Here is a 143,539-nt window from a genome sequence, read left to right as displayed (position 1 = left end):
GCAATGAGGCCGCTTATGCGACCGCCCGAGCGTTCACACACCGGGCTCCTCATCCTAGCTCTCCTGGCTCAGAAGCTCATAAACCGCTTCTGCGGTTCCGTAAAATCTTAATTCATTACTGCGACAGCCACCGCCTCTACCCGGCATCTGATAAGGGGCTGAGTAAGGCGGAGGAGCGAACTCTGCGGCGCCTGCAGAGAGGAACTCTTCTCTGTCCTGTCATCGCCAAACACTTTGATCCGAACACAGATGGGCGCTACCTGCACTGTGAAGAGATCTCCGATATCTTTTACATTGTGTGGGCATGTAATCAGAATCCTCACCTTCCCCCATCCCCTACCCCCACTCGAGAGGCACGGGAGACTGCCCTCCTCAAATGCTCCACACTGGAGTCCCAAAGGGCTCTAGTAATGTAGGCGCGAGACGGGGCCTCTTCATGCGGTGTCCCGGACTAAGGATACTGGCCATGTAGCGGGGACTTCTGATGCCCAAACTCTCTCTGAGTATTAAAAAAGTTTTTCACCACCACCGCCTGCCTCGCAGCGCGTTGACGGCGCTGCCATCTGGGGTGGTATTCTCCCGGTGTCGCCTTTTGCGACATGTCGCATTAGGGCGGGGCCTGAAAAAGTGCGTACAGTTGCTGGAAGAAACGCAGAACGCCGCCGGCACTTTCGTCGGCGGTGCTTTCATTCACTCCGAGAAGCGACAATTTACCACTGCTGATTCACTAGCAGCAGTAGTTTCGTATCTTTGATAGCAAGAATATTTGCCATCACATGACGTCTAATGTTCCAAAAATACTTGCAAATTTAATATAAACTCGCTTTACTTCATTTAAGTCTATAAAACACCGCGAAAAAGCTCCAAATCTATTTCTGTTTCGTTCCGGACGGTTGTGCTAGGTTTCGGCTGCGTTTCGGGCAGTTGCAGACGGTAGCAGTGTAGCTGGAGGTCCCATTAGGCTTGCGCGCTCCAGAATCGAGAGCGTATCTCAAAAACTAGGTTGAATTGCAGCTTAAACCTTATCGTCGAAGCAAGGTAAGTCATAGCGAAAAGCAACAACACCAGTGGTTGCCGGTAAACATGCCGACCGGAATCGCAGGGACTGCTGAATTGGCTGAAGCGGGCGGCTCTCGTTTGGAAGGACGGCGCCATGTTTTCCTGCTAAGGGCGCAAAAGCCGCAACTGCCGATTGTGTTCGTACCCTAACGCTATTTCCCCATTAGCGTTCTGCGCATGCGCACTCTGGACCCGCTATTCCGCTATGCACGCAATTACGCAAAGCCCGCAATACTAAAACTCTCTAATGTACAGTTGTTGGTTTGCAAAAGTCGTCACATTGCTTTAAATCCTCTTTGGTTCGTGCAGACACTGTTTCGTTGCACTAACGTGCATTAAAAACGCCTTGAAGGGTCATGTAGATGCGAGCGAAAACGCTGCCAAGGCCATCTCGTCACAGCGGGCAACGTCTGCTTCGTCGTCTGTTTACCACGGTGCAAAGTAAGTTCGCATGGCGAGTGGCAGTCCGGCTCAGCAGACGGTAGCCACAGTGCTGTGCTCTTCGACAGCCGGTAATGCCGCCGACAAGATTCGTCGGCCAAGGCAAACTGGTCGCGATGTCCGCGGACACGCCACTCTTCTTCGCAGCTCAAAAACCAGGCAAGGAGAGTGGGATCCATGGCGTCTAGTATCAATTTCGTAGCCCGCCGCCCGCGCGAATCGCTTCAGCGCATTTCGTTGTTCGACTAAGCGTAGTAAATTGGGGCGACGTCACGATGACGTATCAGGAAGGCGGACCCGTGTCGTCACGCCGCCGTCACCGCGGCTCGAGCCAATCAGCGAAGAGCGAATGCGACATGTCGCAAAAGGCGACACCGGGAGAATACCACCCTTGGCGGACCGCGGCTGAAGCAACGGCGCGCCACCTGCTCGGCGCAGTGGCTGTAGAAGGTCAGCCGTCCCTACCGACCGGGGCCACGCGACGAGGCGAAACCTGGAGTAGTACTGCTAACCCAATAAAAAGTATTGATGGGTGAGTAGGGTTAGGTCGTTAGTCCAGGACTCCACTGACTTGCATCCTTTTCGACCACTTCGATCAGCTTAAGCTGTTCATTGAGGTTGGGACTGGCCAGCAGGGAGTCTCACCCACTGCTCTCGAGAAGTGCATATGCATTTTAGAGCGCAGCTCTTCGGCGCCCGTTTCTGCGTTTCGCAGCGTCGCCGTTGTCCGTTGTAACCAGCAGCGGACACCTTAGTCGCGCTTACTGATGTGTCGGCTTTGGAGTTTGCCGACACATCAGTACCAATTTCTTCACTCAATCGACCCACATATTAGATCAGGACTCTCACCCAGAATTCCTCGACAACTGGAAACACTTTATCACCGACTTCGTCTGAATGCTGCATATACAAACGGCTTGCGATACCGTTTTGGACAAATGAACAGTCCGCATTGTGACAACTGTGCCTCGATAGAAACTGTGGAACATATCCTGCTTGAATGCCCTGCGTATGCTAACGAGCGTGCGTACTATGAACATTGCATGCAGAAGCTCTGCCCAGTGCCCCTAACAATGGACAAAGTTTTAGGTCCCTTAGCCTGCTTCAGGCAACAGAGACTTGCAATGAACTTTCTTTTTACATATTTAAACGACATTGGACATATCGATAAGCTCTAAATTCACTTGCACGTTACCTTCATGCATTCTTCATGCAGTGAACTGCGTTAGCCCATTTGTCGGACTATGCACTTCATCATTCCATAGGTTACATCAATACTCGCCATTGCATCCTTAGTACCCATTTCATGGCCGTATTTTATCTTCGTTTTTTTTTCTTTCATCTCTTCCACGCTGCTCTCCTTCAGTCTTTATCTCCCAAATTCTCCTCCCTACGCAGAGTAGCATGCCAGCGATATTGAAACGCCGGCTAAATTCTCTGTTTCTCATTAAAGAGTCTCTCTCTCTCTTTAAGCTGCGAAGCCAATGGAGCGGGAACTTGGAAAGCAAAGGAAAGGCGTATAACTGACCTCTTGGAACAGTGGACACCTCAATGGTGCTTTAAGCTACGTGGCGGTCGGGACAGATTTGTGCATCATGCGTTGGCATTGATAACGTTGTGCCATTTTAAGGAAAAGGAAATGCTCATAACTGGCTCCCTGGGTAAGCGGATGCATAAATCGCGCTTATAGGTACGTGGGGTGATGAGAGATATGTGGGCTGCAGGCATTGACAACGTTGTGTCAGAAACGCGGCGCTGAAGCCGTAGACCGTCGGCGTTCATTGCGTTCATTGGCGTTGGCGTTGACAACGTTTTGCACTCCGATAATTTTAAGGAAAGGAAGTGCGCATAACTGCTCCCTGGGCCAGTGGACGCCTGAATCGCTCTTATAGGTACTTACGTGGGATCATGAGAGAGAGATGTGGGCTGCATTCGTTAGCGCTGACAACGGTGAGCTAACTTTCGCGATCAACAATTAACTGTCACCTCCCAGGGCGGCACTGTGGATGGGTAGTTTAATGCAGTACATATAAAGACAAAAGGAATTTCTTACTACTTATGCGGGAGAACATCCCGTTCCTCTCGCTCGTAACGCCTCCCACGGCTGTGACAACCTCGCGAAATACTTCCGCAGAGCTCGTCTTTCAGAACCAGGCATTGGCGCCGCAGGTAAAACATATATCCATCTATTTCTCCGACCACAAAGCTTCCTTCATGACAATCAAGAACTGTTATTGGAGTGTTTCTCGAAGAAGGAATACGTGTGAAAAATAACATGTTGTCTGTAATTGTACATACATGTGTCGCTCGAATCCTTTGCCTTAATCTATCGACAAGCTGAAACAGCGCGTTAGGAAGTAACGTAATCGTCGGCTGATTTTTTATATCCGGCTTGCTCTCACATTCCCACGTAATGTTGTCCAGCAAGTGATGCGAGTCTTCGGACCAGGGACAATCGTCCTCATTTTTTCTCCTGTCCTGGGGTTGCTTTTTGTCTACGTCCTTGTGTGGAGGAGCATAACAGCACCCAACGGTACGATGTTATTCTAGGCGGTCAGTGAAGGACATGACTACCGGTGTTGAGGGTGGCATAGGGGTCGCACGGTTGGCGTAAACTCAGAGTGGGGAAATCAGAGCTCAGCCCTACTGCAAGGAGGATTCTTCGGCAGTACCTGGACCTTCGACAACCAACTTGGGCGATTTGAGCAGCACAGCGCACAGTTTAACTGCCCTCGATGAATAATGCGCGTCGCTCTCTAGTCGCAGACCACAACTCGCTCGTGCAGAGCAATGAAAGATCAGTTCAAAACCCTGTAATGTCGGGGCTGGTTCTTCGTCGCCTAAGCTTTGGGAGAGAGAGAGAGAGAGAAACTTTATTGTAACAGGAATTCGGGGCACGCCCCAGGGTCCCCATGACCCCACTGCACTCAAGTGTTTATGTTCCTAAGGTCCATAACACTGGCAGCCCGGCCGGTGGCGATGGTCTGCACGGCCGGGTCTTCCGAGCGCAGCAGGGCCTCCCAGTCCTCCCAGGTCTTGAGGTTCTCTAGGTCCCGCGGGGGAGGGTCCGCCGGGCAGAGGGAAAGTATGTGGAGGGAAGAGGCGAAGGGTTCTTTTGACAGATTTGGCGACCCGGCATCGATAACGCAACTACAACCCTCCGTCATAGATCCCGCCGGGTCTTCAAGCCTTTCTACCACTGTCGACGGGCATCAAGACGCTCGGCCTAGCGGGTGTTCGTTAGCCGCGTTCCAACATGTCAGCCTACCTCCATTTTGTCACACCAGCCCCAGTGTCTGGCTCCTGCACGTCGAGGCGCACTTCCGACTGCGGCATATGCCTTACAATGCAATGCAATGCAATGCAATGCAATGCAATGCAATGCAATGCAATACAATACAATACAATACAATACAATACAATACAATACAATGCAATGCAATACAATACAATACAATACAGCCGCCGCGGTGGCTCAGTGGTTATGGCGCTCGGCTGCTGACCCGAAAGACGCGGGTTCGATCCCGACCGCGGCGGCCGAGTTTTGATGGAGGCGAAATTATAGAGCTCCGTGTACTGTGCGATGGCAGCGCACGTTAAAGAACCCCAGGTGGTCGAAATTTCCGGAGCCCTTCACTACGGCTTCCCTAATAGCATCAGTCGGTTTGGGACGTTAAACCAACACAACACTGTGCAGCGCAGTGCAGTGCAGTGCAGTTCAATGCAGAGCAGTACAACACAACACAGTGCAGTGCAAAGCAGTGCAGTACAATACAATGCAATATGATAGAGTAGAATAGAATACAACGCAATGCAGTGCAATACATCTTTATTTTTCAGAAGGAACTGAATAGCCTCTTGGGCTAAAAGCTACAGGTGAGCTTGACGGGGCCTAAGACCAAGATATTACCAGCCAGGAGACTTAAGTTCTTGCATCTCGTCTCCTTCCTGCCCGTGACGTCACCGAGCAATTAGCGGATATCATAGCCTCCTCGGACACGCCCCACATCTTCGACAAGTTAAAGGCGGCTATCAGTGCCGGCAAGTCAAGAGTCAGAGCCAACGTGCAAGAATATGTGAGAGTTCAGCAGACTCCAGCAGAGAACATATTGGGCGACATTAGCAGAACAGCACGCAGTTTAACTGCCCTCTATGAATAATGCGCTAAGCATATAGGCTCAGCACGGTTGAAGTTTTTTGTCCTCTGTTGAAAAATGTATATTCCTGGCGCGTACCACAGCACTTTATTCTTCTACAGTATGATTCCGCACTTATATTATCAATTGTTAACCTAATGCAGGCGTTATCGTGAACCAGGTGTTTCCTAAAGCCGTTTTGACATGAAGGCAGACGCAGGGGGATCCAAATAGAGAAATAAAGAAAAAAGATACTCCTGAGGTCTTCAAAATCATGCGACAATCATAATAAGGTAACTAAAATTTTAAACTTTGTTTCACTTCGCTCCTCTCGCTGTGAATTCGCGTATGAATTCGACAGGGAACGGTAAATTGAAGTGCGTCAAGTCTAAACAGCTTTCATAAAAGAACTTCCCTTTTTTATATTGCCTAGTGACTTCATGCAGAAAACGAAGCAAAGCATCACCTGGCTTGGTTAGAAAATTTATCCTCGTTTGAATAAAACTTTATTGCTCCCGAAACCATCTCAACCGGTTCAAGCAGGTTGGAACCGGTTTCGAAACGGAGCGGAATGTCGCTGCAAAGCCGGACCCGGATGTAAGGATGGCATGTGTGTGGGCAACAGCGCGGGACGTGTTTCAGCGTGTCGCTGTTCTGGTTCATTCATTTCGTTTGCGTGCTCGTTCGCGTGATTGGGAGTGACGTACGCGGACGGCAATGGGATAACTGTCTGACTCCTCTCCACTGCTTCCGCGCGCCATCTAGGTGCCGTTCTGATAATAATAAAGATAAAAGTTTTTATTCACGTGATACAGAATTTGAATCCAGTTCGCATATAAGCATCGGTTCGCTTGTGTGCGTAGCTGGGCAGACCACGGCGTTGGAAATCATATTTTAACAAATGGTCTCTATTGCACAGGTAGGCGATTATGGAAAGTGCACACGTGTAGGTGAAATGCGCAAGAAAAGAAATTAACAAAAGAAAAACCTCATGCGCAATTAACTTTGCATAATGCGCAATTAACTAAAGTTTGAAAAAAAAAAGACCAAGTTCACTTCCGTGCTAAAAAACATCTTTGGAGTTTCAAATAAAAAATGAAGCAAGTTCATTTCGCTGCGTTCGAGCCTCCTTTTTTCATGGCATAAATATGCCTTACAAAATCTAGTTCGGAATTTCGACAATTTTATATTAAGCACAGTAAGCTTAAAGGAAGGAAAGATTAGTAGTCGCAACAGAAAGTACACATACATAGTCACAACGGTGATTGATTGATTTAACAGGAAAATATAAAGCACTTCTTTCGGCGGTATTAATCAGATTCAGCTGCCCGATACCTGCTCAAAAAAGTATTGCTTCAAATGGATAGGCACCATAACAGCAAAGCCGGAAGATACATATCAGTTACTGGCCAAACAGGAAAACTTTTGAACAGATTGTAGTAACAATTTTGGAAGCTTTTTTTACTGAACTGAAATTCGGAACGCTGTTCTTGCACGCAAACTGGTTGAGTAAAACAGAGCGTAAAGTCTTAGTATCCTTCCGTATTCGCAAAACTTTTGTAAGGTTAGCCATTCTGAGCATCGTTTTAACATTTTGACGCGTGTTTTAATATTGTCAGTCTTGAAAGCAAAAAAAAATTAATTTTTGCACAAGATGTCAAACACGCATTGCTCTCGAATAAGCCTAATCAGCGCATGTTATTTAAGAAATTTCCTCTACGATATTCGCTGCCGTCAGTAAGATTTCTACCAATTTTATGTAAGATGTGATTGAGCACATTTAATTCGCATGTAGAAGCAAACCCACTAAGTGTAATACCTTATTTTATGAGAGATTCGTCCAAGGAATTGTACGCTGTTTTTCTCACTCGTAGATTGCATGAACATCTTAATGCATAGAGGTGCGAACTGACCACAACCGTGTTGGCTCTTCTTGAATTTGTTCAACCCATGGTAGGGTATAGCCAGAAGTCAAGCGAAGATATTTCGCAGTTCTAATTACAACAAACGGCAGTTGCAGCGTGGATGGTTATTGCAATGAAAATAAGCGGATCGGTCTGGCATAAGATTTTTGTGTGGACTATGGAAACATACTTTGTCTTTGATTAAACTTGCAAGTGTTCTATTTAAAGTAAACCGGTCTAGCAGCAAAGTTATGTCTTGTCGAATAATATTGGCTGCTTCACTTCAGAAGAGCAAGGGTTGTGTTGTTCGCGTAAAGCATTTTGTTTTTATTTCAGCGGCAGTTAACTCAGTTCAATCACGAAAAATAATGAACAGCGGAGGTCCTACGACAGTGCCCTGTGGGCCTGCGTTTTACGCCTAGCATTGTTCTGCAACTGTTTGCTACACAAGCATGCTGAAGAGGATCCATGACGTAACCTTTAAAAAATGACTAGAATATACTTCGAAAAGTAAAACTACGCTTTTGAATAAAAACAGCTCATTGCCTGTTGTATCGACAACCTATTGTAGAATAATGAAAAAGTTTATCATTATGTTATTTTTGTATATTGTGCTGCAAAAAAAATCAATAAAATTTACTGAAGGATCTGTTGTAATACTTGACCCGGTCAGAAATTCATACTGGATCAGACTCAGGGAATAACACTTATTGAATAAGCCTTTGTCTTGTAAACATTCTTCTTAATATGCAAGCATGGAAAGATATCATTGCTACTGGTCTGAAGTTTTCTAGCAGTGGTTTTGAACCTTTCTTGCACAGAGGTGTTGCCGCACTAATTGTCATTCCTTTCGGAACTAGATCGGCGCTCCGTGTTTTGTTTATTAGGCGGAACAGAACAGGATCTCGCCCATTCCAATCTCCCCGTTTACCTCTCCTATTCCCACCCCCGCCCCCAATCTTCGTATCCTTTTTCTCCCGACCAACATGTCCCCCGTCCTGCACGCCGGACGTCGTCATGCGGCCGCACAGCACCATTCCCCTCTCTTTGATACCCAGGGTGTAGCTTACACGGATGCCTCCTTCGTGGCTCCTCGAGGTTCCTGCGGCTACGCCCTGTACCATCCACACCTCCCTGCTCCTGAAACCCACACCAGCGGGCCGTATCTACACCCTGCAGACGCATTGTCCCTCGAGGTCCTCGCCATTGCGCATGCCCTCCAGTCATTTTCCCTCCTTCCCTCTCTCCAAGAGTACACAGTCTATTCGGACTCACAAGCCGCTATACACCACATACAGAAACGCACCCTGACCCCTTCTCTCCAACAGGAGGTCGAACGAGCGGTCTCCGCACTGCAGCCTTCCATCGTTTTCCTCCGCTGGGTCCCTGGGCATTCAGGGATTGACGGCAATGAGCTGGCCCATCAGCTCGCCCGCGACACACTTTTCCGGGCACCGTTGATCCCCTGGCCCAAGCCCTCGGAGGACGGTGGGAGACTCACCCTTCGCCGCACCATAAAAGAGCTCCGCCTTGAGCTCCGCCTCGACAAACGCCTTCACCCTCCCCCTCATACATCACTTACGGTGTCGGAGTCTCGCCTTCTTCGGCACATTCAGATGAATGCAGTTATCACCCCGTCCCGCCTCTTCCTCTATCGCTATCGATCGGACCCTTCCTGTCCCAACTGCCCCTGTATCTATGCGGACCTGGCCCATTGCCTCTTCTATTGCCCGGCTGCTCAGCAGTCGGGTTCCTTCCCCCCCCCCTCTCTATCCATCACCACCTGGCTCGACTGGCTTGGCGCTGAAGGGGAAGAAGAACAGCGGCTTCTGGTCGCCCAGGCGGTCGAAATGCTCGGCCTGTAAATTATGGTCGATTAAAAGTCTTTTATTAGTATTATTATTATTTTGAACAAAAACATCACACGCTTGTAAATGGTCATATTGCATCACTTAGCCTGAGTCATATTTCTTCACATGCTCATCTAATTTCTTACATTTTGGTACATATTTCTTCTTCGCTGAGTCATTGCCTTTCGTGCCACGATCTCCAAGAGCTTACATAGCAAAACTATAGTGATCGGCGACTTGTCTTCTACACTGCATTCGGTGTATCGTGCTCTTTTCAAACAAGTACCAAGAATTTCCTCTATTTGAAACATTTAATTTGGTGTTCAAGGCCAAAGCTTGCTAATATTGTAAAGTGCTGTTTGAAACCTTTGTTGTCTGATATTGATTTATCGCATGTAATGTCTGCAGTGAAAATATCCACATTATTATTACCTTGTTTGTTTTGGAAATAATTCATTGAAAAACGAAAATGCGTTCATGTCGCGAGGCTGATACACATCACATAAAAAAAAAAATTACATTTTAGTGTTAGTCCAAGCACAACTACTCCCCCTGCCTCATTAAACTTAACGTTCAATTGATCCCAGATGCAACTATTTCCTATCTAACGCAGCGTACCTCAATGTTTTCGCTTTCTGCCGACGCTAAATGAATGAAAACAATTCAAAGACACCTGTGGCCAATCATAATGCGTAATGTTGACCTCAGTCAAACAATTGCCTGCAGTCAGGTATTGCGCTGCTATGGCGAACTTGCGGCGCATCCACACTTTTACCGAGAGTTTTAATCTTTGTAAAAATTTTTCTAACGTAATGATACGACCAAAGTAGGACTCTGTCCTTTTTTACTTTCATACATTACAAAACAACGCAATAGCATTATGGGTCCCGTTCAGCGGGGGAACCGGCGTGATTGGCGTCGTCGAAAATTGAATAACTGATAAGAAAACTGGCGATTAGAAGGTCGCCAGACGCCTGATACGTCATGGGACATGTAAGTATATAATGTAAATGAGTTACGCTGAGCGTGCAGCGTGAAGGACACAAACGCCTCTTAACCAGAAAGAGGGGTGGCCTTTTATAGGTTTGGTTCGCATGCTAATCGGATTGGGACTCTGTGCCTGTAAACGCATCCTCGAGTGTCAGAAATGCGGGATTTGGGCTCATGTACATGCCATTGGAAAATGGATGCTTCCCTGATTTTTTCGTGTAACTGTAATGCCTCGGGAGTTATTGTGCCTGCTGCCGTAAGCTACTAGGACTGGATTTAGCGCGTCCAGCACCTCTAGGGCATTCCAGGCTTGCAGGTTAGGCGGCATAACGCGCATGACACCCATAAAAGACCTCAGGACTGCGATCACTTGCAGCTCTTCGCCTTCGACTCGTTCAGCTGTAAGTGGCGAACGTTGGGAGGGCGGCGCCTCCTTAGACTTCACGGTCGAGCATGGCTTCGGTAGTGGTGTCCTCCAGATCACGTCTGAAGCCCTCGTTTCGGCTTCACTAGTCACAGGGCTTGCGTAACCAAGAGCAGCTGGTGAAGGAGGAGTATGTTATATATGGCTGCACAAGAACGATTCCAATGCCCTGCGAAGAGAAAATCGAAATGCTGTTCTGTATTTATGCCAAGTATTCCTTGTGCATTTCGCACTTTTTCTTTCAAGAGAAGCGCAATAAGCAAAACCTGGCAATATTAGGCGGTACGTATTTGTTAGGTGAACTGATGTGTCTCTGGTGCGAAAGTCAAACGAAGCAAAGATGCTGCCTGAATTTTTTAACTTTGTTACGCTTGCTGTTTCCTTTTGTAGCGACGGTTAGCTCTGTTTCGAAGGCTTCTTTTCAAACACTCACAAGATGCGCTGTCTTCTAAACGTTTCCGAAAGCGCGATGTTGCAAAAACGTCTCAGGGCCGTTTCACATGCTGCGACTAGAACGAAAATAGTCGGCCTGGTCGGTGACGCCGCAGTGCGATTTTCGCACAGTGCTTTCACATGCAACGCGTACCCAGCGAATTCGGTCGGAGGGACACGCAAGGTTGCTCGATGTTCGCATAGGCAACCCACGATTAAACCCGACAGAAACACTGCACGGAATGTGTTGATGATGTAATGATCAGCTTGTTTTTAGATGCAAGGCAATATTTCGTATGTTTTGATTAGAATAAACAGTTTTGCTTACGCCGCGGGAACAGCTCCCACGTGACCCCACGTCGAGACGGCGCGTGACGTCACGTCACGTGCGAGTTGTTGCCGCGGCAGGTCTCGACGCACGTGCGCTCTCGCTCGCGCGCCTGGAGACCGGTCGTGGCCGCGGCAGCTGCTCCCGCGTGACGTCACGTCACGTGCCGACTCGGCGCTGCCCATTGGTCAGTCGCAGAGCGACCACACCGACGCTGCGACTGGATTCCAACCGGACGGAACTTGGTCGCAGGCCGTCTGCGGCTAGACCGACGGCCCTCCCCAGTCGCAGACCGACCGAATTCGCAGCGTCGCAGGCGAGAATCGCATGCATGTGAAACGGCCCTCACACGACTTATTCGGCTGCAGTGTTTTGTTGCCCCAAGTGACGATCTCTTCAAGGTAAAAAAAAATCTCCTGAAGGGCGATCAGGTGTCTTATATACACCATGCACTAATTTCACAACGTTTTGAATTTCTAAGAATGATTTATGTCTTCCCATTCTGTGTGATAGTGTGACAAGTGGAACCGCGCAGATAGACGCGGACAGGTGCCTTCCTGAATGCCTCTCGCATGGCTTCATAAAGCTTCCTACAACTGATCTCTATGCATTTGAAGCATCCCTTCCAGGCATTGTAGGTTGTTCTGTCCTACTCAAGATTGGAATCAACAGTCTACTGCGACAAACATGTGTTTATTGTCATTTTTTATCGTAGTGCGACCATCAACTTAAGAGTCAATCTGAAAGCTTGGTTCCTACGATGCAACAGGTGCGCAGGTAATAAGACGAAAAATCCTGAGCCATGCCATCGTTGACTGCGTTGGCCGAAACCTTAGACATGCATGCCTTTCTTTTCTTTTTTCGGCTGTGAAGAGCATTGTATGAAGTACATTGCCTAAAGCTAATTACGCAAAACGCGAGGAAGACAGCGAGTGCGCCTAGCTGGCTTGTGTGATCCGTGGTCGGACCATTCTCTGTAAACGAGCTACCATGTAGCGACATATTTGCGCTGTTCCGTACCATTACGACGAGGCTGGTGAGGTGGAACCAGCCGCTGAAAACAATCTCTGATGTCAAATCTAGAAATGACGTGTTGACAGCTGCTGTAAAGTGGCACCAAGAAACAAACAGTTGCGAGACCTTTTTTATCTTCACAGATTCCTCTCCTTCGCCGCGGTGTGCTTTATTCTAACACTCTACATGAACCGTTTCGCAGCGGCTCCATGCCACCCAAGTGATATAATACCCATTACAGTTTGTCTATGTATGGCGACGTCTACTGCATGCAAAGATGGGGACAGTCTGGTTAGAATAGATAAATAAATAGTGTAATAGTGGGAGATCTTAAGGTAAAGATCCTCACCCGCGAATTATCGTCTCATCTCGCTTATCAGTACCTCTATAAATTATTAGAGCATGTAATGTTCGCAAACCTTATTAATTTTCTCAGGTCTACTTCTTTCTTCACATCCCACAGCGTAGTTTACGAAAGTCATTTTCGTGCAACATCTTCTTTTCCTGCGTCACTAGCAAACTTCACCTTATTTTAGACAGTGGGTGAGAGGCCGGCTGCATTTTCCTCGACATATCTAAAGCATTAGGCAAGTTATACCATCGTTTATGTTTTGTAAGCTAAACCAACTAAACTTTCATAGTAGCGCTCTGAAATGGATTGGGTACGTACTCCAAAATGCCGCCGCCGTATGGGTTGAGCTTTACCGTTTGCGCTGATGTCCATGATAGTTCACTCCTTCTGCAGCGTAGCGCAGTACTGCGTTGCGCTGTTTTGTCGCGTGCTGCTTTTTCACTGCACTGCTTTGTCGCTGTACGGTTTCTGTGTGCTGTTTTGATGCATGCTGTTTTGTCGTGTACTGTTATTTCGTATGTCGTAGGAGGGAACAGCGCGAACAAGACGACAGACGAAGCAAGAGGACACAAAGACGAGCGCTAGGAAGAAGACGGAGGTTCCTGCCGGTAAAGTACAGCTTTTGGGCGACGCGCAACTTCCGGCGCAACATCTGAAGACCCCTGAGCGCGGACCAAAGTATGCCAACGAACCGCTAATGTCACCAGTGGAAAGGTTGGCCCTTTCAAGAACCGTTTCCAGGGAAGTCGTTGAAGGGGTGCGCCCGAGATTCCTTGAAGAGAGCGTCAACGCCTTGGTTAGGTCCCCAGGGGCGCCTCGACGATGTAAGGACTTACGGTCAATAGTGGATTTTTTCGAGTGCAATGATTTGTGGCTTGTTTTATCTGATAAAGAAGGCCATTTTGTTGTTACACCTGAAGGCATTTTTGCTGAAAAGGCTTCACAGGCTGTAAGTAAGTGCTTTAATCGTGTCGATGTAGATTCCCAGAGTGTTAAGGAACAGGCCGTTTCGTTACTGCACCAATGTAATCAGTACCCCTGGCGGCGGCTGTTAGAAAAGCACAAGGCGATAAGTTAGGTCTGTTTTTCTCCGCCAAGACTCATAAAGTTAACATTCCTTTCAGAGCTATCATTTCGGATACTGGCACTTGGCAGCACTGTGTATCTAGTTATCTACAAAAGCACCATGTTACCACCGGCCGACCTCTCCACCTTTCCCTCATTAAAATTCCTTTCTCTCTCTCTACAAAAGCACCTTTCGTATCTAGTTGTGGATGATCCTTTCCTGGTTAGTAATACAAGCAAGGTAACCCTTTTCCTAAAGCATAACATTTAATTAACCCAGGTTGTTGTACAGGCTTCAGTATTGACATTGAAGATCTTTACTATTCACTTCCTCACAATGGGATTATGGAAGCAGTAAAAAAGTGCATCATTGGTGACAACGATGAAGTAGGCTTTATGGGTCAGTGCGGGGTTTCTCTTGACACCTTTCTTGAACTGTTACGGCTTTATTTAATGTCAACACATGTAGCCTGGCAAGGCGGCGTCTATGTGCAAAAAAAGGGGATCTGTATCGGGTCTAGGGTAGCGCCTGTTTTGAGCAATATTTTCTTAGGTGGGATTCATAAACAAATTAATAAACACAGTGACGGAATGATGGTGAACATTTTCAGATATGTCGATGATTTTTTGGTACTGACTAAAGGAGACAACTTCAATAGGACGATGATAGACATTTTGAAGTTGTTTCGGGAGTGCGCAGATGGTCTGTCGTTTACCTCTGAAGTGCCCTTGAAGGATTCTCTCCAGTTTCTTAGTACTAAGTTATTAAAAAAAAAAAACAGCGCTCGTCTTTGTGTCCTCTTGCTTCGTCTGTCGTCTTGTTCGCGCTGTTCCCTCCCACGATGTATTATTAATACTCGCCCAGCTATCCATCCTATTTCGTATGTCCGGTACGCTGATCACACCGGCTTGTCTTTCACATCAAATGATAGTTCCCACTTGTTGCATACCACCAATGACATACTCTGCAAGTTGCTCGATTGCTTGAGGAAAAATGGTTTAAGAATAAACCCTAAAAATCAAAATCTATACTTTTAACTCTAAAAACAAACCAGTAAATTTGAATGGCGACCTGCGCTTGGGCCCCTCTCCAATCGATAGAGTAGAAGAGCACAACGTTCCAGAAGTGGTACTGTCGCAGTGTCTGATTTTGGATGCGCATATTCAGCAACTTCTCAAACGTTATCAGCTGCTGTTAGCTTGCTGCATCGATCTAGAGAAATTTTTCCAGTAAACAATAAAGCTCAAATATTTCACTCCCTCTTTCGGTCCCACATTAACTATCGCACATTAATTTGGCAACGACTACTAAAAAAAAAACCATAAAACTACTACCAAAGCTGGAGAAAAAACTATCTGCTGCATTGCTAATTAAATCAAACTAAAGTAAGTTTGTTTCACATCCATGCATAATGTAGGTGGCACAGACAAAAAGCCGAAAGTTTTCGTCTTTACTGGGGTCTGTGCTCTTTTAGAAATTTGCATGTGCAATAATGAAAACACTAGATTAGCGACAACAAACGTAGTTAAGTATCATTACACCATGGTAAGAGGGAGATGTAGGTATATGCAATAAAGGGCAACACAAGCAGGGTCGTAGAAGGAAAATCATCATTTTTGCAGAAGCCCAAGAATCAAGTGATAATCAAAACCAAGTAAGTTTAACATGCCCGGTAAATGAATAGGATAGTAGTTCAACTGCATAATTTTTGGGCGCGCGGGACGAACCAGGTATCATTATGACGCGCTTTGTGTTTTTTTTAACGTTTTTGGACGAGTTAGATTGGTGCTCAATAAAGTCGCTTCCTCGCTTCTGGCTTAAGGCACCATTGCAAGAGCAATATATTAAATAATAAAGTTACAGTACAAACTTCAAGTAGTTTAAAAAGAGGCTCAGTATCTGCATCGTAGGAGGAGTTGCTAATAGCGCGTACAGCCTTTCTCTGCAGCAGAGAAAGTTTAACAATGTTTGACCCAGTACCGTTAACCGGACTAGGTGACAGCACTTTAGGTTTGAAAAAAAAAACATACTTTCACCATTCTCCTGAACACCTCCAGTGCACGCAACAAGTCGAAAAAGCCAAATTTTATCAAGCCACAGCGCCAAGGGTAATCGTGTTTTCGAAAATCTAAAAGCTTGTATAGCTATTTGTAAAGACCGGCTACAAATATCCAGTTGCAACTAGGCGCCAACCTCTATTAGTCAAAAGTTGACTATTGAAAATTAGTTACTCAGCTTCCTACTTAAGACGATTCCCCTGTTTCTTGGTGTCTGCCAACGCTTCGAATACTATGCCGCAAAACCCATATTTTTACTTCAAAATGATATTTTTGAAAATTTCTGAAAGTGTTCGCTGAAACACCGGGTCTATATAAGTACCTGAGTCCCTAAATCTGTACACACAAGTCTACAGCAGCAAAGAACTCACGCTATTTTTCTTCATTGCATTTTTCTTTTGCGGAAGCGGTAGCCTGGTGTCAACAACCACATTTTATAACTGCCTGAGGTAATGGCATGCATTCCTAGCAACCCGCGCGGGCGCACTTCAACGGGAACGCTTCGGCTGCCGTCGGCCGGGTCAGCGCAGCGACTTCGAGGAATATGCGTCGCGCGCGCGGTAAACAAACGGGAAAAGCAGCAAGAAGCATAAACACGCGCCGTTTTTTGTGCTTGCCGGAGGAACGCAGGAAACGTCTCCGCCGCTTTGCGCGAATGGCCGTGGCATCAAAGTCTTGACGTGAGCCGTTGCGTCAGCTTTATTCAAACCTTGATATAGTGACACACATGAATGTACGTCAAGGTGCGACATCAACGTTCCGAGTTTCGCAAGCTAAATGCATAACTGAAGTTCTCTACTCGGAAGCTCGCAGAAGAGGGCGGAGCGACCTGCATTCTGGACTGCGCCTTTTCGGGTCGTACTGCGCAAGCTTCTGGAATAAAAGTTAAAAAGCTGTTCTCATCCGGAAGTCCTGTTTCGCTTTATTATATGCTTGTAGCGCATATGCGCAGTGGTGAAACTATCACCACACTTTATGCAAATAGGTACGGGAGAAGCCAAGGCCCCGTAACACATAACTAGGTGGTCTGCAACAAACACCAACGCTGCCGTCTCTACCTAAGCTTCCTTAGCAATGACGGCTGTCACATCAAAATCTTAACGGCTGACAATATTCATTTCAGAAATAACGAGATATCTATTAACGGTAAACAGAGGCCAAGTAGATGGGTTTCTTGCAAACACAAAGTGAACAAAGGAAGATGAAGCCTCAGGGAGCTTGCAATCTTTTAGACAAAACGACTTGCTTTCGTCTGGTTGAAGGCAAGAGGAGTCCTCTTGTCGAAACGTTGACAAGCTCCCTGAAGCTTCCCCTTCCAATGTTCAATTTGTATTTAGCATATCCATTAAGAGATTTGTAGGAAGCACTCACTGTGCAAGTGCAATGATAATGTTTGGAAGCATTTCTGGGACCATTTCATCCCTGAACTCAACACGCCTAATAGGATGGCACATGCATCAGAGGGCTACACAGTGACCTCATGAGCAATACCAACATAGGCAATATCTTCGAAGCGCTAAGCTATCCTTTCGAGTAGCGGAACAGCGGTAAAGAATTAGGGGATGGATGGGGACTTTAGGAACATCTTTGCTGACGAAATTCTAGAGGCCCGTGTACTGGGCGATGTCAGTGCACGTTAAAGAACCACAGGTGGCCGAAATTTCCGGAGCCATTTCACTGCGGCGTCCCTCATAGCCTGAGTCGCTTTGGGACGATAAACACCAATAAATCAACCAAATCTTTGCTAATGGCTTGTTGACTGTCGTGGGGAAGCGAAGCCTTGCAGTGTTTACCAGAAACGACTACACTGAAATGTGTATGCTGGGTTTTGTCATCGCACATAAGTGGGAATTCATTGTATTTCGGCATATGTCCAGCATATCGCTAGTTTTCTGTATGTTAATCGTTAGAACGTGGTCAAGATATAAGTTTAAACTAAGGTCGGTCATCATTAAGAAGCTGTGATACCAGTTATTTACGCCGAGCTTTGTAGCTGGCGCGCTGGAAATGATTAATCCGTGATGAGCGTGAGGTGCTATAAATATTTTATTTAGGGAATTGCCCTTTCTGCAACCCCCACTTTCAGTGAAAGCCAGGAATATTTACTGGAATGGCACTCTGCGTTGATCTGCCTTTATTTATTGTGGCACATGCAGTCATCACTCAAGTGACCAGGTAATTTCTATAGGTTCTCATTCCAGTAAGGCACAATACCACGTACACTGTTTGTAGTGATTCTGAATTTTGGTTGCATTAAGTGGGACAGTATAGAGAGAGAAGGGGCAAATCACTATATTGTTAGCGCAGAATTGTTATTGCTATTATCGGAACAGAACATCAGAAAAGTTCAAATTAAGCAACGCCAGAGGTCAAAAAGAGGAGCAAGGTATCAAAATACTAACTGCAAAACAGTAGCACGCTTATCACCAAAAGAAAAGCAAATGGCTCGGCTTATTGAGTAATCTCGAATGACATTTTTCACTTACCTTGTATTTTTACTAAAGCTGCTCCAGGACAGTTAATTTGAATGCTTCTTGCTCTAATTTAGCCGAAGTTTGTTTATTAAGAATATCTTACATTGTCCGCTTTCACTGCAGTATTATGCTCGAGAAAAGACACCATAGTCCCTTTTTTTTATCTTGTCTAGCGGAAGGAAAGTACCTCGAATAAATTGCGCTGTGTACTTCTGACAACAAATTGAGCCCCGACGTTCCATGCAAGAGCAGCTAGTCGTTGGCACCGCCTGCCCCGTATGTGATGCAGCTTGTCAACATTACCTGAGACTGCGAATTCTTGCTGCATTATGATTATGTGGCCGACTCATTTTCGACGCAGGCGACCCTTTCTCGTGTTGTTAAGTTTCTCGGCCATAGGCAAGGCTCTTCGTAGTAGGCTTTGTCACAAAAGACTGAAATGGTCCGTCGCGTACATGTTCCATATGTATGCCCTCACGTTATCACCCTTTTGTAAAAGATCATATACTGTTCAATAAATGTCCATTTCATTCCACCGTGAAGTCTGAAAGTGCTACCGAAAAATGCGTATAGGTCTGAATAGGCCAGCAGACCAGGAAAAAGTCTATTTCGGCGCCGTGAATCAAGCCAGTCACCTGAAATGCCTGGTATATATTAAGGAGACGTCGGTACATGCTCCATCCGCTGGTATCAATATCAGTCGTCCGGATCACGAGATGGGTGCCGAAGTAAATTTGTTTCTTAGCGCACGCATCCAGTAAACGTTTGCTGCCGACAACACTCCGCAAAGCCAGGAAATTTTCGAATTAGGCGCTCCGGTTGTACTCATTACGATTACCGAATGCATTCTTTTGAACTCCACTTTTTGCCGCAACCGCCAAATGAGCACAATAAATAAAACTTCATAAACCGGACGATGCTGTTGTTTTTAAACAATTAAGTGCTGCGTTCTAATTCAAAACTTTACATCTACCTGCAGCGGTCAAAAGTTGTGTTCGTTGTGATTAGTTTATTGTGACCAAGCTGTTCGGGAAGACGCAAGCTATGCTGATGTTGGTTGAAATGACATAAAACACGATCTGGGAATCACTAGAGCTCCCTTAGCTCCCTTAGAAGAAAGTAAAGTGCATGTTCAATAAGGCACTCACACTGTTGATTGAGTAAATAATATTGGTGCGTGTCTATGACATCTTTGTCATTACTATAGTTAAGGAAAGACCTGAATGATCAATCTTAATAATCGCAAAAATCGCCTATAAATTTTGTCTTTGGAATCTACGGTACGCGGAACACTTGGGGCCTTGACTACTCTCGGTTAAAAAGCAATCTTAGCAATGAAAAACAAAAAAAAAACTACACCCTACCTGCGTGCATCGCTGTTCTGCAAGCAAGCAAAAAGAATGAAATAAATTAATAAGTTGAAATCCTCCTTATATTTGTTTGAAGGGACATTATCTCATCACACTTTGCCTTATTTGATCAAACATATCCCCACAAGGTTAACAGATTAAGGACGCTACAACCACATAGCTTGTTCGGTACTTTTCCTAGCCGTGGAAGCTACCGGGAGAACAACAGTTTGTCGAGCAAATGTTGCGAAGGAGCTATTTTGCCATCCTGTCGCGCCCTCTGGTTGACGTGCGGAGCCAGAGGTCGCTCCTTGATGCGCAAGGGCAGGTTCGTGACCGCCAATACGACCGCCGAGGCCGGCCGTGTTTACACACGGCTACGATGTGTACGGTGGGCCAATGTCGCGAAATGTCCCTGCCTCGTCGCTGCCTTCGGTGTCCGACGGCCGAAGCAACGCCGTGCTTCGGCGTGTGCGTCTGACTCGACGTCCGGAAAGAGCTCGCTTCCGCGATCCATCCTGGGGGCTACGGCCCTCCGTGTTCCATCCCCTAAACCCTCCCCCTTACCTCCTCTACCGTTTTCGCTCCCATTCTCGTGCGCTTTGGAGGGCAAGCTCTGACGCATCGCAGGGCAAATGAGCAAACAGAAAGATTGCTGCTATTGTCTATGTTTTCTGGTATGAAACCGAGGTGCAACCTTTAATGACGTCTCTTGATCGAGTCGGTTTCGGCGAAGTAATGGACAACTATAGAATGGAGCAAATAAAATCTGCTACTGGTCTTCATATGAACGATGACATCTTATCCTCCCCTTTCGCAGCGACGTTCAAGTGCTTACTTAATCTGTCCTCGACTTGATGAGCCCTGCTTTTATTGGAGAATGGCTTAGTCTCTGAAGCGTCGTAACTTTTCAATTCCTGCTCTCACAATACTCGCTAATTCACGAAATGTTTGTATTATAGATGTGACAAGGCAGTCAGCCTTTCAATATATTTGTTCGAAATAAATCGACTGCAATAAAAGCAGGACCGTGCTCGTTTTTGTTCGCAGCCGCATCCTACGCACAACAGTCGATCAAGACTGCAGATAACATACAAGTAAACTTACACAAACGTAAACCAAAGAAAACCGAGAGAACCGAAGTGAATAGAACAGTTTCCTATTTTTTCCCTCTATGCTTCGCATGCGTGATTCCCCATCCTGGAAGCGCGCTCCAGCTGGCGGCGTGTGCCACAGACAGAGGCTGAATCAGGATCATTGCTAGTCAAGCCGTAACGACCTGCCTCGCATTGTCGTTTGTACGTGGCCTTGTCGTGAGGTCTGATTCATTGCAGCGTATAATGAAACTGCGCCGCACGGAGAATACGAGAGGCCCTAACCTACTTTGTTGGCGCCACTTCTAAAGAACAGCAGTTGACGCATGCAGGACAACATCGAAATGAGTGTCACGTTCTAGAAAAAAAAGCGGTCGATGTGAAACCATCAGCAGCAGAAATCGAGAGCAGACGAGGTCCCAAGAGAGTACCAGGGGTGGAACTTCAATATAACTGCGTTTGGTAGGCAGTAAGAAATTGGCAATAAAATGCACACCGTACTTCTTCATCTTGTAATATCTGCGCACTGAAATGCGTCCCCAAGAAATGTACACATTACGAATACCTTCTGATTGTCTAAGTGAGAGGTTTTTAAAGGTATGTGGCAAACGACGAAGAAAAAATCGTCCGGATGCCCCCCTAAACTTTCGTAGAGTGTGGCCATAAGAAGCATTTCTGATGTCGCACCTTCAAGGATGCTAACATTTCTGCAGTGAACTTTGCGATGGTAGCAATTCAAGACTATTGGGCTAGACATATTCTCTAGTGGACAGTATGGAGCTTTTATAATGGTTCTTGTTTTAAGGGTGAAATAATTGAAAGGAGTAACATGTTTGCGGGGATGACCGGCAGGCACGTTTGCTGGGCACCTTAAGCACCAGAGCTCCGTGTATATTGGGATATTATTTCGCTGCTGCTCGTTCCTATTCATAGACATCCTAAAATCAGAATACACATCTTGGGTACCGCTATCCATGTTTCACTAAACTACAACTTGCAGGAACCAAGTGTTGCAATAAAATGTTCCAAATTGAACGGCTGTTCCAGACATATCCTTGATGGCTTATCAATAAAACAATTACACTTCGCTTTCTTTAACTTTAACCTTGTTGCATGGCAGATGTGGTGCCGATTTCCTGTATTTTTAAAGTGACAGGGGCATATGAAAGGATTATGTTTTATAAAGCGTGCTACTATAATCTTGTGCAAAAGAGGAATCCACTGCGAACTTGTACCACTGATACAGCGCTTGTGTTGTGCACCTCTTCTTGATCGGTTGTTTCTGCGCAGTACTTTTCTTTTAAAATGAACGTAACCCAACTAGCTCAACTTTCCATCCTACTATACCACACCGACACCGTTCAGAAGTTCGAATGCACTCTCGCTGTGGTTTTCCAACTCGGGCTCATTTAATATGACGTGAGAATTTTATGAACTCCGCCATGTCCGTGTAGAGGACAGACTTGTTTCCTTTGTTCTCCCTCAGGTCTCTTACCTGCTCTGTAACAATGTTCTATGCTCCTTGAATTGCATCAAGTAAGCAAGCCGAAATACCTTACGTTCTCACTTGTAAAAAACATCGGAACAAGAGTGCTAGCGTTCAAAGTTCATTTCACTTGGACGCATGCCTTAATTAAACACCTTTTTACCTGTTCTTAAGCAACCATATTATCATGATCAAAAGGCCGAGGGTCAGGCAAGCCACGGCCTCTGGAAAGTCACTCGGAAGTGAGGTCAGTCGGGTGCTCGTGCGACCTTCGTAGTCGCACCGGGGGGCGGGGATTCCGCTGCCCTCGAAAATACGAAATCACTCGCCATCTCACCACTGATAGGAGAGGACACCGCGGCGGACTTTGGGTGTTGTCACTACCATCCATGGTTGCTCGCACTCTCTTCAGCCTCGCGCTTGAGAGGAGGGGTAAGAACAACATGAAACGAACAGCGCGCGGAAAGCTAGGCAGATGCGCAACAACCAAGATAACAGGAAGAAAAACACACAAAAAAAGAGAGAAAGGACCGAGGAGGAGGCGGCGGAAGCGGGCGAAAGTGTTGCCCGTATCGCTAGCGCTATCATGGCGAGAAGGCGGGATGAGGCGAGGGGCAAATCGGCGCGAGCAATGCTGCGCGCGCGCGGAGGTGTGCCATGTTCCATTGCCGATCTCGTAGGAAAAAATGGGTCAATGAAAACCTCTTTCCTCTCACGGGTCCCGAGCGCTGCGCGCGCGCGAGCGACGCAACGTGTGCCGAACACTGGGCCAGTAGATTCATGACACATTTGGAAGGACACTCGAGGAGACGTTGTGTGGTGCCCATGCTTAAATACACCGCCGAAGCCCGCCAAGATCAGAGCGCGCCGAGAAACTCGAAGGTGCCATCGTCGCTGCACAGCCCGCAAAGCCGACTGCCACCGCTAGCACCGGAACCGGAACGCAAGTCCGCATGCTGCCAGAAGTGCAAGTCCGCCTGCTCGGCGTCTTCGTCTTTGTGCTATGGCTGCTGGATGAGCCGAGAGGCACCGCTGCGATGGGTGAGCGGCCGCTCTCCTGCTGTCCGGCATCCGCGTGTTCGAGCCCGCCGGACTTTATCTGTGCTTCCGTAGCTGGGAATTTTACTTCCGGTGTCCATTGACCGGACTACCGACCACGGAAGCGGACGTGCTCTAGTGTCAGTGAAAATTCAGTGCTAGCATTCTCGTTAACCGTGAGACTAGAAGCACCCCCTTTGCAGTTTTCAGGGGCAGGCTTCATACTAGCTTCCGGTGTACCTTGACCTTGATTCTGACTGGGCTAATTTACTTTCTTTCTTGGCATTAGAGCAGAATTAGTGCATAAGGATTCCCAAGCTTCAAAACCGGATATACAGGCTTGTACATCAAGAGCATCCTGCTTCCGTCCGGAAATGAAAAATGTTTCCGTTTTTCTTTTCTTGAGCTGAGCCTACAGAAGAATGATTTTAAAATCTTCCCGTTGAAACGTAATATCGTCGCGTATATCCTTCTTAAACGATGTATCCGTAGGACACAGCGTGTTGCTTTCAAGTCCAGGCTTTGTCTCGTTCCGGAAAGGAAGGTTTGTTCCGGATGATTTTGTTCGCGCTTTCTTATGGCCTGAGTGAGCTTTTTGGGCAGGCACGGCAATCTGTTGCTGCAATTGTCGCAAAGAGCAAAACTCAGCACACGTTTCTACCCGACTTGCCCATCATGTCAAGAAAAACTTCTCACCTTGTAGAAACTAACTGCCGCTGTTAAGTTCCCAGAGGCATATGCGCTGGAATAATTGAGCATCATAATCTTTTGCAACGGCGCAGATACTCCCATCTATCAGAACGTTGCGTGGTCCTTTGATCGCGATTAGAGTACGCTCCATTTCAAGGTCAACACTTGGTAATTAACTAAAGGAGCACGTGCTTCATTTTTATTTTTCGCAATCAGTTAAATCATTCGGCCCTCCGGAAGGCTCATTTCGAAAAGACTGGGGAATCGGAAACGGTGGAACGTATGTCCGGAACGCATTAAACGTTTTGCGGCTTTAGCTTTGTAAAGGCAAGATCGTAGCCAACCGCTCGCTCTGCACAAGGCGCATAAATGGTGGTAGCGGCTGCTCTATTACGGCCGCTCCGCTATGGCATAACCCGCGTACTTCTGCCGGCACGCGAGGGGAGTCAGAGGGGAGCGGGGGAGAGCATAACGGGCGCGAGATTGCCTAGAGCAACCCCTTTGATGGCCCATTTGCCCAAGTCGCCGGATGCACCGCGGAGGTGTGCGTGTGTGTACACGTCGCTGGGATGCCAAGAGCGCAATTAGCTTTGCCGAATTGGGTCAATCGCATACGCTCCAGCGACATAACAATGAGCACGTGTTTTGCGCGCCGTTTAACGGGCCGGACCAGCGTACTTTTCCATTTCAGTTCGTCGCTAACGTTTTCGCCGTGTTAATGGTTATGGAAGCGGCGCCCCTTTCTCGCACAGGGCGAGAGTTTTGGCTTAGGAGCATGTGTTGAGCGTGTTTAGCTAGACCTGGGTCTGCGTGTCGTTTGCTTTGGAGCCGCAAAATACTTCTCTCATGGACAATGAAGGGTAAAGAAAATAAGAAGAAGTTGAACTTCAAAACCGTCGGAATGTTTAGTTTCTGGAATTTGGTCTGAGGACCATATTCGAATATTAAACAGATTGAATCATTCCATGTTTGCTGGCGTTAACTCATATCATTGTGCAGATTTTAAGTGCATATTTCCGAATGGCCATACTCAGATGAAACGCAATGAAGAATACGCTGCTTTCGAGTAATCAAAATGCTGGTTCCTCCGGCGCTATGTTTGTTTTAATAAGTTTTTCAAGCCATATTTTTTTTTTTTTTTTTCACAACAGTCCCCCATCGGGCTTGCGGCATTCGGACTGCGAGACGTGCTCGGGTGGTCGGGGGCCAGGTCGCATACGATGGAGAATTCCCCTGGCTGGTAAGTCAGCGTTGCAGCTCTACTAGCGTTTTAATCGAAATATCGTTTATATCGAAGAAGTGCCTCATTTCAAATACATTCGAGATAAAACAGGCCCCGTGATATGCTCATTTCTCGCGGTCCTTAAGACATGTCCTGTAAGCGTTCCCAGGCTAACGTGTGTTCCAATTACGCGTGTTTTGCATTTTACTATCTGTTTTGAAATCTTTTTCTCGACACTACAACGCGCGCAAGAAAAATTGCCATATAACCAATCTATTGATACGCAAATGCTGCGTAAGTTCTTTGATCTCGCTCAATATTGAACAACTGAGAGTTGAAGCAACACTTTTATATGGGCGTGGTATCATAGAAGTTTGTCTTGGTGGCTTATAGGTTGTACCAAAACGAGAAACATACGCTTTGCGCTTGAACACATGGCTGCCCCCTGAAATGACATTCGGAAAAAGAAAATTTGCTTTTGTGAAGACATGTCCAACATTCTAAGAAAAAATTTTTAAAATTGTGAAATTGTACGATACTTTTATGAAAATATTGAATGTATTGGTCCATTCTTCAGATATGTTGCAAAATATATCTTTTATAATGTTTCTCTCGATCGCATCGAACAGTTATGACCTCCATAAAGAAACCAGAGGGGAACGCTTTTGACGATAGCAAAAACGTTAATAGCAAAAAAAAGCAAGCCTGCAGTCAGGTAATCGGCAGATATATGAATTAGTCGTTATAGTTAAATCTTACATTATATAAAAAATTGCGTTCATCAAAGGTTTCTTGTTCAAAAATGATTTTGTCCAAAATTGTTGCGTAAGCCACTTCGGGCTGACAACTTTGCGGCTGCCGACATTATCTCCTCGGGGCGCACAGCTTGGTCGCGATACTTTGGGACTCCTTTCGACCTCCACACGCTCATAAGAATACATATTAGGTCATCTGAAATTTATTTATTTTCTTTTTACAGTGTGGTAGAGTATGATTATGCACTAGACAAAAACATAAAAGTAATTGGTCTTCTTCCTCAAAAATAACGTTCTGGCGCAGTATTAGGTGTTGCAAATTACCACTAACAGAGCTTAGATCTAATGCGGTGGAAATACTGTGTTGCAGCGAACTGGAAGCATGTTGCATTCAAATTTTTTTGTTTTCTTTGCACTGAGCGAAGCTGCTTCGGTTTCCTTTACGAGTAGCCCGTACGGCTAAACCTTCTTCTTGCACAAGGCTATTCTCATAGTTTCCAATATTTGTCTTGTAAGGTCTGTCCTTTGCATGATAAAACGCTGCCTCTCACATCAAAACTGAAGGCTTCAAAGCTGTCTAGTCTGTGTTGCGTTATAGTCTTTTTAAACTGGTTATGTCTCTCCATGCTGAAGCTGTAATTTAAGCACTATGTAATGGCGTTTCGCAGGTATCCATACAGTTCGTGCCATCACTTGGGGAAAACAAATGTGGTGGTACCATCCTGAATGAGAGGTGGATCCTTACCGCAGCTCATTGTTTTTACGGGTGAGTATAGGATGTGTAGCGCCCAGAAATGCTATATACTGCTTCAGGAGAAATTTCAAAATTAAGTTTTCATTATTTTTTACAACTAGTAACACTTTCTCTTTCATATTTACTGCTCTATAACTGTCCCAGCAAAAGAAAACTAATACTGCACCGTAGTGAACAAAAAGAAGAAAAAGTATTATGTCAATAATACCATTCGAATAAGTTGTTTACAATTGCACCACTTTTCTGTAATGAGCTTCATCGTTCTTCAAACGCCAAATGCCATCGCGTTGAAACTAGGTCAGTCCGACAGCAGTTTTAATGATCTGATCTGCCGTAAAAAAAGTAATATTTGCGCTTCCGTTTTTGCCCCTTTGACTCGCAGGTACACGAAGTCCAACTTCGTGGTTCGCGTCGCGGAGTATAACCTTCGCACAAAGGAGCCGCGCACACCCGCCGTGACTTACACCATCGACCGGCTAGTCATGCATCCGGAATACCGCAAGGTCAAGAAGTACGACAACGACATCGCCCTGGTTCGCTTGAGCCAGAAGATCCAGTACAGCGAATACGCGCAGCCAGCTTGCCTGCCGAGTCTCACGTTGGCCGACACCACAGGCATCAACGTCACCGTAGTCGGCTGGGGACAGGTGTCCGAGGATGTTCCGAAGACACCAGGTGAGACACTCCCACCTCTGACGGTCACTGGCATTCTCTCGATAACCAATCCCGAAAAACAAGATACGAGAATTGTTAATGATTTTGTTTCAGTGTGACTTATGGGCCTTCATAAAGCTTTATATCCAGTCAAAGTGTCGCATTTCTTTATATATCTCTCTGTCTTGCATACCTCTCACATAGTCTTTTCTTTCTTCTGTGTTTCATCAACTTGAAGAAGGAGAATGTTGTACTCTCTAAGCGGTTACCTCGTGCCGTTTGCTTAGCTCATCATTGGATCACAGAAAAGCAATATCTCATTTTGAGAACCATGACATAAAGTCACAAAACGTCTTGTGCTATTCACTAACACAAAGCGTGAAATACAAGCATGTACTACTGCAGTTACACTATTTTAAAATACTGCTGCGATAAAAAAAAATCCACATGTTTGATTTGCCTGTTAAATTCATGGTAACGATTTGTTCACTTTTTCTGTGTTACGAATTATTACCCAGTGGTTCCACTGAAGGCGGTCCTGACCGTCTTCGACAACCATATCTGCAACACTTGGCTTCAAAATCACTCGATGCGAGTCCTCGACAACCACATGTGTGCGGGTCTCGAAGAAGGTGGAAAGGACGCTTGCCATGTAAGTACCTTCAAGTTTCACTTTATATTCTTCACACCTCCACTTTCTCAAGAGATGAATCGTTGCCTTTCCAAACTGGCTAGCTTAACTTCCAAGCCAGCTTTCCAGCGAACTAAGGACTTTTTAGACCCAGTAGCTGGCCGCTGCACTAAATGTATTCTTCTTTAAGAATGAGGATTCAAATACACCTTACTCAGAATAAAAGTTTCCACTTCCGTCTTACTAACAAAAAATAAAGGCAGAAAACTGTTTCTTGCCCAACGCATCAGTTTTACTGCTGGCCAATTGAAGCTTCCACTACACTTGCAATCTGCAGTTATATCATATGAAAAGCGACTGGTGCTACGGTGGCTATGCCTTTTAAAAGAGCCCTGAAGCACTAGTTCAAACCCATTCCTGAGTTTGTGTTTTCACTCGATTGTAAACATTAAGGCTAATTATTGTAGAATAGGTAGTTTTGCCAAATACAAGCTAAATTACCGTCATCATCATCATCATCATCATCAGCTTGACTTCACGCACTGCAGGGCAAAGGCCTCTCCAATATCTCTCCAAATAACCCTGTCCAAAGTACTAACAAAACTGCAGTACCGGTATAAAACGCCAGTACCGCAGCAACAGTACGTTCTTTGGACATGCGCATCAGTGAGGTTCCTGCACATCGTGGCTGTTTTTTTCAATGACGGCAAGTAACAAGACGAGCTACACTGGCAGGCTACTACACAATATTTTTTCGCCTTAGCTTAAAATATTGGTTTGAAAAAAAAGCAAAAAACAAAAAAAAAATCAAGGGGAGGAAATAGCATGGTCGTTGTCGGGACGATCTGGAAGTTTCGTAAAAATTCCCTCCCAAATTATCTTTCACAGCGGAGGCAATCTCGTTGCTGCCCACATGAGTTGTCATCTACAAGCCGTGCCATTCGCTTGCTGAAAGTATGCACTACGCAATGCCTTAATATATCTAAATGTTTTTTCTTGCTTTCTGTGCTCAGGACAGTTATCGGCACATATATGCCAGTAGCAACACCTGAATAACAGTAGCAGTTCTCCAGCTTCTCACATTAGTACATTTCAAGTTGACTAATAACGTGCCCAAACCTATCTCCTATGAAAGAAAACAGAATTTCGACGCAACCTTGGAATACATGCAAGCACAACATACCCATCTTCTTTCGTCTACCCTTAATGTTTTAGTCATAGCAATTAAGAGCTCTAATTACAAAAAAACTTCGGTTCAATAAACAGGCACACAGTGTCCATAGAACATCGCATGCTATGCAGCTGCATGCTTATTCGCACATACCAGTAGCTTTGTGCAAGCTCATCGGCTAAGTTAATAACCCCTCAGAGTTATATTGCTTCAACTTGCACGACCAGCGTTAAAAGTACAGCAGTGTGCAATGATGCATAACAGAGTGGAGTTTAGCAGAAATATCGTCACTATATGCAAACACATAGGCGCAACATGTGAGCGGCTTATATAGCTCACGCATTTCTAATATCCCGGATGCCAGCACATTCAGATGCAACGAGCATACTCCGTTTCTTTCTGATGCGGCTGGTATTATTGTACAGACGTAATTTTCGCCAGAAGCTTTCACTAAATGCCCGCGCCTGTTCCTGTTCGAACTATACGACGTGACAACAAGATCTGATCACGAACTCCTGCGCAGGGCGACTCCGGAGGACCCCTCCTTGCTGTGAATCATCGTCGCTCTGTGGTCGTGGGTGTGGTGGCTGCCGGCGACGGCTGCGCCCTGCCCAAGACGCCCGGCATCTACACGCGGGTCACGGCGTTTCTCCCTTGGATCATGGACCACATATCGGCGGACAGCACCGACCGGGACAACATCGCCAGACTGTGACACGACCCACGATACGCGCCGGCTGTACGCTGAGATGTTGGCATAGTACGTGTTGTACATAACAGAGAGGTTTGCGTTCGCGCTTTTGTTTTGCCGTTTGTTTACGTTGTGGCATCATGAGGGAACTTCGCCAGTGATTTTTTGACGCAACCAGTTAGTTAGTATTTTATTCCTTCGTTGAATTTGAAGCTAAGGTGTTATTGAAATACGATGTCCACTCTATGATAAAAAGTGTCCTGCTGTCGGCCATGGAATCACTGCAGTCACGTATAGGATGCAAGCTTCCCTTATAAGCACCAAAAGATGTTTCTTGTCGCAGCATAATTGTATCTATTCTTGAAGCTCCCCGTTGGAATTTCCGCAGTAATCTTTCAAAGCTATTTTATTACCCTGCAGTGCACTGAAACAGCACGAAATTTGTCGAAGAATACAAAAATGCTCGACTAGACTTCAGCCTTCGTATAGAACTGGAATGCTTGTTTTCAAAGTTAAGAGGAATAGCATGTGCAGCGAAACGATGGCTTAATAGAACAGGTTGCTTGTCCTACATGCAAAAAGGTCTTTTGCCCCAAGGAGATAACACTTACAACTGCACTTTCGTGGAGAGATATCAACAGAAAATAAGGAGGGGAAGTGATTTTTTTCTGCACACAAGTGATTTGTTTCTGAACCCACTGAGGGCAGCGGTCCCAACTTCAGAGAATGATTGTTTTTCCCTTTCCTTTTAATCCAAGCCAAAACGAAGACCAAGGCATTACATTAAAAAACCCACCACACCAATGTGAAGAAATTGGGCACAAGCAGTGATTGGCCAGCTTCCTAGAAAAGCTTCCGGCTGATTATAATTTCTGATTCTTTCAATCAAGCGATATGTTTGTTTTTGTTCTTCTTACGCATAAGCACATGACATGCAGGGAAAGCCAGGAAAATGTGTCCTAAGTCGCGGAAAATACCGTTTCGGCGTTTTTCAAACTAGTCATCATCCTCGCTGTAGAGAGAGAAAAAAAAAACACGTTTATCCTAGCTATGGTCACTACTGAGACAATGTGTGCTGTTATGTAATGTGTTATTTTTTCAGCATTTTCATTTGCCGATGTTTCCTTACGAAGTAACACTTTTATAACCATCCAGCATTCGTTTCTCAGTCACGTGTTTGTTACCTTCATTGTGCATATGGGCATATTTATAAATCTTGTTCTTGTACAGTAACCACAGCAATACAGGGTATTTCTACCAACTCCAAGAAAATTTCGAACAAAATTATGCGTATTCCTCTAATAAGATGCCAAATAACGTAGCATTCTAAAGCAGTATCGTGGACATTAGCGTAGCCACAGTCGACATTAGTGGCCAGCCTCTGCTATTGTAGCACTACGCTTGACTTGAAATGAAAATTGATTTCCTTAAACGAAGTAAAGTGCTTTATAACACAATGGCGCCTAATAAATGGCATGATTCATTATATTAAATTTCCTTTTTTTAACTATATAATCTATCTATTTCGTTCTGTTAGGGAAGCAAATGACAAGCAATTCTTATCGGCAACATCATTTATAGCTTTCATTTTTCTAAGCGCTACGAATGCTAGATAGGACACTCTGCATACTTTATATTTATATTTGTACAAAATAGGCGTTAGATCATACTTTTTATTATCTGTACATATACTGCTGAAGTTAGGTTCTCTTTAATTTACCTCTGCACACTTTCGCCTTGGGGGCGACGTTTTACCTTAATGGGAGCTGGGTAACGTGTGTTCACATTCACTTGTTATGCACTGCTCTTTTGTTTTGAAGTTTTGCTATTAGACTGTTGTATAATCGTTACAGTTTCGTGGCATAAATTTTACAAACATCTGGCTCTCTTATAAAGATCAATGTCATGTGTTCCAATTTGGCAAAACTAATTAGAAAAGGTACTAACTTATGTTCACATTTATTCGTGTTATTTATGCAATTGTTATGCCTTCTAGAGCCCACAGAACAGCACACTACGCTATGAGGTCATGCACAGCTGTTGTATATCATAGTCATGCAGCTACAGTGTTACGACATTTTAAGCAAGGTTCTTATGGTTGAGAAACCAAGTTTCCGCCTGAGTGCTACTAGTCATTTCTTTGTTCACTGCTCCTTTGGCCTCCGGTGGAGAGCATTTTTTACTTCTGCATTTACTGGACTTGCACTTCATAGAATCTGTTTGGCATGCACAATGAATATTTTTCAAGTTCATTCATTTGGTCGGTGTACTGAGTTCTTAGAAATTTAGAGTACCATTCTAATTGCGTATTTTATGTGAGTGTAGTGGATGTTCCACTGCCGTGTGCCTGTGAAAATGCGAAAGTTATGGACTGCAATCACTCTGTACATTGCCAGTGGTAAAAACAATGTTCCTCGCACTGTTGTATAGATGGTTTATGGTACAGTGAGCATAACGACAAAGGTGACACTTGCCTTATGTGCTGACATTCATTCGATTGAAGACGTCAACAAAAAGAAAGCTTGTGCATTTACGACTTTTGTAAATATTTGTAAATAAAGACTAGCAGGTTATTGCAGCACTTTGCTACGCTACAAACGTACTTGGTGAAGAAATATGTTTTATATTCTTTGTTGCCGATATATAAGTTCACTTTTATTTAAAAGAACTCTACTTTGCCTTGCCAATGAACTTGTTGCGGATGTGTTTTATGCATCAGAATAAATTGTTTGCGAGAGCTGAGATTCTTTGTCTTACAATTCTTGAAGTGACGTCATTAGGTTTTACGGAAATCAAGAGTCTACTTCCTGAATAACAGAGTACCACAAATTTGAATTGCGACATTGCCACCATCACAGCCACTTGGAAGAGAAAATGATGGCTGTCGCAGCAATTTCGAACAGCAAGATCGTAGGCGAAAGAAAGTCGCTCCCAGACAACCACAAATGCTGCATGAACATATATCATTTACCATAGCCCACTCGACCATCTACCCACTTGAATACGTCTTAGAGATGTTGAATAAGTCGGAACAAGATGCAGTGCATACGTTGACATGCTTCGCGACCCACGTATTAAAGAATAGAGATCATTCATTCTTAGCAAAACCGTGTCCACTATGATGACATTAGTTCTTCATGGTACCAGAGAACTGTGTTCAATAATGAACACGAGAAAAATTGACAAACTGAATAAATGGTTACACGTATTTTTTATGTACAGAGAATATTACAAAATATAGCGTACATTTTCACAGAGGCTACAACTTTAGCATGAGCCAAATACTCGAAAATAATGCACTGAATAATTCATTTGAAACAACAAATTTACACAAGGACTCGTCAACGTTCACATCTGCATTTCAGACATATTTTTATATTCTTAACAACATGCCATACTGGTTTCATGCTCTTAAACTTTACATAACACATCCTTCATAGCCTAGCCATCCCTTGTTGTGTCTTCCTCTCCTGTAAGACGACAAAACATCTGCCAAAGCCACCTGTTCAATATAATCAATGTCCTTTGTCGCACACAGTCTTCGTGATCTTTCACACACAAGCGCAGGATTCGAACAGCAGTGAACTGATAAAATGCATGTTCATATGTACACAAAATGACAGGTTAGTATCAAATCTGGGAACGGTGCACTGCAGAGAAATGAAGGCGTCATTTTGCAATGATAACTTTATTTGAGAGCTATGTCTTAACATATTGTCACGACCAGAGGAGCCGTCAAGGTAGACGTCGAGAAGAACCCAAGACCGGGAGCCTTTTTTTTTAATTATGGAGCCAGCTTCCACGACACAGAACAGAACAGCGCGCCACGAGAGCCCACTGCCGCTTCGTCGTCGTCTTCGACTCAGCGCGGAGGCCACGCGGCGCGTTAGGCGCGTGGCAATATGCTCAGCCATATGAACGCACAAACTGCAAAAGCACCAGAACGAGACCTCTAACCAAGTAGCTGCTACCATATATCGCTTCATCTGTACTGCAGTGTACCGCCCCCGGGCTTCAGACAAACGTGACAACCCTGGAGTGCCATGTAGATATGACAATGTCAGCTTAAAATTTAATTTCACCCTGATACGTTAATGGCGTCAACGGCAATGCACGACTCAATTTACACTTTCGTTTGAGAACGAAAATAAAAAACTATATTAGAAGATCCTTCTGACGATACGTACATGCACTTCCCCTGAGCTGAGTTACCATTTATTAGTGAATGTAGGCTTTTCTTTGGCCGAAATGCTTCTGTGTGCGCGGTCTGCCCACCCAGAAAAACAAAAACTGACGACCAACGACGCATCTTGTCGCTCGCCCTGTCGCACGAAAAGCAGCTGCTAGCGGCTGCTCCTCAGGTGACTCATTATCCAGGGCATGTAGGAAGTGATGCGGGTGTAGAGTCCCGGAAGCAGGGGCCTAGCGCAGCCGATGCCACCGGATACGACGCCGATCACAACGTACGTGTCACCTTCCAGGACCATCAGGGGCCCGCCGGAGTCTCCCTGCGACAGCGAAGGGTGAGGGGTACAAGCAGGTGATGGAGATAGTGACCTTAGTTTCATTGCAGAAGGTGCTGTGAAGTTTATGGTTAACTGCAGCTACCTCCGTACCTGCTCCTGCTGGGGGTATTAATAGCGAGAGGAAGGCACACCAATGGCAGGTTCGAAGCTTGCTGAAGGTTTGGCATTTTCGGTCTTGAATGTCGCTGACAATACGGACAAAACAAGACACCGACGAAACGAAGGCCTAGGGGTCTTAAGTGCTGGCAGATTTGAGGAAATATTTTTTTTAATAAACGCGTGCTTGGGAATCCGTACTAAACTGCAAATGGAGCCTACCGACGGAGCTTTAGTTTTATCGGGTTTAATCACTGTGCGTCCGCAGAGTGATTTCCTCTCTCGACTAGATCAGTATGGCCTATGTCGCGTAGGCAGTGTGACCACAGTCAGCAAACGCAACATGATTCTACATAAAAAAAGTCTTGAGTGGCGCAAGCAAGAAATGATAATGATCACTAGATGAAGGGGTTGGTGGTAAGTACTTACATTCATTACAGCAAAAACCAACCTCAGTACCGTCATCAAAAACATTAAGCACAGATTTCCATGCCCGCTCAAGTTACCTCAGCGAAATTTAACTGCAGCCGCTACCTCCTCTTGCTGTTAAGCACGGTTATTCCCTCCACCATACACAGAAATAGTTTTTTGTTAGAGGGACCATAGTTCACGCGCAGTATTAAAACGAACATACCATTCATGTTTAATGCAGTCCAATTTTTACAGCTTAATCAAGTTATTCAAGTTACTTTTGAGGACAGTGCGTCATACAACACCTTTTCTTATATACCTCTTTCTTGCCTGATACGAGACACCTTCACTGAGAGGTACTTCAGTGATTTTGACAACAAACGATGAACTTTCGCATATGCGAACTCAACTTTCATTATTTCTCTGGTGATAGCATAAAGCGTTGCTGTGCTTTGTCTTGCAAATTAAAATGTGCCCACACTGGTAACCTCCAAGACCACACATTGCTAACTACACAACTTGAAGTACATTATGCAATATACGTATTTTCTCAAATAATCTCTCGGCACTCAATATTTTCACTTCGCAAGAACTCACCGTGCAGGCGTCCTTTTTTCCATCTTTGTGCCCGGCGCAGAGTTGCTCTCTGGCTACACGTATGGACTTCTTGGCCTGGGTGTAGAGTCCGTTGCACTCGCCATTGCTCATGAGCTGCACCTCGACTTTCTGCAGGACGTCCGTCATGTACGCACTCAGGCTCTCGTCCTTGAAGGAGTCTGCATGCGGTAGCAAGAAGTAGACAGCAGTCGTAATCAACCTGGCTGCAAGATATGAACGTTTCCTGTTCTTATCGACATCGTTACTATATTTAAGTGAAACGTGTTGGAAGGGAAGGGGGGGGGGGGGGGGCGAGCTGGAAGCTGGAAGTCTGGAAGTAAAAGAGCCTTAAAATTTACCAAAAAATTGAAAATTGAGATCTGAGCCCTTTATTTCCCGGCTTACATAAAAATCCATTATAATGCTCTCAGCCAGATTTTGATGCACCTCGAGGTCTGCAGTTTACTAGAACACTTTCGCGTCAGCTCTACAGCGCTCACCTGTCGAGGTCCAAGCTGACCTTAATTAAAGTATAGACTGCGCATGTCTTTAAAAGAATAAAAGAGATTATTTTTATCTATTCATTTATTTTCAAAATACTGCCAACCCCTAGAGAGGTTATTGCAGTGGGTAAACTGACATAGACATTTATTCACAATTCTATTTCTGGCTACGGCTTGGAGCCAGAACAAAGGACAGAGCAGCTTGCAACATATACAAGACGCAAACACCATCAACTTAAAGGGATACTGAGGCGGTTTTCGAATCAGCTAACCTACTAGAATTTTGAAGTAGTGTCGTTGCTGATCACATCTGTGTAGTTACGTTTTCGATTTTAGCTAAATTAGTGACGCAATCACCAATTGAAAGCACGATGTTTAAATCTCCCGCGTCCCGCGCGAGCGCAGGAGAGGAGAACAGCAGAGAGAGAAATCTCGTCCATGTCGGCCAACGTGACGTCATGTTGAGGAGCAGGGGATGCTTCAACGCACCCGCGCGAGCTTTCACCGAGGGTTTATTCTCGTGTTTCTTGCGTTGTGGCGTACAAAATGAGTCAGCCGACCTTGAGCATCAGGTTCAACATGAGATTCTGCTCTGCGTTCGTGTCCACGAAAAATTACGGCCGCAACTGTGTCGTCTTCCACTGTTTTCCACAAGACCATAAGCTCGTAGCGCAGGCGCTCGCTGCTGTGACGAGGGGGAATTCAAGCCGACTAAAGCAAGCGTACTCGGCTCGTGGCAATTTCGTCAGAGCGGCTGCATGCAGAGCTTGTCCCTAATGCGATCTTGTGAGACTTGTGTCAAAAAAGCACGGCTGAACCATTACAAAGTTACTTCGATTTTCTCGCGCATGTGATTCGTGTCACCATTGCCAAGAAGGGCCTCTTCTAAAGGTAGAAACATGCTCACTTAGCCCCTGCAGAATTTTTATAGAGGCTCGAGCATTCGTCGATCTCCTGAGCTTAGACTCGGCCAGACCACCGGAGGCATCCTCAGCGAGGCCCGGTTAGTGACTTTAGGCTCGATTCGGCGCGTCCAAGCTAGCAAGCTAGCAAGCAATCAAGCAAGCAAGCAAGCGAGCAAGCAAGCAAGCAAGCAAGCAAGCAAGCAAGCAAGCAAGCAAGCAAGCAAGCAAGCAAGCAAGCAAGCAAGCAAAGCAAAGCAAAGCAAAGCAAGCAAGCAAGGAAGCAAGCAAGCAAGCAAGCAACCAAAGCAAAGCAAATCAAAGCAAGCAAGGAAGCAAGCGAGCAAGCAAGCTAGCAAGCAAGCAAGCAAGCAAGCAAGCAAGCAAGCAAGCAAGCAAGCAAGCGAGCAAGCAAGCAAGCAAGCAAGCAAGCAAGCAAGCAAGCAAGCAAGCAAGCAAGCAAGCAAGCAAGCAAAGCAAAGCAAATCAAAGCAAAGCAAGCAAGCAAGCAAAGCAAAGCAAAGCAAATCAAAGCAAAGCAAGCAAGCAAGCAAGCAAAGCAAAGCAAATCAAAGCAAAGCAAAGCAAAGCAAAGCAAAGCAAATCAAAGCAAAGCAAAGCAAGCAAGCGAGGAAGCAAGCGAGCAAGCAAGCAAGCAAGCAAGCAAGCAAGCAAGCAAGCAAGCAAGCAAGCAAAGCAAAGCAAATCAAAGCAAAGCAAGCAAGCAAGGAAGCAAGGAAGCAAGCAAGGAAGCAAACATGGAAGCAAGTAAGCAAGCAAGTAAGCAAGCAAGCAAAGCAAAGCAAATCAAAGCAAGCAAGCAAAACAAAGCAAGCAAGCAAGCAAAGCAAAGCAAAGCAAGCAAGCAAGCAAGCAAGCAAGCAAGCAAGCAAGCAAGCAAGCAAGCAAGCAAGCAAAGCATAGCATAGCAAGCAAGCAAGCAAGCAAGCAAGCAAGCAAGCAAGCAAGCAAAGCAAAGCAAAGCAAAGCAAGCAAGCAAGCAAGCAAGCAAGCAAGCAAGCAAGCAAGCAAGCAAGCAAGCAAAGCAAAGCAAGCAAGCAAGGAAGCAAGCAAGCAAGCAAGCAAGCAAAGCAAAGCAAAGCAAGCAAGCAAGAAAGCAAGCAAAGCAAAGTAAGCAAGCAAGCAAGCAAGCAAGCAAGCAAGCAAGCAAGCAAAGCAAAGTAAGCAAGCAAGCAAGCAAGCAAGCAAGCAAAGCATAGCAAGCAAGCAAGCAAGTAAGCAAGCAAGCAAAACAAAGCAAGCAAGCAAAACAAAGCAAGCAAGCAAGCAAGCAAGCAAGCTAGCTAGCTAGCTAGCTAACAAGCAAGCAAGCAAGCAAGCAAGCAAGCAAGCAAGCAAGCAAGCAAAGCAAAGAAAAGCAAAGCAAAGTAAGTAAGGAAGCATCGAACCTATTCATATGCGGCATCTCGTTTAGTTGTACCTAGGCGATTAAAATTAACGCGTTCGACAGAGATCTGTTTGATTTCGGATGCAAATTTAAGAGAGAAATGAACGCCAACCAAGTTATTGCAAAAAAACAGGATGTTGCGAAACTTTGCTAGGTTTCTTCAAGTTGTGGCAGCGGGCGAGTTACAGTTAGCTTGGCTTTTCAACACACATATAATTGACCACCAGGTCCCTGAACCTAAACTGCAGATCTAGGGAGGGCGAACGCTTCCGAGGGAGCGATCAATATTTCCCCGACATCTGCTGAACGCGCTACGACTGAAGCAGCAGCCTTGTGCGCCTATTTGGCTTGGTTTCCAGTGCATAATAAGTGCATCACTATCCTGCGGTCACATGCCTCGCAGTGCTAGGCCACTGCGCTTTGCACATTTTGACATCCGCTTTGTGCTACTTCATCGTTTCCTTGAAATACTTTAATGCCATAACGTACAACGCCGGGTACTGAGAATAGGACTTGTTGTACACAAGGCCTTGGGCCTTTTGTTTAGGATGACGCTCTTTCGGGCGAGCCTGAAGGCGTCCGGTGGTGGAAATTGGCTTGAATATTGCTCGCACCCGTTCCTTTCCGAGAATACGAGCTGAGGTTTTGCTGACACCTTTTACGCATGGAATGCATACGCGTCTCTTACGCTGGCGTATGCTTGTGCCAGGCGCAGAATTTTTCATTGCGTCTTCTTTTGTTTCAGGTGATACTTGGAATGAACAAACTCTAGTATCCTTTTCTCTGGAGGTCAGCGGATAACTAGTCGCCATATTCGCGTTTACAGCACCACGGAAAGCTGCGATCTGCACTCAACGCAGCGCCGGCTACATATCGGCAGCTTCTCCGGTCCTCAATGTGTCGTCACGACCTCTTGACCAATCAACGGCGATGGCGCGCCGCACGATGTGCCCCGCAGCACTGGCCGCATATATCTGCTAAAAAAGGCAATTCGCGCTTGTTTTTGAACTTTTTGAATGCGATATTCCAGTACAGAGCATGAAAAACAATAGGACGCCGCTGCCAGCCAGATTTTCGAAAAAGTGCTTCAACGTCTCTAAATAAAAGAAAGGACTGCCTTCTCGTCAATCTCAACAACATTATCAAATGCTCTCTACGCAGTAATACACGGATTCAGCTCATTCTATCCACGCACAGATTGAGGAGAAAAGAACAAAAATGAATTATTAGCGGAGAAAACTTCTTTTAATCTCTTTTGTGTGCATCTTTCGAGTCGGGCGAGTGTGTTTAAAGCTTGCAAAAACTGAGCAGTTTATCTTAAAGAAGTTATGGAATAGTCTAGAGACGCCCATGTAAAGCTCTTCACACTGGATAGATAACCGCATAGGTATTGAGGAGAGGTTTGAAATTTGAAGCACAGTTGATATACACCCATGAGGTCTGTTTTATAAATATAATTTTTCTTCTGCAGAAACTAGAAAACGTGTTTTGCCTAAAAAGGTAGTTTACTTGATTTTACAGATTAGTAAAACAGTTTAAATGCTTTAACGCCTGTCAGTGTTTTCTGGGTACCTTGATGTTCACTAAAATTTCTTGGCGTAACAACGACCATAAACAATTTAGCTTCCTTCCTCAACATTCGCTGTAATTATGCATCTAGTCTCACGTGATGATTACATTTTAATTAGTTTAGTTTGTATTTTATTACGCCCGCAATTACACTCTTTGCGAACAGACACCGAAAACTGTTTTTGGACAAATTTTCTGTTGCGAACACCGCAAGAAAATCTCGTGTGCAGCCACTGCACACGTATGCAAAAAAGCGTACATACATGCTTACAAACTAACTGTTCCCACCTAAAGCATATTAAGCTTTTATGGTATTAGCCTTTCACTCAAAAAAAAAAAACACGTGACCGCCTCCTCTAACCAGGCAGAGAAAATCCGCCGGAACCGCACTGAAGCCTACTCCATACGTGAAGCATTTTTACCGCACGCTACTATCAGCATTCTCTCAAGCGCATATCCTCGTAGCAAAAAAGAAAAGAATTATGACCGAAGGCTGCCTAAACCGGAGCCGACCGGTTCACCCGCGTGCCGCAGGAGTACGAAGTGAGCTCTTCCTACAAGCCCGGGTTCCGGATTACGAAAGAAAAACAATTCTGCAACCCGCACATTACAGGTGAGCTCGTTAGCGCGTATACAGACGGATGCGGTGGAACTGGAGCTCGGCCTTCCTGATAAGTCGGCCCTATAACTAAAGGGCGCGAGCTAAACTACGTGCGAGGCTGGTGCTGTTTGCCGAGCGCATGTGACTGCGCGTGTCCTATCAGAAAGGCCACTCATATTTTATTTGCCACGAGCCGCTCGTGTATTTTACTGCTTTTGTGTCTTTCAAAAAAGGTTTATCAGTTCATTTCTGATTGGGCATAGGCGTAATTTCGCAACAGAAATCTTTACAAGAATGTAAACACTCAAGCGAATAGGAAAGGCCCAAAAGAAGGGTAGAGCAGATGAGGACGAAGATTGCCGCGATAAATAAATGGCAATTGCTCTACGAGAAGCATTTCGCAAGGTATTAGCGCTCAGACATCGATAAGTCCTGGTATACTGAAAAACAAAACACAGGATCTTTGAGATGCTCCGTTCAATTTCTAACGTCATTTTAAACTGTAGTTCAAGGTTACATTATTTGCGGATGAATTCATTTACAATTATGCTGTGAACAATAGTACAATAAGTATATCCTTCGCCACGAAACGTAATCTTATTGGTATATTACATCCGTCGTAGCTGCCATCAAAGTAAAAATATTTTACGAAGTTCGAGACCCTATTACCACGTAAAGTAGAACATCGGAAACCTCTTAAACATTTACGAAATAATTTGCCTGAAGTGCGTCGGCTAACACGCCCAAAGAAATTATAATAACCGCAGTGGCCGCCAGACTGCACCGCCCACCGAGCACCTCGCGCCGCATAAAGATTAGGAACAGGCAGCGGCAGGCAGCCTTCGTGGCCACAACTATAGACAGTTTTGGAGGTGCCTACCACCAAGCAAACCGGCAGGCAGGCAGGCATGAATCCCACGACCTTGTGCTCGGGCCGGGGCCACCATAACTAACGCGCTCCGGGGAATCACCCCAAGGCAAAACCTTTTGCACAAGAACGGCTGCTGCGCTGGAAGCGGCATCATGCGTAGGGGAAAACCAGGAAGCGTGCGTTCGCAAGGACCTCTCGCTTGGGGAATCCCCGCCCCCGAGCCGACAACAGCGCTGGATGCTCACCGAGCCGCAGTTCCCGGACGTAGCCCCAGCCGGCGACGGTGCCGTTCTTGCCGGCGGCGTACAGGCGCCGGTCCGACGTCGACGGCAGGCAGGCCGGCGAGACGAACGCGCCCAGCGGGATGTCCGAGGCGAGCCGGAGCAGGCCGATGTCGTTGCTGAGCCGCTTGGGCTGGCCGAACAGCGGGTGCAGCAGCAGCTTCTCCGGGGCCAGGTCCAGCGACGAGTGGCCCAGCTCGGCCTGGTACAGGTGGTACTCGCCCACGCGCACCCGCAGGTTCCGGAGTGTGGCCCTGCACCGCCCAGATGTGCACCGTCATCGCACGGTCCTGCCTTCAGCGCCGGTTTCAGAAACCTGACAGGTACTGTGGAAACACTCCTAGTACATCGCGGTTCGTGGACAGTGCATGGCCGTATAGAGATCCTCGATATTCCAATCTCTGGTATGGAGCATGGAAATGTTGTCCTAGTCGCGGACATATATTGCAAGTCCTGATATATGTTGTCGAACACTGCAGCAATGGCTGGCGCAAAATGTCGCGGGCACGGATGAATCTCCTGCCTTGAAAGCTCGAAACGGAACCCTTAACTGTCTCGTAAGGGTACGCCGAAGATCAGAGCATGAACTGTACCGCAACATTCAGTAGAGCTTAGAAATGAAACTGGCACAACCGGCAACTCCTTGTTCCCCTATACGAGGACCTTCCCGGCACTAGGCACATGTCGAGTGAACAGATTGGTATCGACAGTCAATTAGTGTAAATAGTAGTGATCTTTGCTTTACTGGGTTTAATATCCTGATGGCGATAATTGTCAGACTGTGCGAAAAGTGTCAAAAGCGCAAAATACATAAAGAAAGAGAAGCAGCTGTGTTGTTCTCATTATGTCTTAAAGATTTCGGAGTTCATTGAAGTTTAATAGAGTTTTATTATTCCGCACGTAGTACTGTAGGAAATCCCATTCTTGTCCAACCGCTTCTTGCATGGCTCTTAGAATCAGTGCTCTCATCGATGGCGCATTAATTTATCGTGATATGCTATTTCGTTAATGTATTGAAAACGTGCAGTTCCTTTTGCCATGCCCTAATTTGCCCTGAAACACACACAAAAAAAGATAAAAACAGACCGTATTCGCGATATCTTTGTTTTCTCTATTTTTTTTCAACCATCTCCTTTGCAAGCAATTAATTCCCGATGTTGTGTATTGTTGTGTACGAAAAGGCTTTGCCAGCTGGTCTAATTCGTTCAACATTCACGTCTTCCACATGAAGATTTGGCAGGTAGCAGGCGAAAGCAAACTGCCAATACAGAGCTGGTTTTTCGCTGGCACTACTTTTGAGGAGATTATAGCCCTGTTTGGATGTACTTAGCTGGCGTTAAAACGAGCGATACAGCATCAGTTTCCTCAACGGCACATTGTGAGCGATGGAAGGCAGACGTTGTGCTGATAAAAAAATACACTGATGTCTTTTTGTTGTTGTTGAGTGGACGCTGCTTGAAACTAAAATTGGCAGCAGAACATTTATCCTATACGAGAGGCATTTTGGTGTAATGCTTTCTTTTCAACTTTTCACAGTCTGCCATTTACTCCTCCCCTCTAGTAACACTTGTTGTTGGGCTAGTCGGTGCATAGTTCCACGTACAAAAGTTAGCGCAATACACAAGACAATCACAAGAAAGGTGGACAGGACAACGCGCTGACAACAATCAGTTGTCAGTAGCACTTTGTTCTTGTGTTCTTTGTCTTGTGTTTTGCGCTAACTTTTGCACGTAAACTCCTCGCCTCCTTTACGGTGTGGACAAGACATTTTGTTTTTATTCGTTTTTTTGGCAGCGTGCACTCTATTTCATGTCCATTTCAAGGAGTTCTGCTTCTTAGATGTGTTTGTCACAGTATTGAGAGCGCCAGTCAAGACACTGGAGTCGGAAGGGATCAGTATATAACTTCCTTTGCTACACACTGGTAGATCCAATGTTTGTTGAATTTTTAAGGAAGTTTATTTGACGTAAATAACCGAGTACTGGAAAAACACCGTTTATCGACAGCAGGCTATAAGAAACGATGAAGTGCATGCCGACGTACTTGTTTTTGGTAACACAAGAATTGGAACGCAGTCTATCTTCTTTCGTTTGAGTTACTGATCATCTGTTTGAGGTTAAAATAAGTTAACCAACCAATATTAAACCAATATTTTTCAGTTCATTACTTAAGAGGAGTGCGGAAGGCCTTGGAACGTTCTTAAACACCGCGTATAAAACTGTGAGAGAAAAATTACGTTTTCTTTTTATTTTGTTAAGAAAACACAATTCAAATCAAACAACCTACATTGGTTATTTCATGTTACGGAAAGTCGCTCACAACTGCACGACGGAAAATGAAAAGAATTCATTGACTGATTTACGCGAATTGTAATTATGTGATCAGTAATAAGCCAGTAATTACCCGGAAGAGCGAAATACAACGTTAATACCACTAACACGTATCCAAAATATTGAACAAACTAGAAATAACTACCACAAATAAACAAGCACTAGGCAAAGAACAGCTCTCAGTATCACGTGCAACCCGCATACGGCGCCAGGCATTGCGCTCTGGATGTGACACGGAGAATTCCGTACTGTTCAAAACAAAAAGAAGCGGCTCCCATTCAGTGTTTCCGTTGTTGCAAGCTGTATATGGCTTGTCGAACAGCGCCGATCGGCATAAGCAAAAATAGAGCGCGCGCACACACACACGCGCGAAGGGCCGCTTTCTATTTGCTTATTTGTTACTGCAGGGTCTCAAGGACAAGCGACGGCAATAAGGAAGCAAAATGGAAACAAAACAAAACAATGATGAAACATTCATGTCACGAAATGAATGTTTCATTACTGTCTCTCGTTTAATTATATATCCTTTTCTTTGTTGCTGGCGCTTAGTATTCAGAACGTGCCGTGGAAAATAAACAGATGGAAGCCGGCACTGAGAGCTTCTGCTCTGTCTTGGACTTTGCTGTTTCAGAGAACTTCTACAAGTAATCGAAAATCGATTAGCCAAACATGTATCAGTTCAGCATATGATAAAACTTTAAATCACTATGCAGTGCTACGCATGTGTACAGTTGAGTGCGTGCTTGCTACTGGCGCATGTTATTCTCTAAGTCAAGCATTACTTATTGAGCATCCTTTGTGCGTCACTTTAGGAACTATCGTTTCATTTCTGTGCTCGTATTTTTTTCTCTCCAGAAAAGCTTGAATCTCATATTGAAATCTTAATTCTATTCCATACTAAGACAACTGTAAAAGTTGGGAGAAGCTCGCAGTCACTGCTTCGGCCGTACACTTGGGTTGCGTCACTGCTCACCTAAAAACCAAGAAGTTGAAGAGCTCACTAAAAAGAAAACAATTACCCCACGATTATTCGTTGTCATCAGTGTCTTTTACTACCGCAGCTGTTGCATACTTTTCCCATTTGTACTCTTCCGGCGAGAACTGCTTGTTCCATGACCCTTCTTTTAGCCTGTTCTTACCCCTCCTTTTGCAAATGTGAGTTACTTCAGTTGGGGCGCTCGTAATTCAACCATGTGGGGACTCGCCCGTGACTGTATCCTGGCGTCGAGATTACCCGCAGAGCCCTCATACAAAACCCCCGTGCTTCCTTGGCGGAATGGGGCCGTAACGTATTCTGTAGTCTTCCCCTGTAGTCTTCCGTTCATTGCCAAGAAAACCTGTCACCGATAATAACTATAATCGGGGGCAGCTTTCTGTGGCTATGCAGTGAAAGCTTCCAGCGCGCGCTGCCAGCTTATCCATCATGAGCACGTGATAAGAGCGCGCTTCTTAAAGGTGCACTAAAGAGGAATCTGAACACGTTTTTTACCGCGGGAACTCGGTATACACGTTCCGAGCATGCTTAGAAACTTCGAATTATTGTCCTGTGCGACAGATTTACATAATTTAAATCTGATTAAACATCCCGGCTCCCGCCTTTTTGGAACTCACCGCAGATGGCAGGAGGAGTCAACTAACGCGCGACTCCTTTCACGCAGTCGCGTGGCAGCTTCGCTTTCGATTTTGTTTTTTAGGTTTCCTTGAATAAATAAATCCAGTCAGAGTCTACACAGCCGCAAATTAGGCCCTCGGAAATAAAAATAGGCGTGGAATCTTTGCTTTCGCCGATCGCTGCGTATCACTCAGCCGACGGCAGAGTGGCAAGCCATCACGGGTCTGGCGGAAAGGTTGGTTGACTCCTCCTACCGTCTGCGGTGAATTCAAAAAAAGGCGGGAGCCGGGACGTTTAATCCAATTTAAATTATGCAAATCGGCCGCACAGGAAAATAATTCGAAGTTTCTAAAATTGCTCAGAACGTGTAGGTCGAGTTCTCGCGGTACAAAGACAAGTTCAGATTCCTCTTTAGTGCATCATTAATAACATGCGCATCGCACTCGTAGTTTCCACTGCATAGCCACAGAAAGCTGTTCCCGAGTACGTACAGCTATTATCGGCGACAGCCTTTCTTGGAAAAGAAGGGAAGATTACATAGGTGTAGCATTCGTGATTGCATCATTCCGTAAAATAATTCGAACGCACGGCGGTGCCCCTGACGAATTTCCCTCTCCAACTACCTTAAAAGGACAGTGAGGAGAGCTCTATTAATATTTTTTTAAACGCAAAATATGATAGTTCGGCATTTCATGCCTTTGTTGCCTCTTGGCCGGCAGCGAAAGATGCATTTATTTCTAAAAAAATTGGATTCGGAGTTGAAAAAGTTTTTCCCGCCGCTCTGATTCAAACTTGGGATTCTCTTATGACGACACAGGACTAAGTGACGTGAAAATGACGTGCACATGACGTAACGCAGACTCCGTGATTTCTGACGGCAAGCAGTGCGGCCATTGAAGGACTATGGTGCGGCCTAGCAGCAGCCGAAAAGAAAGCTACCGCCGGCCGTACGTTGAAGGCATCTATCGGCTATTGCGGCCGTCGCTACCGTTGCTTCGTTTACGTTTGCACCGGCGTTTTGCCAGTGTTACGATGGATCCCGCTCTCGAAGTCGTCAACGAAGTTCTCGCAAATAGACACCTTTAGCATACCGTGTAACTTGTTACCGTTAGCGGAATACCAGGAGCCCGCCTACCGCCGGTGAGCAGGCGTTGGTTGGTGCCGATGCTGCAGGTGCGCGCGTAGCTGCCAGATACGTGGCGCCATCTGGCGACGTCAAGGAGATTTGCGCATGCATTGGCTGCGCCTCAGTGATTCGTGACCCCTCGTGTCCCAGTGTTTTTAGAGCCATTGGTTCTAGCAACACTGTTTTGTCCTATGACGTCATCACGCTTGTACTTGCGAGTTTGGCCTGTGGCGGCGATACCTGTATTTTGGTTCTTGCTCTTTTCTGCGTTAGAAGAGCTTTGTTGTCAGTATGAGTGACGTTTTTGTAATCAGGAGCTGGTATTCTGTCGATACAAGCCAACTTCAATTTCTCCTCAGTGTCCCTTCAGCTGCTGCGGCAGGTGGCGCCATCTACGGAAAGTTCTGGTAACTAGACATGCTTAGCCATGGCTGGACTGGAGCGGCGGCGGCGTGCGCTTCTCCGCTCCAGTCCGACCATGGCGTAGAAAATCGGTTGCAATCAAGAAAGCTGTTTTTTTCCTTGACTTTCACCATTGAAAGTTGTAAGTTGTGTTACAAATATGCCTTATAAACTATCCTTAAAATATGAGATATTCTAGGATAAAAAATTGGAGCCTTATCAAGGTTAAGCCCAGTGGATGCGAAGCATGTCCTTAGCGTTTGGAGGCATCTTGACCGCATGCACGCCCGGCGCAAAGACGCTGGCGCGGTTGCGGGCAAAGAGGCTGACGCGACGGCGGGCGCGCGCCGCCTCATCCCTGGAGTGACGTGACATATCACGTGATGCAGCGATGGTGGCGCCGCCGCCGCGTCGCGCGCGACGGCGCGAACCGAAGCGTGGAAGCCTCCGCCGGGCGACGTCCGACGGCGCGATATAAGGCCCCATCTGCAGCTGGTGTGACGTCATCACGTGACGTCACATCATGTGATCTCACTTCAAGGTCAATGGTGGCCACCGCCGGGAGGCGACCGACGGCGCGATATGAGGCCCCATCTGCAGCCGGTGTGACGTCATCGCGTGACGTCATGTCACGTGACCTACTTGAAGGTCACTTGAAGGTCAATGGTGGCCACCGCCGGGCGTCGCGCGAAGGCCCGAAGCCTACGTTAATATGCTTCGCATAAAAACTATTAACTGCAAACGGGGAGTGTATTCCGCTGCATAGGAAGAAAGGGCGCATTTGGGCTTCCTAGCTCCCGCCCCATTGCCACAGAAAGTCGGCGCGGAGCCTCTGCCGACCGGCGAGAGCCACCTACGCGTCGAGCACCACGGCGGTATAACAGAAAGGAGACCACTGGTCTTGGTCGTGGGTAAACCGAAGCGCTCGGCTCCGCTCTTGGCCAGCGGAATGTAGCCTCGTGGGACCGGGTCTCACTAGCTCGCGCCGTCCAGCCTCGAAGCATTGGTGTCGCCCAGCCGTGCCCTATGCGGACATTCGCCGCAATTTAAGCCGGTGACTAGAACGTGTTTGACTCTCTAGCGTAGCCCGTCCGAGGAACGCCTCCTCGGCTGTCGCTAGCCGGCGTTTACTGTCTCAGCAGCAGTAAATGTTGCTTGTGACAGTCGCCTCGAGACGTTAAACCCCACAATTCACAGTTTATAGAATATTGCTGTGTTTCTTCCCAAAAGTACGTCCCACCGTGATCGGCTTGCGCAATGTTGCGTTTGCGATCACGGAAGGGGGTAGCGGTCGGACCGACAGCCGCGAACGAGCGGAAATATTCATATACATATGTTCCTCCGTGCATTTAAAACTCCACAAACAATCGGAAACGTATAGTAGTCACGTGATGAGCAAGCGGGAGGAAGGCTCGCACGACTGCATGCTCGCGGTGGCCTCACGGCTTAGGGTCAGGTGACTGGCGCTGATATGTGAATGATCGATGCTAATGCCGTCAGCAGCGCTGATCTCGCATGGCTCCATGCTCACAGTGACGCCACAGCTCATGGCTAAATGACCAGCGCTATCGCGTGGGCTGCGCTGGTCAAAACAACGCCGATGGTGAGACTCCTCCAAAAACTGTGCGCAACGCTCTCGGGCGGTTCCTCGTCCTCAGCGACCTCACGGTAACATAATGTGCCATAACGAGCCACGTGACGGTGACAGGCGTGCCACGCTGCGGTCACGTGATGTCTTTAACCACCATCGGACGCCACTCAAGCCAGGAATGAGCTCTTAACAGTTGCTTCGCAAAACGAGAGATAAATAGGCTGTGAAACAAATTCACAGAGGACGGTGTAAGCAAGGATTCCTTGGTCTTCTACACTGCACTGCGCTCATTCGACTTCACCAAGTGAACGAGGTGTCGCAGAATAACACGGTGAGTTTTTTCCGCGGCTAAAACGGTGCTGTGAGCAAAATTCGCCGCTGACACACAGCAAATATATGCCGCCGTTACGGACGCCACTGAAGCGGTTGCGCCAATAATGGAAGGCGAGTGGTCACCAGGTCGCCAAATCCTACTAAATGTCTGCGCTCAAGATGTGGTGGTCGGCATAATGCCGAATCATATCGATTCAGTACAAAGCATATAAGGGCCAGTCGGTTTTCCGGCGCCATTCGACTGCGCCCTTCAATTATTTTTATGGCAGCCGGGTTTGGTAGTGGGGACGATGCCAGGTCTTGGACGACAATCTTTAAATGCTTAAATTGGCCGCCGCGGTGGCTCAGTGGCTATGATGCTCGGCTGCTGACCCGAAAGACGCGGGTTCGATCCCGGCCGCGGCGGCTGGAATTTCTTTGGAGGAGAAATTCTAGAGGCCCGTGTACTGTGCGATGTCAGTGCACGTTAAAGAACCCCAGGTGGTCGAAATTTCCGGAGCCCTTCACTACGGCGTCTCTCATAGCCTCAGTCGCTTTGGGACGTTAAACCCCATAAACCTAAACCTAAACCTTAAATTGTGGAGGTGTGCTTCAATCAGCCCTTTCAGTATCGACTGCTATTTAGTAAGTATTTAGTGGCAACTTTGAAAACATAATCTTGATCCATGAACTACTTGTTGCACCTACGACATTCGATAGGTTGGAGCAACCAAAAGGAAATAAAAATCATAAGCCCCTGTGCACCTACGACAGTGTGAATTCACATTTTTGACCGTCTTACGCCTAGATAACCATGACTACCTAAGCTTCCAATTTTTCAGATACAAATCGAAGTTTGCACCTCACTCAGTCGCGTATGTTTGGCACTGATGCACTAATATACCACAATGACAGAAGGATAAATAACATGCCGCTGTTACCCCGATGACACACGATTACAATGTGCAAAGCACGAGCTCACTAACACGCAAAAACTAAACACAAAAAAGTGACCCATGCCTTTTAAAACGCAGAAATTCTTTCCAGCACCCTTTGCTCCCATAGGATCAGGAGTCGCATGTTCCCCCTTGCGAAGCAAGATCAATGCTTGAGCCATTCGCTGCGGCGGTGATGCTCGCGTCCAGTATAGAAGGCCTGCGCGGTTGCTCTCAGTCCAACGTGGAATGGTAAAAATTATGGTGAGATCCAACCTCTGAAGGCAGCTGTGCGGGACGCCAGGTTAAAGCCATTTTCTCTCTCCGGCAGGTCACTTAAGACGGAAAGAAGTGGGCATTCGCGACCTTGAAAGCGGAAGCGCCGCCACCATGGGCGCTCAACGCTTTTGCATCTGCCCATTCGTTCCCACGCATCCCGCACGCTCTCCGGATCTGCCATGAAACAATATAATGTCGTTTGACGGCAAGAGCTGTTAACTTGAGCCCGCCCTCGGTCGTCGTGTAAGTGAAGGTTGTACTTGCAGTCTAAGAAATCTGCAAGCCAGGGAAAGAGCCCAGCGAGGAGAGGAAAGAAGAAGAGACGAGGAAAGGAGAGGAAATAGAAGAAGATAAAGAAGACACGAGCCAAGTCTAGAGAGAGAAGATAATGAAGAAGGGAAAGAAGAGAAAAATGAAGAGGTAGAAATAAGGTGGTTGTTTTTGAAAATTTTTATGGACGAATTTGAGTACGAACCCCGTGTAAATGACGGCTCTCGCCGAATCTTTAAACTAAGCGGTAGCCTAGTTTAGCGACTATTTTGTTTTATCGTGCAGATCAATGGAGCACAGCCACTTTGTAGAGCTAAATAGTGGTACAGAATTAAACTTTGTCGCAGCGAGAATTCCTGATTTCGCAGCCGTAGTTTTTAAAAATAGAATATGCAGCAAACTTGACGAGACTCCACAGAAGTAGCCCATGAAGCGCTTCCCAGATTTCTGCATACTCAGCAGCCGTTTGTGTCCTTTTAACTTCTAGACAGTGGTGACGAAGGACCTGCTAAGCGCATATAATTTACAGCTTCTGTTCATCCGGTTGGCCTCACAGATCAGTCGTTGTAAATGCGTATCCGTTTCTATAGCCTAACCAAACGTTAAAAAAATAAGCTGACAGAATTATACAATCCGTATCGTCTATACAGTATCATTACAGGAATAGGCAGACCCGCGTAAGATTTAGCTATCACCTGGGGTGTATTAAGAAGCCGATATGCAGGAGCGAAACCTGACGTTACATAGGAATTCTAGCGAAAAAAGGTGTTACTTTGTCTGGTATCACCTGTTTTAGGAACGCTCGAGTGGTTCATAAGCGATATAAACAGATATCAGGGTGGACACTAGCTTCCTCATTTGCTCTTTGGTTGGAGGTATACCATGCTAACCTTATATCACTGTCACGCGGGCGCATTTAGTGTCACTTTCCACAAGTTACATTTACCTAAAGTGTCATTCGCGCAGAACTACACGATCAGCTTTAGTGACACTCGCTTTGGAAAGAAATTTCCCCGTGGCGAGTTTGACGAACTCACTCCCCTTGGTCCAGCGAAGCGTGTGTGTATTCTCAACAGCAAGGCTCCGACATCAAAAAAATTTGTTTCTAGAATTAAAAGGTCTTCAGATCTCCATCTTACTTTCTTGATTCTGCTTTTTAATGAGAACTTGTTTTAAATCATCCGCAACTAAAAATACTCTTGAACAGCTACTCCCGCTCTGGAAGTGACGACGACCACCTTCCACGATAGGCCTAATTAGTCCGCAGGGTTCGTGTGTACAATTTCGGCGATTGTGGGGAGCGAATTCACAAGTTTCAGCTTATGCAAATGGACAACGAGTGTAGTTTTGACAAAAGTGACCTGAAATCTGGTGTTCTTTACATTTCAGGACGCGCATGCACTGAACGGGAGCCAGACTGTTGCTCAATGCTTTAGGCAGCCAACAGCAGTCATCGCCGTCGCTTGTGGATAACAAACAAGGTTGTTTCAATTAACGCGAACGGTCACCGAACATGCTTCCGGATCAACTGATTAAAAATGAAGAATTTGTGTCATCCGAGAAAGCAAGGATGATTAGCTAGAAGCGCCGGTCATACGCGATGTCAGCAATCAGGCTACCAAGTGTTTCCCAGGCGCGCGGTCGCATCGGCGCTTCCAACAGTGTTGTCGCACTGTGTACACAAGCAAGGGTACAACCGGTAAAAAAAAATGATATTATTTAAGATAACTAATGCGCGGCTTGCGTTTTATACCATGCAAATGAGCACAAGTAGTTTGTACACAGCGATGTAAACAGTACTGGAGTACTGTCATCCTCACCGGTGCATTCCTGGAAAAATTTCGCGCTTAAGCGTTAAATTCTCAGAGGTGTACTATGATCTTCAAACACTCATTTAGTGTGGACATAAAATATTTGCTAAAAAAGAAGCTGTAGAAAGCGAGCAACACATATGAAAATCAACATCCACAGAACCGAAACGATGTCGACAGCTGTTGATCAGTGCGAGTAGTGCGGGGAGTGCGGGCTGTGTTAGAGTTTCGAAGGCATCCCAATACCTCGAATGCATTCGCGGAGGTCCGTTGACTGGAATGTATCTCAGCCGAATGCTGTTAAAAAATTCGTCTAGCAGCACAAGGCGACAGTCGAGTCGTATGACATTGGGTTGGAAGGCATTCGAAACGCCGGTGTAGAAGGGGTATTGCTTGCACGGATCGGGATGCTTTTTGTAGTTAACATTTATTCAGATGTGGAAATAAAACTGAAAATTAACTCGGAGTAATTATATTTACGATAAAATAGTACTTTCTAAGTGTTTCCATCCATGCTGCCATCATTTCCAAATCACACTTTTTGGCTGTGACAGCGCGCACCGAAAGTGCGATCCATTCAAGGGAACTGGACTTCGTATATGCAGAACCTGCGCAAGTATTTTGGAAGCACGCATACTGGATAGTACTAGCAGGATGTACCGAATGTAATCTACAGAGCGCGCCTCGTACAACACTAAGAAGCACTCGGACACAACCAACTGAAGCGTGTGATAGAGCGAAGAACATGTCCAAAGCTACCGAGTATTTTCTTTAACACGGGGAGGTGTCACAACTTCTACTGAAAGCAGTTTATAAGTATGCCCGTGATTCTGTGGCGGGTAACAAAATTCCAGTGCAACTGGTAACCGAAAATCGAGTTTCTAAATGGAGTTGGGAGTAAACTTTTATTTTGCTGAACGCAATAATTTACAATGCACTTACAGGGTTAGTCATAGTACCGTGGCCACATGATCCGCTTTAGTTTGAGTTTATGACAACCCCGAAGCTAAAAATCTCTGGATGGTGGAGAGAGGGCTCGTGCTACCCCGGAGGGCCATGGTAGTCTCATAGGCGCCGTAACTGCCAGCTTTTATTTGCGCGAAAGCCCATCCTGTGGCCTTGGAACTTTTCGCCAAACCTGCACTTGGAAGTAAAGGACACAGATCGTTGCTGTCTTACAAGCATCTGCAGACGCGTGGCTGTACTTGCTAAGATGTAAAAATTGTTAGAATACGCACCGTCATGCTCGTATGAGTGCTATTTTTCTCCACGAAACATAGTCTCATTTGTATCATTCACTCCTGTGCTTGTCAAACATTTAGCTAGGACTACTGACGGATATGAATGTTCTAAAGAAGCCTTTCCTCGCTCAAAAATAGCTGCTAAGTGGCTTTCTTTCCATTGTTTAGAAATATACCAGAAGTGTATATGTGCCATTTGAATGCTACCATAGCACTTTTCGAGATTCTACAAAATGCGAGAGAGTACGGATTATGAAATTCCATCGTGACCAAGCGCTTGCATACAGAAAATTTGACGTCATTCCGAGCTTCGCAAAAAGCACGTCGAGGTCGGTGACCGCCAGTCCAATATGACGCATATATGCCTGAACGAAGTTAGTGCACTGCAGACTTCTGCTGCGGTGCGACAATGGCACGGGGCCACGGCACGATGCAAGTGCTTTTTTTAAACAGTTGGGAAGGAAGGGAGGGGTTTAGTACTGGACAATGCTGACATTCTGAACATTAACGTTCTGTTGTTGTATTTTAGAGGGTGGCATTAAAGAATCCAAAAAATAGCTGATAGCCTCCCAAAACTGCTTGTTAATTTGCAAAAGCGGCGCTTTGCTAGGCACTGAGCTCGGCAACCAAGGGCGATGTTGGACGCAGACGTAGTTCTTCTCTATTTTGTTGGGCCGGAGAGTTGCATGGACGCTCTTGAAACTACGATCGATATAACTAGACTCATTTGAAGGTATTCTAACGTAGGGGGTGATGTGACGTGAGGGGAGGACTTGTACACGGACATTTTAAAGACCAGCTAGCCACTGCATCACACGCGAGTTGAAGTTGAGAGTGCAAGCAACTTGACATGTACAGATATGATGAAACGCCGTCATTTCCACGCATTTTGTGATAAGGAAGTAATTACTCATTGACATCCACCTAAGCGCAGCCATACGCCTACAAAGGAAAGCTATACAGCTTTCTCAGAAACTTCGTAGTTAAAGCGGAATTCGTCTTGGTCCGGGGTTCGAACCCGGGACCACCGCTTTACCGGAGCAGTCGTTCTACCAATTGAGCTAACCGGGACTTCAAAGTTATGGTAGGGCGAGAGCGAATTGATAAATAACTCGAAGTGGGAACTGAGTTGGTCAGCCATACGGCTGCAAAGGAAAGCTATACATCTTTCTCAGAAACTTCGTATTTAAAGAAAAATTCGTCCTGGTCCGGGGTTCGAACCCGGGACCACCGCTTCCTCGGAGCAGTCGCTCTACCAATTCAACTAACCGGGACGGCAAAGTTATGTTAGGACGAGTAATTACTTCCTTATCGCAAATCTACTCCCTTTGGGGGATTCCCCTAAAAATCAGACCAACATAGTTCTCACTTCGAGTTATTGATAAATTCGCTCTCGCCTACTTGACGGAAATTTTTCAAACCGTAAAAAGGATGTTTTTTCATGATACACCCCCGTATTATGCTACCCACAAAACATTACGTTCCAGTTTCAAGCAGTTGAGGTGCCAACGGCACGTAAAAATCGGAGTTTTCAATACCGAAACTGGAAAAACCGGTGCCCTTGCCGCCCGCCGGAAGTGACGCATGTTTGAGACCGGAGTCCGGACAGGTTCGGAGCGTCTGCTCGTTGCGGCTCGTGCAAAGCGCTGGTACCGGTAGTGCGTGCAGCTTTTTGCGCAATAAATACTGGTTATACATGAAAACACACATCTTAAAACCGATGAAATGCCCTAGAAAAAGTTTTAAACGTGTTTTATTTCCTGTAGTAGGCTAGAAAACTCCTCGCTCTCCATCAGCGAAGATGATCGCGCCGCAATGCTAGTGAGCCTTGTTTGCCTGGCAGTATTCGATTACATCTTGTGCAAAGCTCGGACATAGCGGAGGAAGTGAGCGTATTCAAATGGAGGCCAAGTAGAAGAAGTGCTTGTATTATCAGGTCGGCTTTTTTTAGTGGGCACGCGCGTACCAGCAGCACATGTGCGCTCTGCTGTGCGTGCAATGTGGTTGTTGTCTTGATTAAAAAAAATGACTTTCCTTCTCCTTTTTCTCCTCATTTTTCTCCCCCATCGAAAGGTATTCTTGCCTGTGCATAGGAATTTGGAACAGGTGCTGTGAACTCGAGGTAAACTATAAAAACAGCTGGATGTCTCAAAAGGGAGCTCTGGAGAATTAAGAGCTGTGTTTAGCGAAAGAATATGCCAAAAGCAAAATTTGTTGCTAAATAAATATATAGTTTTCCCTTCGAGGACCGTGGCATCAATGCGATGCCGATGGTAGGCTGGTTCATCTCTGATCGCCTGATCTCTGAAGCCACTGCACGTTGCAAAATACATGCCGGTTCAAACGAACGAAGACTTATGCGCTGCGTTCATTGCTGTATTTAACTAGAATCTCTTAAAGCCCGTGGAATGCAGAGACGGAAAAGTTTTTCTAATCTTTCCAAACAACACAACTGGACAGAACCCCAAGTTGCTGGACCCCTTTCAACCGTATACGCCTACCACGCAGATTGCCGGTAGGCAGTGTATCTGTATCGACTGAGTAATAATGCAGAACATATAATCAAAATTACGTGTCGTCTTTCTTTGAAAATATTATCATTCAAATAACTTGCGTTCAGGTCTCTGAGGTCTTGGAGACGCGCCTCGGATGGTCATGCTAAAGCTTCCTGTAATCGACCTCAAGTATGAACAGCGAAAGGCAGTAAGAAATTCGACGTTTTCAGTAATGCTCATGTGGTCTTCCAGGATTCTCAACCCGACCTGCGAATTTTCAAGGCAGCAGATACACTCGGTGCACGACAGCATTATTGCGCATTGGGAAAAGCTGTACCTGCAATAAACTCGTGCATATTGATTCCTTTTTAGACGAAGCAGATCTCTCCTTAGACTTCTGCCTTGTGTAAACAACGTGACGTGAAAAGGGCGTTGCTCGATGAGCAAAGCCGTCTACTTTAGCTTCTGAAACGGCTAATACCCCTGTCACACTAGCAAATTTAATGTCATTCGAACCTAATGGCATTCGATGCATCGAATGTCATTCGGTCTCTTTCGGTGCTACACGGAAAAAAAGTAATGTCGTTCGAAAATGATGGCATCGACGATCAGTGATAAAAAAATAGTCCAACCGAACGTCATCGGCGCGCATAAAAGATGTTTGAAATTATTGTGCAGTGTTTCAAAAGCGGATGAGAACATTTGTGTGCCGTATTATACGCTTAAAATATTATTTGCGGCCATTCTGCACCACTTTAGCCACCAAAAGCCAAGCCAAGTACAAAGTCAACCACAAATCCGATAAATGTAAACAAACAAAATGGCTGACATGGCGGCGCGCGGACACGCGCGGAGCTTGGAAATGACTTCCAAAAGGTGAACTGCTCAGTTACGTCTTTAAGTACCTTCGAGCTTAACAAACAGGGCACGCCAGCCAGCAAGAATCACGCATCCCAAAATGACCGACGGTCGTGGGAAAGACGCTGCTTCGCGCTCGGCCGCTGCTGTATGCTGCTGAGACCGAGAGTAATAGCTATCCACGACAGCCTCTAGTGTGAACAGATTCACACCAACATTAACTTTTTTTAGCAGAACTAAATAAATGCACTTTCTAGGTTTGGCAGTGTGCATATTATTTTTTCGCGTCGCTTGTTCCTGCTGCGTATCCGGTGTCCAGAGTACGCATTCGGTTCGAGATCGAATGCGAATGAGTTCCCCTAACTCATTCGATGGCGAATGTCATTCGAACCTAATGACATTACATGTTCCCGTGTAGCAGTCGAATAATGACATTAGGTGCTAATGTCATTCGATTCGAATGACATTAAATTTGCTAGTGTGACAGGGGTATAAGCTAGCTTGTGACGAGCGGTCTCTCGTCCTCTTTATTCTCCTGATTAGAGACTCCTCGTCGTGGCATGCTTTGCCGATCGGGCCAGAAACACGTAAGCGCACCGACAGGTCCAATACATCAGGCTCACACAAACTTCGACAGGTCGGTATATCCTGGACTCCTTCGGCATCAGAATACCGGCCAACGACCCAACCCTCCTCGCCATCCCACGACCCCTTCACCAGGAGCTTCTCATTAGGCCGCTCCCGAGGAATATGCACCCGTCCCACCATGAGCAGCGCCGCAGGGCCCGTGCGAAGGCACTCCATCGAGCGTACTGCCCCGAGCCGGACGCCGTATGGGTGGACGCTGCCTGCACGGGTGATGAAGCGACAGCAGCTGTGGTGGACTCCTCTATATCCGCCCTCCTCACACTACCTCTCCCTCCAGACACGTCCCGAGAGGCTGCAGAGGAAGCCGCCATTTCACTAGCTATCACTCGCACGGAAGCCCGGTATATATTAAGTGACTCCAAAACTGCGGTTTTAAATTTTGCTCGAGGCCGAGTTCATGTCCCTGCTTTTGGCATACTGGACTCGCCCGATGCACCCCCGCCCCGCCATGTGGAGCCGATATGGGTGTCTGCGCACTCCGGGAATCCCGGAAACGAGGCTGCCAACCTTTTAGCCCGAGGTTCTTTAAACCGGGCTCAGGTGGCCTCGGATCGGGGATTCACGAAGGAGCGCATGCACACATTCAGTGAGCTGACCCAGGCATACAGAGCCTCACGCCAGCTCTACCCCCCGCCCCACCCCTCCCTAGATAACAAACACGCAACACTCTGGCGCAGACTACAGACACACACTCTCCCCTCACCTGTTAACCTAGCCCACTATCATACATCCTTTCCCACTCCCGCATGTGCCCTATGCCCAGAATCCTTCGCCTCTTCCCTCCACATCCTTTCCCTCTGCCCGGTGGACCCTCCCCCGCGGGACCTAGAGAACCTCAAGACCTGGGAGGACTGGGAGACCCTGCTGCGCTCGGAGGACCCGGCCGTGCAGACCATCGCCACCGGCCGTGCTGCCAGTGTTATGGACCTCAGGAACATAAACACTTCAGTGCAGTGGGGTCGTGCGGGGACTCTGGGGCGTGCCCCGAATTCCCGTGTAAATAGAGTTTTTTTTCTCTCTATCTCTCCGATGCATGATGTAGACTGGGAAAGGTCTATTGACAAAGCCCTACCCACAAAAGGGGTTAGCGTGAGGCAGAAGCGTCCGTCACCCACCATTATCTTTTTTTGAAGAACAGAGGGGAATTAATGTTAAAACCTGAGCTCCAGACAGTTGACACCAGCTTTCGAGGTCGGGGGTGAAGGGCAGTGGCCGAGAAGTATACATGGTGCTTTCCGGATTCCTCGTATTTCTTTCCGCGGCCGCGCACTTCGTCGACATGATGCCAGCAGTTTATTTTTCTCGGAGGCCATCGAGCTTCGCGGTGAAAGCAGCTAAAACGCGCCAGAAGGGCTTACAAGGGGCGCTCACTCACTTCAGAACGCTTGAAGCTGGCGAGCCGGCGATGCCGATGTCTCAATGGTACGTCATTTCCGGTCAGGTTTGTTAGTTGTTCAGCACACCGCTAGGGGACTGCGTCGTCTGCTACAGAGGTTTTTGAACGCTTCTAACTAAAATTCTAGACGTCTCGCAGCCCAAATATTAAATACAAATATTGATCATACCATTCACACTATATCGAGCGCAAAATTAGCCGAAGTAATCTTTCGGTCAAGTAGGTCTTTAAGGGAAGGGATAAATGAGGGATAGATAGGATGTGTCCGCAACACTTCCATCGCTTTTGGAGCGCAGCTCTTTGGCGCCTGTTTCTGCGTTTCGCGGCGTCGCCGCCGTCGTTGTGCGTTGTAACCAGCAGTGGAAACCTTAGTCGGAAGAGTACGTAATAACTAGGCGCGGAATGGAAGGGTATAGTAGTTAACAACAATAAATTTTAAACATTATGCGACTGTTTTAAATTGTACTCCTACTATGAGTTATTCATTTAGATTAACTGTTTGATACAACACCCTGAGAACAATGTTATTCTTGATTGAGCGAATGCCTTCTTTCGGAGGTCATAAGCAGACTAGCCAAATATGCTAGGTTAACCGTCCCATTTAACGTCTTATTGGGAGGTATGATGAGGCTCTATTGAGTGCGTCTGCGGCAACTTTGCGATCGTTTCTATGATTGAACAGCAGTCTTTGTGAGGGACTATGGTCCCTTTGTATGAATAATCAGTCCAATAAACTTCTCTGCAAGCAGTCGACAACAAAAAAATTCAAACATTATGCGACCATTTTAAATTGTATTAAGGCGGAAGCCTTTAATGTCTCATCGTTGTAAGCAGCAGTTGTCGACAGAAAATGTCACGCTTTTCAATTGGTGGAAGCGGTCGTGACGTCACAGTGCGCGAATTTCAAACGGGGCCAATTGTACTTTGGCTAGTAACCATGCAACCAATTGAAGGGATCGTATAGTGATGCTCCAATTAAGTGGGACTGAGCTTAGTTAATTGCTTAATTACCTAATTAGCCTAATTAGCTTTACTAGTCAGGCCATATAAATAAATAAAACCGATTAAGAAATTGGTCGAGCTCAGGAATCGAACCCCGGTCTTCGGCGTGAGAGACGAGCATGCTATCCACTCCGCCATGCCAGCTCGATGGTTTGGTATGAACAAAGGCGCGTCTAGTGAATACGGTGTCTTCACTCACTCTCATCCTCCTCCATTCCCTTCCCGCGAGGTTTAGGTGTCCACCGCCAAATGAGAGACAGATACATTTCCTTTCCTCAAAAACCAATTTACTGACGAGCGAGGCGTAGAACCGAATGGGCGATGGCGTTCTATGGACTCCTTGGCAGCGTTGCAAGACCCTGTCGCGTTCCACTCTTAGGGGCATCAGTGACCACACTTTAGGTCAAAAAAGTGCCCCCCTGAATTTTGTGAGACAGTTACTGCGTAATTTCCTTTCCTCAAATACAATTTTCATTTTCTTCATTACGGCTCCTCTTTATCTATCTTCTTTCACTCCCACTTCCTCCCTTCCCGTACGGTGCGGTTCAGGTGTCCACCGAGATGACAGAGAATTACTGCGCCATTTCCTTTCCTCAAAAAGCGTTGCGTTCAAAGGGCAAGGCATCGCGCTGAACGGGTGGTGTTCCGTGGACTCCCTGGCAGCGCTACAACGCGCTGTCGCGTTCCACTCCTAAAGGCGGAGCTTAAGCGTCATTAATTAGCAGTTAATTAGTATTCAGACATTAATCAGTAATTAGCAATTAATTAGTGATTTGCCATCACTTAGTAATTAGTACTCAATTATATGTGACGCCACCGGTGCCACAGAAACAGCGAAGGTGGGGCGGAAAACGCTTCCGCCTCTACCCACTTTAGACAGTCAAAGTGCCCCCTGAATTTTTTGTACTCCCACTAAGGGTTATTTATTTATTTATTTATATTAACTGTTTGTTACAACGCCCTGAGAACAATCCTATTTTCGCGTGGCTCCTGCAGAGCCGTGCTGCGCATGCGCGAGGAGCAAGTGACGTCACTACGCACAGCTGGCGAGCCTCGCCGCGCGCGCTCCCTTCCTTTCATTAAAATAATCGGAGTGTAAAAGGTTAACGCGAACGCCAATGAACACAATTAATGCCGGTGGCCTACGGCTTCAGCGCCGCGTTTCTGGCACAACCTTGTAATGCCTGCATCTCACATCTCTCTCTCATCATCCCACGTACCTATAAGCCCGATTTAGGCGTCCACTGACATGCGCATTTCCACAGTTATGTGCATTTCATTTGCTTAAAATGATCGGACTAAAACTTTGTTAACGCCAGCGCCAAAGAACACAACGAAAGCCGAAGGCCTATGGCTTCAGCGCCGCGTTTCCGGCACAACGTTGTGAATGCCAACGCATGCAGCGCACATCTGTCACCACGTAGCTTCAAGCACAATTGAGGTGTCCACTGTTCCGAGAGGACAGTTATGCGCCTTCCCTATGGTTCACGTGTCCACCGAGATGTGAGAGACAGATAATGCTACATTTCCTTTCCTCAAAAATTTGCCGTGGCGTGCCCCGAATTCCTGTTGTAATAAAGTTTTCTTCCTCTCTCTCTCTGTCTTTTACAATCCGATCATTTTAACGATAAGAGGTGCGCATAACTTGCTCCCTGGGTCAGTGGATGCCTGAATCGGGATTTTAGTTACGCGGGGTGATGAGAGAGAGATGTGGACTAGCGTATGCGTTAGCGCTGAAAACGGTGAGCGAGCTCTCGCGATCAACCATTAACTGCTACCTGCTAGGGTGGTAGGGTGGGTGACTGTGGCGTAGCCAGACATATTAAGGCGGAAGCCTTTAATGTCTCATCGTTGTAAGCAGCAGTTGTCGACAGAAAATGTCACGCTTTTCAATTGGTGGAAACGGTCGTGACGTCACAGTGCGCGAATTTCAAACCGGGCCAATTGTACTTTGGCTAGTAACCATGCAACCAATTGAAGGGATCGTATAGTGATGCTCCAAGTAAGTGGGACTGAGCTTAGTTAATTGCTTAATTACCCAGTTAGCCTAATTAGCTTTACTAGTCAGGCCATATAAATAAATAAAACCGATTAAGAAATTGGTCGAGCTCAGGAATCGAACCCCGGTCTTCGGCGTGAGAGACGAGCATGCTACCCACTCCGCCATGCCTGCTCGATGGTTTGGAATGAACAAAGGCGCGTCTAGTGAATACGGTGTCTTCACTCACTCTCATCCTCCTCCATTCCCTTCCCGCGAGGTTTAGGTGTCCACCGACAAATGAGAGACAGATACATTTCCTTTCCTCAAAAACCAATTTACTGACGAGCGAGGCGTAGAACCGAATGGGCGATGGCGTTCTATGGACTCCTTGGCAGCGTTGCAAGACGCTGTCGCGTTCCACTCCTAGGGGCATCAGTGACCACACTTTAGGTCAAAAAAGTGCCCCCCTGAATTTTGTGAGACAGTTACTGCGTAATTTCCTTTCCTCAAATACAATTTTCATTTTCTTCATTACGGCTCCTCTCTATCTATCTTCTTTCACTCCCACTTCCTCCCTTCCTCTACGGTGCGGTTCAGGTGTCCACCGAGATGACAGAGAATTACTGCGCCATTTCCTTTCCTCAAAAAGCGTTGCGTTCAAAGGGCAAGGCATCGCGCTGAACGGGTGGTGTTCCGTGGACTCCCTGGCAGCGCTACAACGCGCTGTCGCGTTCCACTCCTAAAGGCGAAGCTTAAGCCTCATTAATTAGCAGTTAATTAGTATTCAGGCATTAATCAATAATTAAACATTAATTGGTGATTTGTCATCACTTAGTAATTAGTACTCAATTATATGTGACGCCACCGGTGCCACAGAAACAGCGAAGGTGGTGCGGAAAACGCTTCCGCCTCTACCCACTTTAGACAGTCAAAGTGCCCCCTGAATTTTTGTTCGAGGGGGGGGGGGGGGGGGAGGCAGGGGGGGCTCACTTTGCAGCGCGGCCTCCTCATAGAATTTGTGGAGGGGTAAAACGCAATAATAACAACTGCATTGTCATATTGACAATGCCATTGTGTATTATATAACGCTACGCACTGTATAGACAAGTAAAATATGCATTTTTGAGATAAAAGAATGAGTTCATATCTCTTAAAAGCCGTGGCAGACATAACTGGTACCAATGCTGCCATGCTTTTGCGTATTCAGTAAGTAAAGAAAATATCACACGAAGTCTAGAACTATATCATTCCGAAACCAGCAAAGCAGTGCATGCCGCTGATATTAAAAACGTAAAGGCCATGGAATTATCAAGTATAGAATACAAATATTTTAAGGATTTTTTGTCGTTCAAGAACTTTACCTTTTTGTGCATATGCAGCGGCAAGGAAAAAATCTAACCGACGCTGTCCTTATTCCAGTATACTGCGCAGCATTAGTCGCAACAACGAGCACATGTATAAACGAGGAGTTCTGCAAAATACGCATTAGAAATTCGAAGACAAAATGGAGGATTAGATATGCGAAGATACAGATTGATGAAGGAGAAAAAAGTGCGAATGAAAACGAAGTCGCTGTATTTATACACAAAATCTCGCAGCAAGGTATTTAAATACATGTATGTCTCCATTAAATCTACGTATCTAAGGAAAAGTCACTGGATATAATGCGTCAAACAAGGCAAATAAACATCTTGCGCGATCACAGATAGTAAACTTAGTAATCTTTACACATCTAAAGACGGACGATCCACGCAAGAACAAAATTATGATAGCTGAAGTCGCGATATGTACTTGGGCCATGCTGCGGTCGTGAGAGCACCACATGGCTAGAATAATAGAGGAACAATGCAGAAATCAATACGAAAGTACGTATATTATAACTGCCTGCACGGCGACAATTTTTCTGCACCCATGATTACAGAAGGGTATTCCTTTGGTTCAAAGAAAAAGCAAAACCAGTTAGCTAAAAAGGAAAGAGAAGGACAAACGAAAGCCACGAATGATGCCGCAAGTTGAAATATCCGAGTGTGAATGTCGGGAAACACCGCGTGGGCAGTGCTTTCAATAAAGAAGGTCAATCAAGATCGTTTTATGGTGAGACATTGCAGCGGCTAAAAAGACACGGACGAAGGTAGACGAGAGAGGACGAACGCCGAACTTCAACTGAGGTTTATTTCGCAAACAGGTATTATATACAAAGAGGGGCGTGAAGAGAAGTAATCCGTGACAAGATAATTCTTTACGGATTAACGGATTACTTCTCTTTGCGTCCCCCTTTTGTATATGATACCTGTTTGTAAACAGGTGGTGGTATCTTCCCTATCTCGGCTTGGCTCCTGTCTACTTTATCTTCTTCTTCTTCTTCTCTTTCCTCTTCTTTCCTCTCCTCGCGTTTGTAAACAGGTGGTTTGTAAACATGAGTTGAAGTCCGGCGTTCGTCCTGTCTCGTTGACCTTCGTCCGTGTCTTTTTACCCATTCCTCCACTACCTCGGAACATGCACCCAGATTTCCACGCTGAACGTCGTGCAGAGAGAGCCAAATCATTAGGCAAACGCTTCCTTAATGATACTTCTGTGGTATATGTTGATGCAGCAGATTCTTCGGCTGACAAGATGGTCGCTGTGGTCACCACGGAATGTGGTTCACTCATAACTGGGGGCACTATACGCACTCAGCACACACATGTTGGAGAAGAAACAGCCATTGCTCTAGCCATTGCGGGATCCTCGGCAGAAACCACTGTCAGCGACTCAAAATTGGCAATACGTAACTACACGTTTGGAAGAATCTCTCCACAGGCAGCACGGATTCTGCTAAATTATCAGCCCACGCGGCGCATTCGCCTAATCTGGACGCCTGCTCATGCCTCCCTTGCTGGTAATGAGGAGGCTCATAACCTAGCTCGAGAACTATCCCGCCGAGCTGGATCGTGCAGTCCACCCGCCCTATACTCCGGCAAGGACAGGTTTTTTTCTTACAGAGAAATCCTGCAGCACTACAGGCTTGCAAGACTCAGATTTCCCCCAGAAGATAAAACGCTTTCCAAGCAACAGGCCAAAGCCTGGCGTAAACTTCAAACTAAAACCTATCCAAATCCCCAATTGTGTAGCTTCTATTCGGATCGACTCTACTCAGACAAATGCAAAAATTGTGATGTGAAAGCCGATCTAAATCATATGATCTGGAACTGCCCGCAGTCCCTACCCGCGAGTCGCTTCATTACCGACTCTGATCATTGGGAGGCTCTATTGCTCAGCCCCGACCCGGGGACACAGATCAAGCTCCTCCAGCTGGCTGAAGACGCCGCCGCTGCCCAAGGGACAGCGGCCGCCGTTTAAGCGGGGGGCGACTTCGGGTCGCTCCTCTATATCCGCTGGAAATAAAGTTCCACCACCACCACCACCGCTGGAATGTCTCAAAATAGTACTAGCAACCAACTAGCTCAGCTTCCAAGATCGGTTATTGACGTCCTCAAAATTTTCGTATTTGCATGATACTAACTGATATGCTAGCGTTACGTGACTCCAGGTGCATGGGCGTTGCTACGAATTCCAACTCGAGTTAGCAATGTTCGCGCCAAAATGTGTTTTCTAGTCTGAAAAAGACATTGTAGGTGACAAAATTCCGTATGACTTCCGGCGCCGGTGGTTGTTTTGGTGAGCAGTGCGTGACAGTTCGAAAAAATTTCGGGGGGGGGGGGGGGGGGGGGCTGAAGCCTTATAATCCCCCCCTCCCTCTGGCTACGCCCCTGGTGGGTGGGGATTTTAATGTAGATGCAAAGACAAACAAGCCGGGGTTCCTTACCACTCATGTTGGAGAACATACCGTTCCTCTTGCTCGTAACGCCTTCCACGGCTGTGACAACCTCGCGAAATACATGCATAGACCTCGTCCTTAAGAACCAGGCAATGGTGCAGCAAGTCGAGCATATATTTATCTATTTCTCCGAGCACAAAGCTTCCTTCATGACAATCAAGAACCGTTAGCAGAGTGTTTCTTGAGGAAGGCATATGTGTGAAATATAATAAGTTGTCTGTAATTGTACACACATTTCTTTAATGATTTAATGAACAGCTGATGTGCTGCGCCGAAATTTCGCATTAGGAAGTAACGTAATCGTCGGCAATTTTTTTTTTTTTTCGGAGAAGCTCTTTCTTGGGAGAGGAAGACTTCTTCCGGGTACTCCAGGTTCGATCCAGACCCCGGCGGCCGCGTTTCGATGGAGGCGGATGTCAGTGCATGTTAAAGATCCCCAGGTTGTCGAAGTTATTCCGGAGACCTGCAATACGGCGGCCGCGTTTTGATGGGCTCCGGAGGAACCTGGGGCCGAATCCACGAAAGAGTTCGCTTTGGAACGCGTTCGCTTTGCCGTGACGTCATTTTGACGTTGACATCGGCGGGAGAACGGTGGGAGGAACACTGTGGGAGGACAAGGGGGCAGGCAACAGCCAATCGGCTTTGTTGGGCGGTCCCATCTCGGTTGCTTGTATTTTTAAGGTACCATATGCTAACTTCTTTGCGTTTTTAACCTCTAAGTGAATGCGTTTGGCTACAATACTGCAAATTTATTACTCAGAGCATATAAAATAAGCATAGATTTTATTTTGAGACGGTTTAAATGCTTCTTCATTGGTTTGTTTTCTTTTGCGTTCCCGAGAGGGCGCTCTCAACTGTGTTGTTTTATTTTGTGTTCACGAGAGGGACGATAGGCATTCTGAACTTGCGCGGGAGACTTTTCACGTGTCAGCACTTGTCAGCTCGACATTTTCACTAGTCGTCATGTCAACGCACAAAGGTTGTCGCCTGGGCCCGCACGTCTCGATGCGCCAGCGTGAAGTGCTCGTTGAGTTCTTGGAGGAACATACCTACATGGTGAAGCCTTCGTGTGAGCTCGACGCACCCGACGACGCCGGGGAAGAGACCACGCTCCAAAAACTCTGCCTTGGCGCGGGACTTCTCCTCGGGAGTCGAAGGAAACAACACCCAGTTTTTCTCCGTGCCGACACGCACGATCGCCTAAGCGACGGCCAAAATCGTACGGCTCACAGACGACTGCGGGAGCCGTATAGTTGCCTCGCTGCCGACTGCCGCCTGGAAGCCCCCGGTAGCGAAGAACCGTAGGGCGCAGAGTACTTTGCGCTCTGTTGTGAGCGCACTTTTCCTCGTTGGTCCAAGGTGGGGTTTGAGCTCTTCACATAGCTGGCGTACAAGTAGCTTCGGCAGCCTGAAGTGCCTTCGGAAAGCATTGTCAGGCATGTCGAAAGGATTGTCATGCACGCGCGACCGCCGGGGCCGCCGATCACATTCGCTGAGCACCGCGAACAACAGCCGAACTTGCGGATATCCAGTAGAGTGCCGCTCCTCCACTGCACGCTAGGTTGAAGAGATTCGCCTCCTGGGGCTGGGCATGGTGAACACATTTCGGGAGCTCCGGGAAGCTCACTTGACCAACCAATACACACGTCTCTCGAAGACATCGTCGGGTCGCCGCCTTCTTGCCCGACTACACATCCAACACACCACTCTCATGGAAGAGCGCTTACGTATTCCATCCCAGTGGAGATGCGCCCTCCACGTGTGCCCTCTTCCCGCGAACATGAACCGTGAGGTCCATAATGGCCGGCGCCTGGCGCGGGCGGAAGCCCTGGCCCGCCACTATGGATCGAAACCCGGCGTATTCTACGTGGATGCCTCCGCCCCCCCCCCCCCATGGGGGATGGTTCACGGCCGCAGTCGTCCACGAATCCAAAACAGTGAACGGCCTTACTTTCCGAGCCCGTGACATAACACACGCGGAGGAGGTCGCCATTGCTTTGGCTGCATCTCATTCCAATTCAAAAACAATTATTTCCGACTCGCGAGGGGCATGTCGGAACGTCGAGCAGGGCTGGGTACCGTATCTAGCCTACCGCATTCTCCAAAACAGCGTCTATACCGGGGACCCCGCTCACCGGCGTATCGTTTGGGCTCCTGCTCACATGGGCCTTCAGGGAAATGAGGCAGCTGACGCCGCCGCCCGCGCGCTCTCTCACCGGACATTCCCCTCCGACCCCGACGATCAGGAACTCGAATTCTCTCCAGCTTACTCGTTTAAAGACATTTCTTTACTTTATCAATCTGGCCATAGTCTTTATCCCCGCCCGTGTAAAGGTCTCTCAAAGGCGGAGGAGCGGCTTCTGCTTCGCCTATATACAAATACTTTGCTGTGCCCGGCAGCTTAAAACACTTTGACCCTTCTTTCTCTGGCAGCTGTCCGCACTGTGCGGAGAAGTCTTCGGACATCTACCACATGGTGTGGTCCTGCCCCTCCAACCCTGCTATCCCCCCTCACCCCAACCCAACCCGGGAGGACTGGGAGGCGACCCTGCTCGGCTGCTCTGACCTGCAGGCCCAACGGGCCCTGGTCGCGCGAGCCCGGGCAGCGGCCGACGCCACTGGGGTCCCGAACTAGGGACCTCCACCTAGTACTTGTGAGGGCTGGCCCCCTTTGGGTCAGCTCATACCTCACCTCCCGAAGTTTATCTGTAAATAAATGTTTTCCACCACCACCACGAGCAACAGCGGGGCGGCGGGAGGTACCGACATGTCTCTCCTCGCGCTGAAGCGAACGCCACTTTCAGAGTTCCGCACACAGCGACCGAACGCGTTCCCTTTCACTTGATTGACATGTTTCGTGACGTCAACAAAATCCGTGTTCCCGCCTCGCTGAAGTGACGTCACCGCCAGCGGTGACGACACACGACCAATGGAGCGAGGTGGCAAGAGAGAAAGCGAACGCGTTCCAAAGCGAACTCTTTCGTGGATTCGGCCCCTGGACAGTGGGAGGGGAGGACCGAGCCGTTTCTAGCTCGGGAATTTTGGCGTGCAATTGAGCATTTTGTGCCCGGAGAGTCTCGGGCTCACGGCGGAGGTCCTCGACGTCTGATTTAAGCGGCGGAGGAGGATGGCCTGACACTCTCTAGATTTTGACGTGCGCTTCACCGCCCTCGAAAATGCCCTTGTTAAATTAAAGACGCAGATGCAAAATTTAGGTCAAATTCAAGACAGCCTGCACGGCCGCCATGTGAGCCAACATTAGAACGGGGCTAGAGTCAAGCCCCCGGCTTCTCCGCCAAATCGACCCCCCAAAGACGCGAATCGTCCATCAGTATTGAACCAACCCAGTGATCTAACCGATCTCCCGGAACCGCTCCTGCTGCAAGTGACGGAACCTGTGCCGGCTCTCCAAACAAATCTCACTTAAAATCAACATGGCGGCGTCCCCTCCCATCCAACCCCCTAGAGGCCGCCGCCCCCCGCAAAAACTGCAATCTCTTTCCTTTGTGCACTGGAACTGTCGGGGTTTCAAAGAAAGACCAAACGCGCCCACTTAAGGGCTTACATTGACAACCTGGAACACCCCGCCACAGTCCTTGCGTCGCAAGAAACCGGGGATGCGGTTAAGCTCGTGGGCTAAAACATTTTTCAGCGAGACACGTTCACCTGTATCGTAGTCTATAAGGGCTACACAGCGCAGGAGGAGTCCATAAGGGCTACACAGCGCAGGAGGCCGATCTCGACCTAAATCTGGAATATTCTTAGGTGATGATCTCTGTCCTCCCCCTGAGGCGAATAGATAGCCCCGCACACATAATATCTACTGCCTCCCGAAACTGAAAAAAACATCACTTTTTCTAACATCTTTAGCGCAGCGCAATGGATTGTGGGTCGCGACCCTCTCACGATTTTAACGCTCCCTGTATACCATGTCGGGCTATCGCAAGGAACCGCCACGTGGTCGTAAGTTGGCGGAACTTATACCTATACGCTCAGAATCACTCTTGTAACCGACCCGGTACGCCCAATACGTCCAGAGAATTCAGTCACTCGAGACACGTGCCCCAGCCTTACCTTCAGGAAACACATCCCACACGCAGAGTGGACCAACCGCGAGGACACCCTAGGTAGCGACCACTGCTTACTGAACACTGTCATTTACACTCGACCGTTACATCACCCCCTTGCACAAACCAAGCTTCCCGACTGGAATCTTTTCCGCCATATCCTCCCAGTAACTTCTCTCTTGGAACAAGACCCCTCCACTCGGGCTCACAGACTCGTGCAAACATTCCGTTCACACGAAAAGCAGATACAGCTTATGGAGAGTGCATCGGACATGAATAACCACCTGATGCACCCCTGGGAAGCTCCCCGCAGCCTCTCACATAGCGGTCGTCGCCAGGCGCGCGCGGAAGCGTTGGCGCGATACTATGGTAACCAAGAACACCTGTATAACGTGGACGTTGCCGGCCCACACCACGGGGGGTGGTACACGGCCACAGTCGTACACAGCACAAACACAGTTAACGGGCTCACTTTCAAAGCCTACAGCGCAACACATGCGGAGGAGATTGCCATTGCTCTGGCTCTCACGAATCCCAAGTCAAAACACATCATCACCGACCCGCGAGGGGCCTGTCGGAACTACGAGTTGGGCTGGGCTCCTCCGCTTGCCTGGCGCATACTGCAATCTAACTGCCGATAAGTAGCTCCAACTCCGCGCAACCTGATTTGGGCCCCCGGTCACCAGAGACACCAGGAAAATGAACAAGCCGATCAGGCCGCCCGCGCACTCTCTCCCAGGGCTATCCCCCAGTCCTTGCAAGCTTGCTCCCAATCGGACAATCTGGCCCTTGCATTAAAGCACATAACCGATTGCTACAAGGAGGAGCGCCGGCGCTACCCGTCTCCTTGTAAAGGACTGGATCGCGCTGACGAGCGCCTCCTCATCAAAATTCTGTGCAACAATGTACTGCCCGGCGGTGCTTAAGCATTTCAACACATCAATTTGATGGTGCGTGCCAGCTCTGTGGGGACGTTGCTGATACCTTGCACATGGTTTGGTCGTGCCAATCGAACCCATCTATCTCCCCCCTAACCCCAGCAGAGAGGACTTGGAGGCGGCCCTGCTTGGATGTCAAGACCTCAAGACTCAAAATACCTAGGTTCAACAAACGCAGGTAGCGTTGCTTGCCAATGACGCCCCGGAATAGGGGCTCCACCTAGTATTGTGAAGGGAAGGGGCCAATAGGGCAATCCCGCACTGACCTCTCTGTATAACTATTTAATGGATGATAAATGTTCTTCGCCACCACCACCAGTCCTCGCCACCGGGAGGACTGGGCTGCCACGACTTACAGTCCCATCAAGCCTTAGTCGGGAACGCCCGGGCGGCGGCCGCCGCAACTGGGGTCCAAACCTCCACTTAGTGCTTGTAAGGACCGGTTCCTTACGGGCTGATCCAAACATACCTCCTGCCCCTTCATAATAAATGTTTTCATCACCACCACCACCAGGCGTTCTTACGCTCTCGTTACTCCTTTACACGGGTGGGGGTAAAGCTTGTGTTTGTCTTGACATAGTCTAGTTAATTCCCTGAAAGTCTAGGCCGGCGCGGCCTCCGCTTCTTCTGAGGAGGGGGATGAGGTTGCCCGGTTGGAGAGCGCGCGGGCGGCTGCGTCTGCCGCCTCGTTTCCTTCTAGTCCCGAGTGGGCCGGAGCTCAGACTAAGAAGCGCACCTCATGCTTTCCGACATCAAGATCTAAAACGTACTTTGAAGAAATTACACAAGAACTGATGCAGTTATCGTAGTACATTATTCCACCAGTCAAATATAACCGCGGCTCTTTCGTCGCCGCCCTCCCTAGCGAAGGCGGCCAGTGGGAATGAAGGTCATTTTAATGCGTGTAATGTGGATTAATGCAGATAAAGGTCACTTTAAGCAATTTTAATGCGCTTGATGCGGAGTAATGGAGATTAGATTCACTCAATGCAGTGGCTCTATTACAGATCGCACAGCAGCGCCCTTTGCGGCTCGGCACGTAAGCCAGGCTAATCAAATCAGAGCTCGTTGATCCCACCAGCTGGGAAACTGCCTATAAGGTCCATGTACTGGAATCCGGCGGTCTTACTGTTCCAAAATTTTGAGGTTAACAGACTGTCACGGCACCCGCGGCATTCAGAAAAAAAAAAATCCGGTGTAGTCTGTGCTGCTCCTATATTACCGCACTGCAGGATTGCATTCGTGCTGTTCAATGTTTTGGTCATATATATGCACAAAAAACAGCACAAGAAAAGTTGCCACTAAAGATATCGTTATCCACTGTTTTCGTTTCGCCACTTGTAAGCACCCACGTGACGACAGAGGCGTCACGCGTGCCACTTGTCTACTTAGATTCCTCGCCTCTTCTCGGAGTCTTAGCGCGAGCATTTGCTTTTTTTTTTCATTTACTTTCCAATAGTGCCACGCGTTGCAGATGTGATCCATCTGGCGGAAGCAAGGAACGAAGGCGCTAGCGTTTCCACGAGCATATTTACAAAGATTTTATGTACGCGTCGAGTCAGTCAAACATACAAAAACTGTTGCACACGGATAAAACAAACGCGGACACTACAAGCACATGTGAGGGCATACAAGAGCGCGTGCGAAGGGGGTTCCGATTGCGTGCTCGAACGCAACAGAGAATCCATCACAAAGAAAAGGCAGAGGAAAGGCACTGCATGTTCCAAACGAATAAATAGCTGCGTTCTTCTGAAAGAGTCTGTCTGTGGTCATCTCATGAGGATAGTACCCGTTCATAAGCGCATAAATATTATGCCTTGTGCGGAGAATTTTCTTATAACTACCTGCATTCCTCATTGTGCATCGCTGCGTGCAAAATTCGCGCAGTTTTTAGCAACGCTGTTGTTTACGTAGAACTATTTGCAATCTAACCATTACATGAGCAAGTGCTCTTTGCATAAGCTTCTACTATCTCCATGCAAGTTGAAAGAGGGTGTTGGTTAATACATTGCTGCAGCAACAGTCGCGGCGGACGTCGTTGCTGCTACGCGCTTTCTCTCTCTTTTTTTTTTCACGACTGCTTCGACTCCCTTCTGCCTGTATCCAAGCCAGGCGATACTCCCGTGCACATTCCTCTTCCTTCGGCCTCACCAGCGCCATCTGCTCGTATCCCGAAAAATGCCTCACGGCGCATTGTTTCTAGCACCCATAGTGACACCTAAAAGGCGTGGTTTCGAGACCCACTAAAACCCATACCTTCCCACGTGATGTGTACGGACGGACAGACAAAAATGATTGACAAAGAGAGGTGAAAATGTAGCCTCTAAATGCATTCCTGCGTTAAAACTGCTCAGCGCTGCTCAAAACACATGTATAGAGCAATAAAAATCGCAGAACGCCACCGATAGCTGATAGCTCAGCTCATAGGTGGCACGACCGTCTGTTTAAAGGACGCTCAGCTTATAGTAAGTAACGGCCGCAGCGTGTGTGCAGTCAGGAGCGAGTATAGTCGCCACACCTTGCCGGGCGGATCTGCGCGGGAAGTTGTGTCAGCTGTTTAGTGAGTGCCTTTGACTCAGCTTTACACTACCAGGCGACGTGAGCAGTGGTCGCAGGGCTCCTAAGGTGACTGCACATTTCTTCGCTTCGGCTGTTATGGAAAAAAAAATGGCTGAGGCTTAACTTGGTTAAGCCTGGAGAATGCGAAGCATCATCGTGTCGCGTAATTTGGAGGCGCACAACCACACCGACGGCGCGAGGTGGGCCCCCGTTTCTCCACTGTCGTGACGTCATCGTGTCACGTGGTGTGACGTCATTTATCACGTGATTTGGAGGCGCACAGCGACAGCGCGAGGTGGGCCAACACCACCTAGGGTGGGCCCCCGTTTCTCCACTGCCGTGACGTCATCGTGTCACGTGGTGTGGCATCATCGTGTCACGTGATTTGGAGGCGCACAACCACAGCGACGGCGCCAGGTGGGCCCCGTTTCTCTACTGTCGTGACGTTATCGTGTCACGTGGTGTGACGTAATGGATCACGTGATTTGGAGGCGCATAACCACGGTGAAGGGCTGAAGTGGTAGCTAAAGTAGTATGCTTCGCATAAAAATTGATCCGCAGACCCGGGAACAGGGCATGGCGGGAACCATCCATTTCCAATATTGGGCCGATTACTAGCTGTGCTTCTGGGGGTTCAAAAGGTGACCGCGGGTGAGCCGCGCCGCACCGGCGGCAGCTGCTATGCGGTTGTGAGCAGAAAGTTACTTCTGTCGTTATTATCACACCAACCAGAAACTCAGTACGAATCAGCGAACCTGTAGCGGGACTGATTTTTGCCATGATCTTGCAGCGCTTATGATTTAGAACAAAATTTGGCAAGCTTTTCTAACGCTGGTGCCAAGGGATCCGCCATGGGGAAAGTATTGTCCTGGCGCAGACGGCGCGTCAGTGGCAGTGTTGCCGTTTGCTCGCTTGAATTTTCCCGCTCTCTACACAAAATTGTTCATTTCTTCCACATAAAATGCATTTGGAACAGATAATAATGTCAGTGTCAGGACAGGAATGCATTAAAAGTAAATAAATTCAGAGCCGATACATAGAGGCTAGTGTTGCGATATGTGCAAAGGGCGATGATGTCCCACCAAAGTGAATGAAAACACGCACGAAACAACTCACAAGGCCTGTTTAAATATATATATATGAAAAAGTCACCAGAAATTGAAAAACATAACAAGATTTAATTCACGACGTTTCGGCTGGCCCTCCAGCCGAAACGTCGTGAAATAAATCCTGTTATTTGTTCCAATTTCTGGTGACTATCTGATACTGATTAATCAGCTGCCAAGAAATCAATCAATATATGGTTTATTTGGTTTACTGGAGTTCAACGTTCCAAAGCAGCTCAGGCTATGAGGGACGGCGTAGTGAAGGGCTCCGGAGATTTCGACCACCTGGGCTTCTTTAACGTGCACTGACATCGCACAGTACACTGGCCTCTAGAATTTCGCCTCCATCAAAGTTCGGCCACCGCGGACGGGATCGAACCCGCGTCTTTCGGGCCAGCAGTCGAGCGCTGTGACCACTTAGCCACCGCGGCGGGTCAATCAATCAGTCAGTCAATAGAATCATATTTTATTGTTAAATTTAACACAGTGCAAAATGGCATTAATGAAACTTACGGCACCCTCACCTCTCTTCCGAGGTCAGGGGCCTACGAAATTAAACAAAGCAACACTGACCCCTTTCTGCATGCCACATTTGTGCCTTACCTTCCCCCCCCCCCCCCCCCCCCCCGGGTCTGCTCACCTTGTGGTCCCGCGAACGCCGCATTCTCTTTTTATCTTTTTCTTTTTTTCTTTTTAATTTTACCATGTAAGCTTACATTTTTTACATTCCTTCCGATACTTCCGCTCAACCAAGCGTGGGTGCATTATTGCTGGGTGCGAAAAAAAAGCACGGCTTTAAAGGTTTTCTTTTCCAATGTCACTTTTTTTTTTCTTCGGAGGTTTCTTCCCTGCTCTAAGGGTCAGATTTTTTTCTTCTTTTTTCTTCTTTTTCTTTTTTTCCCTGCCCTCGTGGCCAGGAGAAGAAAAAGTTCTCACATTTTTCTACGAAAGTTGGTGCACGGCCACGCACCTGTCGAGCACCTCCGAGCTGCACACGCCTGTCAATAAGCGTGCTTAACAAAGCAGAGGCCGCATGTGGACGTTGTATATTCTTTCTGCTCCTCGCACTCTCTTTTTTTTTACGTGTGATTCGCACTGCCTCTAATAATTTTTTATGTGTATTTTTCTGCTATGTGCTTTGTGTTTCCCACTTACCTGTTCTGTACCCACCGCTATAAAAGGGGATGCATTAACAAAGTAAAAACACTCCTGAAGAAGACCGGTCTTCCGATCGAACCGTTGAGTCGAATAAATATGTTTCTAGTAATATATATATATATATATATATATATATATATATATATATATATATATATATATATATATATATATATATATATATATTGGGAGACAAATTTTTTGCGCCTAAATAGTGTATTTAGTATTTTAAATAGTATAGTTTGGCTTCAAGAAAGATAATCTGTTAGTTTTCTAGAGCAAAATGTGTGCTGTTAATTTTTGGCAGGGTTGAGGAAAATTCCGGACAGTGTCATTTGATTGAAACAGCAAGATGCACACCACGCTTGAAATTCGGGGAAAAAATTTGATTATGCTACTGATGGCAAAACCAGCATAAAAAATGGTAGACACGTCACCTCGCTCACTATTTCGCGAAATATTATTCTCTGCGTTCACTATATGGCATAAAAAAAAAACTGTGTTGTTTGCGACGTGGTGGATGCCAATTCACCTGAAACAAAGAAATGCTTTCTAGGTGCTGCACACACTCACAAAAGGCAACGAGTTCGCTTCATACACAGTTGTGTATAAATCACCCGAAAGTGCTTAAAAGCAAATATTCATATTATTACTGCTAAAATTAGCAAAACTTGGTAGCGCCTGACAGGGCCGCGGACCGCTTATGTGTTTCGTGTCACTTCCAGCAACCAGTAATGGCTGTCGATTTTGTTTTTCGACATCGGAAATGTACTTCCTTTACTCACTATTTTTGACGCAGCTGCTCGTATGTTGGTCGAGCTGTTTCGCACGAAGCAGTTCATTATGCTTCACCCGTCTCTAGTGTAGTCTTTCTCAAGCCACACGAAATTTCTGCACAATTTGGCATGACACCTCTCTTCAGACATGTATGTCACGGCCGAAATTAACGAGAAAAAAAAGCACCACAAATAACTTTTGCGCGAGCACACACTGGAAAGAGCAAAGTCTCGGTCAGAAACAAAACATTGCTCTTTTGTCTCAATGACAACCATGAGTAACCGATCGTAGTCCTAGGGGTCCCGTCGTTGCTCTTCGAGTGTCTTTCAGTCAGTGTTCGAAGAGCAAAAATACGCTTTCTTTTATTGGAATACCAAAAACTTTGCCCTCTCCCATAAAATAATACTGAAATTTCAGAAGACCACCTCGGAGACATAACCGACAAACTTCAACTGAATATGCTGACTTGATTCCTGAAATATGACAGTGCGTATTTTTTTCTCCTTTTCCTTGAGCCCTCATTCTGCAGAAAAGCGTCGTTTAGTTTTTTGAAATAAACTTATTACCTTGCCTATATAGGGGCATTCGAGTGCATTGGCTGTCAGGACTATTTTCGGATTCAAGTCGACGTTGATAAAGTATTACTTACCTCTGGAGGCAATGTGCAGCTGTGAGTATCCATCGCTTTCCAATAATCGTGCCACCGCACTCATGCTGTCCGTTTATTCGAAGTGAGACCTGCAATATAAACGAAGCGTTGGTGAAACAAGCTAAACATAATTTAATATCGCCAAAACACGCTGCATTGCAATTACGACGCTGCCACTGACGTCCTCATGTCCAACAATTTCCAATACAAAATTTTAAAAAGTTAAGATACTTTTACGGTAATACTGAAGGTAATGGTCCATTCTTCTGATATGTCGCGAGATTTTTCGTTTAAAGCGTTTCCATCGATAGTATAGAACAGTTAAAGGTGCACTGAAGAGGATTCTGAACATGTCTTTTTGCCGCGGGAACTAGATCCACACGTTCCTAGCATTCTTAGAAACAGTGACTTATTGCCCTGTGTGGCCGATTTACCCAATTAAAACGACTTACCGTCCGGCTCCCGCCTTTCTTTTTGAATTCTGCCTCGTACGGTGGGCGGAGTCGACCAACGCGTGGAGCGCCTTTCACCCAGTCCCGTGGAGGCTTTGCTTTCGCTTTATTTTGTTTTTTAGGTTTCCATGAATAAATAGTTTCATTCGCAGATCATACAGCCGCAAAAAAAAAGCCCGAAGAAATAAAAATACGCGCGGACTATTTGCTGCTACGGACTACTACGTATTACTCCGCCGATGGCAGAGCGGCAAGCCGCCACGGGACTGGGTGAAAGGCACTCCACGCGTTGGTCGACTCCGCCCACCGTACGAGGCAGAATTAAAAAAAAAAAAGGCGGGAGCCGGACGTTAATTCGATTTAATTGGGGAAATCGGCCACACAGGGAAGTAAATCGCAGTTTCTAAGAAAGCTCGGAACGTGTAGATCGAGTTCCCGCGGCAAAAATACAAGTTCAGATTCCTCTTCAGTGCACCTTTAAGACTTCCATAGAAAACGAAGGGGGAACGCTTTTGATGATAGCAAAAACGTTAATAGGATAAAAATTGCAAGACTGCCGTAGCGTCACCAGCGGATATATTGCTTGTTATAGTGAATTCTTCAATTGTATAAAAAAAATGTCATAAAAGGTTTTCCGCTCAATAATGCTTTTATTCAGAATTGTTGGGTATGCGCTGACATAACGTCAAACAGTTATCGTCCTTGGAATGAATGTGAAATTTGTAGCGAGTGGATAATTTCAGCGATAAACAGCTACACCGAAAATATTTTTCACGTCGTTTACGCTATAGCCTTCTGCCCCTGTCATCACTGACGGCTGCAAATAAAAGTTTTTACTCTCTCTCTCACGTTGGTCAATATTGACATTGCCTACTAAATAGTTGGTTGGTTTAGGGGGGTTTAATGTCTCAAAGCAACTCAGGCTATGAGAGAATCCGTGATGAAGGGTTCCGGAAATTTCGACCACCTGGGGTTCTTTAACGTGCACTGACATCGCACAGTACAAAGGCCCCTAGAATTTCACCTCTATGGAAATTCGACCGCCACGGCCGGTATAGAACCCGCGTCTTTCGGGTCAGCAGCCGAGCATCATAACCACTGAGCCACCGCAGCGGCACCAACTAAATAGGGTCGATACAAGCTGAAAAGTGATGATAGCCCGCGAATACTTCCGAGTGTAAAATTTAATATTATTGGCAACCATTGAAAGTTTTTCTTTTCCTTAGACATTCATTTTTACGATTCAGGGATATTTTTCTTTATTTGCTGATAGCTCCCAAATCTTTGTGAGAGTCACGAAGGGCGACTGTTGAAGGCCTAGGTTTTTAAGCTGTTCGGAGCAAATTGGCCGCATCCTAACATCATAAAAACTTTTTTTTGCCTCCTTTGAACAAAAGAATATCCGATGGAACACTGTACGAACACTGTAAATCGAAACAGGAGTGTAAAGTACACAAGCTGAATGTTCAATTGCAGTCTCTTTATCGAATAGGAAATCATAACTGGTTTTTAATGACGTAAAGTTCGGCTGATTAGAGGCCAAAGCAGCATAGTCGGAGACTTAGTTTTCTCGGTCATGTAAGGATTCTTTATAGAGGTGGAGACACCAAGTTCGACATAGTGTTCTTGCTTTGGAATGATGGGCATGGCATTAGTGAACCTGTATCACCACATGGAATCTGGACCCCTCCGCTCAATAAATGATTGAGCGGAGGAGCGGAGCATTTGAATTTTTTTCTCCTGTAGATTAAGTTTCGGTTTCAGTAGTCCAACGATGGTTGCGAAGTTTCAAGTACGTGTGAGATTACCTGATGCGTACACAAGCTGCAGTACATCAGCTGCTATATAATTTTAATCAATTCTAATCTTTACGCAAGCTGCTACCGAAGCTCGAATGATAGCGTGAGCACAAAAATCTATTATATATTGCAGTTTTTTTGCGGTTCACGAGATCTCATACCTACTTTTGACATCTAAACTACCGCTCGGGCTACTGCAATCGAAACCTAGACAATATGTGAGAAGAAATCTAATTATAAATTATTTACGGAGGGTATACGAATTTCACGCGATGATCAATGTCTACTAATGCATTATGCATCATTCCAAAACAAAAATATACAAGAAAAGTTCTCTGGGTGTACCTTTTTAGCGAGAACTTGTACGTTTCTGTATATATAAACACAATTTAGTGTATATAGGAGTGAATATATATATATATATATATATATATATATATATATATATATATATATATATATATGTCCTCGAGCGCCCTTTTTATCTATGATTTTTTTAGTGGGGGGGGTGCGGGGTGAGGGGCAGTTTATGCTGCACAATCGCTGGGATAAGTTTTCAACATTAGAGAGAGAGATAGAAAGGAAGAGGGAAGGCAGTGATGTTAACCAGAAGGGTATTTTGGTTGGCTACCCTGCACAGGGGAAGAGGGATGAGGTTATTGAAAAGGCAAAGAGAGAGGGGTGTGAGGAGCACTGTTACAACTGGTCATTTTGAACACTAAAAATACGGAATACTTAGGGTTGGCAACGGAAACAAACTCTGTCTTCGAAACATTTCAAGGACTAGCTGTTAATTGCGAAGATTTTAACCGGGGTTTCAACCTCTTTTATTTGTTGACCTCCAGAACTCGAACACCACGTTTAAAATCTTCCTTCCATTGCTAGCCGCATTAAGTTACTTCCCTTTGCACTGGGAACATGCCTCCGTTGCCAAGACTAAGCCTTCCTTAAATTTAGTCAAAATCAACCCAGGACTTGGACAGCAAACCTGCTTTTAAAAAACGGAGTGTGCTAGAAGGCAGCTTACTTCGTCCTTACTCCCGTATAGTCTAATTTTCATTTGGAGTGTAAGGATGACTTTAACACAGGCAACTTGCGGTGAAGTTTGCCACGTGGATCCCGGCGCCGCAGCACACAACCTCTTCATAGAAGCAAGCATTTTATTGGGAACCCACACTGTTCTTCCCCGCCACCTGTCAGCACTTATATAGCCATCAGCAGGCCGCCGCGGTGGCTCAGTGGTTATGGCGTTCAGCTGCTGACCCGAAAGACGCAGGTTCGATCCTGGCCGCGGTGGTCGAATTTCGATGGAGGCGAAATTCTAGAGGCCCGTGTACCATGCGATGTCGGTGCACGTTAAAGAACCCCATTTGGACGATATTTAAGCAGCGCGTCACTACAGCATCCCTCATAGTCTCAGTCGCTTTGGGACGTTAAACCCCATAAATCTTATAGGCATCAGCTTCCGCACTCTACCGAAACCGTAAGTGGCGCACGAAGGCTAATTAGGCTACGTCCAGAGCGCCTAAACAAGGAATGTTACATGCGTAAGCAAACCTTTGATCATTCAGAATGTGGTCTCGCATTTGGCCTGATGCAAGAGGCTGACGGCAGGCGTTTTTAGGCCGGCAATGGACAGAGCTCTGGCTGTCTGGGCACTTAAGATTGCTTATTGGCGATTTTCACGAAACCGACGTCACGCTACGGCGGCGCCGTCAACTAATCGGGTAAGGATCGGCGCAGAACCACGCCGTTTGCTCCGTTGCATAAATGGTTCGCCGACACATTAAGACGTTGTTGTCAGAGTTATGATGCAAAAATTTATCTTAGCGGAACTGCTGCGTGGATGTCTGCATAGGTTCACTGTTCAAGGTTCACTGCGCGAGTTTTCTCGTGCCAGCAACACAGAAAGAAAGAGCCTGAGGACAGGAAGTTCACACGCTGTATTGTGGAGAAACAGAGACGCTGCGCCTGCATTTCTAAAGCGATTATTTGCGTAGATCTACGTAAATACCAGGGACCAATAGTCAGCAACCATCGCTGAGCACAACCGGCTAACGGATGGACTAGCAGCTTTTGTTTTGCATGCACAGAATTTAAATAACTTTATTATAATCGAGCATTAAATGTACACGCAAAATTAGTAAATAAGGGGGAGGTCCAAAAGCCGACAGGTGCACTTGCAAGCCTTATTAAAGCGTGCGTGTGTGGCGATTTGCTATCAACAGAGTGGAGTAACGGGAGGTGATATAATGATTTACTTGAACTCCATTCCGTTATACAACTGAACCTCGTTATAGCGAAGTTGAAGGGTCCCGGGGATTACTTCGTTATAGCAGTAGTTTCGTTAAAGCCGTAGCTTCGTTATAGCCCGTGTTGACCGAGCTTCCAATGGGAATCGTCATTCCTTCCTTACATCCATTATTTCTGTACAAACCGTTTCGTTGTAGAGAGGTTCGACAGTAATTGTTTTTGCACTTCGTTATTGACACATGTCCTTGCTGTGACTAGAAACATTGTCACAGGTGGACAAATGGTGCAACAACCAGCCGTATAGAATTAGCGAAAATATTGTACCACAGTAACCTAACATTCATTACGTGCATTCCTTCCGCTGCTTACGAACAAACTGAGAGAGCAAGGCGCGGGGAAGGCGATCTGATATTGTCAATGTTTTCGCTTTCCCCCTAAACACAAAATTAAATTTATGTATTCATATCTAAAGTAGTGCGTTTCCATTAAAATTTATGTCTAAGAGAAAACGCAAACTCATGCGACAGTGAGAACGTTTCAAACTTAATTGCTGCGCAAGCCACGTGGCAGTAACTAAGCCTTGCTTAACTAAATCCCTAAATGGGAAAATTTTGGCCTCTTGTTCTGGCATTCTATCATTTTGCAAATTTCCATCGCAGAGGTTACTGATTTTAAATTTTCTCCGAAGTGCGCGTCCACCATCCACCTAACAGCATTCACGCCAACCGTTTTCACACGCCAGTTAGCGATTTCTTATTTGCCTTCCGTTTAGTCCTTTTGCTCCGTCGATCAACGAAAAACTGCCTCACACGAGGTCCTCAAAATCAACTAACAAATGCGAGTTTTGTTGGAAAATTTTAAAACAAATTAATTCCACATATAGTCCATCTCAATAGTTCCTTACAGTTCTTCACCGGTTTCGATCACTGCACCGGCGACGTTCTGACGCTGTAGAATGCAGCGCCAGTAGAAAATGAGCATATGAGATAGCGTACGATAAAAATAAAAAAAAATAGCATGCTTCGCAGTGTACAAGTGCAAAAGGCTATTTAAAATCGAGCATTCCGTACGTTCCCGTTACGTACGCTATTTTCCGATTTTAGCTTACGTGGCTCTTACGTTTCCAAAATGGCGGCTTCTTTAGAAGCAGCACCTTCCGCTTCGGACTGGATTCGTTGTTGTTACTTCCGTTTTCAGTGCGTTGACAGGCCTTGAATGGGCACCTGGCTTTCGCTAACTCATCTTGCCTATGAGCGCTAAAGTTGCTTTTTTTTTTTTCGACTGATGATTCTGCCTCGTCTAGTCTTGAAGAGGAGCGTAGGTTTGTTGACAAAAATAGCTCCCGTTCTAACAGCCAGATGACATCATTTGGCAAAGCTTATCGTTTCCTCTCCGTTTGCACACGCAGAACTAAATGCACGGATGTTACAAGTGACGCAAAGCCCCGCGAAATGCTTGCGTTTAGTGTACATATGCTTGCATACGCTTACGTTACGTAAATGGCGTTGATCTATACTGTTTTATAACTATATCTATGTACGCCTAGAGTAGACGACACGCATATGAGGAGGGGGGGGGGGGGGGGGGGGGAACACGTTTAACGCCCTCTCCTGATTGTCTGAGGAGGTTTTTATCTTCCATAGCTCGGCAAGGAACTCATGAGATGTAGCATAGGCTGCGACCAGAAGCAATCCTCGGTAGCGGCGATTTATTAGTCAAACTGAGGCGCACCCTCTAGGTAGTGAAAAGCATAATTTCATAAGTTGGGGAAACGCTTGACATCTCTCCTTGTCGGATCTAATATGTTCACAGACTACGCAATGCGCGTATGAGGCTTCGTTTTTAGTTTTATTTAGACATAGGCATTGATCCAGCACTTAGACTTACTTCCTCAATACCAGGATACGGGCCTTCATAGGCAGTCCACTTATAAGAATATCTTTTTGATTTTGTTTTAAGCGAACGAGACTCGTCTGTACATGCGTAAGAATCTCTAGCAAATAAAGACACTTTGTAAAAAAAAACGTAGTCCGCTGGTCTAGCCCAGTGCAGCAAGGCTCGATAAGAAAAGAGTGGCGTTTAGTGAGCGCATAGACGAAAAATGCTACCACATGCAGACTTGATTCGAACTCTTTTTAAGGCGCGCCGCTAACTTTTTTATGCAAGCGACAAAGTTGCTAAACACAAACGCCAACGGTCCTGTGAAGAATGCGAACCTAACGCCACCGCCTCATTTCGAAACAAAAGCAGCAAAACTCATGTTTCGCTTTTGGCAGCAACTAAAGCCTCCCTGACAGTCTAACAGAGATTGATAGTCTAAAAGATGAGTGACATCGTATAAAATGAACAACCGCAACAGAGTCGATGGAATTAAGCCGACGGGTACTCACGATCCAGGGAAACTCGCCGTCGTAGGCGTCCCGTCCACCGACGATGCGACTGCGGCGCACCAGCTGCCGGCCGCAGCGGCAGCTCCTCCGGAACGCTGCGACAAGCCGACCAAAACGAACCGGTGAAGAAGGTGTGGGCCCCCGCGGTAGCCCGAAACCGCGCGCGTGCTCGCCCAACCTGCCTCGCCTCCCATCCACCCCCTTCTGGGCCAGCGGCCTGATCGCACCGGTGGCACACTTTACGAATGTCACTCGCCCTCCCGCGGCGTGCCCTGCGCGTGCGGCACGACGAAGCTCTCACGCGTCGTGTTTTCCTCCAGCGATAGGTTTGACTGCGCCCGGCCGACTACTGTATCGCTTACGAGATGCACTCCGCCTCCGAGCTGCTCGGTGTATAATCGTTCGGTAATCAGCTCGCCGACGCCTCCGACTTTTAAAACGCGCACGCAACAAGACTGAGGAGAAAGAGAGAGGGTAAGTGCTCGGTTACTTATTCGGCGGCGACGCCGCCGCTGTGTGTTGCTTGCCGCCTGTTCGTGTTACGGCATGTTGTTTGGCTAATGCGGTTCCGTTCTCGTTTCACTGTGCTCTGCGTGGCGGCAGTCCCAAAATGCGAAAGCGTCTAGACCGGTCCCTTTCGGAGATGTGGAAAACAGGAAAACGACACTAGCGACGGCAAGGCGCAAAGAACTTTGCTCGCGTATACTTTTATTCAAGTCCCTGCTTGTGCCGTTCCAACTCCTTGACATTGCCCTTGATCTCACAACGAAAGTTCAATGACCAGATGGAAATATGTGGACAAAACTTAGCATACTCCATGAAGCTCAATTTCTTAATGAGTGAGAAAGAGGGGGGGGGGGGGGGTTCAAAAGGCATGCAAAAAATTCTTAATATTAGCCCGCTAGCAATCGTTGTCCACTCACGACAGTCAAGGAGACGGCAGCTTATGTAGCAGCTAATCGCTTATCTTTGTTAAGGGTTAAAAACTACATGAACCTGGTTTGCTTACTCCCTTCAAGAGCGCTGACTGCTCTGCTTCCCCCAGATGTGTCGAGATATAAAACTGTCCCTGCTAAAGACTCCCATCTATTGGCTTTGAGCAAAAGGAAAAAGACACACGAAGAGCACGCCGATCACTCACCTGCGTCAGCAACGGTCGTCCAGACCAACAGGTACGCTGCGATCAAAACCACAGACCAGGTACGGAGGCTCTCTTTCCACATGCCTCAACGCGCAGCCCCCCCAAAAAATTAAGGCGGACGACTTCAGGAATTAAGCGGCTGTTTACAATGACTTCAAAGGAAAGCGAACTCAGACAGTTTCACGTTTCAAAAGAAGCATTACACACACTGGGGATCGGCGCGGGCGCACAAGCTCGCGGCGGCCCTACAGCGCTCCCAGCCGCACGCCGTCGAAGGCCGATCAACGCTGCGGCCGCCGAGAGAAAGTGCGTCGCGCGCACAGATCGCGTCGCGGGGGAAAACGTAGCGTTTATAACGCGCCCTCGGAGCGCCGGGGCGGATGAGAATGTGGGTTAACGGGAGCGATCCTCGCTTCACTTAACAGCCGACGACGACGACGGTTCGCCCTCGATTTGGACCCTCCCTTCGCGTGGGCTGTGCACCGCGGAACTGTTCGCGCGGCGAACAGCGCGTGTAGGTTGCATAGGGGGGCCCGGTAGTGCAGCAAATGCAATGCAGCTAGGTTCACTTGTTGTAGCACTCTGGGTGCCCGATAGTGGAAGGACACGCAGACTGGGCCACGGTCAAGGGCATGCGTTCAAGGTGTCGGAGGGCTGCACTTTAGGTTCAAGGCTTGTTGCGGTGCACAATGCGAAGGTCCATCTCCACACAAATGCAGTATGGAATTAACCATCCCGTCGCAGAAACCCACTCCTGCTTTTTGTATTGAGTTTATTTACGCTATGCTGGAAAAAAAGTAATTAATCCTTAGAGTTGAACCTCTCACTCGATGCAGTGTAAACATATCTCTTAGTTTCCGAGTAAAATTAGGATTTAGCCTATTCTTGCATCAAAAACAGATTTCTTAAAATTCGGGGTAAACTGGATTACTATCCAAAAATGAGCCCCCTGAAGAACATTCAATTATCCACTGCACGAAGCTGCAGGCCCAGCACAAAAATGTGCGGACATCTTGGTTTTGTTATGTAGCAATGTTTTCTGTTAGCCCTGTTAAGCCTCTTTCAACGCATGTTAATGACGACGGAGCTTGATTCGAGGATAAGTTCGAAAATGAGAATCGAGAGTCCATAACACGGGTGCTGACCGTATCTTATTAGACCATCAAGCGCTAACTATGTTAGCGACATACTTCTGCAAGGCTATTGTGCGTTTAAGACAGATACTGTGGCGTTGAAGGATGTTTTCGCATTGTACGAAGACACGCCGGTCATGCGAAAACGTGGAGATGCTGTGCAAGTGATGTTCATGTACGGAAGAAATGAGAAAAAAAGAAACAGATGATTTCTTTTTTAAGTCCACCTTTACATTTCATAGTGATTATGGAAATAATGATCAAAAAGGCAACATTTTATTTACAACACAAAAATGAGCTCTTATCTTAAACCCTGTTTTGGTTCATAAAGTTAACCCTTAAAGACTTATAAACAACGAAACTTTTGTTGAAAAATCCAAAGTGTACCTGAATTTAAATTCAGGAAATATCAAAAGATTTTTACCCACTGAATTCAGGAATAAATAAAATGAGAAAACGAAGGGCCCCAAGCATAAAGCAAGTTAGGCGCGGGAGTGCTTCAAGCGTATAGTTTCGCTGAAATAGTTAACGGTGGAGCTGCTGGAAAACTTAGCTATCACGAGATTACTACGCCTTCAAGTGAGATTAATGGCCTGTTCAAGATGCTCGGCAAACAAAGGAAACTTTGTTTTCCTCTGATAGTTTTATTCTTTTACGCACTCCATGCACCGTTTCCTCTGCCGAGGCACAGACAACTGACTCTCTAGCTTTTCTTGTCCTTTCGGCCGACCTAACCCTCTGACAGCTACAACGCCGGGTTCAGTGCAGCACAGTTAATTATGCCTCGATGTGATGCATCGTTGTCATCTTTTTTTTTGTTAATTAGTGGGATCCCCTGATCTCTCATTTACGGGAACCAGCCACTGGGGGTGTTTCCTCGTTAGTGACAAAACAGATGTTATCCTCAAAGAAGTAAAGCCAGGATCGATAAGGCATTGAAACAAAGAAAAAAAAACGTGGAAATAAAAGCATCAAGGTCCTTTAAATGAGAACATAACAGTGGCGCAAGTAGTCCGGCACTACATCTAGTGCTGACATAGCTTACAGTACCATATTCTAAAGCATGAGAAAAACGTGCGCAACCCTTCTTTCAAAAGAATTGGAAAGAACACAGAACTTGAATTTATAAATAGGATAGGACTAGGAAAACGCACGGTCCTGTCAACTGCCTCCAACTGGGAATATAGCCGGTTGCAAATGAAGGACGAAACAGCAAATGTCCCTCAAATGAGATTCAGCCAATAGCGTCGACCGATTTTCATCAGATCGTGTAAATCCGTTAATCCCTTTCAGTTAATCTCTTTCACGCAAATACGGTGCCTCTTGGGAACCCTGCACTGAGGGATTAGAAGAGGGGTGGTAAAGGAAATAGAGAGGTTTAAAAGCCTCCTTTGAGGTGCCTACATCTGCTGCTTCGTTCTTCACTTCTATCTGACGCTGGTACTGGCTGCGGATGTAGCTCCCTGGCTGGACAAAATTCAGTACACACTGTGAAATTAGCGTGCATCCGGCGGCTACTGGCTTCAAGCGTTGCACATATTGAAGCACGCAGAAAACATGTTTTTCGTATCTAACGAAGTGCTTGTACGGTCAAGTGGTCGCTCCTGCAAAAATCTTGCCCTGTACAGTGGCTTACAGAGTAGGCAGTGAAAATCACTGCTCACCAGTGGCGCAGGGGAATTAAAATCATTGGGGCAGAAATGCGCACTGCAAACTGTCATAGTCTTGGCCACAGGCTTTTCAGTTCGAGCATTGGCTGTGCTGCAAATTGAAAACAATGCGAAAAAAGGAGGGGACATTTAAGTTCCGCTTTGAGGGCATGACGCGATAACGCATTGGGGTAATTCCCATATATGCGGAACAAGTCATTCTCTATATCATACATTCATAGATCCCTGGGAGTCCTCATACTCTTCCTAGCGCAGCAGTGGCTAAGAGATGCGCCCCTGCCCTGGGATGACAGGCGCTTATAGCGGTGTGCTTTGTGTGCCCTAATGTTGCTCTTCACGAGCAACCAATCATTAATTTAAACTGCCACCTGCCACAGTGGGCAGTTCGCTCCAAGACCTACTGAACTACAGACCTGCACATTTGGCGGGGTCCTATGGAGCAGCGTGCGCCAACTTTCGTTAGCTTATTGGCCGTTGAGGGCGCTCGGTTGACCTGTTCGTCTGCTGTCATCATCATCATCGTTTGCTAATTTGCGCAAGATATTTAATACATTTCTTTCGTCTTCTTCAGCTATCTTAACATCAACAATAAAAATATCCACAATAACGACTTTTTTCGCTCTGGATGAGTATAAAAAACGTCTTTCTTTTTATCCGCTTTCTTTTCGTCAGCACCACCGTGCCTAGCATAGATAAATGGATGTTAATGATTACGTGGACAAACGACGAAACTGCCTTCTTTGAAATAAAATGATAGAGGAGGTCATCTTGTTCAACAGGTATAATGTAGCGCCACGCTTCCCGTAGGTGTCTTTCCCTAGCGGCAAAAGGCATGAACTAGAACATGCGCGCTGGAGCAGTGCCAAATGTGCAGGTCTGTAGTTCAGTAGGTCTTGGTTCGCTCACTATCCGGTGGGCAGGTTGTGATGACGGCGCAAGGTCACGTGACCTGGGTGGCCAACCTGCCTCCTGGGTTGCTCCCTTGGCGTCACCTGCCAGTCATGCTCGTGATGTTGCACACACGGTGATATTCGGCTTTGCCTAGCTGAGTGAAGCTAACGCTTCAAATATGAAGACGGTCACAATGAAAGGCAGAAGCACCAGGACAGTTATTGCGCAAGTGCTGTCTTTTATTTGTTTCTTCGTAGTCCCCAGTTGATTTCACTGTTCTGAAATTTCGTGATTAGTAACCGACCAGCCTACATCGAGATTTTAATGAACTTGACTAGAGTGTACTACACTCTAACTCGACTATCCACTTCACGACCTCAGAGGAAACGCACGCAGGTATATCTCAGCTTTGAACGCTCAGGTTGAGCACTGCGTTTTCTGCACATAATATGTGTTTTAGACGCGGAAACGGATATTATATCAACCTGTTGCCGTGGCTGTGTGCAAAACGTAACCCAGAACGCAAGATTACGCCAAAAGCGCTTCGCCACAAGCCAGCAAACAACTTGGGCTGGAGACGCCGGACGAAGCCGAGCTCCCTCCCCCCGCTATTCCGGGACACAGGTCCGGCTTTTTTTTTTTTTTCGATGAAATTCGCGCGATAAAAACGAAGCGGCGACGCTCCGCCACGTATCCCTCGCGCGATAGCAAATGAGATCAACTGAGATCAACTAGTAAATGCAACTGAGCGATGAGGTCTTTGAGAACGGCGACGCTGACGCTGCGATTAAAATCACGAAAATGTTAATTTCAAGATCACTGCACTAATTTTAGAACGCGTGCTTAAGTGTCTATAAAGATTTACGTTTACGGATGCAACCAGTCGCGTACCTTTGGATGTGCGCTCAGCCGCGAATAACGGCGGCGTGGTTTTCTTCGACCCTTTTCGCTGCAGGGAGAAAACATAGGCATATCGGTCAAAGATGTGTTCGCTTAAAACAGCGACATTTCATACTTGATGAAGCGTTTACGTTCACGATAATAACATTTCCGTGCCAAGATCAATGCGTAGCTTGTCGGGCGTGACCGCCATGTTGGCGGCGGCAGACGTGAGCAGTCAAACCGGAAAAGCGGGCTTTCCGCGCTGCCATTGGCCGCTTCAGCCGCCGCTTCCGGTCTCGCTGATGACGCGCGTCATCAGGCGGCTCCAGATGGGCGGCGGCCGCTTTTCGCGACGCCGGGCATCGAGTGCGCGTGGTCGGGCTAAAATCGTCGACTTGCCGCCGTAAAAACACTCCATGTATTCCGGCTGCTCCGGAGGTGGCCGCTTGGCGGTATAAAGGCCATGGCGGAATGGGTTACAGGAAGATTTCTGCCAACCGAAAACTCTCATTCACAGACGCGTTTTCACTTCCTGATATGCTTATTGATGGGGTCAGCGCGAAGGAAGATGAGTGAGTCACCCTACACTATATCCTTCATCGAAAAGGTGAGGGGCATGGGCATTTAGTCGCGTAAACCTGAAGCCCCCGCAGTCACAACCCGCTTTTGAGATAAGGTGTAAAAGGAAGGTGTCAAAAGGTTACATGACGCATTCTCTTGACCGCACCCCTGCTCTATTGTGTCCGTTCAACAACATCCTTCTCATTGAGATAAAGAGACATCTCAGAATTCCTTTTTTCAACAAGAATGCGGCACTGCCGTCTGCCAACGAGGGTTTTCGGTTGAAAAATTGTAGAGGGCGCTCGATATTCTGCAAGTTGGCAATGGCGTTCGCAGATACATTGCAAAACACAATCCCAACTGCCGCTTTTCTCATATTGCCTACTTGTAGCGCAGTTATCTCTAGCGTGGCGCTGTTAATGACACCTTCCTCTTCCAACATTTCCCCGCAGGGAATAGCGCCCCCTCCCACTCTAGTTTCCAACTGCTTATACTCAAGTATTGTGAACGAGACTCCCCTACGGGTGCCGAAACGTCGTTTGTTTGTGTGTTGTTTTTCCTTTTAGTTGGCGTCCACTTTTAAGTTTTGATATGAGTGCACTCAAATCATGCATATTTCTGAGAAACGCCTCAATTCTCTGACGTTAATAATATAAAGCACAATGCGGCGTAGGCGGTTGTCTTCATAGCCGGTCGTAATGCATTTCGTTTCTGTAACCTAAAGAAATTATATCCCAACAGAAGTTGATTGTCTGCTCGCTATTCATCAACAAGATTAGCATAATTGGAAAAGTCTATGCGCAAGCTTTTTCCGTTCATGCAATCACTCCTCGTTCGTGCCTGCTCAGGCAAAATGCGAATCTTTGGGCTTGGAGATGTTCGTGCACTGCTGGAAATTGGCCGCCTCGCAAAAGCAGTGGCCCTAGAAGAACAATACTTTTCTTTGCAACGCGATTAATTTGAAGCCCGGCAGCTACAGCCTGCAGAATCACATAATACGACCTTATACGCTGTGGTCTTTATGCCGCCTTAGACATCGCCTGCATGTGCGGGAGGGGGTGGGGGGGTATGAATTACACGAGTAACCTTCCCATTTAGCGTATACGTGCTGCTAGCCTCGCCCTCAGATGTGGACAAAACTCTCGACCAAGCGCGTTTTAATCTCCCCTTGCATTACGTTTGATCCCGCAGGCTTTGGCGCTGTCATGTCAGGCGAGAGAATTAACCGCCATGCAAGCCGCGCTAACTGTACAAGTTAAGATTTCGAAGCACGCAGTTGGAAAAGCAGAATTTTTTCCTCTGCCTGGAGGCACAGAAGTGCACTGCATTGAGAAATGTGCTGTGAAGGTCACGTCGGGACGTGCAGAGCACGGCATTCCCTTCACATGCTTAGAGCACCAAGAGATGGCTTCTTCCCAGTTTCCGTGTTCTGAAAACTTTTCCACGCACCTGAGCATGACGGGCGTTTTCTTACTACTTAATCTTATTAGGGCCGTTTAGAATAGGGTGACTCTATCGGTAAACGGCTTAGGGGAATAGCCGGGCGCCATGCGCATGAGCAGAACAATGACTGCAAGGACAATAACCGGGCGCTGAAGAAGTGCTTCCTTGAAATGCGTTTACATGAATGCGACAGCAGCGCATCGCATCAACATTTCAGCGTATTCCATTCATGTAAACGGTGATAATGCACTCGGAAATAGCGTCGCATAAATGCACCAGACGGGGGTGGATCGAGAATGCCAAGAAGGCTTCAGCGGTGAATGGAAACAGGTTTAGAATTGTCCCTCTTCCTCTCTGTCTTGGCTATTCAATACGCCCCAGCTGGATAACAAAGAAGACTTCGCTCAAGATATGGGTGACCGGACCGCTCTTGCGTGTGCAATGAGCGAAGGGTCACCGCCCGCCAGACTTGATGTGGCACGTGTAAAAAGTAACAAGATACGATATGAAATGCGATGCGCTACTGTCGCATTCATGTAAACGCGACTTCGGACAGGCTACGCGCCCTACATGCTTGGCAAGCATGTTCGATTCTCAGACCCGGCTCATCGACCAAACCGGTTATTTGCCTCATTTTTAAACACGTCAAGCTCGAATACTTGAATAGAGGAAGTCCGTGCTGCTCCGATGTCTGCAGTGTTGTCGGTAACGCGTACAAGAAACGGCGTTACCGGTAACGCGTTACTTTTTTCAGTAACTTAGTAACGTACTCGTTACCATTTCGGAACTGTAACGGGTAACGTACTTACGTTAACATTTTTCGGTAACGTGAGGTGTCACGTTACTAGTTACTTTTTATTTTAATTGTCCCCCTCCGCCTCTTTTTCAAAAAAAAAAACCGCCGAAAATGATATTGAAAATAAACAAAATCTACCGGTGTTCTCGACGACCCTTGTTGCGGCTCTCATGCATGCCAAAAAACATCTGCCCTTGACGAAGCACTCAACTGAAAAAAAAAAAAAAAAGCGCGAATAAGCAGTCACACACTTGTCTTCACCCCCAAACAACCCACACACACAACTCTCTAAAGAGTGGACGCATACCGAGCCACCAATGGATCATTTGCAGAAATCTGTAAGTCAGTTTCTGCGTAAGCTTGTTTTCCAACCAAAAGGTCTAGTTCCCAGGCGACACTCTCGCATTCTTGGTGGAAGCAGTTCCCTCTTCTGAGCAAACTCAGGAATGTCGCCAGTTTACTTCAAGATGGCTCCAAGAGAGCCGTTGAAAGAGTACAATGGTACAGCACAGAAAAGGGGATTGCAGTCACGCGGCTGTTTCTATCTGCAACTGCGGCTACGTTCCTGGTTATTGAGTTCCTAAGCGAGCAAAACTGTCCTTGAACACCTTGACGTAAACACTTGTTGCGATAATTATGCAGGTTCAAGTAAAAAAAAATGTTTATGTGCGCAAGTATATTTTTTCCGGAACAATGACATTTAGCATTTCTTTATTGGTACACAATTTCCGCGTAATTTCGTAAGCAGAAGCGCACCAGAATTACTGTAAATTTGTTGAGTTCAGCCATGTTTTCTTTGTTAAGTTGGAATTATATGAAGTATGAGCTTTATAAAATTGTTATCTTGAGTTCTTACAGCGAAGACGCGCTGATTAAAATTTATGGCCACGGAGTAACGGCAAAGTAACGTGCGATACTTTTTGTCGGTAACGGTAACGCGTTACCTTTTTTTACAGGTAACGTAGGGCGGTAACGCGTTCTTTTTTTTTTTAGTGTAACGAATAACGTATTTAGTTACTTTTTTTCGGTAACGCCTACAACACTGGATGTCTGCAAGTAACCTATCTAGAGTAGTGAAAGCTGCCGTTGCCGTATTCTTGCCTACAAATGGATAAACCATTGTGCCACACGTACAGTCAGGCCGGAATGAAGCGCTAACATGCATATGCAGTATGTTTCTACTTTGCAGCGACATCTCCCATTATAACCGGCTTGGGAATATTCACTTCGCTGTATTTTTTACCAAGAAGGATGAATCAGGATTTAGCCTCATACCACTCAAGAACGAAGCCGGTTTTCCGCGTGAAAGGACCCCGACCAGACAATGGCGTCTGCCGATTTCCTTGAAACTGCTATCATGACGAAGCAGGGAGTGGCAGAGGAAAGGGGATTATCCCTTCCCTACATGGTGGGTGATAATCTTCTCCCTGCATTGTCGCGCTAGCAGGTTCACGAGAATGGGACGACGCCGTTGGCTCGAAGGCAGTCCTCTGGCACTGAAAATCCTTTTCGTTCTTCAGTTGTATTCGACTATAGTTGTACACTGCAGCTGTCAGTACGCAGGTCAAATATTTGGTTTTGTTTGCAGGCTTTGTTCGCGTTTCCTTCCTGCCTGACTGTACATCGCCAAGATACTGCTACGGCTCGCATAGGCCAAACAGTGTTACTAGGGTCCATAGAAATACCCTAGCGTTACTCTCTTCCAGGCAGCCATATTGAATTTTGACGCAGCCGTAGCTTGGATATTTTAGGTTAGATATTTAGTTCTGAGAAAATGACGCGGCAGGGAAAGACGTGGACGAAATAAATAAAACACACACGCAATCAACAACTTTCAACTGTAACGCATGGCTGTCAATACGCCGAATTTATACGTCGCAACACGCCTCTCGGGAACTGCAAATTCAACAAAATCAGCGCGTGGATGCCAGGTATGACATGAAAAATAAGACAACGCGCATGAGCATTAAAAATATAGGAGAAATTCACAAGTGAACGGCAGCACGTTGGTTCTAAAAGCAAGGAACTTCTCCTAGAGCATGTCGCACAAACTTGCCCAAACATTTACGCTGCTAGATATTTAGCTTTGTTCCGTGTATCATAATATTCATAACATTAACAGCGCTTGAAGTCTCATGCTTTCAGGTTTATTTTGGAAGACAATCTTGTGAATTTTTTCTCGACCCATCGTGCTAAAGCGCAACGTCATTATTTCATGAGAGAGCGCCGAAGCTAACGCTGAAAATCTCGATGGTACCATTTTTCCGGAATTCCTACTTAAAATCAATAAACTCAAATTGTGATCGTCAGTGCAGAGAAAAGTCGCTCTTATCCCTTTCTGTTCACTGTACTGCAGCTTTCTTACCCTAAAAGCACCGAGAAATCTGTTTTAGAACTGCCAGCGAAGAGGCGGAGTACAGAGTGCCAACGCTTCGACCCTGAAATATTTTCCATTTCGTGTTTTCAAGGCTACGCCATTCTGTCGCAATATGCCCCCTCGCGAACCTAGTGGAGACACGCATTTCATCGTTTGAATGCATTGTCAGTCTCTGCAGCGTCGAACGGTTGCATTTCGTGGAAAGAAGTGAGACTAGCTGCCGCATGACGAGGCTAATGTGCTGTCCTCAAGTGTGGCGGCAGTCGTAATGCCCCGTGTAGGAGAGCACGTCTCGTCTCTACCCGCGTTTTGAGCAGTCACGTCGCGAATAAAAAAGAAAGGGCGCTTGGTCGGCCAAGCACCGTAAGCACACAGCCAACGCCTCCATGTCTGTGTGATTATGTAGCGTCGAAACCTTTCCATCACTCTTTCACTGGTTCTTGTGAAAAGTTTTTGGGGCCCATCTTGAGGTTGCGCTGACATTCTGTACCTGGAAAAAGTGAAAAGCCAACTGCACCTGCGCACAGACGCCAAGCGTGCGGCAGCTGGAGCAGCCCTGCTTGGGATAATAACGCGAAGCAAGCGCTGTACGTCTGCGGTACAACGCTTTCCGTCTTTGGCAGGCCTGCTTTCTGGTTGTTTTTCTTTTTGCACAAATAAGATTGCATTGTACCATCGCTCGGCTCTATTCGTTTCGTCTTTTCCCAAAGTTCCGTTCGTGTTCGCGGGCTCAATATTTCTCCAGGGTATTTTTCTTCTCCACCACAAACGTAACTTCCTCCTGTTCTGCACGATGACACGTGGCACGTCAGTAATATACGCTTTAGCAAGCTAAGCTGCCTTGCAGGACGCGATGTCCACTTATTACCCCAATTTCCTCCCTCCATCGGGCAACAAAGGCGGTAATTACTTTGCGAACAGATGCACACTGGCGCCAAAAAAAAAAAAGAAATACTTAGCGCTATGTCCCTGCAACGTGTTCCACTAGTAATGCGAAGCAGTGTGATGCATTGCAGCCGGAAAGCCATGGACGGCGTAGCAGCTCGAGCGACCTGCCTTTTCGTCAAACCCGGATTATTTCGTCGAAAGCAAATGTGTTTTTCCCTTTCTTTGACAGTTCTTTCGCCTGGTGGAAAGGGCATGGAGATCACCGCCTTGACCTTTTCCTAACTTTCACCGAAGGAAAGGATGCACCTTGCCTGACGGGCTTTCTTCCATTCTTATCTCCTCCCTCCCTCTATTATCCCCCCACTATTTGGACAGTCCCGGAGGCCGAGGTAGAGAGCAGTGGCTTGAGACATCCCTTTCCCAATACATGGTCTTCGCAGAAACGATAGGTGGGGGGAGAGAACCACTGCGCCTACCAGCGCGGGAGAAATTGGGGTCACTGGGTCGAAGCACTCGCTGCACCGTCGACCCTCTCTCCACTCTACTCTCACCCTCGGCGCCCTCCTCTTTCCCCTTCCTCCTCCTTGTGACGATCTTCCATCCGACAGCGAAGCGTCCGATGACAAACGCCTGTAACTAAACGAGGCCCCCTGTTTCCCCGGTGGCGGCGAACGCGCTCGCTGCCCCAAGGTCCTGCACCCTATTCGTCACGCGACCACGCGTGGGGCCCCCTGGCGGCCAATAGAAGACGTCCAGCGCAGTATCTGCGCAGGTCGCGGCCAAGCGGGTGTCAGGAAGCCGACGTCGGAAGTCAGTCGAGCGCGAAGTCGCCCTGCCGTCGTGAAGGCGTGTCGCCAGAAGCGAAGATATCGACCTCCGCTAGCCATGTGGACACACGTGCGCTGTAGTTCGTTGACTGTTGTGATGGCCTGGAGCGTGGTTTTGTTGCGCCCGGTTGCGTCGTATGCTGCTGCCGTTGGTACGTAGAACTTTTATTATCCGCGGTCCAATATCCGGTGGGCTAACTTCCGGTCTGGTGCGCTGGATAAAAGCCAGATTTGCAATAATGTGCACAGCAGAATCCGGCTGACTTTCGTCCTTTTCGTGTCCTTTGTTCCTCTTGCCTGTTTAGGCCTATATTTGTACAACTTACTAACTAGCGATAACTTTCCGGACTTCATTTTTTTCTTTGCTTTTGTTACCTACTGTGACTCTAAAACCTGTTGGGTGGTGTGTAGTGCAGGATTCAACTTGTCGTCGCGACTTTAAATGTCCTTCTGTAGTTTGGTTCATACAACCACGTGGTCTTCGTTCCACGCACTTGCTGACTGCCATGTCTTTTGCTGCACTTTACGGACTTCTCTGCCTATTACGCTGGAAAATTTCCCTGGTTAACCTCGCAGTTGCTGTTCTCCTTTTCGTGTCAGACATGCCATTAATCGGGACGTGAAACTGTCGGCGCATCTTTCGCTCGTTCTGCCATTGTATGTAAACATCACCCACTGCCGCTCTTTTCGACCGCTAGCTGGTGCTTCCTGGGCTTCCACTTCCTTTTTCTCTTCTGTGCTTCTATCCGCCCTTGCATGGGGCGATTAGTATTGCGCCCATCTAGCACCAACACGAGGCCATTTCCGACTTCCTTATTCGCCTGGCTTGCGTCTGCTTCGCTTCCCATAGGTGCGCTGCCGCATTGCGATCACTGGACTGGAAAAGTGAGCAAAAAAAGTGTCGTTTACGGCTCATAGCTCTCACCGCGAGGCATTGTTTAACGGGGGCATTTGCGATGAGTTCCGCGGCCCTTGGAACTTTATTAGTGAGTTCGAAGCTACCACTCTTTCCATTCTTGGTCCTTTCGTATTTCTTTTTTTTTTGTTATAACCCTAACTTAGCTTTCATTTTTTTTTGTTTTGGTGCCACGTCACCACACCTTGTGCGGTATACGTATGAAAAGGTCGGCAGCAGTTTTCATTCTACCAACACGCCGTGCCTCGCACGCCGTCTTGATGAGAAGGTGGCACTGCAGTCGTTTGGGGTTTTATGAACTTTTCGTGTATTCGGTAATAGCGAGTTTCCAGAGATTGGGCAACTTCCTCTTCTGCGTGCTGGTTTCTCCTGTTGTACTCAACTCTTAGCTTGTACTTTTAGCTCTGAAAGGACTTTGGTAGTTCCGGATGTTGTCCTATATTCTTTCCTAGTTTTTCTTTTTCATCAATGCAAATATTGCAGCCTCGATGTTCAATATAATGGACAACTTGCAAAATTGCGGTAAAGCTGACTTACAGGAAAATGTTTTCCAACCAAAAACCCTCATTCACAGACACGTTTTCGCTTCCTACAATGCTGCGCGAAGGGTTTAGCGCGAGGAGAGATGAGTCAGCAGCCCTGCACTGTGTCCTTCTTCGAAAATGTGTGCGGGGCTGCCCCCAAATCTGCGTGAACCTGAAGCCCCGCCGGACATTGCCAGCTTTCGAGGTAGAGTGTAAGGTTACAATGACGCATTCCCTTGACGCGTACCTGTCTCGACCCGGTCCTGTCGTTTGCGCCTCGGCTCTATTGTGTGCTTTCAACAGTTTCCCTCCCATACAGGACGTCTCCCCTCTCCCTTTTCGAAGAAGAATGCGAGATTGCCGTCTGCGTACGAGGGTTTTCGGTTGGAAAATTGTAGAGGGCGCTCGTTTTTCTGCAAGTTGTCTATTGGCAGCAGCGCAAAAAAGTGCAAGCGTATGTTTAGCACTACTAGCTGCTGGATACATGCGTCTGCGTTGTGCCCACGAGTACAACCTTTTAGTTTTCGTCGACTTAATTACGTGTCATGAAACCGAGATCTCGTGTCGTGAGATCTCACGGCGCGCAATGCTCGCCTGCTATGTAGCTTTGTCTTCACACTTAACGACATCGTGTCCTGGTACGAAGTGAGCCGCTTAGTTTTTATTTTTAACGTGCAGTGCTCTAAATACCACTGCACGGGGGTCACCAGTAAACCGCTTGACTGCATCCGTGAACAAGTTGGCCATAATCAGACAGTCGGCGTACTTTCTACGGCTCCAGCCCATAAAGTACGCCCTCGACTCAACCGCCCAATTTCACATCACCTACGCCTTGACTGCTGGCGCTGCTTAATTACAACATCAGAAACAGTGCCTCCATTTCCCTGCGTATTGATGTTCAATACTCATGATTCACAACAACGCAGCAAACACGGACAAAAAAGAGAAACTAGACTAAACAACCGCTTGCCTAGTCGCCCTTTTGTCCGGGGTCGCTGCGCTGTTGTGAATCATGAGTATATGCCAACTCACCCCAACTTTCTTCACTCATCACTGATGTTCATTACTTTGTAAATTAGCGTGAGCAACTGACTTTCTTCACTCATCATTGATGTTCATTACTTTGTAAATTAGCGTGAGCAACTGACTTTCTTCACTCATCATTGATGTTCAATACTTTTTAAGCTAGCGTGAGCAACTGAAGCGATATCATTTCATCTCCTCATTCCCGCCTGCGTTTTTGTTATTGCAGCTCAGAAGAACAGCTACCAGTGCGGGAAGCAGCAGATTCGAGATGGAAGAATCGTGGGCGGTCACGATGCCTACGACGGAGAGTTTCCGTGGGTGGTGCGTACCCATTTCCTTGCTTTGCACTTTAGTTCTCTGGCAATGTTTACTTAAACCATCCACTGTATCTGGTATGCTTAACTGGTAAGGTGCGAGAACCTCAGTGCTTTGAGTCCTTCTCATTATGAGTCGGCGCCCTCACGAAAAGTCTTTTTCTCTGCCCTCTCACAGGTAGCTTTTTGTTTATAGTCGGATATACAACTCAACCAAATGCCGTCGACCGATTATCATGACGTCGCAGCTATTCCCATTTCACTGAGGCTAGGAGATTAGCCCCGACATCGCGATATTGGCCCGAGGGGTCTTCTTTGCAATTTTTGCAGCTGCAGTTCCGAATTGTTTCCTTGTCCGACAGATACTGACTGCGCTTGTCCCTCCTGCTTCAGAAATTTCATTTAACACAATGGGATGTCTTGTTATTTAAGCAAGGGCTTTCTAGCGGGCGATGTTATATGATCATTATCACCGCATAACGTTATCGAGGGTTGCAATAATTGAACCGTATGACACTCATTGCGGCACTAGGAAGAGTATGCTGCCCTTGGCAATTTCTCTAAAAGGACATAAGTTGTTCTTGACAATAAAATGCACTAGCTAAATGCTCTTCATTATTCAAAAGCAGCAGATCCAATACGACACAGACGAATAAAAATGCAGAAGTAGCGTTTTGCCAAATCGCCTTTTTTTTTCTGCTTGTCAGTGGCGCCGCTGAAATGTATCCGATTGTGTGGCTGGCCCGTGTGGTTTACCTTCGGCTTTTTTTTTTTCTTCCACCAAAGGCATCTCTGCGTTTGTACGGTCAACATTTTTGCGGTGGAGCCATTCTCAACAAACGCTGGGTCGTCACGGCAGCCCATTGCCTTCGCAGGTAAGACCAGACTGGCTCTCACACACCAGTCTCTTCGATCTTTCGTGCTGCTAAGCTATGACGCGGCATCTGGAATGAGCTGTGAAAGGGTCGGAATTAGTTGCGACCATTTTATTTCCTTAGTGGAAGGACTTCGCGGCAGCTGTGTTTCGGCGGCGTCGGCCAGTCCGCATATATTTTTTTTGCGGTGAAATTGACATACAGCCCGTTGCCCTTGAGCTTGTGTTACGCAGGTTGACTAACGGCAGAATTAACATCTTTCAAGCGACTTGAGGGTAAGAGAACTGCTAGGGCCATTGTGAAGGCAACAGTGCCGTTAAGAAGCAAAATAAAACAGCAAAAGGCATGTGAAATCTCCATATGCATTCTTAAGGGGTAAGAACACCGAAAATTTAGTAGTGCATTTTTTGCTTCCGAATGATGCGTAAGATTTTAGTAAACATGACTCAAGACGCGAAATTCGCCTACGCTCAGTACCTAACTGAATTTATTCTGCCATGCAGCTTCAGTTTCAGCAGTCGAAGACGGTTGAAACGTCACAAGTGAGCACCAGATCACTTGCGATCTGGTAAAAACTGTAATATGGTAAATATAGTTGATAAAAACTGCAATAGAGTAGAGCTTTGACCACTTGCCGCCAATCCGGCTTCTGGAGTAGTTTGAATTGTTTGAATTAATCACAACTAAAAGCAGTCGTTATATTGCAGTTTTGGTCTGCCTCACGAGATGTCATACTTGTAACGTCGAAACCATCGTCTGGCAACGGAAGCTATAGAGTACTGACGACTTCCACGTGGTGATCCATGCTTAGTAAATTCGTACGCGTCATTGCAGAGCGTATACATACTCAGCAAAATTGAATGTCCTCCCTCCCTTAACTGTTTGGAAGTCCACTGTAGCTTCACTAGACCGCATCCCTGAAAGTTTATAATTATTTTCTTCTTGCTATTGTGGTTGCTACTGTTCGTAACATCTAACGACCATCTAGATTTCTGAGTGTGTGCGGAACCCTCATTTCTGCTCTTGCATTGATCCCAAACCGCTGTTTTCCGTCTGCCTCTAGCAAGCCACCACGGTTGTTCAGCGTTCGGGTTGGAGAGTACAACATTGGCAGGACCGAGGAGGACCGTGAGCCGCAAGATATCCGTCTAGTGCGGTACATCATCCATCCGCGCTATTCGCAGCCCAAGCGCTACAACAACGACATTGCTCTGCTAGAGCTCTCGCAAGACGTGAAATTTAATCGTTACGTCATTCCCATCTGCCTCCCGGACGGACAGCTCGATTTAGAAGGGAAGTCGGCCACCGTCGCCGGCTGGGGCAACGTCAAAGACGTCGACAAAGGTAGGTCGCAGCCGCTATGCACTTGTCTTTAACCACTTCAATGCACTCGGTGTTGGAAACAGCTTCATTTCGTTATCGCCAGCTGAAGCCTTGTTCGCTTCTTCTTTCAGTCCGTTTTCTTGGAGAGCGTTATAAAGATGATGTCGCAACTTATAAGAATTTCGAGTGAATTGCCCAGAAGATAAAGTACATTAGTGAGTTGGTGTTCCTGAATTAGTCACCCGAAGCCCCTTGTCTCCTTTTCCTTGCAGCATGATTAAAACGCAGGCGGTTCTTGGGACAGGGGAAATGACTGTGCTGTAACCAAAGAAAAGTTTAAGGCGGTGTTTTGCAAACTCTTTAACGTATGGGAGATTCCTGTCGGGTACTGGTAGATTTGTCATCTTTCGAAACTGGCACGTTTACTCGGGATAGCACAGGTCTGGAAACATTTATTTCTTAGGCTTACGAGTGTGGGATTAAAAAGGCAGCTTCGGGTTGAAAACGTTAAGGGAAGAACTTTGGTTACGCCACTTTGACATATTGTGATCTTCGAATTCGTTTGAAGTCTTCATTCGCGTATGCTTGTAAGTTACGCATAAGCGCGTGATATTCATAGCGGCATAAAAATAACCTAGAGGGCTTTCTTTTACCACGAAGATGTAGTACACTCACTCTTGCCTTTGGCTGCTATCCAGCCAGTACACGGCTTATTCTTGAGGCACATTCATTCGGGATGCATTCTAGCGGTCTTACTGCTCTTACTTTTTTTTTCTTTTTACATCGAGGGCTGCAGCTCCGTGGTAAATGCAGTCGAGAGTATGACGGAATCCCGTCTGGCCGGGGGGATATACTTCGAAAAAGAGTAACAGGTTTTAATTCTTGTCTCCATAGCAATAAATTGCTCTGAGCCGTCTTTTCTGGAAACCAGAATAATACAAAACAATGCGCACATTGCACAACATTTTCGAATTTTCTTGCAAATCCCTCGAGCACGCAAGGATCAGCGACTGCTGAATCGAAACCCCACAAATGCGGCGATTACGACTCGCGAGGCCATTTCCACTGTGCACCCTTTGTAATGGGGAAGATATCCCAAGCATGAGGCATTGCCATTGCAGCGTGCAGGCATGTCGGCCGATGCCAACATTAAACCCTTCGACCACTTACATGTGCGTCACAAGCACGGGCCAGCGCTGTGTCTCTTTCAGGGTGCAACGGCCTACCATAACGCCGCTCGCCCGCTGCGTCAAAAATGCGCGACGCCCAAAGTACAGTGTAGCTCAAAATACCGACGACGGCAGTAATGACATGAAAGGAACGCGTCAGTCGCAGCGGTCAGGCAAGGCCGACGTTCTTCGAAGTTATTCGGTCGCAGTGAGCGAGCGAGGGCATAAACATGGAGGCACTAAATGCGCACCGCATCGCTATTCTCCATCCTCGGCAGAGTATGTATTGCTTACGGAGAAGCACTGCCCTCTCCCGCCATTACTTTTGGGGGCGTACAACAACGGGCATTCAACGCACTGGTTTCTTGTTCTCCCCCTTGTAGATTCCCCCGTCGACAGCTTCTCGGGAGTAAGGAAAGAGATTCTGCAGAAGGTGACTGTGCCCATCGTTTCCAACGAGGAGTGCAACAATTGGTACGCCCAGTCTGGCAAGCTGGTGGTTCTTCAAGAGATGCAACTCTGCGCCGGCTTCAAGGAAGGCAAGAAAGACGCCTGCCAGGTAACAACCGCAGACTGCCTGTCGCGAGGCTCGCGTAACAAAGCGGTCGGGACTATTATTGGACTCAGACGTAGACGCATACTTTCTCAGTGAGTGGGCACGGAGACGTTCTCAATGAGACAAAACCAGAGTGAGGGCTGGGCCCGTGAGGTCAGGCGCCACACAGTCTGCGCATGCGCGGGTTATTTGTAGCCTGAATCGCCCTTAGGAACTGTTCGCGAATTACGTGACGCATCTCGCTTCTGTTGAGGAAACCCCGCACTGGCTTATTGCCTATACGGGAAGCCATCTTCGAATTCCGTGCCGGTCAAGTCAAAGGAAATGCCACCGGCAATTGAGAAAGGACGTCAGTCCAGCCGTTTAGTCCTCGAAAAGAGGTGCATGCCATTATTTCGTGCTTATGGACTTTTTCTTTTCAGAGGGCATCTATTACCAGAGAAAAACACTGCCGATATTGATTGTAGCCCTTGTTCCAGTGACTTCACAGGAATGCACGCGCTTGAAGTCTAGTGTAGCCGAGGTCATGACAGAGCAGCTAACGCTTCAAATAACTTAGCATATGCGATTCTCGACTGCCTGGTCCCATCGTTCTTGAACGTACAGTTAGAATACTGGCCAGTATTTAGAAATTTTTGCCTGGGGTCATCTTGCTTTTATTTCGCGATCTTTGCTAAGGCTTTTTTTTATCCTTTCTCACCCTCCCCTGTTGTCCTTCATTATTTATTACTTCTCTCCTGATACTCGCAGCAGTGGTAAAGCTGAAATAACGTCCTCATGCTGAGCACATCGACAATCTGATAATCGCGATTGCAACTGGTGCATTTAATATGCCACTTGAATCCGACAGCTCTCGTCTGTCTGTTCTCTACGTCATTTCCACTGTGCCTCGAAGGCAGTCCTGTGTTTAACATTTTATGCATCGTTAAGAACATCCGGTGGTCGATGTCAATACCAGGCCTTCCACCACGATAGTGCGCACAGCGCAGTGTCTTACTTTGCTCTGGCATTTTGGGGTCAGCACCGTCCAATGCCAAACCGTTCTGCACCGACTTCTCGTTTCGGTAACGACGGGCGGAGAAGACGACTTTCCTCCTAAAGCCAATCCAGCTACAGGGGTGCGGCGATGCGTAAACGGAGCGTGCCATTCCATTCTATTCCCTGCTAAGGTCTTGTAAAATATCGCAGTATCAATCAATAAATAAATGCAATAATGTATTTTCTCTAGGGAATGAAGAAACTTTGTCCATGAGAAAGCAAACTACCGTCCACTGCTCGTGGGCGTCGTCAAGCTGATGATGATAATGAAAATGGGAGTGAAAAAAATAAAAGTGCTTCGTTTACTTTTGCCTGCACCTGTACGTGAATAACTATAGTTCTGTGCAGCGCGCATTTCTAGTCGCCCTTTTTATTTCTCACATCGTGGGCTGCATACTCACCAAAATGGTTTTGCGTTGTCCGCAGGGCGACTCCGGAGGTCCTTTGATGTTCAACGACGGCGTTAAGTACGTGCTGATCGGCGTCATCTCCGCGGGATTCGGTTGCGCCCGACCACTCCTGCCTGGCCTCTACACCCGGGTGTCCGAATACAAGCCCTGGCTCGACAAGTACATCAACTCCTGAAGGCTTCACCTGCGCTGTTTTAGGGCATTGTTGCAATAAGCCGGTTACGACTTGCTACCGGCGACGGGGCGAGCTATGTTGAAACCTCATTAGGTTTCTCGTTGTGCATTCGGCTTTTACGCAGGATTGCATAAGTGAGAAGATTCGCGCTTCGTATGCATGGAAGCCAGCCGAGGGTGCTTTAATAATGCACCTAAGGCATGTGTCAACGAGGCGGAAGGTTGAGAGAATTGTTCTTACGAAGTTTTTTGTGTGGTTTAGTTCTGACGTGTGAAATGCGCTGTCTAGAAGTGTCGCAGCGCACACTAACTTGCGACGAAGCAACAATGTGGATAGGCGCTCTTAGTTTCACATGGCGTAATATGCGCCCTGCAACACGTTGTTCCGCGTAAACCAGTTTATAGCTATGTTTATTGTATATATATACGGCAAACGTCTCCATGTTTTACACGTCAATGCACATGCGATTCGCCTACGCGGATGTCAGTAGCATGGAAGCATCTCGGTGATTATATGTCTTGATGAGGATTTTTGGAAAGTGTATCTTTTTATTTCGTGCGAGTTTTGTACATACGCTTTTTTGTAAGATAATTTAGTGTGCCCGTTTTCAAGCAACTAACTTCATGGTTTTCACGTCTTTCAAAGCTGCACGCTCAATTGTGTGTGCGGTTTAGTGTTGGCAAGTGCCATTGATTTTGTCCTGTTCTGGAACTTCTTAGTTAGGAGAGCATCGGGATTTCACTTCGGTGTGTTTGTCTTGTTACCTTGTTTTATATGTGTCTGTATGTACGCTTTTTGGTCCCTTGTGTCCTAGCTAGTCATTTGTGTTTTTGTTTTCGCCCGCCGCTTTGCAGTATTTCAATCCAGTGCTTATTCTAAGATGCTCTGTTATCAAAGAACTCTAATAAATCTAAAAAAATCCGACCTCCATTCGCTTGCTTCTTATGCAGCTGTGTGAAATGCAAGGTGCACGTCTAGACGATGTAGACATTTTTCTTATTCGGGAATTTTTTCATAATGTCATCAACGCTATCTACCTGCACGACGCTGCTTCTTTATTGCCTGGATGATTTAGTTGAGCCTGATTAACTATAACGAATGCAGGAAAAACTGCATTTTGTGTCAGTCTGCGTCAGAAGCTTCTGCGGAAGAAGATAGACTCCACTCTCCCCTGTTCCGGCGACGTACCACCGTTCACAGCTAGATTACACTCGTAGAAATGTTTTTTTTTTTTTTTAGCATAACTTGCGACGCAGTTTGGCTGCAAGTCAAGGTACTGTGTGCTTTGAGGATTCTAGTATGCATCATAGCTCTGCTGGCTAGTTTTGGTTATAAGGAAAAAGACGGGGTCGCTGAGCGCACTAATAATAGACTACATAGGGGCCGACAGGGAACCGTAGTTAGTTTCTCGTTCTGTTTTCCTGACGAAAAACGAATAAAATAAAGCGAGGGCATATCAAAGGTAAGTACCCACAGCTTGCGCATACGCCATGTGTGTTTTCCATTGCACCATCTCAGTTTCTTATTTTCTTGCATGCTCAAAATTAAAAAAAAAAAAAGCTTCAAGAGTAAGCGTCTTTGCAAAATTCCAGGAAAGCTGACTTACAGGAAGATGTTTTCCAACCAAAAACCCTTGTTCACAGACACGTTTTCACTTCCTGCCCTGCTGCCTGAAGGGGTTAGCGCGAGGGGAGATGAGTCAGTAGTCCTCCGCTGTATCCTTCGGAAAGGCATGCGGGGCTCCCCCACAAAAGCTGCGTAAACGTGAAGCCCCTCTGGATGGTACCAGCATTTGAGATAGAGTGTAAAGAAGAGTTGTGCAAAGGTTACAATGATGCATTTCCTTGAGGAGAACCTGTCTCGACTCGCGTTCGCGCCCCGGCTCTATTGTGTCCTTTCAACGATTTCGCTCTCATACAGATAAAGAGACATCTCCCCCCTCCCTTTTCGAAGAAGAATGTGGCATTGCCGTCTGCAAACGAGAGTGTTTGGTTGGAAATTTGTAGAGGGAGGTAGAGGAAGGTGACCAGCTGTCCTAACGTGAACCCGACACCTGGTGGCTGAGTCAGGCCCCCGGGTTGAGCACGGTCACCCCGGGGTGACCGATGACTGCGCTTTTCCACGAACTCGCTCCAGCAAGTCAAACAGTCGCGGCGCGCTTCCGGTAGCGCGACCGCGGGAGTAGTCCGGCCTCTGCTTCTGTTCTCTCCTGCAGAAAATGCTTTACTCATGCATGAAAAAAAAGAGCTTCTGAGGAACTCTGAAAGCTTCTTGTTGGAGAGGAGGAATAACCGCGAACTTGACAGGACTGAAGAACGAGAAGGGGACAGGACGAGCAGTAACTAGCAACTGAAGTTTATTGAAAAAAAAAAGACATGTTGACAGCTGGTTATTCCTCCTCTCCAACATGTCAGACCAACTGGCCCAAAGCTTCCCCTTGTCTGAAAGCTTCCTTTCCTTCGAAGTCTTCCTGAGCTTACTTGAGGCCTCCTTTCCGCGAATGTTCGATGGAGGAAGCCAGCTTTCTGAAAGCTCTCCTCGCCTCTCCTTCAGTAACGCATGCCGCTCGTCTGGGTTTGAGAATTCCTTCGGAAGTTTTACGTGAACGCCCTTAAAGGGGCCCAGAAACACAATCTTATACCCCTGCTACACGGGCGTTTCGAATGCCTTCCAACCGAACGTCATTCGACTCGAATGCCAAATGTGCGCTGCTACACGACGTTTTTGAACGGCATTCGGTTGGAATGACTTTCCAGTCGAAGGAGCTCCGCGGAGACATTCCAGATTTTGGAATGCCTTCGAAACGCGAACACAGCCCGAACCAACCAATAGCGTCGCCGCCGCCGTCTCTTCGCCCCGCCCACCGCCGCGCGACTGCTTTCGGCTCTGTGGCTGTTCATTTCGATACCCGCTACTCGCTTTTTTCTGCTGTTTGTTTAGCAAATAGTTCGTGTTCCGTCTAGGTGAGTGCTTGCAGATAATAGTACACCAATGAACATTTACCGCGTGAGCATGAAATTTCCCCAGGAGTGCGCCGATGAGGACGACTGCAGTCATACTGCTGTTTACATTGGTTTACATCGCTTCGTATGAACAGCTTGTGCTCGTTTGCAAGACACAAAACGAAATATGCGCTTTAGTTCTATTAAATAATCTCTTCTCTTCTGTACCGGTTGTACGCGTGCTTGTTTACGCAGTGCGACAATCTGTGGGAAGCGCCGACACGATCGCTCGCCTGAGAAACACTTGACAGCCGGGTTGTTTACATCGGATGATCGGCGCTCCTCGCTAATTTTCCCGGCTTCCTCCAACATGCCCAGTACTTTATTTTAAGCTACTTTATCCAGAAGTATGTTTGGTGACCGTTCGCGTTAACTGAAATGGCCTAACTTGTTAGTTACCAGCTAGCGACGGCGACGACTGCTGCTGGCCGTAAAGCACTGCTCGGCAGCTCGTGTCACACCGCCGCTTCCCGTTCATCGTATGCGCGTCCTGCGATGTAAGCAATAGTTGATTTCATGTCCCTGTTGTCAAAACTACACTCGTTGACCATTTGCATTCGCTAAAACTTGTGAATTCATTCTTCACAACCACCGCAATCACCGATCCAACCCTGCGGATTCGCTAGGCCTAGTCGTCGCTGAAGGGAACGGAGTCGTCGTCGACTGAAATTAATTTGGCAAGTGGTTATCGCTATCGAGTGTCCAAGTGTGCACATGTGAAATATAGCCGTTCGCTTCGCTTATTTCCAATACGGATAATGTATAAGCGCGCATGTATTCGCACTGTCCCCTCATCAGCGTGTTTTCGCTCAGCCGCCGAACTCCCGAGGGCATATGAAGGCTGACCGTCCGCCGATCGGATTCGTCGGTGTCGTTTAGCCAAAAAACTTGTCCCACTACAATATTAAAGTGAACTGGATAGTTCACTATAATCACATGATGCTGTTCACCGTGATAGTGCCGTTGTCGGACTAGTGTGACCGTCGTCGTCGTTGTACACTGAAAACGAGCCGAGAATTTCGAATGCGTTTGGAAAGTGCCGTGTAGCACCGCGGGAGTCCGTCGAGTTCGAATGCCATTCCAAGTCTCGAATGCCATTCGACTCAGATGTCATTCGAAAGTACCCGTGTAGCACAGGTATTAGTTAACTGTTTTGCCTGTTGATTGCATACAGCGAGTTATAATGGTGCTATTAGCGTCGGTAATACCGCGTATATTCCGTTTTTTAATATTTTAATGTCCTCCCAAAAACAACTTCGTGGCTCTGATGGTGTCGCCACACAGTGGCGGGTTTTTAGCAGCGGATATGACATCACCTGGCGCAAGCTTGATGACCGGGCAAACAGTAAATATACTGCAAATTGTGTGAATAAATAGAGACACATTTCGTCACCTGTCTGTGTTTTATATTAGATCAACAAAAACAACTTGTTTGTCTTAGATAAAAGCCCTGCAAAACAAGTAAAATAAAAATACACCACCAGGGGCGCTCTGGCATGGAAACAACGCTGCCAGTCTCACAGAGAGCAGGCAACCATGGAGTACAAACTTCCGCGACGTGCTCTGGCTGGCTGTTTTGATTGGTTGCGCCAGGTGCCGTCACTGGGAGAGCGAAATAGGAGAGGGAAGCCCCGCCAAAATCGAGTTGAGAGCAGCGTTTTGTTTGCTTGTATTTTGAAATTTCTTCACTGAATAACTCCCGTTCCTGTGCATCGATTCCTGTAATTCTTTTTAAGTCAGCATCTGTGTGACATAAAGAACCCACCTGAAGTATAGCCGGTATCCCCCCAAGCAGTGTTTCGCAGCCCCTTTAAAGGGGCCCAGAAATACATTCTTAGTTGACTGTTTTGCCTGTTGGTCGCATACAGTGAGTTATAATGGTGCTATTAGCGTCGGTAATACCGCGCATATACCGTTTTTTAATATTTTAATGTCCTCTCAAAAACGAATTCATGGCTCTGATGGTAGCGCCACACAGTGGCGGGTTTGAGCAGCGGATATGACATCACGTGGCGCGAGCTTGATGATCGGACAAACAGTAAATATACTGCAAATTGTGTGAATAAATAGAGACACATTTTGTCACCTGTCTGCGTTTTATATCAGATCAACAAAAACAACTTGTTTGTCTTAGATAAAAGCCCTGCAAAGCAAGTAGAATAAAAATTCACCACCAGGGGCGCTCTGGCATGGAAACGACGCCGCCAGTCTCATCAAGAACGAGTTACAGAGAGCAGGCAACCATGGAGTGCAAACTTCCGCGACGTGCTCTGGCAGGCTGTTTTGATTGGTTGCGCCAGGTGCTGTCGTTGGGAGAGCGAAATAGGAGTGGGAAGCCCCGCCAAAATCGAGTCGAGGGCAGCGTTTTGTTTGCTTGTATTTTGAAATTTCTTCACTGAATAACTCCCGTTCCTGTGCATCGATTCCTGTAATTATTTTTAAGTCAGCATCTGTGTGACATAAAGAACCCACCTGAAGTATTGCCAGTATCCCCCCAAGCAGTGTTTCGCAGCCCTTTTAAGCCCGACCCACATGGAGCGATTTCCTCGCGAAAAACCTGCGAACGGGCGCCCGGCGTCCGGCCGCCGGTCGGAGGCGAACGGCCGCCGGCGGCCGTTCGCCTCCGACCAAGCCGTGTGTCAGGGCCGTTTCACATGCATGCGATTCTCGCCTGCGACGCTGCGAATTCGGTCGGTCTGCGACTGGGGAGGGCCGTCGGTCTAGCCGCAGACGGCCTGCGACCAAGTTCCGTCCGGTTGGAATCCAGTCGCAGCGTCGGTGTGGTCGCTCTGCGACTGACCAATGGGCAGCGCCGAGTCGGCACGTGACGTGACGTCACGCGGGAGCAGCTGCCGCGGCCACGACCGGTCTCCAGGCGCGCGAGCGAGAGCGCACGTGCTACTGTACACGTGCGTCGAGACCTGCCGCGGCAACAACTCGCACGTGACATGACGTCAAGCGCCGTCTCGGCGTGGGGTCACGTGGGAGCTGTTCCCGCGGCGTAAGCAAAACTGTTTATTCTAATCAAAACATACGAAATATTGCCTTGCATCTAAAAACAAGCTGGTCATTACATCATCAACACATTCCGTGCAGTGTTTCTGTCGGGTTTAATCGTGGGTTGCCTATGCGAACATCGAGCAACCTTGCGTGTCCCTCCGACCGAATTCGCTGGGTACGCGTTGCATGTGAAAGCACTGTGCGAAAATCGCACTGCGGCGTCACCGACTAGGCCGACTATTTTCGTTCTAGTCGCGGCATGTGAAACGGCCCTCACACGGGCATTTCGAAGGCCCTCGAACCGATAGTCTATCGACTCAAAGGCGATCGAGCGCTGCTACACGGCCAGTTTGAATGACCATAGACTCAATAGTCTATCGAGTCAACGAAGCAGCCCGGAACTATAGAGATTTCGAGGGCCTTCGAGCGTTGTCCATTGTTGCTAGCATTGCTTCGAACGACAAACATGGCGGCGCCCTTCAAAGCCGGGCCCATCGCTTCGGACTGAATTCTCGTTGTTGCTGCCTCTTTCAGCCTGTTCACTGGTCATAAATGGGGCACTGGTCTTCTCATCTTGCCTACAAGAAAACGTATAAGTGATAAATTTGCTTTATTTTTCATTTAGAGCGACGATTCTGCCGCTGCTAGGCCTAAGAGGAGGCAGTTTGTTGACAGCAATGGTTCCCGTCTTGACAACCAGATGGCGCCACTATAGGCTAGTTTATTTTTGCGTCTCTGCTAGCATACGCTGAACTAAAAGTGGGAATGCGCCTACGTTTAGCACACGTAAGCCTGCATACACTCGTGGTACGTAGACAGCATAAATTTATGCTCGTTTCTCACTGTTTCTATGTGCGCCGCGAGCGGCGACGTGGTGTGCAAAAGCGAGAAACAGCAGCGCGCGGCAGTTCCACCTCGCCCGGGCGTCAACAGATGAGAACAGCTCCTAGTTTTTGCGGCGAGCGAATCTGCTTCATTAGCCGGATTTTTGGACAAGAGTTAAATATTTTTGTTATCTGCGCGAAACCGAACGTAGCGATTGTGGCCCCACACGAGCTCGGCGTAAGACGCGAGAACCATTTAAATGCTCATTGAGATTTGCCGTATGGCAGCACCACAACTCCCTCGAGTTCGATGGCGATCGAAAATCCCGAAGGCCGGCGACAAACATGGCGGCGCCCTTCGAAGCCGGTCTTTCGCTTCGTCTCACCTTGCCTATAAGGAAACGTATAAGCGATAAATTTGGTTTATTTTTTTTTATTTAGAGTGACAATGCTCCCACTTCTAGGCTTAAGAGGAGAGTCGGTTTGTGTACAGTAATGGTTCCCGTCCTGGGAACCAGATGGCGCCACTATAGGCTGAGTTTATTTTTGCGTCTCTGCTAGCATACCCTGAACTAAAAGTGGGAATGCGCTTGCGTTTAGCGTACGCAAGCATGCATACGCTTATGGTACGTAGACAGCGTAAATTTATGCTCTTACAGTATCTGTGTACGCCGCAAGCGGCGACGTGGTGTAGAAAAGCGAGAAACAGCAGCGGTGCGGCGGTTCCGCCTCACCCGGGCGTCGACAGATGAGAACAGGTCCTAGTTTTTGCGGCGAGCGAATCCGCTTCGATCGCCAGATTTTTGGACAAGTGTGAACTCTGCCTACTCTAGCCTATGGTCCGATAATTAAAGACAAAACTGATAAAATTGAAGCAAACGTAAATATTAATTTGTTTCCTCTGGTTCCCCCAATAAACAATGGCTTTAGAGTAAGTTTAAAAATCTTTTTTTTTTGTTGCCGTTTACTAAGATTAAGGCCAAGCCGTTGTTAGCAACACTGAATTCAAGACGGTTGCGGTCTGGTGGCAGTTGCCTGTTTTTCACCGTATGTGGTGCAGTACTGCGACAGCGCGTCGGCGTTCCGCCGCACCGCATGAAATTCGCAGCGTCTGTTTGCTCCATGTGGTCAGCCTTTATTTCAATCAAACAAAATAATTAGTCACCCAAACCTTTCATTCATTAATAATAGTGTTCCTATATATGCTCCCCGTGGGAGCTTATACAGGAACACTAATTACTAATATACAGTAGCGCCGATCTAACGGTACAGGACTGATTTCTGCCGCCAGAAAAATTCCGCCGATTGTCAATACATCGCCGAGTAGGAAGTTGCATTCCCGCGGCGACAACCATGGCGGCGCCCTTCGAAGCTGCACTCTTCGATTCGGTCTCAATTCGTGGTTGTTACTGCGTTTTTCAATGCGTTCGCTTGCCATAACTGGGACATCGGTCTTTCGCTTCGTCTCATCTTGCCTGTATGGAAAGTATGAGGGATCAATTTGCCTAATTTTTTTATTTCAATTGACGATTCTGCCGCTTTTAGGCTTAAGAGTATACCGTCGGTTTGTTGACAGAAATGGTTTTCGTCCTAACAACCAGATGGCGCCACTAGTCTGAGTTGGGCTGAAAACGCCAACTAGATAGATGCAAAAGGAATAGTCACATAATGGTCAGTCGTTATGCGATTGCGTCGCTGTTTGCACACGCTGAACTAAAGGTGGGAATGTGAGAAATGGCGTAGCGTCCCGGAAAATACCTGCGTTTAGCGTACGTAAGCATTCATACGTTTATGGCACATAGACAGCGTCGGTTTCTGCTATTTTCTAACCACATCTCTGTACGCCACGAGCGGTGACGTGGTGGGCGGGAGGTGTGAACGAGGCAACATTTCGGCGGCGGCGGATTTCGCACGCTCTCGCCGCCGAATGCCAAGTGTGACCGAGCCATGCCGGTGTGGAATCTGAACGCAAATTATTCCTCTGAGTACACTTCCAATGGATTCACCGCGTCTCGAAGCGACCTAGTTGTTGGAGGATGCAGACTCACTTCATCGAATGCATATTCACAAGCATGGTTAAAAATTGCGTGTAGTCGCCCGCGTAGCGGTCAGTCCACGCTGCCATTTTTTTCCCGACTGCTCAACTGCGCTCACACCGTGCTCGCGTCCTTACGTCGCGTTTTGTCACTTGTCATTTGTGGTAGTAGTGAGGTGAAGCGCTTCTCTAGGGCCAGGAGCACAAAAAGGACGCATGAAGGCAGCTACTAGCTGCCTTACAAAGAGGGTGCATTGAGGACGACTTTGCTTACGGTTCCCCAGTAAGAAAGCTTTCAATCTGACATGGGGTGGCCTCACTGCAGTAAAGGCTTCCTTACTGAGGTAAGGAAGCTTTCAGAGTTTGGGGGTATGAAACAATCCACCCCTTGCGGTCGAGATGACTGGGAGAAGTTTGAAGGGCTTTCGAATGGACCCGACTTCACGGCGCTTACATGGATTCGCTAACCTAATCTCTACCCAACTCTGTCAACTTCATGTAAATGCCGCTCATGCCACCTGGGAGCGATGGGCAGGCTAACGACACGTTCAAGTGAGCGAAAAGGAGCAGTCAGAACGAGTGTCTTCTGTTGGGAGAACGAGAGTGGGAGCACTTTTATTTACTGGTAGAACAGGAGCAGTACAGCTGGAACGATCGCAGTCGAGAGCACTCCAGGCTGTTCCATGTAAAACGAGAAGTTCGAGGAAGTCACGCGACATAATTCGTCATATTCTTGCTGTTCGCAAAGTGCGTGTGGGCGATTTCGGCGATATTCATAGAGCAGCTTTGACTACAGTGACCTGAAATCTTCGATTGATTGCACTGAAGGATGCGTGCGCAATGAGCGGGACGCGTCGTTGTGCACTAGTGCAGCCGAAGAATGCGGCGTCCACTAGCTGTCGCCGCCGTCGCTAGTGGACAAAAATTAGGCCGTTTCTGCTAATGCGAACGGTCAGCAGACATACTTCTGTACACATCGGAGATAGCAATCAAAATTAGTGATAAACGGTGGTCCTACGCGATATCAGCAACACGGCCACCGATAGCTATCAAGAGGCGGGCAATCGCATCGGCGCTTCCTACAGGGTAGCCCGACTGCGTGAAATCAAGGGTACGACTGATTGAAAAAAGAAGTGCTCATTTAACATAAGTAATGTGCAGCTTTCATTTTATACCATAGTTGTTTGTGCACATCTATGTAAACAAGAGCCCTCCCGTGCAATCGTCGATATCTGCGCCTAACTAGGGAAATTTCGCGTTAACGCGGTCAATTTTAAATGGCGTACTCTTATCTTGGAAGAACTCGCTTAGCGAGAGCACAAGCTTTTAGCTACACAACCAACAGAAAAAAGCGAACAGCAGGTATCGAAATCAACAGCCACTTTGGGTGGTGTGAAGCCATCGCTACGGCTTTTGGTGGTCGATGCTTCGCGTTTCAAAGGCATTCGAAAATCTCGAATGTGTTCCCGCTGCTCCGTCGTATCGAATGTCATTTGGAGAGAATGCCATTTGAAAAACATCGTGTAGCAGCGCAAGTTCGGCAGTCCAGTCGAATGACACTCGGCTCGAAGGCATTTGAAACGACTGGCACGCACGCAAAGAATAGTGAGGAAGCAAGGGTCGCCACTTGGTATACTGCTCTCGGATTGCAGTGGCCGTTCCATTGGCAGAGCAAGTACTCCTTTCCCCGGGGCACTCCTGCTCTACTCCTCCCTGATCGGCGCCTCTTCTGCTGTTCATCCACAGGAATGCGGCACATAAACGCGTTTTAACCGAAAGTTGTCTTTGATCCATTCAGGGCCTGGAGCGCGGCAACCTTCGCCGGCCTTGGATCGGGAGGTTCGCTTGCGAAGACGCGCTGCCTCACAACACACTCGTGATCATTTCTTTTCTTTGCACATTTGCACATCGCGCAGGAAACAAAGATTTTTCATTTTTGATTAATTACCTGCCCGGACAAGTGGTCCCTACTAAAAAATACTTCTATGAAGACTGCTTCACGATTAACTTCAGCCAAAATCGGAACAAACGCAGGTTAATGACAATCTAGTCCAAATAAAGATGAAGAAATGGGCTTGGGCAGGGCATGTAATGCGAAGCCAAGATAACCGGTGATCCTTAAGGGTAAAGGAGTGGATTCCAAAAGAAGGCAAGCATAGCAGGGGGCGGCAAAAAGGAGGGCGGATGAGATTAAGAAGTTTGCGAGGTTAAGGTGGCCGCAACTGGCGAAGGACAGGGTTCATTGGAGAGACATGGGAGAGGCCTCTGTCCTGCAGTGGGTGTAGTCAGGCTGATGATGATGAAAATCGCTCACTTGTGGCGCTCCGGAAGAAATCATGGGGGCTGATATGGGCGCTGCAAGCAGTCATAGGCTTTGTCTCAAGCTTTTCAATCCGTCATCGGCAAAATTTTGTGTGTATGCCTCCATATGCGCGCTGAGCTACCCTGTCTACAGTGCAGCAGCAGTTCTCTAGTATTTTCCCGGCCGTTCACTTGGTGGCACATGGTCGCAATGCGATTACATTCGTAATAAATAATTCATAATTCGTAGTCAATAAATTGCACTTAACAAATAAGCAAATACCTCACAGCTGGTGACAGAGTAAAATGAATCTGATTTAGGAAGGGAAACGAGATAGGATGCACATAAAATCCTTCAGACCGGTTACGATAACATCTATTATATACAGATGTTATCGTAATTGGTGCAAAATCTGTTGTATGCATATATCCTGTATTTGTATATAGTGTATATCGTCGCTACCCCTATCATTTCTTCTATCGTTCCCCCTTTCTTTCTTTCTCCATGTCCTCTCCGTCTCATTTTATTCCCGCTAGCCGGAGCTCGGGTGCTTCAGGTTTCGATCGCAAATGACGCGGCTAGCAACATCTGTTCCTTCAATTTTTTTTACCAATAAACAGCAACTAATAACAACAACATTACATGCAGGCTGGCAATGCAGGAGGTGAAATTAAAAATGCATTCATCGGAAGAAAGCAATAAGATAATTGCGGAACTTCCGAATGGGTTCAGAACGGGTAGGCGCTTAGATGGTAGCCTGTACGTTCTTACCGAATGCATAGATATAGCTAAGGCTGAAAACAGACCCCTGTATTTAGCCTTCTTGGAGATAAGTGGTGCATACGGTAACGTGAACAACGAACTCCTGTAGAACATACTAAACGATGAAGGTATCAATCATGAGATAATTCATTTCCTACGGGAAACATTCCGAGATAATGAAGTTAAAATTACATGGGAAGGGATAAGAAGTACGACAACTCTTGAGGTACGCAAACAATTAAGGCAAAACTGCCCGCTATCACCCCTGCTGTTCATGCTTTTTATGATAAATATTGAAAGAAGCGTACAAGAAAATAATCTAGTTTATACTCTGTCGTACAGTTTAGGCGGAAAGGTCGTTGAGCAACGGCTCCCTGATTTGATGTATGCAGACGATATCGTACTATTAGCAGATAGCCAGGAAGATTTTCATACTGTGGTTAATTGTTTAGGAGACGAAGGAGACGCTCTAGGTTTCAGTTTTAGCACAACTAAATCAGGTGTGATGATTTTCAGCGATACAACTGATCAGGTGTTTCCAATACAAGGCTATGAAACAATACAAATATCTGGGTAAACGAAGGGCAGATATACACAAAAAAGCACGAACAGTCTCTAAGGGCACATAGGGTGAACAGATGCGTGGATAATGAAACACAGGACATTACGGGGGTGCAACGAATACGAAGTACCGAGAGGTATTTGGAAAGGAATAATGGTGCCGGGGCTAACTTTCGGGAATGCGGTTTTGTGTCTAAGGGCAGAAGTTCAGTCGCGATTAGAAATAAATCACAGAGCTGTTGGAATTTTAGCACTATAGATGCCCACTGCAAGGCAGAGAAGAGGCAGTACAGAGGGATATGGGCTGGACCTTGTTCGAAGCACTGGAAGCTCAGAGCAAATTTTATATGAAGAACGCCTAGGAAACCAGACGACAACAGGTGGGCAGCTAAGGTATTCAAGTACTTATATAGAAAAAGCGTTAACCATAATGGCGGCGGAAGCATGGAAAAGCAAAGAGCTTTAGAAGACAGACGAAAAACGCAGAAGGTAAAAACTGGGTTAGTGCAGTGGAAGAGAAGCAGAGTGTAGAACTATATCGAAATTGGAAAAGGCAGATCAAAAAGGAATTGTTCTATAAGTAACTCAAGAGGCAGTGCCCTACTCTTTGAAGCAAGATCAGGATGTCTCAAAAGGCGCAGCTACAAAAAGAAACATAACCAAAAAGATGACACTTGTGCAGTATGTAGTAAATATGTAGGACCTATTGAACATCTTATACTCGAATGTGATGGTATTCATCCGGATATCAATGCAGGCACAGTCACTCTACCTGAGGGCCTAGAGCTTAGAGATGACAACGGTGACGTGAATGAATCTGTGATTGAAGATTGCAAAAAGCGATTGGAAGATTGGTGGCTCAAATGCAGAGAGGAGAAATATGGTTAGAAGTGTAGGATTAAAAATGCATTTAAAGAAAATGGCAAATTTATAGACCGATAATTCACGCAATTAAATAAACAAAAAAAAACAAGCCGAGCATGGTGGCGACCACCATCACCACCTCGTTTGCTCCTATCTTCCATCCATCAATTCCACCCATCCATCCATTACATGCCTGCAAGGTCAGCATCACGAAGGCAATAGGGCTCAGCGTTAACGAAATGATGTCCAAAAAGGAGACAAGCGCCTGAAGTTTTTAGGAGCGAAGTTCAATATGGCCGAAAAATTAATGAAATCTGTGTTAGGAATTATGGCGAGTTCCGAAACAGTACTTGTTCAGTTTACGAAAAATGCCTTGTGGTAGTGCGAAACTTTCTGAGTCGGATGACATTCGCCGACGCTTCATTTCAGTGTGGGGTTTTCAACTCGCGAAGGTTGGTTTCCACTAATTATTCTGAAAATTAGGCGTGGAATGAACCATGCTCGGGAATAAAAAGAATTGCCAATTACAGCACAAACTAAATTCTGACAGTGTTAACGAATAGATATAGTACCTATGGCAGAAGCTAGGGGATAATATCAGTAAACTTACTCTAGCGTCTTCTGAACAAGGCGTCTCTAAAACAGTCATCGGTCAAATGTTTTTAGGGGAATCCCCCAAGGTGGAGTAGATTTGTAATAAGGGAGAAATTACTCATTGACATCCACCCAAGCGCAGCCACACGGCTACAAAGGAAAGCTAAACAGCTTTCTCAGAAACTTCGCAGTTAAAGAAAAAGTCGTCCTAGTCTGCGGTTCGAACCCGGGACGACCGCTTTACCGGAGCAGTCGCTCTACCAATTGTGCTAACCGGGACGGCAAGCTTACGGTAGGGCAAGAGCGAATTGATCAATAACTCGAAGTGGGAACAGTGTTCGTCAAATGTTTTTATTGGAATCCCCCAAGGTGGAGTAGATTTGTAATAAGGGAGTAATTACTCATTACATTCACCCAAGCGCAGCCATACGGCTACAAAGGAAAGCTAAACAGCTTTCTCAGAAACTTCGCGGTTAAAGAAAAAGTCGTCCTAGTCTGCGGTTCGAACCCGGGACCACCGCTTTACCGGAGCAGTCGCTCTACCAATTGTGCTAACCGGGACGGCAAGCTTATGGTAGGGCGAGAGCGAATTGATCAATAACTCGAAGTGGGAACAGTGTTCGTCAGATGTTTTTATTGGAATCCCCCAAGGTGGAGTAGATTTGAATAAGGGAGTAATTACTCATTACATTCACCCAAGCGCAGCCATACGGCTACAAAGGAAAGCTAAACAGCTTTCTCAGAAACTTCGCAGTTAAAGAAAAAGTCGTCCTAGTCTGCGGTTCGAACCCGGGACCACCGCTTTACCGGAGCAGTCGCTCTACCAATTGTGCTAACCGGGACGGCAAGCTTATGGTAGGGCGAGAGCGAATTGATCAATAACTCGAAGTGGGAACAGTGTTCGTCAAATGTTTTTATTGGAATCCCCCAAGGTGGAGTAGATTTGTAATAAGGGAGTAATTACTCATTACATTCACCCAAGCGCAGCCATACGGCTACAAAGGAAAGCTAAACAGCTTTCTCAGAAACTTCGCAGTTAAAGAAAAAGTCGTCCTAGTCTGCGGTTCGAACCCGGGACGACCGCTTTACCGGAGCAGTCGCTCTACCAATTGTGCTAACCGGGACGGCAAGCTTATGGTAGGGCGAGAGCGAATTGATCAGTAACTCGAAGTGGGAACAGTGTTCGTCAAATGTTTTTATTGGAATCCCCCAAGGTGGAGTAGATTTGTAATAAGGGAGTAATTACTCATTACATTCACCCAAGCGCAGCCATACGGCTACAAAGGAAAGCTAAACAGCTTTCTCAGAAACTTCGCGGTTAAAGAAAAAGTCGTCCTAGTCTGCGGTTCGAACCCGGGACCACCGCTTTACCGGAGCAGTCGCTCTACCAATTGTGCTAACCGGGACGGCAAGCTTATGGTAGGGCGAGAGCGAATTGATCAATAACTCGAAGTGGGAACAGTGTTCGTCAGATGTTTTTATTGGAATCCCCCAAGGTGGAGTAGATTTGAATAAGGGAGTAATTACTCATTACATTCACCCAAGCGCAGCCATACGGCTACAAAGGAAAGCTAAACAGCTTTCTCAGAAACTTCGCAGTTAAAGAAAAAGTCGTCCTAGTCTGCGGTTCGAACCCGGGACCACCGCTTTACCGGAGCAGTCGCTCTACCAATTGTGCTAACCGGGACGGCAAGCTTATGGTAGGGCGAGAGCGAATTGATCAATAACTCGAAGTGGGAACAGTGTTCGTCAAATGTTTTTATTGGAATCCCCCAAGGTGGAGTAGATTTGTAATAAGGGAGTAATTACTCATTACATTCACCCAAGCGCAGCCATACGGCTACAAAGGAAAGCTAAACAGCTTTCTCAGAAACTTCGCAGTTAAAGAAAAAGTCGTCCTAGTCTGCGGTTCGAACCCGGGACGACCGCTTTACCGGAGCAGTCGCTCTACCAATTGTGCTAACCGGGACGGCAAGCTTATGGTAGGGCGAGAGCGAATTGATCAATAACTCGAAGTGGGAACAGTGTTCGTCAAATGTTTTTATTGGAATCCCCCAAGGTGGAGTAGATTTGTAATAAGGGAGTAATTACTCATTACATTCACCCAAGCGCAGCCATACGGCTACAAAGGAAAGCTAAACAGCTTTCTCAGAAACTTCGCGGTTAAAGAAAAAGTCGTCCTAGTCTGCGGTTCGAACCCGGGACCACCGCTTTACCGGAGCAGTCGCTCTACCAATTGTGCTAACCGGGACGGCAAGCTTATGGTAGGGCGAGAGCGAATTGATCAATAACTCGAAGTGGGAACAGTGTTCGTCAGATGTTTTTATTGGAATCCCCCAAGGTGGAGTAGATTTGAATAAGGGAGTAATTACTCATTACATTCACCCAAGCGCTGCCATACGGCTACAAAGGAAAGCTAAACAGCTTTCTCAGAAACTTCGCAGTTAAAGAAAAAGTCGTCCTAGTCTGCGGTTCGAACCCGGGACCACCGCTTTACCGGAGCAGTCGCTCTACCAATTGTGCTAACCGGAACGGCAAGCTTATGGTAGGGCGAGAGCGAATTGATCAATAACTCGAAGTGGGAACAGTGTTCGTCAGATGTTTTTATTGGAATCCCCCAAGGTGGAGTAGATTTGAATAAGGGAGTAATTACTCATTACATTCACCCAAGCGCAGCCATACGGCTACAAAGGAAAGCTAAACAGCTTTCTCAGAAACTTCGCAGTTAAAGAAAAAGTCGTCCTAGTCTGCGGTTCGAACCCGGGACCACCGCTTTACCGGAGCAGTCGCTCTACCAATTGTGCTAACCGGGACGGCAAGCTTATGGTAGGGCGAGAGCGAATTGATCAATAACTCGAAGTGGGAACAGTGTTCGTCAAATGTTTTTATTGGAATCCCCCAAGGTGGAGTAGATTTGTAATAAGGGAGTAATTACTCATTACATTCACCCAAGCGCAGCCATACGGCTACAAAGGAAAGCTAAACAGCTTTCTCAGAAACTTCGCAGTTAAAGAAAAAGTCGTCCTAGTCTGCGGTTCGAACCCGGGACGACCGCTTTACCGGAGCAGTCGCTCTACCAATTGTGCTAACCGGGACGACAAGCTTATGGTAGGGCGAGAGCGAATTGATCAATAACTCGAAGTGGGAACAGTGTTCGTCAGATGTTTTTATTGGAATCCCCCAAGGTGGAGTAGATTTGAATAAGGGAGTAATTACTCATTACATTCACCCAAGCGCAGCCATACGGCTACAAAGGAAAGCTAAACAGCTTTCTCAGAAACTTCGCAGTTAAAGAAAAAGTCGTCCTAGTCTACGGTTCGAACCCGGGACCACCGCTTTACCGGAGCAGTCGCTCTACCAATTGTGCTAACCGGGACGGCAAGCTTATGGTAGGGCGAGAGCGAATTGATCAATAACTCGAGGTGGGAACAGTGTTAGTCAAATGTTTTTAGGGGATCCCCCCAAGGTGGAGTAGATTTGTAATAAGGGAGTAATTACTCATTAACATCCACGCAAGCGCAGCCATACGGCTACAAAGGGGATTTCCTTTCCTTTGTAGCCGTATGGCTTCGCTTGGGTGGATGCCAATGAGTAATTACTCCCTTATTATAAAACAGTCATCAGCAGCAAATATTCGCCGCACTGGCGCACAGAGTTTGTTCTTGTGGGGTTTTACTGAGCAATACCCAAGTATGAAGCGAAAGCTTCCCTACGGGACCTCGGGCTTCAATCGCGGACCGTGTAAATTTGACCTTCAGCTGAGTTAGAGGTCAAACCATGAAAAAGAGAAAAAGAAATTGAATCAATATCCATCACTGGGAGTCGAACCTGCGGCTGCGCTAACGGATCTCCTTTAGTTGGTTGGTTGGTTGGCCTCAAATAAAATGGCACATACCCACTACGAGGGAGTGGCCAAGACACAGGCGGTGAACTGCTTTAAAGAGGAGCATTTATAGAGGGAAAGGAGTAGTAATATGGTATAGGCTGACAGATTGGAGGACGCAACGACAGGGGACCTGCTAGCTGGGAGATCGAAGACGGGACGATTGCTTTATGTGCAAATTCGAATGCAACGCATGTAATGGTTCAATTCTGCACCAACTGAAAGAGAAAAAAATAAAATAATAAAATATTTTTTTAATCAGAAAAATAAAAATATATAAAAAAATAAAATTAAAATTAGCATGGAAGTCGCTGCGTTTCTAGAGGAAAATGTTGAACAGAACAGCGCGCACTCCTGTTGCTTCGTCCAAGCGAAGAAGCGCCACAGGAAATAACAACCGCAGTGGACACAAGCAGACCCATCTGGTGAAACGGAATTTCTAATAGGCGCCTCCTCAAAGAAGAGAAGCGGCGGTAGAACAGCAGGTAGTGATCCACGTTCCCTGGCTCGGCACAAAATGGGCACAGTGAGAAATCACTAGACCAGATCTGTGAAGGTAGAAATTTGGCAGAGGAACACCAGCCTGCGTGAGCGCCAGTCTTTGCTACTCCAAGGACGCAGAAGATGCTGATATTCGGGAGGTGAAGTAAGCGCCGAGGCTGAAAATTCCTGAAATAATGTGTAACTGCGAAACCTCACCGCGCTGTATATGCGCAGGTTGGCCGGACTGCAATTATTGGGCCGCAGAGAGAGGCCCTTGCTAAGGAATCGGCAACCTCATTTAATTGAATGCCCATGTGCTCCGGTACCCAAAGCAACCGCACCGAAGTTAGATGGAGCGGGATCAGTTGCTTAAAGAGGCGCAATACACGAGACTCAGTGGGTGATGATATAATGTAGAGCAAATAGATAGAGAGTCCGTCATAACCATGACTTGGGAAACGGTAGGATCTAATATACGTAGGCTAAAATTACTGCTAATAATTCGGCCAGATAAATTTGAGTGAAGTCAGGAAGACGGAGAGAAAAAAACCCTCCCAATGTAGGTGAAAAATTGCTCACACCTGCCTTTTCGCGATCTTGCGAGGCATCGGTAGCAATGAGAGTATGAGAAGGAAAGGACCTTAGGTGGTCCTGCAACAAACCCTGAAGGAGAGGAAAGGGTTGCAGCTTTGCATTCGATGGGAAAATGTCATCATCTTGACTGAAGGAGAGATGTTATACATTGTATGGAGATCTGTGCAATGGATGTTTAAGGGATCAAGGAGAGACTGCCCGAAACATATCTGCGGAGTTTGTAAAAAGACTGCAGGTTGACTAACAAATATTATACTGGATGTGAAGAGGCGAGTCGCACAAGTTTAAAAATGTTTGGACTGTTAAAAGGCGAAACCTAGCTAATAAAGATGGAATTCGCGCCTCAAGGTGCAGGAAAACATTGGCTACATATTTTGGAAGTCCCAAACAGAAGCACAACACCTCACGCTCCAAGAGCACAAGAGGGCGAAGTTTATAGGCAGGAGCTCGTCAGAATAAAACTCAGCCGAACTCCAAAATTGGTTGACATGCACTTTATATATCAGCAGCAGTGTGTGCCTTCCCATGCCGGACCTAGCGCTGCAAAGCCTACGCAGGATGCCAACTGCCCCAACTCCTTTTGCAGAAACTTGCTCAATATGTGCCCGCCAGGAAAGAGTAGAGTCGTATATATCACTCCAAGATATTTCACCGTTTGAACTTGAGGAATTATATGATTTCTATAAGCAACGCAGATATTTACAGGATGAGAAACCGGGAAGCCCAACAAGACGCATTTGTTCCCATTGAGGAACAGATGAATGCTTCCTAACCGGTTGTCAAGAATATTGAGGCAATCCTGCAAGGTTTGATAAAGAGAGTGAATATCACTTGCATGGGCCAAAAATACGATGTCATCGGCGTACACGTCAGTTTTCACATTATGGATGCATGTAATTGAGCTTAGAAAGATGTTAAAAAGAACAAGGGAAAGAACTGACCCTTGCCGTGCACCTCTTGTCTGTCGAAATTTCCTAGTAGAAACACCATTTCCGCAGCAATAAAATTCTCTGTTTTTCAAGAAAGCAGAGGTCCAGGCTACGAAATAGTTTGGGAAATTAAGGTCCTGTAACCTGTGCAACAGCGTCGAGTGTTCGATGCTGTCGTAATCTTTACTGATATCCAGAGTGACAAGCGCGGCAAACTGTTTAGTGCTGCGCCACTCATGGGGTATCCAAGGACCTTTATGGGAATGGTTAACTAGAGCATAGGTCTTCAGGAGATTCGTTAAGCAAAATTTTAATCATAAATATAGTGACCTTATCGGGCCGGGAGCCGCTGGGGATAGGCGCAGAACAATTGCGAAAGCTCAGGCGTAGTGACCTTCATGAAATCACTTGAGATGCGTATGAATCTAGCTGGAGAACGAAGTGCAGATGTAAATCGACGATCTAGGCCACACGCAATTCCCTGCAAGGCCTTGGCGATGTCAGCAGAGGACTGAACGAGGGATTCAATGTTGACAGCCGGTGGAATCACTTTCCTGCTCCTCATGAAATTAAACAAAGCCCGTTTATTTCCTGACTGAGAAAGAAAATCATAATGACTTGTAATATACTCCTCCTTCGCACGGGAGACAGTGCGCTTAAATGTTAAAATTACTTATAATCGAAGCATTTTTTGGGCATTGATTTATGAGAAGTCTCTTCCAGGCTGCTTTCCGTCGTCTATAGGCACGCATGCACTCAGCATTCCACCAATTATTGGTGACTGCACCCTTGGTTCCAGTGACAATTAATTCAGACTTTTGCCTTGCACATTCCAACACTGATCATAGATGTGCAGCTTTGCATTCGGAACTGCTTTAGGGCTGCTCAGCGAGACCACTCGGCAATTTTTTTTTTCATGGCCGCAGCCAATATGCCTTGTGTTAAAGGGGTGGTGAAAAGAAAGTGAAGCTGCCTGGTTTTAATGTTTACTGCTTCCATAAACATTGCGCATGCTGATTCCGAGGTATTTCGGCGCAATATTGAGTTTGCATTTAATAAAGCCCGTTTTAAATCGTTGCTTTTTTGGGCTCATGAAACAACCATGCGACACTGTCGGCCTGCACACGCATTACTTGACTACGTCATCTTAGGACTTTTAGAAAGGCAGACATATCTTGAACCTTCGTTTGCCATAAAATAAAAGATTTATGCAAAAGTTAGAAAGTAAAATAATGTTTTTCCTTGACTTGCACACGTAACTGTTTTCCGTGAAGCTGCAGCACGTGGCCATAGATCGATCACTGACCTGGGACCAGTTTCGGTTCTGCTTCTCTATTCTCCGTGGCTCCAGTATCAGCGGCTCTATAGCTTTGCTCACATGAACCCATCTAGGTGGTGTTTCATGAACCTGACAGCGGTGGTTTGAGTCAGGGAATCGAGCTGAGCAAGGTCAGCCCATCTCGACGACTCTCTGTTTACCTGAACTCGATACGAACGATTAAGCTGTCGCGGCGCGCACCGGCTCCGAGCTTATGTTGTTCGCTGCAGGAAAATGCTTTCCCCAAGCGTGATAGAGGATTAGCCATAAATTGCGTAGGGGGCTGCGAGTCAACCCACCCCTTGCGATGGAGATGAGGAGTGGAGTCTACGACCAAGTTCGGGAGGCTCATGGTCGGGGCTTCCGCAGGCAGAGGTGCCGCGGGCTCGAGGCGCGACTGCTACTTGCCGGGTGCATGACACGCCGTTGCGAACGGCATAACAACGACCGACAGCAGCTCGTCGCCTGCGTCCAACCGATGTCAACGACGGGCCGCACGCGACGCGTCGCACTGACAGGGGCAGAATGCGAGCGGCGCAGGGCGCCAGCGCCATGGTGACGTAGGGGCGCGCTTCTCGGGGCCGGCCTGTCAGTCTGGATGCCGGCCGCCGGCGTCAGAAAAACGTGCTAGTACCATTTGCTCACCTTCATAACAAGCCCTGGGATAGATCAATGTCAACAGTTAATCATTTTTTAATGATCGTTGCCTAATGCTGAATTGCTGCTAGCATTGAACACGGCGACACAAGCAAATTTCATCCCATCGACGCTTTATTTGCTGCCTGGTATAGCGGCTCGCCTGGCGTCTGCTAGGTCCGCTGCTGAAAGCGTCGCGGAAATCGACCATATCTTTATTTTATTATGGGACAGGTTCACAGTCAAAGGGGTGACGAGAGTAGTACCTTTTACAGAGCTCAGCAGTTTCGAAGCTCCCTTAGCTGTGGCAATGATGCGAAGCCAGCTAGGCTTAACGAAGACCAGGGCAGCCGGGGAGACTCGTAGTCCATCGCCCGGCGCGCCCGCAGGCGTCGGCGCGGCATGCTGACATTGCTCGAATATAGCAGGCAGCTAGTCTTTCTGATACCATGGCTGTTTTGTCTTTTCTGGTGCGAATGTGAAACACACCGAGCCTGCAGGTCGGTTGGCCAGCCTGGATCCCGTCTGCCGGCGCCAGAAAAATTATGCGAAAGATTGTTCTTCACACAAATATATAAAAACGCTGGGAGCGAGAAATGCAAAAAATAGATCATTTTTGAGGCTCGTTGAACAATTCCGAGTTGCTGGTTGAAGTAGCAACTGTAATACGAGCAAATGTTTTGCCACAACCGCCCCTCAGCTGCCGCTGCTCTGCCGTTGCTGTCCGGCTGGCGCGCCTGGCGTGCGCTAATTCCGTTGCCAAGGGCATCGCAAAAATGGCCATTTTTTTTTTTGTCTTGAGATGGTGCTGTTGAAAGTAAAGTGATGCCAAGAATAGGCATTTTATTATAACGCAGGCTACTTCCGAAGCGCTGCCCACTGCGGCTTCGATGTGAAACAGGCTGTAGGCCTATAGCGACGACCAGGGCAGCCAGACAGCAGTGCAGTTCGTCGCCCGGCACACCCGCGTCGAGCGCCGTTGCCGAAAGCGCTCTGCATTGAAAGGCATGCTATGTCGCCGCTTTAGTACAGCAGGCAGTGTTTCTGATAACATCACTATTTTGTATTTTCTGGTGGGAACATCAAGTTGCCAAGCAGCGCTCAGGCGCTGGTGTGCGGTGGCAAAGTGTTACACCGGCTCTGGGCCTGGCATGAATCTAGCGGCGCAAAAATGTTTGCCGCTCCGTGTGTCCCTCCTTGCACTGGGCGGCAGTTCACATGGGTAGACCGGTTCTGACCTTTGACCGAGTCGGACGTGTTTTTTGACGCTCCTTCGACTTCGGCCGGGCCTAGCTACGCCGTGCAGCAACCGGGTTGGGCCCGCATCGCCTGCACGTACGACCCGCAGGCAACGGACCTGGACCTAGGATAACCACCTCCCGTGGCCCCCGGCCATGGAGCCCCACCAGGAGGCCCGCGGCCGCGGAATGCGGAAGCCTAGGACTGTGCCGGACGGACCTCGTTCGCAGAGCGCACGCCGCGACCGGTCTATCGATTCATCTCCGCTGCTAGAGAGATGGATAGAGTGCGTGCAACGCGCAACACAGCGCGCTGCCCTGACTCCGGAGACGGCGAAGGCAACGCTACGCACCTTGGCCCTTCCGCCACGTGCTGCTGCGATGGCGGCGCGCGCGGACCAACACGTGGGAGCCGCCATTGCCAGCCCGGTCCTGCAGCCACCACTCGGCGGCGGCTACATTCCAGCAGCGGTGGAAGCAGCTGTAGAAGAGCCAGAGGGGGACGACGCCATGGATCAAAGCACCCATCGCAAGCGGCGCCGTTCCACCCACTCTGAAGAGGGGGAGGGGAACAAAGGCAGCGGGGGCGAGGAATCTGCAGCTAAGCGCGAAGCGCTGCAGCTAACTGCACCTGTCTCACCTCCCCATCCGCGTCCTGAGGGAGCGACCACAGGACAAAGAGCCAGGGAGGTGACAGCCGACAATGGCGTGTCTGCCAGTGCTGGCTGCTTTCCCCCTGCTCTCGCCGGAACGCAAGCCCCACCCTAAAGCCCCAACTCCAACGACACTTCCTGGGCGTACGCGCTCAGCGTCGGCGCTCTTGGCGCCGCGCAACGACAGGCGCTGGCAGCAGTACGCATCTTCATGGTACTAGGCGCTGGTAGCGCTGGCTAGCGCTGCCGCACGCTGCTCGCGCTTGTGCTCACGCTGCTGTGTGGTTGCCAGACCTGTCGGCCACTTCTTCGGCCCCGGCGCCACTTTTCTTTGCCTCCGTCGCCGCTTGATATATCCGGCAAAATTTGTCTCGTAGCGATTTCCACCGCTTTTGGGCTAGAGCGGAACCCTCTGCACGATTGAAACACAAGCGTTTTCGAGCACATTTCACTCAATCAGCACTCGTCACAAGCAAGATATCGGCTTACCTGTGCTTGGCAGGCTTGGCAGAATTTCCGCTGCCACTTCAAGCCACAATGCTGCCTTTATTAGCTTATTTTTATGGCTTTTATGGCTCGCCTGCCAGAGCGACGGCCACCTTTCTACTGCGGCGATCAGACTTTCATTTATTATTTTATTTTGGGACATGGCGCGAACAGCCTCGGCACCAAGCAAAAATGTAGACAGCAAGTTTTGAAAAGCGCGCGAAAAGCCGCACCGGATGTCCCGAGAACCGCGTCCTTCCATTGGTGTATGTCTGCCTGAGGTACGCCCATGAGAGACGTGACGGTGAGCAGCTTCCGGCGCTCGCGCGAGCGCTGGCGCAGATATCTAGCAGTGACAGATATCGGCGCCTCGCCGAGGTTCGCTGGCGTCTCCTGCAGTGCGCATGCGCAGACCGGTTCTAGCGTACTCCAAGAGCGCCGACGCTGAGCGCGTACGCCCAGGAAGGGCCCTTGGAGTTGGGGCTTAAAGGGACACTGAGGAGAAATTGAAGTTGGCTTGTATCGACAGAATACCAGCTCCTGATTACAAAAACGCCACTCATACTGACAACAAAGCTCTTGTAACGTAGAAAAGAGCAAGAACCAAAATACAGGTATCGCCGCCACAGGCCAAACTCGCAAGTACAAGCGTCATGACGTCATATAACAAAACAGTGTTGCTGGAACCAATGGTTCTAGCAACGCTAGGACACGAGAAGCACAAATCACTGAGGCGCAGCCAATGCATGCGCAAATCTCCTTGACGTCGCCAGATGGCGCCACGTGCCGGGCAGTTACGTGCTCGCCTGAAGCATCGGGACCAATCAGCGCCTGCTCGCCGGCGTTAGGCGGGCTCCCGGTATTCCGCTAGCGGTATCAAGGTACACGGTATGCTAAAGGTGTCTATTTGCGAGAACTTCGTTGACGACTTCGAGAACGAGATCCATCGTAACGCTCGCAAAACGCCGGTGCAAACGTAAGCGAAGCGACTGTAGCGACGGCCGCAATAGCCGATAGATGCCTTCAACGTGCGGCCGGCGGTAGCTTTCTTTTCGGCTGCTGCTAGGCCGCACTGCTGGCGTCCAGAAATCACGGAGTCTGCATCACGTCATGTTTCACGTCACTTAGTCCTCTGTCGTCATAGCCGAATCCCAAGTTTGAATCACAGCGGCGGGAAAAACCTTTTCAACTTCGAATCCAAATTTCATAGAAATAAATGCATTTTTCGCTGCCGGCCAAGTGGCAACAAAGCCATGACATGCCGAACTATCGGATTTTGCTATAAAAAATATATTAATAGTGCTCTCCTCAGTGTCCCTTTAAGGGACCAGCTGCCGGTGACGACATCGGCTGACGCGGCGCAGCAGAAGCCAGCAAACCCGGCACGTGACCCAGAGGCCGCAGCTGCGGCTCCCAGACGGAGCGCGGCGCACGCTGCCAGCGTGCCTGACAGCAACGAACGCCACGCCCCCCTGGCATCCTCATGCACACTGGAGACCGCCAGCCTGATCCCCTGGCGCCAGGCTTCAACCCGAGCACAGCGAAGGCGTAAGGCTGCCCTGCAGAGAGCTGCTGCTGCTGTGGCGGTCCATGAGGAGCTCCACTGGACAGTCCTGTTCCGGCCAGCGGAACGCGGCGTGGCCATAAGCAGGGAACAAGGCTGGGAGATTGCTGAGGAGCTGGGCCCGCGCCCTGGCGTGCTGGCGGTTCGCGTTAACACGCGGCGGAACGTCGTGGCGGTGGACACCGGCTGCGCAGCTACCTTCGGCTCGCTTCTGGCCACGACTGTCATCCGTGGCCTGGCTGTGTGCGCCAGGGAGCCAGCTCCTCGCAACCAGTCCAGTGGGCTCGTGTTCGGCGTGGACGCGCGCCGCTCAGCGGACCAGCTGCTTGCCGCAGTGGAGTCGGCGGTGGCAGTGACGTCGGCGTCGCTGTCGGGAAGCACGCTGCTTCTCCGATTTGCGGCGCCGATCCCGCCGCCGCATGTGTTCATTTACAGGCGGCGCCTCGCTGTCCGGCCCTGCCGCCCGCGCCCACTGCAGTGTTCCCGCTGTTCCAGCCTGGGCCATGCCACCGAGGCCTGCAGAGCTGCTGCCCGCTGTGCCCGCTGCGGTGCGCCACACGACACTGGAGCGTGCACCAGCGGAAAATCGCGCTGCTCAAATTGCGGCGGTCGACACCCTGCCACGGACCCTTCATGCCCCCCACTGGCAACGAGAGAGGCATGTCGCCACGATTTTGGCTTCGTCAGAGGTGCCTCTCTCACGACGGGCCGTGCGCGCGGTTGTACGCGAAGAAACGGCTCCGCAGGCTGCACAGCAGCAACCAAGCAAGCGCAGCTATGCGCAGGTTGCGGGCCACAGTAAGCAGCAGCAGCAGCCTTCTCAGCAGCTCCGGCCTCAGAAGCAGCGAGGGCAGCATCCCAAGCAGCAGGCCGGTTCCCGCACCGCACCAGTGAGGCCCGCACCGACTACCTCCGGTAGCTCCCCTCTGGACGCACGCGACGCCTTAATCGAGCGCCTGCAGGCCGCGCTGCGAGCACTAAGCGTGCTCCTGCCAGAGGGCTCCGAGGGTCGCCGCATCTGTGAGGAAGCGACAGACCCTCCTGCACTAAACAGCCAACAACATGGCTAGTCGCCGAGCAGTACCCCGCATTCCCACAGTCCTGCAATGGAACGTCCGCTCCCTTGCAGCGCGATACGCTGAGCTCCGCTCACGCATAACATCCGAACAACCAGAGGTGATCGCGCTGCAGGAAACTTACGTCCGGCTGCGGGATGGGGAGCCCCAAAGGCGGCTGCCCGGCTACATCGGTTGCCATTCACCAACGAAGTGTGAGGAGGAGTCATGTGCATCGATCCCCTGCGGCGACCCAGCCCATCGACCCGGGAAATCGCTGGCCTCCATTTATGTGCGACGCGACGTCCAGCACGCGCTCGTCGGCACGGCGGCGGCGACGAGTGACGTTCAGGAGTGCGTGGCAGTGACAGTGCGCGTCGGGGGTGTTGACACATCAGTGGCCAGTGTTTATGTGCGCCCAGCTGTGGCGTGGAACGCGCTGTGTTTTCGTGCAGTGTCGTCGTGTTGTGCCCCGCGCCAGCTCATAGTTGGTGACTTCAACGCCCATCATTGTGCGTGGGGCAGTGCGCGCAACGACCGGCGCGGCGACGACCTGCATGACACAGCAACGCAGCTGGGACTCACTCCTCTCAACACTGGCCAGCCCACCTTCCGACGGCGTGGATCGTCAGGCTCCTGCATCGACGTTGCGTTCGCGTCCAGCGGCATCGAGGCGACCTGGCGTCGTGCACCATCACTCTGGGGCTCGGATCACTTCTCCATCACCATAGAGCCCACTGCTAAAGAGGCGCGCCCCATGCGTACGTACGCAATCGTGAATTGGGGCCGCTTCCGCCAAGAGGTGGACGCCGCCGCTGCGTCCGGCGCCGATTACTTCACCAGTCTTGTCCGGAGCGCCCTCGCAGCCACGCGTCGCGCAGAGGTGCGGGCAGGTCAGCCAACACCCGACAATAAGCTGCTCGATCTGCGCGACAAAAGGGACAAGGCGGAGCGCAGGGCGCGACGGACGGACAAGCCAGAAGACTGGACGGTCTACAATCGGCTGGACGCAGCGGCAAGGCGTCACTCCAACAAGCTTTATCGACGGCAGTGGGCTTCTCTCTGCAACACGATGGAGAAGGATCGCAGCTCGCGGCGGCTCTTCACCACCCTGCGGCGCATCACTACACCTCAGGCCAACCCTCAGCCCCTGGCCGCTCTCGCCATCTCGAGCGGCCAAACAAACCAACAGCTGGCTGAGCAGTTCGCTGACCGATTTGCGCCACAGCGTCCCGCGAGCAGTGCAGTGACGACATCGGGCCCCAGTTTTGACGCCAGGTACTCTTCCCCCGCCCCGGATGACGGCCCGTGCAACGCGCTCTTCACAGCGGCGGAACTGAACGACGCGCTGCACCACTGCACCCGCCGCTCATCGCCCGGGCCAGACGGGGTTACGTACCAGATGCTGCGCAACCTGGACGCGGAACAACGTCAAGTCCTCCTGCGGCAGCTCAACCTGGTGTGGGAACGCGGGGTGCTACCTGAGGAGTGGCGCACAGCGGTCGTCTGCCCGATACCGAAGCCAGGCCGCCCACCCACGGAGCTCAGCGGATACCGGCCAGTGGCGCTAACGTCGGCGGCATGCAAGCTGATGGAGCATATGGCGCTCCAACGCCTGAATGCGCGGGCCGCGGAGGCAGACTTGTTCGACGAGCGTCAGACAGGGTTTCGCGGGATGCGCTGCGCGGCAGATTCAATCGCGGACGTTGTCTCCGCACTCGAGCACGCCGTGGCGGCGCGGCAGGTAGCACTGCTCTTGCTGCTCGACGTGTCGAGTGCGTTTGACAACGTCCACCGTGCGGTAATTCTCGCGAGGCTGGAAGAGGCGGGCGTGGCCGGTCGTCTGTTGCGTTATGTGCAGGGGTTCCTCAACGCGCGCACTATTCGCGTGCGCGTGGGAGCGGCTCTCTCTCAGCCCCGCCCGGTGGATCTAGGCGTGCCGCAGGGGTCGGTGTTGTCCCCGTTCCTGTTCAATGTGGCGATGTTGGCGGTGCCGGGCTGTCTGCCCACAGGCAACCGGCACCGCGTGTACATCTCCATATACGCGGACGACATCGCTCTGTGGTGCTTGGGACCTCCGGACGAGGCTTCCCGCGTGAGAGACTGTCTCCAGGGGTCCCTTGACGCTATCGGCGACCGGTTGCGGGGCCTCGGCCTGGCGCTTTGCGCGGAGAAGACTGCAGCCATGGCCTGCGCAGCTCGCAGATGCGCCCGCCTGGCGCCGCTGACGTTGGCTGGGACGCCGCTGCCGTGGAAGAGCTCCGTGCGGTACCTCGGCCTGGAAATCGACCAGCGCCTCTCCTTCCGCCCCGCGGCGACCAGGGCCTGCCAGCAGATGAAGAGGACTACAGCCGCTGTGCACAAGCTCACCGCCCGGGGCCAGGGGATTTCTCAGCAGGCTGCGCCTCTACAACGCCGCAGCCTTAGGGGCGATACTCTACGCGCTGCCCCTCGTCACGGTGCGCAAACCATCATGGAAGGCACTGGAGGTGCAGCATCGCAAAGCGCTGCGGACCTGCCTCGGTCTACCCGGAAACTCGCAATGCGAGGCGACACTGGCCGAGGCGGGCGCGTGGCCGCTGCAGCTACAGGCCACGCAGCGCTCGCTGCACCACATTGACCGCCTTCACCGCGCACCAGACGGCGCGGAACTCCTGCAGCGCCTTCGTCACTACCCGCGCTCAAGAATGGGCGCGGCACTGCAGGAATATGACCAGCTGACGCGCGCCACGCCACCCTACGGCCTCTGCTCCCCCTGGCCCCTCACGACGGAGGTACAGCGAGAGATCGTCGGCATCGCGGGAAAACGCAGCACACCACTATGGGCAGTGCAGCAGCTAGCCGGAGCCGTCATCTACGAGCAACTGCGCGACCATCTGCTTGTGTTCACTGACGGCTCCGTGGTGAGCGAAAACTGCTCGCTCGCCGCAGCGGCCACCATCCCCGCCCTGCAGCTGCACCGCCAGCAAAGAGTGGCTTACCTGGGCTCTTCGACCACGGCGGAGCTACTGGGTCTTCGCCTGGGCTTGGACCTGGTGCTCACCCTTACTCCGCCGCCACCCAGGTGTGCTCTGCTGTGTGATTCCCGTGCCGCCCTTAGCCGCCTGCAGACTCACGGCCGTGGCACCCCGTTGCTGTGCGCGTTACGCGAGCGCATTGAGCGCCTTGCGGAGCGCAGATGCAGTATTCGCGTGCAGTGGGTGCCCGGTCACTGCGGCATCCGCGGCAACGAGCAAGCCGACGAGCTCGCCACCGCCGCACATCAGCTTCCTCCCAGCGACGAACCGCTCGCCCTGGAAGACGTGCGTGCGGTGATCTATGACCACCTCCGTCAGCAACACCCGGACCCTCGCATCGCGCGAGGAGAGCGCATTTCTCTCGTCGGCGCGCGCTCACTGTCGCGCCTCCAGCGGGCGATGATCATCCGAGTGCGCGTCGGCTGCGTGTGGCCCGGGGAAAGACGGGTGCGCCACGGACTTTGGTCGAGCGACGCGTGCGCTGACTGCGGCGCAGTGGAGACATTGGAGCACACGCTCCTTCGCTGTACCGCTTCTGCAGTGCCGCGTCGCGAGATGCTCGCGGCCTACAGGGCGCTGGGAATCATCCCGGACAGTCTCGAAGCGCTCCTGTGGCCGCGCGGCAGTGCGCGCACCCGTGACAGAACAATGGTGAGCCTCTGTGCGTTCATCGAGCAGGCGGACTTGACTCCCCGCTTGCTCTACGCCAGGTAGTGCACGCGTGACACAAACGCTCCGTGGGTGCTACCTCGGACGGTATACGCGGCCGGGCGCCCCACCCCGGCTGCTAGTGCAGTGTGCCGCACGCGCGATTAGTCCGAGACAGGACGCTACGTGCGCGCGGCTATGTACATACAGTTTACTTCTTGTGTAAGTAATTGTGCGCAGTGGCCGCTCGCGCGCACTTATTTTCGGACAATGCTTGGACATTAGCGCGCGAGCGGCGCGAACTTGATTACTTTTGTATTTTGTAAATAGTGTACAAAGCTCTCCCCTATCCTTTCTTGCTGTCGCTCCCCTCTATACTTCTCCTCACTATCCTCTCCCTTTCCCTTTCATTTCCGCCGGCTGCAGCTCGGGTGCTTAAGATATTAGATAGCAATTGCCGCGGCCGGCAACACTCTTTTGCTTCACTTTTTTTATTTATTTATTTATTTTTATTTTTTTTTAAACAAACCACTACCACCACCACCAGTTCACATGCGGAGACCGGTGCGGCGCACCGGCCAAGTTTTCGCACATGCGTCAGCCCAACAGCTAGCAGACTACGTTCTATAGGCAGGCGACTGCGCAGCTCACGAAGATCGGCCATTTTTTAATTACCTGGCGTGACGTCATTTTGACGCCAGATTCGAGTCCATATGGTGCCGTGACTTCAGTCAACTATGGCGCAACAGGACTTGCTAAGCCGCCATGTTGTGTTGACGACAGAAGCCTCTGACTGGCTGCTTTAGATGACGTTTGCTGTAGAGTTGAGGGGGACGCGCGCTGGAAAACCAAAATTTTGTCGTTTTTTTTCGCTATTCGATCAATCCGGACAATGAAACGAACCAAGGCATATACAATAGAAGGAAGGGTCAGAATTCCAAATATACACGTCGTTCAAAATTTTCCGAAAACATTTTAGCACCCCTTTAAACTGTACCTCACCCTCGCGCTGTGCATCGGAGAGCGTCGGCTTCATCAACTTCCATCTGCTCCGTCCCGCGGCACTGCCTGCTCACCGTCGTCTTCTGCGTAGCACAAATCCGTGCTTTCGCTCTGACTCGAATGCAGTAAACATTCTCAGTAGTTTTGTCGGTGCTGCTACTATAGACGCAACACCAGCAAAGCGTTCACTGTTGTAGACAATTTATGTACAACAGTCATCATCATCATCATCAGCCTGACTACACCCACTGCAGGGCAAAGGCCTCTCCCATGTCTCTCCAATTAACCCTGTCCTTTCTCAGTTGCCGCCACTCTATCCCCGCAAACTTCTTAATCTCATCCGCCCACCTAACTTTCTGCCGTCCCCTGCTACGTTTGCTTTCTCTTGGAATCCACTCCGTTACCCTTAAGGACCAGCGGTTATCTTGCCTTCGCATTACATGCCCTGCCCAAGCCCATTTCTTCCTCTTGATTTCAACTAAGATGTCATTAACCCGCGTTTGTTCCCTCACCCACTCCGCCCGCTTTCGATCTCTTAACGTTACACCTATCATTTTCCTTTCCATAGCTCGCTGCGTTGTTCTTAACTTAAGCTGAACCCTCTTTGTTAGCCTCCACGTTTCTGCCCCATAGGTGAGTACCGGTAGGATACAGCTGTTGTATACTTTTCTCTTCAGGGATATTGGTAAGCTACCATTCATGATCTGAGAGAACCTGCCATATGCGCTCCACCCCATTCTTATTCTTCTAGTTATTTCCCTCTCATGATCCGGATCTGCAGTCACTACCTGTCCTAAGTAGACATATTCTCTTACTACTTCCAGCACCTCGCTACCAATGGCGAAGTGCTGTTCCCTTGCTAGGCTGTTGAACATTACTTTAGTTTTCTGCATGTTAATTCTTAGCCCCACCGTTCTGCTCTGCCTGTCTAACTGATTGATCATGCTTTGCAGTTCTTGTCCTGAGTGGCTTAGCAAGGCAATGTCATCACCGAATCGCAAATTACTCAGGTATTCTCCATTGACTCTTATCCCCAACTGTTCCCATTCCAGACCCCGGAATACCTCCTGTAAGCAGGCAGTGAAGAGCATTGGCGAGATCGTGTCTCCCTGCCTGACACCTTTTCGTATTGGAATTTTATTGCTCACTTTATGGAGAACTATAGTAGCTGTGCAATCGTTATAAATATCTTCCAATATTTTCACATAGCACTCTTCTACACCCTGATTCCGCAATGCCTGCATGACAGCTGAGGTTTCCACCGAGTCAAATGCTTTCTCGTAATCAATGAAGGCTATATATAGGGGTTGGTTATATTCTGCGCATTTCTCTATCACCTGATTGATAGTGTGAATGTGATCTATTGTCGAGTATCCTTTACGAAAGCCTGCCTGATCATTTGGTTGACTAAAGTCCAAGGTTGTCCTGATTCCATTAGCGATTACCTTAGTAAATACCTTGTAGGCAACGGACAATAAGCTGATTGGTCTGTAATTCTTCAAGTCCTTGGCGTCTCCTTTCTTATGAATTAAGATAATGTTAGCGTTCTTCGAAGCTTCTGGTACTCTCGAGGTCACAAGGCATTGCGTGTACAGGGTGGCTAGTTTTTGTAGCTCAATCTCTCCTCCGTCCTTCAACAAATCTGCTGTTACCTGATCCTCACCAGCTACAACAGTGTACAACAGTGATGGCCTGCAAAGATCACTTCTACTTTATTTTCCAACATTTTTTTACAGTTTAATAAACACTCTTTAACATAAAACTCACAACATATTTTTTGTTTCATGTACAATATACGGTGTGGAGGCTTCATCACAAACAGCTCTGCCCCTCTCGGCACAGTTCTTATACAAATATCGACTTTGTCTGCGGTATTGTGCTGCCAGTCTTTGGACGCTCAGCATCAGTGGAACTTGTCAGTTGGCGCTGCTCAGGTGTGTAGGACCCGCTTGGCTGAAGAAGGCCTGGCGTTGCTCTTCTCCGCACAGTGCTCACACACTCTCTCCGTGGCAGGTACGCATATATATCATTCCGTGCCTATGGGACGTCCATGCGCTCACGCTTGGCCTAAACAATCTGAAAAACGCAAAGCAAACGAACACGCACACATTCAGCAAGATTTTTCAAAAGGAAGGTGTATATTTGTTGCTTTTTTACAGGTGCTACAGGGTAACGGCAGAGTGCTAACGTAACTTCAATATCCTGTTGGTTGAGCATGTCAACATCTATAACGGCCTTTGCCCTCGGAACAAGACTAGCATGCACTTCATGCACATTGCGCATGGTGCAAGCTACAATGGCATCGCTTCTCGGAAAACAAGTGTAGAATTAGCGTCTGTGGAGTGTTCGAAGATGAATATTGCGAAAGTATAGTAGAAATAAGCCCTCTGATTTGTTTTCTGAAGCCACACTGAACACTGCTTGCATTGCCAACTTGCACCGGATGTTCATAAAACTTCGTAAAAAAAGGCTGGTCGATGAAGAAGACAATCTCTTGAGGAACGAACTTTAAGGCGCGGTGGTAACCAGTAATTTTCAAAAACATGCGAATTACCTAGATAATTAACTAATTTACGAATTAATTTCGCATTTGGCACATTATGGTGGTTGTGGCCAATATGGCGAGCTCGTAGCCGCGAAAAAGACGATGCCATGTTGGTTTTTGAAACTAAAAAAGAGGCCGTTCTGCCGGGAAATATGAAACGGAGAGCAAGCTGAGCGGCAAGCTGAAACGGAGCGCATGAAGTACGCGGAAAGTTCAGTGTAGCCCTAATTCTTCTGGTGGCCTGTTACGATGTAGTGCGCCAAATTCGGACTGTATGCAATATGCACTCTCCCTTGCTTCGTCACTCTCAAAAACGACGACTGCTTTCTTGGCGATGACTATCCTATTTCGTGCTCCAAGCCATGAAGCAGAAGTAGTGCATGCCACGGTACAACAGCCAAGGCAGTTCGAACTGGGCGCCATAGATTGCCGCACTTCACCAGCGGCCGGATGTAGCATTTGTAGTGAACTTCATGTGCACCTCATGCACTAGGCGGCAATCAAGCGATATATTTTCTCTCAGGGCAGGGTCCTAGAGATGTTCGATGTCGTAACCTAAAATACCCTCGAATTAGATGTCAAATTCTTCATTTCGGACCCTTTGACCCTGCAGCGCAGCTCGGAAACAGCGTCGATTTGGAAAAAAGTGAAACAGTTTCGGTTCCTGAAATTCCCCGAGACTCCGCAGGGATTCCCTTTTGGCCGAATTCTATCCCCTAAACACCCTAAAAAAGTAAAAATTCTAGAAATGAAACATCAGTATTCGAAGAAAGAATTTTTACTTGTTTCAGAAACTGATATTCCATTGTCTTGTCGAATGTGCTCGGCGCGAAATGGTCAAGAAATTGGCGCAGCAAAACGTAACAATAAGCACCATTGAGTGGTCTGGCCAGGCTGGCCGAAACCGGCCTATGGGAGGACGGACCTCTCAAGGAATAAATAAAGGTGTTCGCAGTTCCAGGGCGTAACAGAAGAGAAAGATTACACCTCTCAGGGATAATAAAACTACAAGACCACATAGTTGAGCTGAGTACTCCTGCAGGAGCCCGTCGTGAGAGGAGCACTTTGGTGGCACAAGGGTGCTCTCCCGAGGTCTCCTGTCGACATGTTTTGAACGAAATTCTCGAAAATTTCAAATATACGACCGCGACCCTCACCTCATTCATCTGCTCAGAAATGAGCTTTGCCAGGTAGGCTAGAGGGGCGGTGACTACTAGAGAGTGAGAACTACGTCACGGCAAGAGACATATTGCCACTTGCGGGGAAGCGCTTCTTGTCGGCTGCAGATTCTTCCTTCTACAGGCATGAGTTGCATAGAAATGCAGGTTACGAACGTTTTGAAAATCAGTGGTGGAACTAGTGCCACAGGCGTACGTCTACAGAAAGAGCACTCACCCTAAAGTATGTGTCAGCTTGCGCCACTTCTTAGTCTGCCGGACACTGCCAGGGCTAAGCTCATCCATGCTGCCAACATCCAGTTAACTTCTGGCTTTACTGAAAAAAAAAAACAACAGCACGTCGTGAGCCCAAAACATAATGAACCAATTTTCTAAGGAATTGCTATTGAAGATTGCGAGAGAAAATTGAGAGCTTTTAGGATAACGGTTAATGAAAACATTAAGTAACGAATATTTGGGCAAATAACGGCATTATTTGGAGTAACACATATTTCTCAGAATGATACCTGCGCCACATACACAAAAGAAGTGGCAGTAAATTCTTAAGTCCTTACATTTGTTAAAGGGCCACTGCCCAGGGTCCGGACATTTTTGAAAAACAAGCCCACTGCATAGATGAGGCATCGAAGATAACCTCTGCAAAATACTAGAGCCATGCGCGCCCCGAAAAGCTGCGAAAATTCAAATCAAAGCCCGCTCGTTCTTTCCTTCAACAAAAACGGGCCCGGCCCACTACTCTGAACCCCGCTGACGTCATGGGGGGTTACTTTCGCTGAAGGCACTCCATTGGTGCATCGTTCTGACTGACGGGAGAAGATTGGGCGTAGCCTTGGCGTCGCGTCGTCTGCACAACGCTTTCCGCAGCGCCTCCTGTTCTGGCTCATGTCTACAAACCCGCATGAAGGAACAAAAAAAAAAAAACTGCGGAGGGAGCGTGCGGCGACAGCCTTGAACCCTTGCCATAAAAAGTAAAAAATAGTAAAACTGAGGGAGTTGGTTCGCCCCCCTCCCCCCGCCGTGATCACCTCACGAGACGCTCTGCCTACGCGCTCCCTTCTCAGATTTTTTTCTTCTATGCAAGCCCCCCAAAACAAGGTTTTAATTACTAGTGCAGCAGAGCCTTTCCCTCGCTCGCCCACTTGACCGCTCCGCACACACACCGCTTATCTTTCGTGCATCTTGCGTACGCCTTGACTCCAATGAATGACATATGCTTTGGAGCGGAGAAAAGACACAAACACACAGAACACAAACACGCATGGAGAAAAGCAAACGGGCGGTTGCCGGGTCCGCGCTTCGCCGTGTGTTTCGAACACAACCGACTTCCGCCCCTCCGCTCGTGAAACGGTGGGGAGGCCTAAAAGAAAATGAAAAGGTGGCTCGTTAACTGGGAATGACAAACAGATGTATGAAAGGATGCGCTCGCTAACAAGTCTAGGTGGTCGAGCCGATCGCGCCTCTCGATCGTTCAGTGTGCGGAGAAGATGCAAAAACCAAGAAAAGAATTCTATTGAAGGCGGGGCCATGACGTCGCCCTGTGACGCACTCCACAGACACCACGCCTCCGGCTTACACCGGAGAACGAAGGGGTGATTTTGCCTTGCTGAGCCTACTCGACGAAGAGCGGGAGAGAAAAATTTCGAGGAGGGAATGGAAGGAGAGGAGGCTCGCTCAAAGTGAGGTAGAGAATGTTTGGGACGATGGGGTGGGCAGGGGCCCTTTAATGCCATTATTTTCTGATTTGGCGCTACATGTCCACGTTTGATGTCCTTATACAAAAGTCACGATGATGAAACGCATGCAAGGGAGTCAAAAACTTCACCTGATTATAAACAGTGCTAGTGAGCACATTATCGCGGGAATGTTCTTGAAATGTAATATAAGAAAATATTTTGCAGAAACTACAGCTCTTCTCGCTTGATTAGTCGAAAAAGTAGGCATAAACTCGCATGTCAGCACGCCAGTCGATAGTATCTGTCAAGTGCTGGTGCCGTCATCGGACGTCAGGCGGGCGTCTCTTCTCTCAGCTTCACCGGAGATAAATCAACGTCATGAATGATGTGGCAGCACGACGTCCAAGAAAAGCTGTTTTGTGCTTGGGCATTAAAACGCGTCACCCCCCCCCCCCCCCCCCCCCCTTCGACCTTCTCCCAATGTGAAATGAAGCTATATTAGAAAATTTTAGAATAAGGGAACCAGACTTGGGGGCTGCTGTTCCCTCTGTGTGCGGCAGCCTTGCAGTGAGCCCCCGCAAGAGGCTTACATTAGGAGGGTCCTGTGTTGGCCTCGTCTGTAGTCACCGCGCTATATATGCTTTCTGTGTTACAACAGGGGGCCCCAGCCATATATAGATTACTTTAGCCGCTCGCAGCACCACTTCCGCCGTAAAATGAAACGCTCAATTGTAGAAAAAAGAACAATTTATTTCTATTCACTCTTTTGTTTAAATAAAAACATCTTATTGCGGGAAACTCAATACTTTTTACCCTCTTTTTTGTACGTAAACAACACCACCCTGGTTGAACATCCCGCGCTTTCAGACGTCGTGTCTGGGTGGCCAACAAACAAAGCATGCTTGTTAAGCCTAGTAGCTGTCCAAATCTCGAGGCAATCTTAAAATTTGCAGCGTTTTGTGGCCAGAATTTCGTGGTTTGGGGATCTTCAGACAAATGAAAACCCTTGTGCATCATTGATTTGCCGCGAACGCGAGACGCACTAAAGCGGCAACGAAGAATTGGTGGCGAGGCGAGAGGACCCCTCTTGGCAGGACGTCGGCCGCAATCGGCATGAGGGAGGGGGACGAAAATTTTGTTTTCTATTGTTCCCTGCTAACCAGAAGACTTCTAACCAGAAGACTGCTAATCCCCCCCCCCCCCCCCACCGACTTTACGAAAGACCTGTTCACTTTGTGCGTTGCTTATCAACCCGCCGTACCTGCGTCCGCCTATGGCAGATAATTATTTGTCGCTTAGTTACGCCATATTATGGATATAACGATCATCTTGCTGCATAATAAATCTGCGCCGGTCCCAACAACGTATGCATCATGGGTTCTAAAAAGTAAAATTCGATTAAAGAAACACAACCTGTATGTTTCGCACGTTCTCTTTCATTCTTGCATTGCGGTTGCAGTTAAATGTTTTGATTCTTAAAAGACAATATTAGAAACCACCATCACTTACCTGCGAATGAGTTCTCTTCTGTGAAGGAGAAGCTAGCCTGATGTGTGACGTTGAGGATGATAGCGGCATCATCAATCCCTTTGGGGTTCCTGGCAACAAACAGTATTTCACCGGCGTCTTCAGGGTGAACCGACCTAATTTCAAGGGATGTGGTTCTGCAAAACGGTG

At 47.8% G+C, this 143,539-nt stretch overlaps 4 protein-coding genes across 4 annotated transcripts in view; 2 read left to right on the top strand and 2 right to left on the bottom strand.

Moving 5' to 3' along the window:
• Positions 1 to 23,409: 23,409 nt before the first annotated feature.
• Positions 23,410 to 30,086, top strand: LOC149339566 (venom protease-like). Its single transcript, XM_089550512.1, has 6 exons — positions 23,410 to 23,497; positions 25,336 to 25,424; positions 26,830 to 26,927; positions 27,298 to 27,590; positions 28,088 to 28,221; positions 29,895 to 30,086. The coding sequence occupies exons 1-6, from the start codon at positions 23,410 to 23,412 to the stop codon at positions 30,084 to 30,086; spliced, it is 894 nt and encodes a 297-aa protein (XP_089406638.1).
• Positions 30,087 to 33,968: 3,882 nt separating this feature from the next.
• LOC149339565 (serine protease 33-like) lies at positions 33,969 to 85,503 on the bottom strand. The gene is made up of 6 exons (XM_089548282.1): positions 85,223 to 85,503; positions 84,082 to 84,176; positions 77,188 to 77,276; positions 41,792 to 42,081; positions 35,693 to 35,871; positions 33,969 to 34,570 (listed from the first exon to the last, which is right to left on the bottom strand). Exons 1-6 carry the CDS (start codon positions 85,302 to 85,304, stop codon positions 34,406 to 34,408), a joined length of 900 nt encoding a protein of 299 aa, XP_089404408.1. The 5' UTR covers positions 85,305 to 85,503; the 3' UTR covers positions 33,969 to 34,405.
• Positions 85,504 to 96,660: 11,157 nt separating this feature from the next.
• On the top strand, positions 96,661 to 105,941 carry LOC149339564 (trypsin 3A1-like). Its single transcript, XM_089550511.1, has 6 exons — positions 96,661 to 96,842; positions 99,383 to 99,477; positions 100,257 to 100,345; positions 101,409 to 101,689; positions 103,221 to 103,396; positions 104,858 to 105,941. The coding sequence occupies exons 1-6, from the start codon at positions 96,749 to 96,751 to the stop codon at positions 105,014 to 105,016; spliced, it is 894 nt and encodes a 297-aa protein (XP_089406637.1). The 5' UTR covers positions 96,661 to 96,748; the 3' UTR covers positions 105,017 to 105,941.
• A 32,220-nt stretch (positions 105,942 to 138,161) lies between these two features.
• Positions 138,162 to 143,539, bottom strand: part of LOC149339563 (kin of IRRE-like protein 2) — a 171,104-nt gene continuing 165,726 nt past the window's right edge. The window contains exons 10-12 of the mRNA XM_089550510.1: positions 143,372 to 143,505; positions 140,407 to 140,505; positions 138,162 to 138,542 (exon numbers count right to left, since the gene is read on the bottom strand). Of these exons, the coding sequence (XP_089406636.1) occupies positions 140,420 to 140,505; positions 143,372 to 143,505 (220 nt within the window). The 3' untranslated portion in view covers positions 138,162 to 138,542; positions 140,407 to 140,419. The remainder of the gene's footprint in view (positions 138,543 to 140,406; positions 140,506 to 143,371; positions 143,506 to 143,539) is intronic.

This window comes from Amblyomma mixtum, chromosome 6 (genome assembly GCF_055824585.1).
Source record: "Amblyomma mixtum isolate Tamu chromosome 6, ASM5582458v1, whole genome shotgun sequence".
NCBI classification, from domain to species: Eukaryota; Metazoa; Arthropoda; class Arachnida; order Ixodida; family Ixodidae; genus Amblyomma; species Amblyomma mixtum.
Note: the sequence above shows the minus strand (reverse complement) of the source record. Positions and strands in the feature narration are given on the sequence as shown.

What these genes read in the sequence shown, in the direction of transcription:
- LOC149339566 (XM_089550512.1), top strand. Translation starts at nt 23,410, where the DNA reads ATGCTGCCAGAAGTGCAAGTCCGCCTGCTCGGCGTCTTCGTCTTTGTG. An exon ending in ATGGAGAATTCCCCTGGCTG is followed by an intron (nt 25,425 to 26,829) that starts GTAAGTCAGCGT and finishes GGCGTTTCGCAG; the next exon opens with GTATCCATACAGTTCGTGCC. An exon ending in GCAGCTCATTGTTTTTACGG is followed by an intron (nt 26,928 to 27,297) that starts GTGAGTATAGGA and finishes TTTGACTCGCAG; the next exon opens with GTACACGAAGTCCAACTTCG.
- LOC149339565 (XM_089548282.1), bottom strand. Translation starts at nt 85,304, where the DNA reads ATGTGGAAAGAGAGCCTCCGTACCTGGTCTGTGGTTTTGATCGCAGCG. An exon ending in GACGACCGTTGCTGACGCAG is followed by an intron (nt 84,177 to 85,222) that starts GTGAGTGATCGG and finishes GGCTTGTCGCAG; the next exon opens with CGTTCCGGAGGAGCTGCCGC. An exon ending in CGTCCGGGAACTGCGGCTCG is followed by an intron (nt 35,872 to 41,791) that starts GTGAGCATCCAG and finishes TACCGCATGCAG; the next exon opens with ACTCCTTCAAGGACGAGAGC.
- LOC149339564 (XM_089550511.1), top strand. Translation starts at nt 96,749, where the DNA reads ATGTGGACACACGTGCGCTGTAGTTCGTTGACTGTTGTGATGGCCTGG. An exon ending in GTCGTATGCTGCTGCCGTTG is followed by an intron (nt 96,843 to 99,382) that starts GTACGTAGAACT and finishes TTGTTATTGCAG; the next exon opens with CTCAGAAGAACAGCTACCAG. An exon ending in GCAGCCCATTGCCTTCGCAG is followed by an intron (nt 100,346 to 101,408) that starts GTAAGACCAGAC and finishes GTCTGCCTCTAG; the next exon opens with CAAGCCACCACGGTTGTTCA.